General features: G+C 43.6%; 5 protein-coding genes and 1 long non-coding RNA gene across 6 annotated transcripts; all 6 read left to right on the top strand.

Annotated features, from left to right (window-relative positions):
- Nucleotides 1-10,065: 10,065 nt before the first annotated feature.
- Nucleotides 10,066-23,109, top strand: LOC117060447 (potassium channel subfamily K member 16-like). The gene is made up of 5 exons (XM_033172685.1): nt 10,066-10,260; nt 12,195-12,315; nt 19,117-19,280; nt 19,786-19,948; nt 22,961-23,109. The coding sequence occupies exons 1-5, from the start codon at nt 10,066-10,068 to the stop codon at nt 23,107-23,109; spliced, it is 792 nt and encodes a 263-aa protein (XP_033028576.1).
- A 13,512-nt stretch (nt 23,110-36,621) lies between these two features.
- Nucleotides 36,622-52,190, top strand: LOC117060431 (potassium channel subfamily K member 16-like). The gene is made up of 5 exons (XM_033172684.1): nt 36,622-36,816; nt 38,617-38,737; nt 43,024-43,187; nt 49,134-49,296; nt 52,027-52,190. Exons 1-5 carry the CDS (start codon nt 36,622-36,624, stop codon nt 52,188-52,190), a joined length of 807 nt encoding a protein of 268 aa, XP_033028575.1.
- An 8,490-nt stretch (nt 52,191-60,680) lies between these two features.
- Nucleotides 60,681-68,433, top strand: LOC117060421 (potassium channel subfamily K member 16-like). The gene is made up of 5 exons (XM_033172679.1): nt 60,681-60,875; nt 61,742-61,862; nt 66,012-66,175; nt 66,678-66,840; nt 68,273-68,433. Exons 1-5 carry the CDS (start codon nt 60,681-60,683, stop codon nt 68,431-68,433), a joined length of 804 nt encoding a protein of 267 aa, XP_033028570.1.
- Nucleotides 68,434-75,475: 7,042 nt separating this feature from the next.
- LOC117060414 (potassium channel subfamily K member 16-like) lies at nt 75,476-84,512 on the top strand. The gene is made up of 5 exons (XM_033172666.1): nt 75,476-75,670; nt 77,053-77,173; nt 79,145-79,308; nt 82,222-82,384; nt 84,346-84,512. Exons 1-5 carry the CDS (start codon nt 75,476-75,478, stop codon nt 84,510-84,512), a joined length of 810 nt encoding a protein of 269 aa, XP_033028557.1.
- Nucleotides 84,513-99,943: 15,431 nt separating this feature from the next.
- Nucleotides 99,944-108,429, top strand: LOC117060407 (potassium channel subfamily K member 16-like). The gene is made up of 5 exons (XM_033172653.1): nt 99,944-100,138; nt 101,525-101,645; nt 105,258-105,421; nt 106,451-106,613; nt 108,263-108,429. The coding sequence occupies exons 1-5, from the start codon at nt 99,944-99,946 to the stop codon at nt 108,427-108,429; spliced, it is 810 nt and encodes a 269-aa protein (XP_033028544.1).
- A 14,516-nt stretch (nt 108,430-122,945) lies between these two features.
- Nucleotides 122,946-125,578, top strand: LOC117059650. Its single transcript, XR_004427935.1, has 2 exons — nt 122,946-123,021; nt 125,421-125,578. It is a non-coding gene; the product is annotated as an uncharacterized LOC117059650 (long non-coding RNA).
- Nucleotides 125,579-129,436: the final 3,858 nt, after the last annotated feature.

The raw sequence follows: 129,436 nt of genomic DNA, 5'->3' as shown, positions 1-129,436 counted from the left end.
GCCTGTTTCCTTTCAAACCAAAATGAAGTGGTTTTGACCTAAAAATATTTGCCGAATTTAGATAAGCAGCTTAAAATAGTCCGAAACTCTCTGTGCATGTGGCTTGTGTGCGAGTGTCATTGCGCACAAAACCACCCCTAATTTGTTCTGGCCCTGTCAAGGAAAAACACATGGAAGAATAAAATCTGAGCTAGGGGGTTCGAGAATGTGCTTATATTTAATCATTGGAGCAACAGCTGGAGCTTGTTAATCTCTAAGCTGGCTCAACCATTCTTATTATTTTATTTATTTGTTTACAAAACAAGGAAGAACAATGATTGTTTAGACATAAAGACGTGTTGCGACAAAAAGGAGCTTGGGGCTGCTACAATGTGCCATTCAACCCTCTTAGGGATTCCACTCCGGATTTGTGTAGGGTTTACTCCTGAGCCTTTTCTTCTCCCAAAGATACTCCGGAAGGCAGCAGAGGTTTAGGATCAGAGTTTTCCTTCTCCTAGATGTAAAGCCTCGGATCTGGGCGCATAGCCTCATTGTCAGCATCCTGGAGTCGAAAGGCAAGCTGGCTAGCTGCTGCGAAGATCTGTCGACCTCTGGCTCCAACATAAATCAGTGACTCAAGCCTCCTAGACTTGAGCACACCAGGGCCGTCTTAGAGGGATCGGCCGCCGTGGCGTGGCAATCCCTCGGCGCCCCCGCCGTGCCGCCTCTCCGCCCGCCTCCCTCCCGCGCTGGCCGCCCCTCGGGAGGGGGGTGGGTAAGCGGGGGGTGAGGGCATGGCGCTGGAGCGGCGCAGGGCTTTGTGCGCCCTTCCGGCGCTCCAGCTGGGGCTCCGGGAGGCGAGGGCGGCCAGCTTGCAACCCACCCACCCGCCGGCGCGCGAGCGCCCGCCCGTGGGGGCGGGTTGGGGAGGGGGCGCCCGGTATGCCGGCAGGCTTGCGGGGCCGCCCCTGGGGGGCCCTGCGCCCTGGTGCGCCGCACCACCAGCCCCTATGGACAAGACGGCTCTGGAGCACACTATACTCAGCAATGTGAACTGTGGATAAAATGACGGGAAGAATCCGGGAACAGCGAGACCAGAAATTCATCAAAGACTGGTTAAAGTTTATGAACTATTTAAAAGACAATTTACAATTGAATACGCTAATAGGACTTCAAGAAGTTTTGTAGTTAATGTGTAGAAATATTATTGTAAGTATGGAAGTTAAAGTAAGTAGGAATTTTATGATAATGTAAGCAATGGTTGATTAAAGAAGTATAATATCAAGATATAATTTCGAAAGCCATGTGGAGGGATTGAGGGAAGTCATGGCTTTGTAAGCCAAAATTGGAAATTGTATGAGAATGTTGGATTTATTTTGTATTGTAGTAGTATAGTGTAAAAAATAATAATAATTATATGTAAAAAAAAAAGAACTGCGCAACAGAAGAGGCTGAGGCTTGTGGATACATACTGAGAACTACCAATTTATTAATCATAAATCAAGACAAAGAAACATGTTGTCTCCCCTTGCCGTCTTCTCGGAGATAGAGTCAAAACAAAAGCAATACAGCGGAAGTTCCGCTTACGCCAGCGAACTGTGCTGGAATGTAAACAGACACGTGACAAGTAACAATCCCATGCCTGCAACTAAAGGTGGAATGGATTCTCCCAACACCCTTCCCAGGTGGACGAGCCCCACCTGCCCCTCACGTCCCTCTACAGCACGTGCAGAAACCGCCTTCTTGAAGAAGAAGAAGAAGAGTTTGGATTTGATATCCCGCTTTTCACTACCCGAAGGAGTCTCAAAGCGGCTCACATTCTCCTTTCCCTTCCTCCCCCACAACAAACACTCTGTGAGGTGAGTGGGGCTGAGAGACTTCAGAGAAGTGTGACTAGCCCAAGGTCACCCAGCAGCTGCATGTGGAGGAGTGGAGACACGAACCCGGTTCCCCAGATTACGAGTCTACCGCTCTTAACCACTACACCACACTGGCTCTCTTAACCACTACACCACACTGGCTCTCTTGACCATTGGACCCACTCGTGGTCTCGTCTGCTCAATTCACTGGAGCCTGTCTTCACATGAAGGGGAGGCCCCTAGCGCACCAAGGGTTTGAGACCCATCAGCTCCCCTCACTTGGTTTAGCCAGCCAGTCGAAACCGTTGCCGGGGTGTGGCCGCTGTCGCATGTCGACAGCTTCTAGGAGTCACAGGTGAGAGCTGAGTGCAGGGTGGAGACCAAAGATGGAAAGACTACCCCAGAAGGAGTACAATGTATCACCCGCCAAAGGTACTACCCCTCCTCTAACACCCCATACACCCAATGTAGAATACACAATATGTGTATTTATTTAATAAATAAAACAGGCTGCCAGTATAGAGGACATCGCAGCCCTTGAAATCTTTTGAGCAGGACTCAGGTCCAGAGATTACCAAGTTTGCCTTGGTTTGCCTCGGTTGGCTCCTGATGTCAGTGCTCAGACGAGGAGCTTCCTCTCTCACACAGTCTACCCATGGTCGTGAGTTCAAGTCCCACATTGGGCAAAAGATTCCCGCATTGAAGGAGGTTGGACCAGATGGCCCTCGTTGTCCCTTCCAACTCTACAGTTCTGTGATTCTCGTGGCCCCTGAAAGACTAGTGGATGTTGAGGGGCATAAACTTTTGTGTAAAAGCGTAGCCCAATGCCCTAATACAGGCATGTCCAACAGGTAGATCGTGATCTATCGGTAGATCACTGGACGTCTGCAGTAGATCACTGGTAGATCATTGGTTCCCCCCAAAGAAGCTGAACAACTGTGGCTCCCCTAAAAAAAGCTCAACATTTTACCTCCTCCCTGAAAAAACTCAACAACTTTGACCTGAACCCCCTAAAAGGGGGTAGATCACTGCCAGTTTTTAACTCTGTAAGTAGATCACAGTCTCTTGGGAGTTGGCCACCCCTGCCCTAATATATCTGTTAGCCTTTCAGGGACCAAAAGAAAACACTGCCAATTTCAATAAAGGGAGGATGATGATGTCTGATGAGGAGGCCAAGGAGGAGGATAGATTATAATATAGATGAGAGGCAGTTTTCCCTCCATTCAGTCTCGCACGTACAATTCATTATGTGCAGAGAGAAAAGAGTCTCCATTGCTCCTTATCAGCTCCTTTGTGTGTGCATGACATTTTAAATGCAGCGTGGGACAAGCATATGCCGAGTGATTGATCTGTTTGTGCTACCTACTACAGATGGCTTCTTCCATTGAACGACTGGCCTATTTTTGGATGCCTGCTTTCCACTCTCTCTCTCTCTCTCCCTCTGTCTGTGTGTCTCTCTTGTTTCTAGCAAAGAGCTCTTTCCCAGCTAAAGAAAACAAGAATAGTTTCCATCCGATCACCCAGGATTGGAAGAGCAGCGGCAGGGGGGGGGGGACTGGAGAGAAGAAAGTAAGAGTACCACCCCCCTCCTGCAGTTTGCATTTCCTCATGCGGACAGACCCCTTGAGATTTGCAACTTTACATCTTGTCAATGGTTAATTGGTTGAAATTATTCTTGGCGGGGGTGGCGGTGTAGATTTTAACTGGATGTGTCTAGAAGGCCACAGAGAACAAATTATTCCCTATGAATAATTCCTGCAAAACATTATCCCCACCCCCTAGAACATAGCAAAGACCTGCCCACCCACAAGGCTTGTCTTATTAAAGGAAATCAGAATATGGACGGATGCATGACCTACGAAGCTGCCTTGTACAGAGTCAAACCATTGGTCCATCTAGTTCAAGTATTGTCTACAATGACTCCTTGGAGGCTTTTCATCAGAGGTGGGGTGGCCATCTGTCACAGGTGCTTTAGCTGAGATTCCTGCATTGCAGGGGGTTGGACTGGATTACCCTTGGGGTCCTTTCCAACTCTACAATTCTGTGATTCCTTGATTCTAAGAAGCTGCCTCATGTGGGAAATGCTGGGTTGGAGGAGCACAGGGACACCTGGCAGCGGGAGGCAGGAGGGCGATAGCTCCTGGTAGAGCATCCGTTTTGCATGCAGAGGGTCTCAAGGTTTAAACTCACACACCCCAGCCAGTGGCGGAGCTTCATTCTCCGGCACTGGGGGCGGGGAGCAGGCGGGGGCGGGGCTGGCACGAGTCCCGGGGGCATGGTGCGTTGCCCATGGGCATGGCGCGCGTTCTGGGGGTGTGATGTGCAGCCTGTGAGGGTGGGGTGCCCAGCGCGGGGGCTGCTGCAATGGAACCCCCCGGGATCATGCCCCTGACCCCAGCATGTCCACGTAGATGCCTACTTGAAACCTGGCAGAGCTGCTGTCAGTGTGGACAACATTGAGGTAACACTGCAGGCAACTCTGTTTGCGTGGCGGTTGCATTTTGAGTCACTGCACGCTTACATGAATTCGTGTGCAATCAGAACACCCATTGAAAAAGCCTGCAAACACCTCGTTCTGCCCCCACTCTGCCCCCTTTAATGACATTTGGGGGTCACTTCCCGGTTCGGTTCGGTGCGAGTGTGTGGTCACCAAAGATTCCTTCTCACCCGCAGACGAGCGACATCACATGCACTACATTCTTCAACATCAACTCCGTTGGACTGGTCATGTTGTTCGGATGCCTGATTATAATCTTCCAAAGCAACTATATTCTGAACTTAAAAATGGAAAGTGTAATGGTGGTGGTCAACAAAAGAGGTTTAAAGACTCTCTCAAGGCAAATCTTAAAAAATGTAGTATAAACACCGACAACTGGGAAACACTGGCCTGCGATCTCTCAAGTTGGAGAACAGCCTTTACCTAAGGTGTCATGGGTTTTGAAGACGCTTGAATTCAGGACGAAAGGTTGTTGTTGTTCAGTCGCTCAGTCGTGTCCGACTCTTCGTGACCCCATGGACCAGAGCACGCCAGGCACGCCTATCCTTCACTGCCTCTCACAGTTTGGCCAAACTCATGTTAGTAGCTTCGAGAACACTGCAGGTCCACAAGGTCTGCAGGTCCACAAGGGATTACAAATTCAACAGTCTGGTTTGTGGGTTAGCTTGGAGGCAATGGCAATGACAAACCTAGACAGCATCTTAAAAAGCAAAGACATCACCTTGCCGACAAAGGTCCATATAGTTAAAGCTATGGTTTTCCCAGTAGTAATGTACGGAAGTGAGAGCTGGACCATAGAGAAGGCTGATCGCCGAAGAATTGATGCTTTTGAATTATGGTGCTGGAGGAGACTCTTGAGAGTCCCATGGACTGCAAGAAGATCAAACCTATCCATTCTCAAAGAAATCAGCCCTGAGTGCTCACTAGAAGGACAGATCCTGAAGTTGAGGCTCCAGTACTTTGGCCACCTCATGAGAAGAGAAGACTCCCTAGAAAAGACCCTGATGTTGGGAAAGATGGAGGGCACAAGGAGAAGGGGACGACAGAGGACGAGATGGTTGGACAGTGTTCTCGAAGCGACTGGCATGAGTTTGGCCAAACTGCGGGAGGCAGTGAAAGATAGGCGTGCCTGGCGTGCTCTGGTCCATGGGGTCACGAAGAGTCGGACGCGACTGAACGACTGAACAACAACAACAACAACAATGCCCGATTCATCAGGGGCAATGTCTTAAATGTCCCAGGGAATTTTCACTGGTCAGTGTTGCAGCCCTAGTTAGACACTTGTGATTGTGGAGAGCCTTTGCCCTGCAAGGTGTTGCTGTAATAAAGCGTGACAGTGGCTCATTGCCAAACGGAACAGAACAAAGTGCTAAGTCTAGTGTCCGTCATTTTTATGCGCAGAACACTTTTCTGCAGCTGGCAGTCTTCATGGATAAATGCTACAACCTGCTGTTGAGTTCAGGCATTGCACATTCTCTGCCCCCATCTCCCTATGTATGTTTTAAAGGAGCTTTTAGTTCACCAAAGTAGCTAAATTTCCCCACAGTGTTTGTCATACAATCCTGAACACAATTTCAGGTGGACTACAACTCCCATCATCGCTGACCTTTGGCCATGCTGGTTATTTGATTATTAATGTAAACCTCCAAAATGTTATTTGTATAGTTAAGTTTTTACCTCTATCTTCAGTACATTTTATTTTATTGCTATTGCTAGTGGCTGATGCAAATAAAGATTCTTCTGATCTGGGGCAGATGAGAGTCTGCAGGGCCGCAGACCTTTGTTCTAAGTATTTTGTGGGAGTAGCTTCTGAGTAAACTTTGCAGCCATTAGGCTGCCAAGCAATCCAATGCGCATTTACTTTGGGCATAAACAAAGAAGGTTTCCTTCTGAGGAAATATTAATAATTGTGCTATAAAATTTTGTTTTTCAGATCTCCTTGCAGGACCTCTGGAGGGCGTACACCAAAACTATAGCTCTGCGAGAGGCAAACTACAGTTCCCAGGATCCTTTGAGGGAAGCAGTGAGATTTAAATGTATGGCATGGATGCAGCCTCACCACCAGGGCTATCTGATGACAAACGCCAGCTCCCTTGGCCTGGAAGCAGAGATGTGTGCCACACCCATAGTTAAATTCGACTGGACTTAACCGTCCTCGGGTTCTTTACCTTTTATCTTAACAGTGGTACCTCAGGTTAAGAACTTTATTCATTCTGGAGGTCCGTTCTTAACCTGAAACTGTTCTTAACCTGAGGTACCACTTTAGCTAATGGGGCCTCCCGCTGCCGCAGTGTCGCTGCCGCGTGATTTCTGTTCTCATCCTGAAGCCAAGTTCCTAACCTGAGGTACTATTTCTGGGTTAGCGGAGTCTGTAACCTGAAGCGTCTGTAACCCGAGGTACCACTGTGTTACTTCCCGTGATCTGGACACTATGTTTCTGTTGATGTAGCCTAGAGTCACTTTGGGGAATAGAAGATATGGTGAAAATAGGGTTTATTCAGCTATTTACACCTTCAATCTGCATGTCCAGATCTTACGGCATGGTCACTTCAAGAGGCAGCAGTACAAGCATCCTTCAGCCTCTCTCTCCTTCTTCCCCCCAGAAACGCCTTCCCTTCCCCCAGAGCAGGTACCCTGGCAACCTACCAAATCCCCAGTGTTCATTCACACTTAGGGGCAAGAGAGAAGTTCCCTTGCAGTGTTAATGGACCCTATTGTACTCTTGATAGCCACAGGTCAGCCAGGTTAATTTGCATAAACCAGCCCAGGAATTCCCTGTCTGGAAGAGCTCTGCAGTTTACGTTCTAATCCATATCCCAATTAACCAAAATCCTAGCATTTATTCATTCCTAGGGTTTAGGGGGGGGACACCCCCCCATCTATTACAATAGCACTAGCTTTGCTGCTGCATCACACTATTGACTCACGTTCAGCCTGTGGTCCACCAAAACCCATAGATCCTTTCCGCATGTACTGCTAGTAAGCCAGGTGTCCCCAATCCTATATTTGTGCATCTTGTTCTTCCTTCATAAGGGCAGAACCTGACATTTGTCTCTATTGAAATTCATTTTGTTAGCTGGGGCTCAATGTAGGGTTGCAAAAAAGAGGACACATTTGCCGAATTCTGCTTTTAACTACTGATCACTATGATGACATTGCCCATGAAAAAGAGGATGTGTCCTGGAAAAATGGCAACCCCCAATCCTGATTCTTTCCTCTGCGGCACTAGCTACCCTCCCAGTTTGGTGCCATCTTCAAATCTGATGAGCATTCCCATTGCTCGACGTAAGAATAGATCAAGCTTGCTCCCTGTACATTTCTAAAATATTGTGGGCTGATCTTCCTACCAGCCTCTCAGACCTGGTGGCTGCCAGCAGGTACAGAGGGGGTGACCTCACAGAGCACCAGGTAAGCAAAAGAGGGTAATGTACCCATGATCTCATAGAGCCCATGGGAGGGTGCCAAACTGCTCCTCCCAAATAGCTACCCAGTGAAAGGGAACCACTGAGACTCTCCCATCAGATACTGGGAGTTGATGAAGTGGATAATTTAAGAATTGGACTCTAAGGACCCTGTCAGGGTGAGTGAGAAGCCAAGCAAGGACCTCTCCCCTCCTTTCAATTCCCTCCTCCAAATGACCCCTGGGCTGGTTATGGATGTGGGAAAACACACTAGCTCCACCATGACAAAGTCTGCTGGTTTTCTCCTGTCCAGCAAACTGGGTAGTCCACTTTAAATCAGCAAAAAAGCCAGCACGCTTCAGCTGTGCCAGTTTCTTCCCCCAGTTTCCTGGGCTGTTAGCAGAGAATGACTTCAAAGACTCTACTCACGCAGCAAGAAGCAGGTCTGTTGTGTAAGGCATTCACAATAAATCTCTCTGCAGCTGCCTTCTTTCTTATCTCAGTTAGAAGCATTTATTTACAGAAACATTACAACTCCTGGGAGAGAGCAAAGGCATGCTTGCTCCCAGTACTGCAGAACATAAGAGAAAGGAAAAAACACGCCCCAACTCCTGAAAGCAACAGAAACCCATTTATAGGCACACCCAGATTATAGCATGTCATGTGACCAGAGCAGTTTAACAGTTTAACCCTGTGTTGTTGTTGTTGTTGTTGTTGTTGTTGTTGTTGTTCAGTCGTTCAGTCGTGTCCGACTCTTCGTGACCCCATGGACCAGAGCACGCCAGGCACGCCTATCCTTCACTGCCTCTCGCAGTTTGGCCAAACTCATGTTAGTAGCTTCGAGAACACTGTCCAACCATCTCATCCTCTGTTGTCCCCTTCTCCTTGTGCCCTCCATCTTTCCCAACATCAGGGTCTTTTCTAGGGAGTCTTCTCTTCTCATGAGGTGGCCAAAGTACTGGAGCCTCAACTTCAGGATCTGTCCTTCTAGTGAGCACTCAGGGCCGATTTCCTTGAGAATGGATAGGTTTGGTCTTCTTGCAGTCCATGGGACTCTCAAGAGTCTCCTCCAGAGGAATATATCACATCTCCCTTCATGTTTCACAATGAACTGCATTTCTTAAAAAATACCAAACCAAACCCGGAATGGGAAAATGTGTTGGACATGCAATGTTCCTAACACTCTGAACAACTTTCCCCGAGAGTCATTGATGCAGTTGTTTCTTCCAGAGTCAATATAATCCTTTTAGAAACCTATTCGACATGAAGCGCATCCCCCCCCCCCAGTTTTTCTAGCAACATATTCACATATGGTTTTGTCCTCGGAGCTTCCTCATATTCTAGAGACATTTTGGGGACAAAGTAAAGGGGGGATGGGGTGGGAAAAACCCAAAACTCTATACTTTTGTTATTGTAATTCACCAGATCTTAACCTATTACAGTATTTCCCGATTTTTAAAGACGTGTTTCCCCACAAAGTCATTTTGTCATGGGAGAAAAGGTCAAATTTATATTTTTTTGAACATGTGATGCCCTATCATTCGAACTAATGTTATTTTTTCAATAGTATCTTGAATATTAATGTATTTAGACCCGAGTGCCACCCATGTATCTTGTAGTGCTACATAGGAATATTCCAAGGTACCCCAATTTGGACAGTTATTTTCAGTGGTGGGTCTCCAGAATTGTATACCTGACAGTAAATATGCTTGGTGATACACTTCTAAATCTGGGATCCTAAATCCTCCTTCCTTTATCAATATTTGCATTTTTTTGAATAGATATTCTTGGAACTAAAGAGCCCCAAATGCATTTTTTTTTAAAACAAAGATTTAATATTGTGAAAGTATTTGCTCAGTATGTGTATTGGAATTTTTCTCCAGATATAAACTAGGTATTATGTTCAGTTTAAGAGCATTGACTTTCCCCCACAGAGTCAAGGTTCAATGACTACCATCTGTCGATATCCACTGATAAGTCAGGATACATAACGTTGATGTTAATACAGTAATGCTAATTTAGATAAATCTTGTGTTATTAATAACACACGGTTGACTCATATTCAGCTTGTGGTCCACCAAGACCCCTGGATCCTTTTCACTTGTACTGTTAGTAAGCCATCTTCTATTTGTGCATCTGGTTCTTCCTGCCTAAGTGAAGAACCTTACATTTGTCCCTGTTGAAATTCATTTGGTTAGCTTGGGTCCAGCTATGGAGATTGCCCAGCTATGAGGCTGTACTCTTGAGTCTGGGTCAAGACAAATAAGGACTTGCTTGCTAAACTCTTGTGTCTGCTTCTTCCTTGGCTCTCATTCCCACCCAGGACAACATGCGTTTCAACAGTTTACAGGGCACCATACTGCTGGCTGGCTTCGTGACTTACGTGGTGATGGGTGCTCTCGTCTTCGAGATTCTGGAAAAGGAGAACCACCAAAAACTGCAAGATGGAATGTTTCACCTGAAAGAGGATTTTTTTTTGAACTACACCAAACTCACGCCAGCAGAGGTGGAGTCATTCTTAGCGGTAAGGCATTACTTCATCAAGACTGAAAGGGATGACAGTGGCATGACACCAGACATTGAGAGGTCCGAAAATATATATGGGGGGGGGAATACAGTTTAGGAGGTGGGGACTGAATTAATGGTCAGCATAGAGCCATAAGACAATGAATGGCTACTAGCCATTATGGCTGTGTTCTGCCAACACTGTTGGAGGCAGCATGGGCTTATCCACACTGAGCTTCCCTCCACTCTTTCCAGGCATGGCAATGATTTAAAGCTCCGTGTCTGAGCACCATTTCGTTGCTCTGGGGCTTTCTTCGTGAAAACCAGCTTGTTAATGGCAATCCATTGAAAACGCAAATTGATGTTTGCTCTGATTCAGGTATAAAGAGCAGGTTTTTGTTAGTATTTGTACTGTATTTGTTGGGAAATGTATTTTGCAAAGAATAAATTAGGGAAAAGGAGAACATACGTCATGTAGCAGCTACAAAAGAGGTGACTCCAATCAAGGTCACAGAAAAGCTGAACCATTGCCACGGAAAACCCAAATTTATGTTTTCTCAAATTCAGCTATAAAGAGCGGGTTTTTGTTAATATTTGTACATTCGAACCTTGGTTGTGGAACTTAATCTGTTCCGGTAGTCTGTTGACACCCCAAATGGTTCAAAAACAAAGGCGTGGCTTTCGATTGGCTGCAGGAGCATCCTGCACTCAATCGGAAGCCACGGAAGCCACGTCAGAGGTTCAGCTTATGAAAAACATTTGCAAACGGGAACACTCACTTCTGAGTTTGTTGCATTCGGGAGCCAAAATGTCAGAGTACCAAGACATTCAAGAACCAGGGTACAACTGTACTGCATTTGTTGGGACCATAGCTGTCAACTTATCCCCTTTTTAAAGGGAAATTCCCTTGTTCCGAATAGGATTCCTCGCAAGAAAAGGGAAAAGTTGACAGCTATGGTTGGGACACGAATTTTATAAAAATAAATTGGATCAAAGAGAATATACATCATGTAGCAGCTGCAAAACAGGTGACTGTTCAAGGTCACAGAAAAGCTGAATTATTGCCTGGTTAACTACCTTGAAAAGTGTGTTTGTGCCTTGGAACAGAGGGTGGGAGATGGGGTCGTCTCACCACCGTTGTTTTGTTGACTGAGAATAAGGGAGAGAGAATACTCTAAGCTGACTCTGTCCAGAAGTATTTATGGCGACAGGCAAGCCAAGGGGTAATGATTTATGCATTGCAACTAAAGTGTATGCTTTTGGAGCAAGAAGACCAAACCCTCTCTTGGGCTCAAGGGAGAGAAACACATTGTATTGAACTTGATATTTAAACAATGCAGCTTGTTATACGGTTGCCATCAGTGCTATTTTTCTAGGAAAAGAGGTTCTGGGAGTTCCCGGAACTCACCACGAACACCTCCTTCCTTCTCCTATAATGGCAAAGGCACTTACTTGAGAGGTGCCAGAATTGAGTTCCAGAGATTTCTGGCTGAATAAAGAGCCCTGGTTGCCATCCTGAGAAGTCAAGACTCGTCTTCAAGTCTTGTGTAAGGAGTCTACTTTATCATTAAGCTTTGAGAGAGAAACCGCTGCATCACTCTCAACAACTCAAACATAGACCACAGTTTTCACTGGGAAAGCTTGGTGCAAACCACAACAAGCACCCCTTGGAGTGTGGGCCTTTGCCTGGAAAGAGTGGAGAAAAAGTTAAGTGTGCATAAGTCCTATGCCTACCAGTTACTGAGGGTGACAAGTGAGGGGAGGGCTGTTGTGTTGTTTGTGGGCTTCCCATTAGGACTGGGCTGGCCACTGGGGGAAGAATGTGCTGGACTGATCCAGAAGCACTTCCCTTCTGAATGCATCGTGATTTGGTTTGTGGTATCTGGTTATAATCAGAGGAGGGGTTATTCTTATTATTGGAATATTCAAACTGAGTCTTGCCTTCAATTGCAGAAACTGGTAGAATATCTTCAGATGGGAATATATCCAATAGAAACCCATGCAGAAAATGTAGAGAGCAGCTGGGATTTCGTTAATTCTTTCTACTTCGTGGGAACTGTGTTATCCACAATAGGTACTGTCATTTGTTTCTGTCTTCTCCCCAAATATAATATGCAGGGCATTCAACTTCTCTCGCTTAGATAAATTGTGTTAAGCTGTTAAGGCTTTGCTTTTGCTCCTTCATCATCCTTCACATCTCATCTTTGTCTTCCCCTTTCTGGCTAAATAAATAGTTCATTTATTATATGCCCTACAAGACCATTCCCTGATTAGTTATTTATTCCCCACTCTTCTGGGGCCAACCCATTATTAAAACTACCCTGTGGAAAGCAGTTGGGCTAGGAAACGAGTTCAAATCCCACAAGGTGCAACTGACAACATGCCAGTCTCCCAATGCCTTCAATGCAGAGAACCATGCACTGAATGAGTGGGAGAACCTTCCTTATTAAAATTGTTTAATCCAGTGCTTTCAAAACTCTTCATGCTGGTGACACTCTTTTTATATATGCATCAATTTGTGACATGGTAATTCAGTTTTACTAGCAAACTGGTGGTTAAACTAACCCCTTTCCAGCATTTGCACGACACACCTACACACTGCAGCCGACACACTAACGTGTCACAACACACAGTTTGGGAAGCTCTGGTGAAGCTTTCAGGTGTGGAGCACAAACAGTTTATTCAAGTGTGCTAGGGATAAACTAGTCTGTACTTTGAGTGCAGGCCATATACAGCTGCAGGGCTTATCTGTTTCTCAGTCTTTGAATTTGAGGTATCCCAGGAGACTTCATTTCTTGGCTCCGTCCACTTGCAAATTTGGATCGGTAGATAATATTAGTTTTCTAATTGGTTTTCAGATTATTCTGGGTGCTTAGAAAAATCTTCATAGGACCTCAGCTGAAAACAACTCAGTCTGGTCCTTACAGATGCATGGAACATGCTGCTTTTTATTGAAACTTTTCAACATAAAATGCAAAAACCAACCAACTAATATAAAGAAAAAAGAAAAGAGGAAACAGAAAAAGGAAGGAAGGAAGGAGGTGGGAATAAGGGAGAAAGGATACAGAGCTTTTATCAGAGGTAGATCTTAACCCTTATCCCTCCCAGCTCTCACCTGTGACCCTCCCTTTCTTCTCCCATCCTCCCACCCTGAGAGATCTCCCCTTCAAGGGTCCTTCATCAGCCATCCATTACCTTCCTGTGAATATCCTCATTAACACAGAACAGAGGATATATATATATAAAACATTAACAAGGGTAGAGTTAGCAGAAAAATACAGAAGCTAAAGATCATAAAAAATAAAAACGAAAAGAGACATAAGAGAAATAGGTCAATATTGTATATAAAGATTATTCAGAATATTCCAAATATTCATTCTAGGATTGTAACCACCTGTAGTTTAGCTAGGTGGTGTTTCCCCAATCTTCAGTCCCAGACATCTCAGTTCATTGATTTTCTTTTCTGCACAAAATGTCCAAAAGGGGCCCTTCAATCGTTATTATCGCTAAATGTCAAGAACATTCTTCCTCCAGCCCAGTATGACGACTTTATCTCCAAGAAATTCCAACATCCCTGATTAGATTAATAATTCACAATTATTTACTTGTTGTATAGTCATTAATTCGTACTCCATTCCATATCTTCCAATCTTGTTTCCTTCACTTAAAAAAGGATGCTGTGATTACTAAGACCCAGCATTAGTTTCTCAAAAATAAGTGATGTCAGACCGTTCTCATTTTTTTTTTGATGAAATTACAAACTTCATTGATTAGGGAATTGCTGTGGACATAGTGTGTCTTGATTGTGGTCAGGCTTTTGACAAAGTACTCCCTGGTTTTCTCAAGAGGAAGCAGGTAAAATGTGGGTTGAGCAAGGTAAGCGTTAGGTGGATTTGTAGCAGGTTGACCGACCAAACCCAAAGAGTACTCATTAATGGTTCCTCGACACCCTGCAAAAAAGTGACAAGTGGGGTGCCATAGGGTTTTGTCTTTATAAATGACTTGGATGAATGAATTAAGAGGATGCTCATCAAATTTGCAGATGATACCAAAGTGGGAGGGGTAGCTAATGTTGCAGAAGGAAGAATTGGGATTCAAAACAACAAATTGAAGGACTTCCAGTGAAGCGCCATTCCGACTGGCAGGGAGATCTCTCAGCTTTGAGAGACTCCTGCGCTGTCAGGAATGGGGTGTCGCAACTGCACTGCGAACCCCCTAAAAACTTCAGGAGGGGTGTCCTGAAGACATGGTGATCCGGCGGGTGCCCAAGCGTGCCTCCTCTACTCTCTGGTAAGCCCTAGTAAGGGCTGCTGGAGCGAGCGGGGTTGTAGGCGCGGCGCTGTGGATCCAGCACTATCCTGGCCGCGCAAAGCAGCGATTGCCGGCAGAACAGAGTGCTTCATTCTTCCGTCAACTTTGCTCTATTTGGACTTTGTAAGTACCAATTGCATTAAGGAAAAAAAGGTCTTCAAAATTTGGTTTGGAAGGGACTTTAAAAACTGTTTCTTTTGTAAAAGAGGAGCTGAATTTGAGGTTTATTTGGACTAGAATTGACTTTGAAAATCTATATCCCTTCTCTCTGGAGGTCTCGAAAGGATTGGCAAAGAACAATGTAAAAATGGCGCCGTACGCAGCAATGCAATAATTTGTTTCGACTGGGAAGTTGTTTTTCGACCTTGAATATGGTGCGACGAACCTCCACTTCACACTCTCCCCTTGTTACTAAGTGAATTTCTGATCAGGTGTTCTGGGTCAATTTCAATCCACCCCACCTGTCCCTCTGAGGTCCGTCTGTTATGCCAGTCCCCTTTTATTTATAAACTGGGGATCCCTTAGTAACGGGAGTTTTCCTGTCCAGTGGCCGTGGCCGGTTATATCCTCTGCTCTGGGCTTCAGGGATTAAACTCTTATTTGCCTACAGTTTGGGGTCTCTCTTTCATTAGATCCCTCACTATATCAGTTAGCTAAGCCCTCTTAGCAACTCTGTGGCAATACCAGGGTTTCCGCCCACTAGCCCCTCCTGAGGGAACTCCAAGACACAAACTATCACCCTGCAGGTCAGTTTTGTCCTTTCCCTGAGTTCACCTCCTCATGAACATACATAGCTCGCTGGACCAAATGAATGACGCTATTTTCTTAGCTCAACAATAAGAAGTCTTTATTTCTTTCAGAACATAACGGTTTCAGTAATGGTTTATAAGCTTAGTTTCATAACAGAGAAAACTCTTTCTTTCAGCATCATATACACATCTTCAACGATCCTAACCTATCCTAACCTACCCACCACTATCCTGGCCCCACACCCTCCTTCTTCCAGTCACCACTCCCCTCTCTCTAACGGCTGCTCCCTCCTTTTAAAGAGCGGAATGTCCCGCCTCCCATGGGATATCTGCCACTCAAACTGGGGTGCCCATTAACTCATAAAACACCGTGGGTTTCTGAACATCCCTTAACTTAGATCCGATTCATTACATATGGCTAAGGGAATTTGGTCAGTGGAATTTCAAAAACAGATTGCAGCAGATATCTGAGATGTTGAATGCATGGGACAGAGGGTGGAAGGACTGAATTTGTTTTTACAGAAAAGTGGACTAGAGAGTAAAAGTGACAGTTTGGAGGACATAACACAAGTGCTAGAGGAACAAGAGAAGACACATATGTTGATCAGTATTTCCCTCCAAAGGTCCTGTGAATTCTTTAGCCTAGGCTTTGTCTGATGCATTTTCATTCACCATTCTGTGCATCTCATCTCTGAGCTCTTGCAATTGCTCATCCAATAATTGTGGGATGATACTAACAATCAATGGTGTGTCTTTGCCATATTGAGTTCTGTTCATCTCTCCCTTAGCAGACCCTGCTTTGAAAACTTGTGTCTGTCCCTTTCAGTAAACAGTGCATTCCATTCCAATGGTTTGAGGTTGAATCCTGACAACACCGAAGTATTGTTTCTGCAGTACAGGGGAAGACTCCCAGAGTGGCTGGGGCAACCCAGTTAGATGGGCGACACATAAATAATAAATTATAATTATATTATTATTATTCCCATGCTAATGGATTCAATCTCACTTTTATAAACAGCACCACACAGATGGGATGGAGAGTTAAAAGTAATATAAGATGAAGATTTTAAGCTAACCAGATTATCCTCATCCCTTGGTAAATGTTATTGATCATCGATAATTTAAGATAAGCTTTTTGCTTTGTTTGTCAGCCTCTTAATTAATGCCTCTGGGCACGATGGTGGTTCCTCTATCTAAGACGCTCCTTGCATGCCCTATTTCATCACCAAAGACATATCATCAAATACATTTCTAAATTTATCCCAAAATAAATAAGTTTTTTGTAATTCATTTTTTTTTAAATAAGAATTTATTGGTATTTTCATAACAAACATACACCCACACCCACACCTACATATATAAATCAAATACAAACACAAATACAATTCTTCTTGTTTATACACTTAAGAAAATATCCTAGTTCCAAATCTTGACAATTGACTTCCCCCACCCTCTCTCCTTCGGTTTTATATCCATATTCTGCTTTAATAACTTCCTTTCTCTAAAAATTTTATTCACTTAATAAAATTCAAACCTTAAACAACAATCTTAATAACAATTCTTTGGATCTTAACAAATTAATCTTATATTAAATCTAAACTATTCTTCTTCCCTTGAACTGCTGCTAATATCAAAAAGTTTCAAAATATCCCTTTTCTTATTAAAAATTAAAATAAAACTTAATGTCTTAACCCTCCGATTTCAGATTACCATAACAAAGCATTTATATTTTATACTTAATATAGTTCACCCTATCCCCCCTCTGTCCCATGTCCTTCTCCATCTTTCACCGGAACCGCTCCTCAGATTGTCCTCTTTTCTTATACATCCACAGGACCAGACACAAAACCAGACACCTTCCCCAACCATCCTTGCATCGAGCATCAGGATACACTGTTCGTCTCTCGGCTTCTCCCATTCAATGCTGCATTCTTCTATTTGTAGATATCTTAATTTCTTGACCATCGCTCCCGAGCTCACACCTCGGGGGCTGGATATAATATTCCTTGCCGTCCTCGGACTGCCACCACCGAGGAACGCTTCTTTTTCCGGGGATCGCCATGCCAGCTCGCTCAATTTTTCAATCAGCTCCATCAGCTCTTTGCCCAAATTTTCTTCCATAGTATCGAGTGTCTGGAAGGTCTCCTCTGTGGGAAATAAATTTTCCTTCAAATCCCCACTCAAAACCTTCAATTTCCGATTAATCAGTTCCAGTTTCAATATAATAATCCTTTCTTCATCAGTTAGTTCAAAGTCCAAAACAGTTTCAAGAACAAAGCCCAACATGGTGAGGACGGGCATAGGTATCAGATTTCAGTTTCTATTTCAGTGTTGTTCATCATATAGCAGTAATTTTCCACTTCGATTCAGAGTCTTCGCAGCCATTTTTCTCTGAAACCGGAGCGCAAAGACCAACACTTTCAACCGGGATATTTTCCATCCTCTTCCTCCCCCAAGGGAGATCTATAAAGTCTCACTCCTCAAAAAGTCTTAACAATATATCCATCCGATAGCAACAGTATCACAATCTGTTATTTTTCTCGCCTCCGAAGGGAGACAGGCAGACTCCTTTATCTAAAGCCTCCAGGGTCGTTAAGTCGTTAAGTCTTTAAACTCAGCAGTAAGTCCAATCAAGTACTTACGACCTCCAGCTTCTTTTTCTTTCATCTCTCAGGGAGAACGTCTCGCTCACCACGGCCAGTTCTCGCCGCTTTTCCGCCCAGTTGGGGCATTTCCCCTAATGGCCCGGCTCCGCATTCCCTTCACCCCCACTCCCCCTTTACAGGAGGAGCGAGGGAAGGGTGCGTAGCCTAGCGGGCCCGCCGGGGAGCCCGAGGCACGGGACGCTCTTCCCGGCCTCACCGGAGCCCCGCGTAGCGGTGGCGGGGCTCCAACCCCCGGGCTAGACTGGGTGGCCTCGCAGCCGAGGCAACCCAGCGACCGCCCGCGATGGCGACCTCGCCGGAAGTCTGTAATTCATTTTTTAATCCAATAACTGTATCAAAAATTTTGAAGAACTGAAAAATCTGAATGTTAAGCATGTTCCAATTCACAGGCCAGGTCATGTCACACTGGAATTGAGTGAAATCAAATCCCTAGAGCATTCTTAAAGTCTTTAGGGGCTTGGGAATTGCAATTTATTTTAGCCATGATGGTTACAAATGGAGGAACTCTACTCTCTTCGCTGGAGGTCAAGCTACATTTGTTTTCATTGTCATGAAAATGCAGTGGCCGCCAGATTTTCATGACAAACATATTATCAATTTTGTTTTTGTTTTTAAAGGGTTGCCATGATGAGTCTCCATTTCACCCATTGTTTCACAAGGTCTCCAAAGTCATACCTGCACACTTGGCCTCTTTCATTGCATCTCAGGTCAGTTCTTCCACAGTGGGCCTGTCCGGTCCAAGGAACAGGAGGGAGACACTTGAAGCTTCCACATAATTATCCTAACACCAAGCGCATTGGCACAAAGGAAGTCAATAAGTGCAGTACATAAAATACATTGGGCTGTATTCAAGGCTGCTGTTTTGGTCATGCACAGATTTCTCCTTGCAAAATGAAACTTATCCCTCTTCTCTTCACTGCACACCTCTTAGCACCCTCAAAGCCTGTTCCAGAGGGTATGGGGATCCTTTGGAACAGATTTGGCTGTTGTACAGCAGAGAGGAAAGGAAGAAGCAGTCAGGCTCCGTGCACAAGGAGCTCTCCACTAGAAACAACCCTTTGTAGGGACCCTACTCTGTAACGTCTCTAGGCAATTGGCAAATTGACAGTTGTTGACGCCCTTTGCAACCCTTTCTTACTCTTTCAACAGGCTATGGACATATCAGTCCCCGAACGAAAGAAGGTCAGATCTTTTGTGTTATTTTTGCTCTCTTTGGAGTCCCCTTCTGCCTCATCTGCTTGAACTATATTGGCTTTTTAGTCTCAAGACTCTTCCAATGCTGTGCAAAGATATTGTGTGGGAAAGGAAATAAGGTAATTCAGTTACTTTATCTGGAGATGATTTCTAATCTTACCAGTCACAAGACTGAGGTCAACATAGACTGCTGCTACACTCAGGTTCTTTTTGCAGGTTTCCTGTGGGCATCTGGTCAGCTTCAATGAGAAAAGGATCCTCAACTAGATGGGCCCTTGCCTGATCCAGCAGGGCTCTTCCTCTATCTGTTATATTGCATATACATATATGATTAGATGCCTCTATAAGAAGAGAAAGACAAGAATAAATTAGACATGTGCATTATGCCCTCTAAGGAAGGTAAACTCTTGCTCTGCCTTCAAATTGGAATGAGAGAAACCACCATAGAGCTCGACCACCATAAATTGTGACTCCAGATGAAGTTTGACTAGGGTGGAATTATTATTATTTATCTGTTAATGCAGCCTAAAATCACAGTGCATGGCTGTAGATCAAGAGAACTGAGCTCTGTTGCATCAAACCTGCCTTTTTTCTTTTCTTTTCTTTTCTTGCTTTATCTTTCAGAAATCACCAAGATACATGTTATTGTTCATGCTTCTGGGAGTTATAATGTTTGTTATTTTGCCATCGTTCCTCTTTAAATGGGTGGAGGCCTGGACTTATCAAGAATCTGTCTATTATACATTTATTACACTCACCACCATTGGTTTTGGAGACTATCTAATAGGTAAGGTTTTCAAAATACTTTGATATTGTGGGCTAACTGGTTGTACAGATAAAGCTAAGTCATTTGTGGCCTCAAGGTACTGGTGCCAACCTATCTGTTCTACTGAAGAATATGAAAGCTCAGTTCAAGTTTCATACAAAATGATGGTTTGCAATGATTAGAACCCAAACCATATCTTAAGTTTCTCAAATACAAACCCTCCAAGTATCCCTATTTTCCAGTAACAGTTCTGGATTTACAGAAGCCATCCCAAAGAGTAGTCATCAACGGTTCCTCAACATCCTGGAAAAAAAGTGGCAAGTTGCGTGCCACCGGGTTGTCTTCTGGGCCAGTTGTTGTTCAGCTTCTTTATAAATGCTTGGATGAATGAATTGAGGGGATGCTTCTCATATGTCCAGATGACACCAAACTCAGAGGGGTAGCTAATGTCACAGAAGGAAGAATCACAATTCAAAATGACCATCGCAGATTGGAGAACTGGGCACAAGCTAACAAAATGCATTTCAATAGGGACAAATGTCAGGTTCTGCACTTAGTCAGGAAGAACCAGCTGCACAAATATAGGATGGGGGACAGTACATGTAAGTACATGTAAAAGGATCTAGGGGTCTTGGTGGACCATAGTCTTAACATGAGTCAACCATGTGATGCAGCAGCAGGAAAGAAAAAGCAAAAGCTAACGCTATTCTCAGCTGCATCAATAGAAGTATAGTGTCCAGATCAAGGGAAGTACCATATTTTTCGCTCCATAGGGCGCACCGGACCATAGGGCACACCTTGTTTTTAGAGGAGGAAACAAGGGAAAAAATATTTTTCTGGGTTTTCTCCTCTAAAAGCCCTGTTTTTTTGAGAATCAGCTCAAATCTGTGCAGCTTTTTTTGCAAAGGGAAAAGCCCTGTTTTTTTGAGGATCAGCTCAGATTTGTGCAGCTTTTTTTTTTTTTTTTTTTACAAAGGGGGAATAACAAAGCTTTTGCAAAGGGGGAAAAGCAAAGAGGAAAAGCCCCATTTTTATGGGTTCAACTCACATTTCTGCAGTTTCTTAAGGAAAGGGAGCCTTTTCTACAGTTTCCAGACAAATAATCTAATCAGCCAGTCACATGTCGCTGGGGGAATAAACCAACTCCTTTGCAGCACATTCAACAATGGAGGCCTGGGCAAGGGGGCAGGCAGAAAGGGAGCCAGGGACTCTTATCTCTCTCCTGATCTCTTGCTGATCAGCAGCTGAGAGTGGGGTCCTTTCAACACCCCTTTCTCTCTCTCTCTCTCTCTCTCAAAAAAGCATGATCTGCTTTTGGCCCCATGGCAATTCAGCTCCAGGGACCACCATTCGCCTCATAAGACGCACAGACATTTCCCCTTACCTTTTAAGAGGAAAAGGTGCTTCTTATGGAGCAAAAAATACGGTAATAGTACCACTCTATTCTGCCTTTGGCAGACCACACCTAGAATACTATGTCCAGTTCTGGGCACAACAATTTAAGAAGTATGTTGACAAGCTGGAACATGTGCATAGAAGGGCAGCCAAGATGATCAAGGGTCTGGAAACCAAGCCTTATGAGGAATGGCTGAAGGAGCTGGGTATGTTTAGCCTGGAAAAGAAGAGACGGAGAGAAGATATGATAGCCATCTTCAAATATCTCAAGGGCTGTCACATGGAAGAGCATGCTTGTTTTCTCTTGCTCTTTAGAGTAGTGTAATGATATCAGGCAGTCAGATGGCTCCAGTATAGAGTAACAAGCCTCTGGAAGATTTATGTACGTTTATTTCCAGGTCAAAGACAAAGAGTGCGGCACACACCAGCCATTCTCTGGTAATCAGGTGCTCAGTCTGAGTTTCCGTTCCTCAGACAACACAAGGGTTGACAAGGTGTGGCCCTCCTCCTCTGACCCTTACATAGCCTTCTCACCTCCTTCCTCCTGCTGTGAGGAGACCATAGGCACTCCCCCTTTTTGCTCTCCACTGAAGATTCCCCTGAACTCTCTTCCCTTTATGGTTGCCTAGTAACATCAAGATGTCTCTCCCTTGGCTCTCAGTCTCTGTTACTCTGCCAGCTTTGTAAGACTGAGAAGGAAAGGGGTCAACCCACTCCCGTCCTGCCTGTGATTGTATTCTCTCATTGTCTGTGTCAGACCACTCCCATTCGTCTGACCCTGCTAGATCCCTGACAGGTAGGACTAAAACCAATGGCTTCATGTTACAAGAAAGAAGATTCTGACTAAACATTTGGTTGGAAATTGTGACAGTCAGATCTGTTCAGCAGTGGAACAGACTCCCATGAGATGTGGTAGACCATTTCCCTGGGGGATTTAAAGCAGAGGTTGGATGGCCATCTGTCATGGATGCTTTAGCTGAGATTTAGCATTGCAGAAGGTTGAGCTAGATGCATCAAACATGAAAGAAAAGAAAATGCTCAGTACATTTTCCTGGACAGTGATTTTGCACCATTCTCTTGGTTGGAACTGCAACTCCACCCCCATTGTTCAGCCCAGACACTTAGGTCCATCTCCGAGGGCCTTCTGGTGGGTCCCTCACTGCAAGAAGTGAGGTTACAGGGAACCAGGAAGATGTCACGGAGATAAAGAACTACACAACCTTTAGAAGACATCTGAAGGCAGCCCTGTATAGGGAAGTTCGTAATGTTGTATGGTTTATAATGTTTTGATATATGCTGGAAGCCTCCCAAAGTGGCTGGGGATGGGTGGGGTACAAATATTATTATTGTTATTATTAAGCAGCAAGTTATAGGATGTGCACCGAATGGAAATGTGGTAGCGCAACCACCCCAAAGTTTTTGCAGTCCAATGCAGCATCATGAGCCCAAACCATCATGAATAGGCAATAATAAGGACATTGGCAGTTTCCTGTGCTTGTCTTCCCACAATTCAATGGTAGAAATGTGTTTTAAATGTATGGTGTGAACATGACCTACTGAGGTTTGGATAAACTGAGTTGACGGGTCCTTTAAATCACCTCCTCACACATTATTGCTGCTTTTCTCTTGTGTCACCAGGGAGGAAGTATGACCGACCCTATTTTTGGGGCTACCGGATGATCGCAGCTGCTTGGATCACCTTTGGTCTGGCCTGGATATCTGTGCTGTTTCAAATTGTATCAGCATTATTGGCACCTGCGAATCCACAAAGAAAGAGGAGACGGTGAAGATAACACTGCCCAAAAGGAGTCAGTCTGCTAGATTTCCATTGGAGGAGAATTTATCATTGCATTCTGGTGGAGACTGACATAAAAATCAGCTATACTCAAGAACTTCCGCTGAGCTTTTTATAATAATACTAGCTGCAGGGGCGTAGCAAGGGGGGGGCAGGGATGGGCGGGCCGCCCCGAGTTCCAGGGAAGGGGGTTGACACTTTGGCCGGCATGTCGCCTTTCCCCCCTTTCAACGGCTATTTTTCAGCGCTAGGGGCGGGCCAGCGAGGAGGGGGCATCACGCTTGTCACTGGCATGACACCCCCTCCCCGCTGGCCCACTCCCCGCCGAAAAAAACCGCTGGGTGGGAGGGGGGAAAGAGAAGCTTCCCTCTTCCCCCTTTCCGCCGCTTTTTTCGGCGGGGGGGCGGGCCAGCAAGGATGGGGCGTCACGCTTGTCTTTTTTTTTTAAATAAAGATTTTATTGGTTTTTTTCAAAACAAAGAACAACAAAACACATAACACGACACATACACAACATTCAAAACATAATGAAAGACAAATACAAACCACCGCCCCAAAACACCAATAATTCTTTTTCTTGCTTATAAAACAAACAAACAAAAAAAATTCTTGTTCGAATCTAGGTGGGGTGACTTCCCCCGTTTTCTCTCCTTTGGTTCCAATTCTAATTTATTTTAATAACTTCTAAAAATTCAAATCATACAAAAAATCTAAACAAACTTCTTAATCTTTACTTTTACTTCAAAATACATCCTATTACTTCTTAACTCAACTCTTATTTCTTATATCACTTAAACTGCTGCTAATTAGAGATTCACATATCTCTTCACTTGTTCAAAATCTTAAAATCTTAACACACTGACTTCAGGGTACCATAGTGAGCCATCCCAGTTATATTTTAAATATTCTCACCCTATTCCTTTTCTAACCATTTCCCTTCGCCATCTCGGGGTCTCCCCCCAGACATTTCTCCATCTCTCTCCAACAACAATGTCCAGAATGTCCTCTCTTTGTCTTTCCATAAATCCACAGGTCCAGACATAGTCCAAAAATGTCCTTGCAGGGTACTTCAGGGTACACAGATCATCACCTTCCAGCATCTCCGTTTCAAAATTCCGGTCATCTTCTAATTGTAGATTCACAAATCTTCTCCCCATCATTCCTGGGCTCTCACCCCAGAAATTGGATATAAATTGTTTTCTAATCCTGGGTCTCTCACCCCAACAGGATTTTCCTTCGTCTCGGAGTTGCATAGTCATTGTACTTTGTTTCTCAAAGATTCCCTCAAGTTCTCTGCCAAGGTTTCCTTCCAAATTAACCAAAGTCTCGTAAGTCTTTCCTGTGGAATATAACTTCTCCTCAACATCCTGGTTCAGCAAAATTAATTTCTGATTTAGCAATTCTAACTTCAAAAAAATAATCCTTTGTTCATGAGTCAATTCTGAGTCCAAAGCCAGTTTAAAAACGAAACCAATCATAGTGGAAGCAGGCATAGGGTATCAAGTTTCAGTATTTTTCCATCTTAAACCATAAGTTTCCGCCACCATTTTTCCCCAGAGTCAGGGTGAAAAGATTACATTCCAGCAACTTCAAGAAGAAATATTTCCATCAATTTAGTTCCCCTTAAGGGAATTCAATCAGTCTCACTTGTCAGAGATAAACTCCATCGAAACTTTATATCCAGTACTGCAGCAGCAGTCACCATCGGAAACAATGTTATTTTCTCCGTTTAACAAAGGGGAGGAACGGGCTTCCTTTTTGACGTCCCTCCCGGAGTGCCAATTGTCAAATTTAAATCCGATTAATCCCGTACTCACGGCCTCCGTGTTTCTTCATTTTTTTCCTGATCAGGTAGAACGACGCGCTCATGCAGGCGGCAGCCGCCGCATCGCCGACCGGTTGGGGCATTGCCTCCACAGCCCGGCGCTGGGGTTCCCCTTCACTCCCTTTCCCCTTTTACAAGGGGATCGGGAGAAGAGCCCAGCGCCATAGCGGGCTCGCTGGAGAGCCCAAGCCGCGGGACGCTCTTCCCGCGGCTTATCGGAGCCCCGCTGTGCGGTAGCGGGGCTCCTACCCCCGGGCTGGCCTGGGTCGTCTCGCTACCGAAATGACCGACGACCGCCCAGCATGGCGTCCTCGCCGGAAGCTTTTTTCGGCGGGGGGCGGGCCAACAAGGAGGGGGCGTCACGCTTGTCATTGGCATGACGCCCCCTCCTCGCTCACCCGCCCTTCGCAACAAAAAAGCTGCGGAAATGGGGAAATTCCCCCTTTCAGTGGCATCCACGTGCGTCGTGACATCACGACGACGTCGCGATCTATTTGTCATGCCCCTCCCCCAGGGGGGTGCCTCTGCACCACCACCGCCCCCGGCAGCGCAGAGGCTTGCTACGCCCCGGACTAGCTGGCCTGGCCACGCGTTGCTGTGGGTTCTTTTTTTTTTTTTTTGCTTTTTAAAATTCTCCTGACCCCGAGAGTATTCTGGAAGCTCCTGTTTTCATTCTTCCCTGTCCCTTTAGAGCAGGAGTCAGCAACCTTTTTCAGACCATGGGCCGGACTATATTTTGGGGAAAAAAATGAACGAATTCCTATGCCCCACAAATAAGCCAGAGATGCATTTTACATAAAAGAACACATTCTACTCATGTAAAAACATGCCGATTCCGAAACGTCCGCGGACTGGATTGAGAAGGCAATTGGACCGCATCCAGCCCACAGGCCTGAGGTTGCCTACCCCTGGTTTAGAGCCTGTATTTCTCTTTTAAAAAAAATAGAAAAAATACATACAAAACACAAAACACAAAACAAAACTAATACAATACACAACAACCCAACAAAACAAAACAAAACAAAACAAAACAAAACAAAAACAAACCTTACAATCAAACATCTATTTATCTATTCTAATCTTATTTATAATCTTACTTGGGCGACTTCCTCACATCCTCTCTTCTGCGTTCATTTCAAATATACTGTAGTAACTTTATAACCACTTTAAATTCTTCTTTCACAACAAATCTTAATCCTTATCTATCATCTTATATCTATAATCTTATTCTTAACAAAAATACACAAAATCACAATTCTACCTTCTTATATCCTATTTTAAACTAACATTTTTATTGCTATCGCCTATAATGTCCTCTGATTTCAATTTCAGATATCTATCTTTTCACGTCGTTTCAAATATTCTTTAAATTTCTTCCAGTCTTCTTGCACCTTCTCCTCCCTCTGGTCTCGGAGTTTCGCGGTCAGTTCTTCGAGTTCCATATACTCAATCAACTTCATCTGCCGTTCTTCGACTGTTGGTAGCTCTTCAGTTTTCTATCTTTTAGCAATTAAAATCCTAGCAGCTGTTGTGGCATACATAAAAAATATTCTATCTTTGTTGGGAATCTCATTATTGGTCATGCCCAGCAGAAAGGCCTCTGGTTTCTTAGTAAATGTGTTTTTCAACACTTTTTAAAGTTCATTATAAAATTTCTCCCAGAAGTCCTTTACCTTTGGGCATGTCCACCACATATGATAGAAGGTACCTTCTACTTGTTTACACTTCCAACATCCATTACTCATACCATGATACATCTTAGCTAATTTCACTGGTGTTAAATACCATCTATAAATCATTTTCATGATGTTTTCCTTCAATACATTACATGCAGTAAACTTAGTACCTTCCCTCCACAATCTCTCCCAATCCTCCAACATTATATTGTGTCCCACATCTTTAGCCCAGTCAATCATTACTGATTTAACCATTTCATCTTTTGTATGCCACTCTAGCAACAGATTATACATTCTAGAAAGATTCTTAGTACTCGGTTCTATTAGTTCAGTTTCCAACTTGGATTTCTCTGATTGAAAGCCTCGTTTCCTGTCCAACTTTAAAACTCTGACCTTCTTGTTCCATTATCAGCATACTTCGGCCACTTTGCAGGCATATTAGGTCTCTTGTAAGCCTTAGCTTCCACTGGTGACAACCATCTGGGGGTCTTTCTCTCCAATAAATCTTTATTGCGAATACAAACCTGATACAAGGCATTCCTAATAATATGGTTCTTAAATGCTTTGTGGGCCTTAACTTTATCATACCAAAGATAAGCATGCCAGCCAAATACACTGTCATGTCCTTCCAAATCAAGTACATCCGTGTTTTCCAACTTAAACCATTCTTTCAGCCAGCAAAAGGCTGCAGCTTCAAAATAAATTCTTAAATCTGGCAAAGAGAATCCACCTCTTTCTTTCGAGTCTGTCAAAATCTTATATTTTATTCTGGTTTTCTTCCCCTGCCAGATAAATTTAGATAAGTCCTTTTCCAACCTTCTGAAACAGTCCAACTTATCTATAATTGGAAGTACTTGAAATAGGAATAACATCTTTGGTAATATATTCATCTTAATAGCTGCTATTCTGCCCATCAAAGACAATTTCAATCTTGTCCAAATGTCCAAATCTCTTTTTATCTCACTCCACAATTTCTCATAGTTATCCTTGAACAGGTTCAGATTCTTAGGTGTCAAGTTCACTCCCAAATATTTTACCTTATTGACAAAGCTAAGTCCGTTCTGGTCTTGTAATTTCTGTACCTGCATAGGTGTTAAATTTTTTGTCAGAACTTTGGTCTTTGCTTTATTCAACTTAAATCCTGCTACTTGTCCAAATAATTCAATTGTCTCTAATGCTTTAAGCACACTGGTTTCCGGTTCTTGTAGGGATAAAACTAAGTCATCGGCAAAGGCTCTCAATTTATATTCTTTCTCTCCCACCCTTATTCCTTTTATCTGCTTTTCTGTTCTTATCATATTCAGAAGGACCTCCAGGACCGTTATAAAAAGTAGAGGGGAGATAGGGCACCCTTGTCTAGTTCCTTTTTCGATTCTAATTTCTTCAGATATCACATTGTTTATTATAATTTTTGCTTTTTGTTCTTTATAAATGGCATTTATGCCATTCATAAATCTTTGACCGACCTCCATCTTTTCCAAATTCTTCTTCATAAAACTCCAAGAAATATTATCAAAGGCCTTCTCCGCATCTATAAGCATCAGTGCTGCTTTTGTATTTATCTTCTTTTCCAGTCTTTCCAATATATACACAATATTCCTTGTATTACTATTCATATGTCTTCCAGGCAAAAAACCTGCTTGATCTTTGTGGATATATTCCTTCAACACTCTTTTCAGCCTCGTGGCCAAGACATTTGCAAAAATTTTATAATCTGCATTTAAAAGAGATATTGGTCGATAATTCTTCATTTGCGTTTTATCTGAATCTGGTTTCAATATCAATGTGATATACGCTTCTTTCCATGAGTCTGGTGCCCTACCTCCCTCTAACAGTCCATTACAAACTTCCTTTAACGGTTGAATTAGCCAATCCTTCAAGGACTTATAGTATTTTGCTGTCAATCCATCTGGTCCTGGGGCCTTCCCAATTTGCATTTTATTAATTGCATCTTCCATTTCTTGAATTGTAATAGGGTGGTTGAGTATTGTTGTTTTATCTTCTGGGATTTTATGCAAACCATTCTTTTCCAAGAACTGTTCAATGAGTCTGTCTTCTACTTTCTCTTCTTTGTACAATTGTTCGTAAAATTTCTGAAAACATTTTCTAATCTCCTCTGGATTCTCCGCAATCTTGTCTTTTACATTTATGTTGGTGATGGTATTCAATTTCTGTCTTTGTGTCAACTGCCAAGCAAGTAATTTACCACATTTATTAGCCGATTCAAAACTTTTTTGTTTCATTAGTCTAATTTTCCATTCAATCTCTTGATTAAGTAATTTAGCATATTGGGACTGCAAGAACTTTATTTCTTTCTGCAATTGTTGATTTTTCGGGTACCCTCTCAATTTTTTCTCTTTTAACTTTATTTCCTCCAACAATCTTTCCTTTTCCATGTTTTGTTCCTTCTTCTTCTTGGCTCTTTCCCTTATGAGGAACCCTCTCATCACCGCCTTGCTTGTGTCCCATACGACCCTTTTTTCTACTTGTGTATTCAAATTTATCTGAAAATACTCTTTCATCTTCTTTGCGGCTTCTTCTAATACCTTAGGGTCTCTCAGCAGTGAATCATCCATTCTCCATCTAAAAGAATCCTTGGAGAAAATTTTCAAGTCCAATTGTACTGCATTGTGGTCTGAACATGTCTTGGGGCAGATTTCTGCCTTCTGAATTTTAGGTGCCAATACTCTAGAAATCCATATGTAATCTAGCCATGATCATGAATCTGAGGTTCTGAAAAATAAGTTGCCTCTGTTTCAGTTGGATTCTTCAATCTCCATGAGTCTATCAAGTCCAAATTCTCCACCATTTCGAAGAAAGTTTTGGGCAATTTCCCTTCATTTGTAATTTTTGTCCTTTGAGACCTGTCCATCAAAGTGGAAAATGCCCCATTAAAATCTCCGAGGCAAATGATATTATAATCCAAATAGTCCAAAAGAATGTCATGGATCTTTTTATAAAAGATTGACTTTCCATCATTTGGTGCATAAATTCCCAAAATCAAGTATTTATCGCCTTGTACCTTAATTTCAATTGCAATGTATCTCCCTTCTTCATCCTTAAACAGCTGTCTTGGGTTGTATTTCTCTTTTGCATAAATCACAACTCCTCTCTTCTTGACTTTATCCGATGATATAAATTCTTGGCCTAATTTTTTATTCTGTAAAATCCTTCAAGGTTGCCGGATCACATGGGTCTCCTGTAAACAGATTAAGTCGAAATTCTTTCTTTCTAATGCATGGTATACTCTGTGTCTCTTCGGCCTCTGGTTCAAACCATGAACATTCCACGTCAACACTTTCAACGCCATATTACTTTGAACTGCCTCCTGTTGCTCCTTTTGGTTCTTCTTCTTCTTCTTCTTCTTCTTTTTCTTCTTCTTCTTCTCCTCCTCCTCCTGATCCAGATCCTCCTAGTCCAGCTGGGTACAATCTTGATGGGTCCAATGAAGATCCTTTAAAGTCTGCAGCGTATTTATCCAAAAATTTCTTTTTATCTTCAGGTGATCTAATTCTCACTCTTCTTTCTTTGTACTTAAAAGTTAGACCTTGTGGGAATTCCCAGCTGAAGGGGATTTTTCTTGCACGTAATTCAGTTGATAAATCGTTGTAATTATATCTCAGGTTCAAGAAGTAATGTGGGATGTCCTTATAAATGATGACGTATTTCTGTTGAACCACCAGGTTATTCTTGTAGTGAAGATCAAGGATCTGGTCTCTCTGATATCTATTCTGAAACACCACCATACAATCGTTCACAGTCTTTGAATTCTTCTTTCCCTTAGCTCCAAATCTATAGGCCTTTACAATAAATGCAGCCAAATCACTTTCTTCCAGTTGCCAGAATGTAGAAAATTCTTGAATTATATAGTCCTTCAGGCTATCTTGCTCCAACTCAGGAAGATTCCTCAATCTTAGGTTTGTCTCCCTCTCCCTCAATTGAAGGAAGGCGAGAGACACCTGCACATCCCTTTGTTGACTTTCAAGCCTCTGAATTTTTTCTTCATCAAAACTCTCAAGTTTGTGTTCCACAGTCTTAATTTTTTCTTTAAATTCTTTGGATTCTTTTTTAAGAACTGTAACCTCTTTTCCAATCCTATCAATCGCCGCAGTGTTCTCCTTCACCGTCTTATCAACGGCTTTAATCAAATTATATTCCTCAGTCTTGCCCCTAACAGGGGTTTCTACAGTTTGTAAAATCAGCGCTAAACTTTAAAGCAAGTCTTAAGTGGCTCCAGCTCCTTTACGTTACTTTGATCTTGCCGCTGTCAGAGAGAGAGAGAAGGACTTCCTCTTTCAATCTCTCCCCGTAAACCAAATTCCAAAACTTTAGGTTCAAATTATGCTCAGTACTTACAGAGTCCTTGTTTTAAATCCAAATTGAGGGAAAGCAGAGCGCTCAAAATCCGGCAGTTCCCTCTGCTTTGTGTCTTCGGGTTAGCTTTAGAGCCTGTATTTCTCAACTTGCGTCCAGGCGATTTCTTTGGGGGTTGGGCGTTTTTGTTTTGGTTTACACTCTGGAACAGCACGTGGTCGGTGGTATTGATCACTTGGGAGTGTGTGGGCACATGCGAAGCTGCAGCAGCCATTTTAGGTGAGGGCACTCGGGAACTTTTATAATGCCTGTGAGTGTGCGGCGGCCATTTTAACTGAGGGCACTGGGGACCTTATGTACTGCAGGCGTTGCTGTAGCTTTTCTACTGTTTTTTTTAAAATTTATTGTATGTGTAAATTGTCTTCACCTCCAAAGGTTTATTGCAGAAGGCACCAGCAGCGGGAGGCTGCGGGGCGCTGGAGGCAGCGGTTGAAATTAGCCATCTAGTAAGGTTTGAGGCCAAAACAACAACCCTCCCCTGCCTCTCCCACATTTGCCCCCTCCACCCACCCACCACTGTCGTTTGCCAGGAATACGCAACACCTCATTACACCAGTCCCCAAGATTGTTCCCCCTTAAACCCCCACAGCCCCCCTACCACCAAAACAAACCACACACGGCTGCTGGTACCTCCTGTGTCTCACTATTTTGTGCGTCCCAACACAAAAGCGCCCCCCATTTTGTGCGCACCACCCACAAAGACCCCCCGCCTCACAATTAACTGGCCCCATGCTATACGCCATTAAAAAGAGCACCCCCCAGTCCCAAAATTACGCACCCCAACGACAAAATCCCTCAGAGCCGGTCTTACTCAGCGCGACCTCTCAGGCAACCTTGGGCTTCTTTCGCTCCTGCGTTTCCCCCTCCCCCCTCCCTTCCCCAACCGCCCTGCCTCCTGCTCCGTCTTTTTTCCTTCTCTCCACCACCCATTGGCTGATTCCCCGGATAGCGGCGGACCCCCCCCCCTACCAAAAGCAAGTTTGCCTGCGCCACGTTTCCACTGAGCGGTTTGTGTCAGAAAGTCCTTGGGTCTTACAGATGGCAGTTATAAAATGGTGGCCAGGGCATTATTTGTCGGCGCAGGTCTGATGACGTCGACGGGCGAGCCGCCTTTCTATTGGATGCTGTTGGAGTCTTCATTCCTTTTGCTGGTGAGGTATAATGGGCGCGCCACTCCCCCCACCTTATCCTTTATTTTAGGTATGACAGGTGTGGTTTTTTTTAAAAGTTTTATGATCCTTGATGGTCATGGTATGCTGTGTCCTAATTTGATGCGATTTGGTTCAGCAGTTACGGAGCACGGTTCTGTCTGGCGCGCACGCAATGGGAACATTTATATATATATGTATAGATGGCAGTGTGACATTCAACTGATTCCTTAAAAACTCACTAGCTGCTCTTTAAGTTATGTAATTCCCAATAAACTGTGAAATAGCTGGGTATTCTGCAAATGAGAGGGAGGGTGAGTCTTACTTGGAATCTCAAAACTGGAATGTGTGCAGAGGAGAGCAACCAAGATGATCAAGGGTCTGGAAACCAAGCCTTATGAGGAGTGGTTAAAGGAGCTGGGTATTTTTATTCTGGAAAAGAGGAGACTGGGTGAGATATGACAGTCATCTTCAAATATCTCAAGGGTTGTCACAGGGAAGGGGGAGCATGCTTGCTTTCTCCTGCTCTGGAGGGGAGAACTTAAACCAATGACTTCAAGTCACAAGAAAGTAAACAGCAGGAAAGTCACAAGAAAGTAAACATCAGGAACTTTCTGGCAGCAAGAGTTGTTCAGCAGTGGAACGGTCTCCCTCGGGAGGTGGCGGACTCTCCTTCCTTGGAGGCTTTTCAGCAGAGGTTGGATGGCCATCTGTCATGGATGCTTTAGTTGTGATTCCAGCATTGCAGGAGGTTGGACTAGATGACCCTTGTGACCCCTTCCAACTCTGCAGTTCTGTGATTCCATTATTCTAATGGGCATTTTGGTCCAACGTCAGGAGAGTCCCCACGTATAGTGGGAAGGAGGTGGTGGAATTTTCTGTTTTGAGGACCACACTGGCTTCTCCCTTCCAGTGGACACTGCACACCCTCACATGTGTGAACGCCTACGTGTGCACACGCACAGGCAGACATGCACAGAGACATAGAGCCCCTCCCCACCAGAGCAGTGAAGACCAGCTGAGGTGGAGGTGGCAGCTGCATCCCTACTCATCAAAAGATAGATGGAGGTACAAACTGCCCCCTCCCAGGACATCCCATCAGGGCGCTGAGCCTCACCCACTCTTTATATATATATGTGCCATCGCCAAAAACAGTGTAGGGTTATGAAGGGCTAGAAAATAACTGTCTTGGGTCAGATCAAGCTCCCAAACTGGGAGTTGGCCACCCCTGAAGTATAAGTGCCCCTGGAATATGGGATTGCAGGAGAAAGCTCTTGGAATGTTTTGAGAGGAAAGAATGTCCTGATGTACTGCCAAGTGAAGTGTGCATGAATGCATCTCTGGGGAGAAGGCATCTGTCCTTTTGTTTGGGTCACTTTCCCATTCCAGTTCTAGACTGTCCAGCTGCGACCAGATGTAAAACCCCCTTCTGCATATGCCTACCCTTTCCACCCCACTCTTTTCCACCCCTGAATTCACTGCCTTTTTAGGGTCATAGTACAATCGGAGCGAAGTTGAAAATGAGGAGGACAGCCAAGGTCTTTGGTACTTGTTTGGACAAAGAGTGGAGAATTCTGAATGCTTAAGACCTCGGGCCTCCACTAGAAGACAAAGAAAAAAGGAGATGAAACACACCATAAGGAAGATAATCTAAATATAGCTTGGCTAGGGAGATATGTGCATATATGTGCACAGGTGGCAGCGACACACGCTTTGTATAGTAGCAGAAGATGCCCCAAATAAAGGTGATTTATTAATATGCACACAATCTCACCCCCCCCCCCCGTGTGATGTGGCTAGCGTGGCCAGGAGATAAAGGCCTGGCGAAGTTGGAATTTGATTTGAAAGTGGCACTCAATGCAATTTCTATAATACCCAGAGAAACACACTTCAAAAACGTTCTATTAAGCAGACACAGTTGACACTGTGGTCTAAACCACAGAGCCTAGGGCTGTCTGATCAGAAGGTCGGCGGTTCGAATCCCTGCAATGGGGTGAGCTCCCATTGCTCAGTCCCTGCTCCTGCCAACATAGCAGTTTGAAAGCATGTCAAAGTGCAAGTAGATAAAAAGGTACCACTCCGGTGGGAAGATAAACGGCTCTGGTTCGCCAGATGTGGCTTAGTCATGCTGGCCACATGACCTGGAAGTTGTACACCAGCTTCCTCAGCCAGTAAAGCGAGATGAGCGCCACAACCCCAGAGTCGTCAGGGGTACCATAACCATTACCCATAGGGTTTAACAACAGCATAAGCTTTGCTGCTGCATTGCACTATTGACTCACGTTCAGCCTGTGGTCCACCAAAACCCCTAGATCCTTTCCACATGTGCTGCTAGGAAGCCAGCTGTCCCCCATCCTATATTTTTGCATCTTGTTCTTCCTTTCTAAGTGCAGAACCTGACATTTGTACCTATTGAAATTCAATTTGTTAGCTGGCGCTCAATGTAGGGTTGCAAAAAAGAGGATACATTTGCCGACTTCTGCTTTTAACTATGAATTGCTATGATGACTCTGCCCATGAAAAAGAGGATGTGTCCTGGAAAAGCCCTAAACGGCTTCGGTCCAGTATACCTGAAGGAGCGTCTCCACCCCCATCGTTCTGCCCAGACACTGAGGTCCAGTACCGAGGGGCTTCTGACAGTTCCCTTGCTGCGAGAAGCCAAGTTACAGGGAACCAGGCATAGGGCCTTCTCGGTAATGGTACCTGCCCTGTGGAACGCCCTCCCACCAGATGTCAAAGAGAAAAAAACTACCAGACTTTTAGGAGACATCCGAAGGCACTTTTAATGTTTAATAGACTATTGTATTTTAATATTTTGTTGGAAGCTGCCCAGAGTGGCTGGGGAAACCCAGCCAGATGGGCTGGGTATTAATAATAATAATAATAATAATAATAATAATAATAATAATAATAATAATAATAATAGAGGAAAAATGGCACCCCCAATCCTGATTCTTTCCTCTGTGGCACTAGCTACCCTCCCAGTTTGGTGCCATCTGCAAATCTGATGAGCAATCCCATTGCTCGATGTAAGAATAGATCAGGCTTGCTCCCTGTACATTTCTAAAATATTGTGGGCTGATCTTCCTCCCAGCCTCTCAGATCTGGAGGCTTTTAGCAACCCAGCAGGTACAGAGGGGGTGACCTCACAGAGGACCAGGTAAGCCAATCCACAAAAGAGGGTAATATACCCATGACCTCATAGAGCCCATGAAGGTGTGGTCAAGCTGATCCTACCAAATAGCTACCCAGTGAAAGAGAAGCACTGAGACTATCCCATCAGATATTGGAAGTTGAAGAAGTGGATCATTTAAGAGGATTTGGAATAGAACGTCCCTATCAGGGTGAGTGAGGAGCCAAGCAAAGACCTCTCCCCTCCTTTCAGTTCCCTCCTCCAAATGACCCCTGGGCTGGTTATGGATTTGGGAAAACATACTAGCTCCACCATGACGAAACCTCCTGGTTTTCTCCCTCCATGTTTTGCAATGAACTGTATTTCTTAAAAAAACTAAAACAAACCTGGAAAAAGAAAGTGTGTTCTAACACTCTGACCAAGAAGTCATTTAGGCAGTATATAATCTTTTATTTTAGACACCTCTAAAACATGAAGCACGTTTTATCCCCTAGTTTTTCTAGCAACATATTCATATATGGTTTTGTCCTCAGAGCTTCCTCATATTCTAGAGACATTTTGGGGGCAAAGTAAAGGGGGGATGGGGTGGGGTGGGGAACAAAAACTCTATACTTTATAGAGTTGTTATTGTAATTCACCAGATCTTAACCTATTACAGTATTTCCTGATTTTTAAAGACATGTTTCCCCACAAAGTCATTTTGTCATGGGAGAAAAGGTCAAATTTATATTTTTTAAACATGTGATGCAAGGCAGTACTTCCCACACTCCTGGGAAGGTTAGGGAGGCTGCATACTCCCATTACAGCCTCGGACTTCCCCATGGGGGTTGGGAGTGATGGAATCTCGGGCATACCCATCCGTCCCGGAAACCGGAAGCCACAGGTTAACTCATGTTCAGCTTGTGGTCCACCAAGACCCCTGGATCCTTTTCGCTTGTCCTGCTAGTAAGCCATGTGTCCGCCATCTTCTGTTTTTGCATCTGGTTCTTCCTGCCTAAGTGCAGAACCTTACATTTGTCCCTGTTACAGGTAGGTAGCCGTGTTGGTCTGCCATAGACATACCATACCATAGGGTATCTAAAGAACTATGCATGCACACGAAAGCTCATACAAAGAACAAACTTAGTTGGTCTTGAAGGTGCTACTGGAAGGAATTTTCTTATTTTTATTTTGTTTCGATTTGTCCCTGTTGAAATTCATTTGGTTAGCTTGGGTCTAGCTACGGAGAGTTCCCAGCTATGGGGCTGTACTCTTGAGTCTGGGTCAAGACAAATAAAGGCTTGCTTACTAAACTGTAGTCGCTCTTGTGTCTGCTTCTTCCTTGGCTCTCATTCCCACCCAGGACAACATGCATATCAGCAGGGCACAGGGCTCCCTACTGCTGGCTGGCTTCCTGACTTACGTGGTGATGGGTGCACTCGTCTTTGAGATTCTGGAGAAGGATCACCACAAAAAAGTAATAGATACAGTGTTTCAACTGAAACAGGATTTTTTTTTGAACTACACCTCTCTCAGCCCAGAAGACGTGGAGTCATTCATACAGGTAAGGCACTACTTCAGCAAGACCAAAAGGGATGACCATGGCATGACACCAGAGTTTGAGGGGTCCGAAAATATATATATGTGTGTGTGGGGGGGAATACAGTTTAGGAGGTGGGAATCAAGGTGGGGACAGAATCAGTACCCAGCATAAAGGCATAAGGACTCACCCTTCCTTCTGCATGTGAAATTTTATCTCCATGGAGGATTAGGCAAATTGATGGCTACTAGCCATTTTAACTGTGTTCTGCCAACACTGTTGGAGGCAACATGGGCTTATCCACACTGAGCTTTCCTCCACTCTTTCCAGGCATGGCAATGATTTAAAGCTCTGTGTCTGAGAACCATTTCAATGCTCTGGGGCTTTCCTCGTGAAAACCAGCTTGTTAATGGCAATCCATTGAAAACCCAAATTGACGTTTGCTCCAATTCAGGTATAAAGAGCAGGTTTTTGTTAGTATGTGTACATTCAAACATTGATTGTGGAACTTAATATGTTCCGGTAGTCCGTTGACTCCCGAAATGGTTCAAAAACAAGGGCGTGGCTTTCGATTGGCTGCAGGAGCATCCTGCAGCCAATCGAAAGCCACGGAAGCCACGTCAGACGTTCAGCTTACGAAAAACATTCGCACTCACTTCTGAGTTTGTTGCATTCGGGAGCCAAAATGTCAGAGTACCAAGACATTCAAGAACCAGGGTACAACTGTACTGCATCTGTTGGGACCATAGCTGTCAACTTTCCCCCTTTTTAGAGTGAAATTCCCTTGTTCCAAATAGAATTCCTCGCAAGGGAAAAGTTGACAGCTATGGTTGGGACACGAATTTTATAAAAATAAATTGGATCAAAGAGAATATACATCATGTAGCAGCTGCAAAACAGGTGACTGTTCAAGGTCACAGAAAAGCTGAATTATTGCCTGGTTAACTACCTTGAAAAGTGTGTTTGTGCCTTGGAACAGAGGGTGGGAGATGGGGTCGTCTCACGACCGTTGTTTTGTTGACTGAGAATAAGGGAGAGAGAATACTCTAAGCTGACTCTGTCCAGAAGAATTTATGACGACAGGCAAGCCAAGGGGTAATGATTTATGCATTGCAACTAAAGTGTATGCTTTTGGAGCAAGAAGACCAAACCCTCTCTTGGGCTCAAGGGAGAGAAACACATTGTATTGAACTTGATATTTAAACAATGCAGCTTGTTATACGGTTGCCATCAGTGCTATTTTTCTAGGAAAAGAGGTTCTGGGAGTTCCCAGAACTCACCACAAACACCTCCTTCCTTCTCCTATAATGGCAAAGGCGCTTACCTGAGAGGTGCCAGAATTGAGTTCTAGAGAGTTCCAGCTGCAAAAAAGCCCTGGTTGCCATCCTGAGAAGTCAAGACTCGTCTTCAAGTCTTGTGTAAGGAGTCTACTTTATCATTAAGCTTTGAGGGAGAAACCGCTGCATCACTCTCAACAACTCAAACATAGACCACAGTTTTCACTGGGAAAGCTTGGCGCAAACCACAACAAGCACCCCTTGGAGTGTGGGCCTTTGCCTGGAAAGAGTGGAGAAAAAGTTAAGTGTGCGTAAGTCCTATGCCTACCAGTTACTGGGGGTGACAAGTGAGGGGAGGGCTGTTGTGTTGTTTGTGGGCTTCCCATTAGGACTGGGCTGGCCACTGGGGGAAGAATGTGCTGGACTGATCCAGAAGCACTTCCCTTCTGAATGCATCGTGATTTGGTTTGTGGTATCTGGTTATAATCAGAGGAGGGGTTATTCTTCTTATTGGAATATTCAAACTGAGTCTTGCCTTCAATTGCAGAAAGTGATAGCATCTGTTCGGAAGGGAATAATTCCAATAGGATACGAAGCTCCTGAAAAAAACAGTGACTGGGATTTCAGTAATTCTTTCTTCTTCGTGGGAACTATGTTATCCACAATAGGTACTGTCATTTGGTTCTGGCTTCTCCCCGAATATAATATGCAGGGCCAGGGGCGTAGCAAGGTAAATTGGTACCCAGGGGCAAAAATATTTCTTGTCAACCCCCCCCCCCGTTGATTCCCCCCCCCTGCAAAAATGGTTTTACATTATTTCATATTTTCTTACAAAGGAATAATAAGTAATGATAATAATAATAAATTTCATTTATATCCCGCCCTCCCTGGCCGAAGTTGGGCTCAGGGTGGCTAACATCAGATACATAATATTGGTATAAAATCAAACAATAATTAAATTACCTCCTAAAAACATCTCAAAATCAAATTAAAGTCTAATTAGATGGCTTTCCACAGGATTAGGGTTGGGAACAGTAAGTGTTCTCTGAAATGAAATTTCAGCCTTCAAGACATAGGAAAACAGCCAAGTGAACAGCTATTTTGGTGGAGGAGGGTCAAGATATTAACTGATATGCATGAAATTTCATATATAGCTATATAATCCCTGGTATAGTAATTCATAATGCTTTTGAATTATGGTGCTGGAGGAGACTCTTGAGAGTCCCATGGACTGCAAGAAGATCAAACCTATCCATTCTCAAGGAAATTGGCCCTGAGTGCTCACTAGAAGGACAGATCCTGAAGTTGAGGCTCCAGTACTTTGGCCACCTCATGAGAAGAGAAGACTCCCTAGAAAAGACCCTGATGTTGGGAAAGATGGAGGGCACAAGGAGAAGGGGACGACAGAGGATGAGATGGTTGGACAGTGTTCTGGAAGCAATTGGCATGAATTTGGCCAAACTGTGGGAGGCAGTGAAGGATAGGCGTGCCTGGCGTGCTCTGGTCCATGGGGTCACCAAGAGTCAGACACGGCTGAACGACTGAACAACAACAACAACATAGTAAGATAAGACCTTCAGAGCAGGCATTAAAAAAAATGTTCCTTGATAATTTGTCACCCCCTCCATTATGGAACCCCCCCGCCCCTGTGTTAAGCTGCAGGCTTTGCTTTTGCTCCTTCATCATCCTTCACATCTCATCTTTGTCTTCCCCTTTCTGGCCAAATAAATACAGTGGTGCCCTGCTAGATGAAAATAATTTGTCCTGCGAAAATTTTCGTCTAGTGGGTTTTTCGTCTAGCGAAGCGGCAATGCAAGCCTCGCTTTCGCTAGAAGAAAAAAAAAGATGAAAAATTTTCATCTTGCGAGGCAGCCCCATAGACTTTTTCGTCTTGCGGGGCTGCCTTCCACTAGACGAATGCCTTCGTCTAGCGAGTTTTTCGTCTAGCGAGGCATTCGTCTAGCAGGGCACCACTGTAGTTCATTTATTTTATGTGCAACAAGACCATTCCCTGATTAGTTATTTATTCCCCACCCTTCTAGGGCCAACCCATTATTAAAACTACCCTGTGGAAAGCAGTTGGGCTAGGAAACGAGTTCAAATCCCACCAGGTGCAACTGACAACATGCCAGTCTCCCAATGCCTTCAATGCAGAGAACCATGCACTGAATGAGTGGGAGAACCTTCCTTATTAAAATTGTTTAATCCAGTGCTTTCAAAACTCTTCATGCTGGTGACACTCTTTTTATATATGCATCAATCTGTGACATGGTAATTCAGTTTTACTAGCAAACTGGTGGTTAAACTAACCCCTTTCCAGCATTTGCACGACACACCTACACACTGCAGCCGACACACTAACGTGTCACAACACACAGTTTGGGAAGCTCTGGTGAAGCTTTCTGGTGTGAAGCACAAACAGTTGATTCAAGTGTGCTAGGGATAAACTAATCCGTGCTTTGAGTGCAGGCCATATACAGCTGCAGGGCTTATCTGTTTCTCAGCCTTTGAATTTGAGGTATCCCAGCAGACTTCATTTCTTGGCTCCGTCCACTTGCGAATTTGGATCGGTAGATAATATTAGTTTTCTAATTGGTTTTCAGATTATACTGGGTGCTTGGAAAAATCTTCATAGGACCTCAGCTGAAAACAACTCAGTCTGGTCCTTACAGATGCATGGAACATGCTGCTTTTTATTGAAACTTTTCAACATAAAATGCAAAAAACCCAAACAAATATAAAGAAAAAGAAAAGAGGAAACAGAAAAAGAAAGGAAGGAAAGAAGGAAGGAAGGAAGGAGGTGGGAATAAGGGAGAAAAGATACAGAGCCTTTTATCAGAGGTAGATCTTAACCCTTATCCATCCCAGCTCTCACCTGTGATCCTTCCTTTCTTCTCCCATCCTCCCACCCTGGGAGATCTTCCCTTCACTGCTTCTCACATAGGGTCCTTCATTAGCCATCCATCACCTTCCTGTGAATATCCTCATTAACACAGAACAGAGGACATCAAAAAATAAAACAAAACATATACAAGGGTAGAGTTAGCAGAAAAATACAGAAGCTAAAGATCATAAAAAACAAAAACAAAAAGAGACATAAGAGAAATATGCCCATTATGTACATAAAGATTATTCAGAATATTCCAAATATTCACTCTAGGATGGTAACCAGCTGTAGTTCAGCTAGGTGGTGTTTCCCCAATCTTCAGTCCCAGACATCTCAAGTTCATTGATTTTCTTTTCTGCACAAAATGTCCAAAAGGGGCCCTTCAATCGTTATTATCACTAAATGTCAAGAACATTCTTCCTCCAGCCCAGTATGACGACTTTATCTCCAAGAAATTCCAACATCCCTCATTAGATTAATAATTCACAATTATTTACTTGTTGTATAGTCATTAATTCGTACTCCATTCCATATCTTCCAATCCCATTTCCTGCACTTAGAAAAGGATGTTGTGATTACTAAGACCCAGCATTGGTTTCTCAAAAATAAGTGATGTCAGACCGTTCTCATTTCTTTTTTTGATGGAATTACAAACTTCATTGATTAGGGAATTGCTGTGGACATAGTGTATCTTGACTGCGGTAAGGCTTTTGACAAAGTACTCCCTGATTTTCTCAAGAGGAAGCAGGTAAAATGTGGGTTGAGCAAGGTAAGCGTTAGGTGGATTTGTAGTTGAGATTTCTGCATTGCAGAGGGTTGAACTAGATTACCATTGGGGTTCCTTCCAACTCTGCAATTTTACGATTCTATGACACTATGAATTGCGACACATTAATAATAATAATAATAATAATAATAATAATAATAATAATAATAATTCCCATGCTAATGGTTTCAATCTCACTTTTATAAACAGCACCAAACAGATGGGATGGAGAGTTAAAAGTAATATAAAATGAAGATTTTAAGCTAACCAGATTATCCTCATCCCTTGGTAAATGTTATTGATCATCAATAATTTAAGATAAGCTTTTTGCTTTGTTTGTCAGCCTCTTAATTAATGCCTTTGGGCACGATGGTGGTTCCTCTATCTAAGACGCTCCTTGCATGCCCTATTTCATCACCAAAGACATATCATCAAATACATTTCTAAATTTATCCCAAAATAAATAAGTTTTTTGTAATTCATTTTTTAATCCAATAACTGTATCAAAAATTTTGAAGAACTGAAAAATCTGAAGGTTAAGCATGTTCCAATTCACAGGCCAGGTCATGTCACACTGGAATTGAGAAAAATCAAATCCCTAGAGCATTCTTAGAGTCTTTAGGGGCTTGCAAATTGCAACTCATTTTAGCCATGATGGTTACAAATGGAGGAACTCTACTCTCTTCGCTGGAGGTCAAGCTACATTTGTTTTCATTGTCATGAAAATGCAGTGGCCGCCAGATTTTCATGACAAACATATTATCAATTTTGGTTTTGCCATGATGAGTCTCCATTTCACCCAATGTTTCACAAGGTCTCCAAAGTCATACCTGCACACTTGGCCTCTTCCATTGCATCTCAGGTCAGTTCTTCCACAGTAGGCCTGTCCGGTCCAAGGAACAGGAGGGAGACACTTGAAGCTTCCACATAATTATCCTAACACCAAGCGCATTGGCACAAAGGAAGTCAGTAAGTGCAGTACATAAATACATTGGGCTGTATCCAAGGCTGCTGTTGGTCATGCACAGATTTCTCCTTGCAAAATGAAATTTATCCCTCTTCTCCTCACTGCACACCTCTTAGCACCCTCAAAGCCTGTTCCAGAGGGTATGGGGATCCTTTGGAACAGATTTGGGGGTTGTACAGCAGAGAGGAAAGGGATAAGCCATCAGGCTTAGTGCACAAGCAGCTCTTCACTAGAAACAACCCTTTGTAGGGACCCTACTCTGTAACCTCTCTAGGCAATTGCCAAATCAACAGTTGTTGACGTCCTTTGTAACCCCTTCTTAATCTTTCAACAGGCTATGGAAACGTCTGTCCCCAAACAAAAGAAGGTCAGATCTTTTGTATTATTTTTGCTCTCTTTGGAATCCCCTTCAACCTCATCTGCTTGAACTATATTGGCTTTTTAGTCTCAAGACTCTTCGAAAGGTGTGCAAGGAAAATTTGGGGGAGAGGAAAGAAGGTAATTCTGTTACTTTATCTGGAGATGATTTCTAATCTTACCAGTCACAAGCCAGAGGTCGACATAGACGGCTGCTGCACTCAGTTCCTGTTTGCAGGTTTCCTGTCGGATCTGGTCAGCTTTCATGAGAACAGGATCCTCGACTAGATGGGCCCTTGCCTGATCCAGCAGCGTTCTTCTTCTATTATATTACACTAGCTGGCCCGGCCACACATTGCTGTGGTTTTTTTTCTTTATAAAATTCTCCTGACCCCGAGAGTATTCTGGAAGCTCCTGTTTTCGATCTTCCGTCCCTTTAGAGCAGGGGTCGGCAACCTTTTTCAGCTGTGGGCCGGTCCACTGTCCCTCAGACCATGTGGTGGGACGGACTGCCTGAGGTTGCCTACCCCTGCTTTAGAACCTGTATTTCTCAACTTGCGTCCAGGCGATTTCCTTGGGGGCTGGGCGTTTTTGTTTTGGTTTACACTCTGGAACAGCACGTGGTCGGTGGTATTGATCACTTGGGAGTGTGTGGGCACATGCGAAGCTGCAGCGGCCATTTTAGGTGGGCACTCAGGAACTTTTATAATGCCTGTGAGTGTGCGGCGGCCATTTTAACTGTGGGCCCTGGGGCCCTTATGTACTGCGGGCGTTGCTGTGTTTGTTTGTTTTTTACTTTTTTTTTTACTCGGCTGCTGGTACCCCCATTTCTCACTATTTTCATTTACAGGTGGGTAGCCGTGTTCTCACTATTTTGTGCGCCCCCCACAAAAAGCGCCCCCACAAAGACCCCCTCCTCACAATTAACTGGCCCCATGCTCTACTCCATTAAAAAGAGCATTCTCCCCCCACCCCAGTCCTAAAATTATGCACCCCAGTGACAAAATCCCCTCAGAGCCGGTCTTACTCAGCGCAACCTCTCAGGCAACCTTGAGCTTCTTTCGCTCCCACATTTTTTTCCTCCCCCCTCCCTTCCTCTACCGCCCTGCATGCTGCCCTGTCTATTTTTCTCTCTCTCCACCTCCACAACCCATTGGCTGAGTCCCTCGATAGTGGTGGACCACCCCCACCCCCCCCCCACCAAAAGCAAGTTTGCCTGCACCACATTTCCACTGAGCGGTTTGTGTCAGAAAGTCCTCGGGTGCTTACAGATGGCAGTTATAAAATGGTGGGCGGGGCATTATTTGTCGGCGCAGGTCTGATGACGTCGACGGGCGAGCCGCCTTTCTATTGGATGCTGTTGGAGTCTTCATTCCTTTTGCTGGTGAGGTTTAATAGGCGCGCCACTCCCCCCCTTATCCTTTATTTTAGGTATGACAGGTGTGCTTTTTTGTAATTTAATTTTGCCATATTCTTCTCTAATGGTCATGGAACGCTGAGTCCTAATTGGATGTGATTCTGTCCAGCGGTTACGGAGCAAGGGTGTTACCAACAAACACGCAATGGGAATATATCTATATCTATATATCTATATCTATATATATCTATCTATCTATATCTATCTATCTATCTATCTATCTATCTATCTATCTATCTATCTATATATATACATATGCATGTGGTGTAGTGGTTAAAATCAGTAGACTCGTAATCTGGTGAATCGGGTTCGTTTCTCCGCTCCTCCACATGCAGTTGCTGGGTGACCTTGGGCTAGTCACACTTCTCTGAAGTCTCTCAGCCCCACTCACCTCACAGAGTGTTTGTTGTGGGGGAGGAAGGGAAAGGAGAATGTTAGCCGCTTTGAGACTCCTTCGGGTAGTGAAAAGCGGGATATCAAATCCAAACTCCTCCTCTTCTTCTTCTTCTTCTTCTTCTTCTTCTTCTTCTTCTTCTTCTTCTTCTTCTTTTTCGTCTTTTTCTTTCAATTCCCTCCTCCAAATGATCCCTGGGCTGGTTATATTAGCTGCTTTGAGACTCCTTCGGGCAGTGATAAAGTGGGATATCAAATTCAAACTCTTCTTCTTCTTCTATATGATTAGCTGCCTCTATAAGAAGAGGAAGACAAAAATAAATTAGACATGTGCATTATGCACTCTAACTGAGAAAAACTGGAGCTCTGCCTTCAAATAGGAATGAGAGAAACTCACTAAATTATTTGTTTTAAGAAGCACATATTTTTGGAACACAGCTGTTTAATGAAACTGGCTCCAGTATAAATTTGCAAAATATATCTTCCTAAATTCATGGAATTTATTGTTCTTAATTCTCCAAAATGTTAGTGGGTGTGAGGGTGGTTGCAACAAAGTACAGCTGAACAAAGATTGAATTGTCACCTTTTGATGCATAAACGTTAACAAAATGTACAACACAGTTTAGATATTACAAACTCGGACATTACTTTCCCCTATAGTTCCATTTTTTTCCAACGTTTAGAAAATCAAATTTGCCAAGTTAACTTGGGATTACGATAGGCCAAGGCTTTGAGATACTTGCCTGTTTCTAAAACGAAGGTTTCTTATTTTGCTTACAGCTTGTGGCTTGTCTGGAGGAGGCAAAAACAAAGAGCCTGAGTTTGCACAAACATGCTAAGCCAAACCATGCCTTAGTTTGTGGCCAGGCAGTGCCTGAGGGGGAGCAAAGCAGCATACCACCTCCTCTTCTGGAACCTGTCTTGGAGAAATTTAAAAGGAGTTTCCTAGACTGTAGCTTCCCCACACAGCAACCCAAGGATGCAGCCTCCAAGTGAAATGATAGGCCTTTATTGAAAAAGAAATGTGCATAGGGACAGCCTCAAACGTAAGAAGAAGACTGCAAAGAACCACATCCAAAGCTCTTTATACATTTCTAGATTACACACGTCATTTCTCTTCCCCAGTCAAAGGACCACAGCCATCTTAACAAGTGCAAACCCATGTCGTCATCCTGAATCTATCCAAATCATTTGGTTCTTCTGATCAGCCCTCACCATAATATCGTGTGATTACGTACAACCATTTTTATTGCCTTTCTTTATTAAGACTTTGACTAATCTTCCTGTTCATTACAAGTTTTCCAATGTCCTCCTCTTTCATTTTTTTTTACAAAACAATTCAATACTGATCACAATTACCATACTTAGCTGATTCTCTTTTCAGGCACATAGTGCAGGAGTCAGCAACCTTTTTCAGCTGTGGGCCGGTCCACTGTCCCTCAGACCATGTGGTGGGCCAGATATTTTGGGGGAAAAATATGAATGAATTCCTATGCCCCACAAATAACCCAGAGATGCGTTTTAAATAAAAGCACACATTCTACTCATGTAAAAACACGCTGATTCCTGGACTGTCCGCGGGTCAGATGGAGAGGCGATTGGGCCACATCCAGCCCCCGGGCCTTAGGTTGCCTACCCCTGATATAGTGGCACCCATAGATTCTAACAGTTTATTCTTTTCAGTGTTTGTGAACGGACATTCACTATGTACAGTACCTCAAAGCAGCTAGTTCTGTACTGTAAAAGGCAGGTACAGGCCCTTTTAGTTCAGCCAGGCCATAGACTCAAAAGAACATGGTATGATCGAAATAGAGTTTTATTAAATTATTATTTTCTCCAACACCTGCACCCTTGAACTGCCACACTAAACTGTGGCTTGGCTTATGTGTCATTACAGTACATGTGAACCAAACAATTCCATGTGAAAAGAGAACTGGTACCCCCCCTTTTTTAGTTTTCCAAATTAGTACAAATCCATCCAAATTACTTTAATTCAATACAATTTCTTAAAATCAGGTTTCCCCCTCCTTTTGCAAACATACACCCACCCTTTCCTACTATTGCCTCATCTTCTATTCTTAGATTTCCATTTCATCCATTACTACTTGTTGTCTGTGACAGGAGGAGCCTCTTGCCAGAGTCCCGTAGAAAGCATTGACACACATCCAAAAGACACGTGCATGATATTCAGCATACTAGCAGAGTCACTGAAAGCAAAGTTGCGCAGGAATTGTGGCATCAAGTATTTTATTATTTACAGCAAAAGAAACAAAAGAAACATGGTGTTTTGTGTGAGCTCCTTCTCACACATCATCTCTAGACCTTAGCTGGACAGAGAACAAAGAGCGGAAGTTGTCGGCTTCACTTCCGCTCACACACACAGTGATAAGAAATGAAATCACCCGATCACGTGACCCTCTGCAATAGTGGCAGTGGAAAATGCTAAAAGTCCAAACTAACAGCAAACCATATTTTCCTCCTCGCAGCAGCACCTCTGTTATCTCTAACACATATAAAATCCATTTCACGTGTGCAGTTCTCAATAATCATCTTGTTGTCTCAGACTTACTGTGCTTGGAGAGTTAAATATTATCTTCCTTTGTTCAGTCTTTGTAGCACAATCAGTTTTAAGGATCCGGGGTGAGGTGTTCACAAGATCACATTCCCACTTGCATGCTGGCTGTAGCCATAAATAACTCGCAGAGAACAAAGCAGAATCCACCATTAAAATTCTACTCTGGAGTTCTTCCTTGGCAAACCGTTACAAACAAAATCCTTTTTTCCAAGTCTCTTATCCGATTCGTTCTATCTTCTTTACTCAGCATTTCCCCCTCACACTCCCGGTCCAGTCCAACAATTTTAAAAAAAGTCCATTCAGCCTCAGTCGGGGGGGGCATAGTAAAAAAAAAGAGTTAAATTCCTTGTTAAGAATAAATCAAAGCCTCCCCCTTCTTTTCCTTGGTAACAGACAAAGTACCATAGCCACAGCTACACACAATTATTCCATTTTTGCAGGGGAGGACAATCAGAGAAAAGAATCATTTTGATGAAAGCACAAAGTGCTTTGTCCTCCTCTTTCCTTTTCGGTTGTTGTGGGGAATTTCAAGCTTCAGAAAAACAACAACATTCAAATACCTTTGAAGAACCAAACCGCATCCTTTTGGCAACTGATTGCAGCCCATTATCATATGCCATTTCAGGAGTGCTTCATGATTAACGGCAATATTCCAAATTGGTGATCACAAATCATGCCGGAGGTGGAGGTTCGTCCATGGCAGGGACACCCATCCCAGGTCACACCCGTTCTGCCTTTCAAGTTGGCAGAAATGGGCTTAAACGACCCAGAACCATCTGAGGAGCATTGCCAGGAATTTTACCTCATAAATCCTTGCTTTCCCTTGGCCTGAACCGCTCCTCTGCCCCGGAGGGCAGTAGAGCTTGACCACCATAAATCATGACACCAGGAGCAAACTGTGCTCCAGATGAAGTCTAATTAGGGTGTGGGGAGGAGAGAAAATGGTAAGAAGAGGGGTAGGGTGAAAAATTATATATGTTCAACCAGGAAGGCTTATCATGGTACCTCGACGTCAGAGAGTAAAAATTGATTTGGAATAGAGAAGAGATACTTGGACTGTTTTTATGAATGGTACTAGTTTAATATTTTATAAGGTATGAACTAGAAATAGTAGCGGCAGTTTTATTGGAATAAGAGATAGATAAGGATATAAGAAGTTAAGATTTGTATTAAGATGTTGAATTTTGATATTTGGATATTTGGATGTTAAATGATACAAGATGTTGAGATGAAGACTATGAATTTAGGTGAAAAAAATTGTTAAAATAGATAGAAAAGTTACTAAAGTAAATTAGAACTGAAAGCAGAGGAGAGAACGGGGGAAGTCCCCTTAACTAGATTCGAAATAAGATTATAACTAAATTGATGGAGTGTTGGTGTTCCTGTGTGTGAGGTATGTATTTGTTTTCTTTTATTTTGTTGATGTAGTTTGTAGGCTATGTTTTTTCTCTGAATTATTTGCTGTTTTTTCTTTTTTGTTGTATCTGTTGTTTTTCTGTTGCATTTGTTGTCTTTTGATGTGGAAAACCAATAAATTATTGTTAAAACAAAAAACAAGGGAAGTCTAATTAGGGTGGAATTATTATTATTTATCTGTTCATGCAGCCTAAAATCATTGTGCATGGCTCAAGGCCAAGAAAACTGAGCTTTGTTCCATCAAACCTTCCCCTTTACTTTTCTTTTCTTTTGCTTTATCTTTCAGAAAACAAAAAGATATATTTTCCTGTTTGTGGCTGTGGGAATTGTAATGTTTCTCATTTTGCCATCATTCCTCTTTCAATGGATGGAGGGCTGGACTTATCATGAAGCTGTCTATTTTACATTTATTACACTCAGCACCATTGGTTTTGGAGACTATCTAATAGGTAAGGCTTTCAAAATACTTTCATATTGTGGGCTTAACTGGTTGTACAGATAAAGCTAAGTCATTTGTGGCCTCAAGGTACTGGTGGCAACCAATCTGTTCTACTGAAGAATATGAAAGCTCAGTTCTGGTTTCATCCAAAATGATGACTTGCAATGATTATCATTTGGAACCCAAACCATATTTTAAGTTTCTCAACTACAGACCCTCCAAGTATCCCTATTTTCCAGGAACAGTTCCAGATTTACAGAAGCCATCCCAAAGAGTACTCATTAATGGCTCCTCGACATCCTGGGAAAAAGTGACAAGTAGGGTACCTAACACCATCCAAGTTTTCTAAAATCTACAAACAAAAGTCAAACTTATGCTGGAAATGTAGAAAACTGGAAGGAACAATGTTTCACATCTGGTGGAACTGCAAAAAAAACCAAGGTTTATTGGGGTGTTATCCATGAATAACTAAAAAAAATGTTAAAAAACATCTATACAAAAGAAACCAGAGGCATAATTATTAGGCCTATTGGGAAAAGACGTACCTCAGAAAATGAAAGGAATTTTCTTATATGCTACAGCAGCCGCCAGGAAATTAAAATTAAAATTTAATTTAAAGGAAATTAAAATTCAATAACATAAAGATTGCAATGAGAATACTGAAATTAAAAGTTAAGGGTGTTGAGGTGTGGTGGAGGGGAGTGATAGGATAGGGTGATGGGCATTCATGGGGGGGGGGAGGATACTGTATAGGTGTATATATGTTTATGTGTTTTTTCTTTTGTATTGAAAGGGTATCTTACCCTTTTCTTTTATGTAGTATGAAAATTTAATAATAATAATAATAATAATAATAATAATAGCTATCCCAAAGAGTACTCATCAATGGTTCCTCAACATCCTGGAAAAAAGTGACAAGTTGTGTGCTGCCGGGTTCTGTTCTGGGCCTGTTGTTGTTCTACTTCTTTATAAGTGCTTGGATGAATGAATCGAGGGGATGCTTCTCAAATGTACAAATGACACCGAACTTGGAGGGGTAGCTAATGCCACAGAAGACAGAATCACAATTCAAAATGATCTTAACAGATTGGAGAACTGGGCACAAGCTAACAAAGTGCATTTCAATAGGGACAAATGTAAGGTTCTGCACTTAATCAGGAAGAGCCAGCTGCACAAATATAGGATAGGGGACACCTGGCTTACTAGCAGTATATGTGAAAAGGATCTAGGGGTCTTGGTGGATCGCAATCTTAACATGTTCAAATATATAAATGGATGTCATATAGAGGAGGGAGAAAGGTTGTTTTCTGCTGCTCCGGAGAAGCGGACACAGAGCAATGGATTCAAACTACAAGAAAGAAGATTCCACCTAAACATTAGGAAGAACTTCCTGACAGTAAGAGCTGTTTGACAGTGGAATTTGCTGCCAAGGAGTGTGGTGGAGTCTCCTTCTTTGGAGGTCTTTAAGCGAAGGCTTGACAGCCATCTGTCGGGAATGCTTTGATGGTGTTTCCTGCTTGGCAGGGGGTTGGACTGGATGGCCCTTGTGGTCTCTTCCAACTCTAGGATTCTATGAGTCAACCATGTGATGCAGCAGCAGGAAAGGGGGGGGGGAAGCTAACGCTACTCTCGGCTGCATCAGTAGAAGTATAGTGTCCCGATCAAGGGAAGTAATAGTACCACTCTATTCTGCCTTGGTCAGACCACACCTAAAATACTGTGTCCAGTTCTGGGCACAACAATTTAAGAAGGACGTTGACAAGCTGGAACATGTTTGTTTCTGGCTGTATGCTCTTCCTGAAGGGGCAGGGCTTCTGTTGAGTCAGGTGACTAGCTGTGGGCGGAGCTAGTCAGTGCCTGGAGGGCAGCTGCTGAGGAGGGAGCACAAGGGATTGTTCTTGTTTTCTAGATAGAGTTGTACATTTATCCACTCCATGTTTACAGTATCTCCAGGATTTACCTTACACATGGCACCTTAGCACGTTTGTTGTTTGACTGGTTTACAAGCCTATCTCCATTCTAGCTATTATTCTAGTAAAATTGGCTTTTATACTTACAAGCCAGTTTGTGGTGTCGTCCATCTTCAATAGTCTTTCCCACTGGTCTAGTTCTATTGCATGTCCGATATCTTGGGCCCATTTCATCTATGCTTCTTTTTGTTCATCCCTTAGATCCCATTCTAATAATAAATCATATAATAATAATAATACATTTAAAATATACTTTAGGTAGCAATTTTTTGTTACTTCCTAATAATACTTTTTGTAATTTTGATTTTTCTTTTTTACAGCCTGATTTTTTTTTTATCCAAGGTAAAAACGTTATTTAGTTGATGATATTGGAGCCAGCCCGTGAGATGGTACCTAATTTCTTCAAATGTTTCCAATTTTAGCTGGCCCTGCTCTTGTCTTACTAGTTGGTTATACGTTGCCCAATTCCCTGACATATTTATTTATTTTTAATTGAAAACGCTTCTAATGGTGATAGCCACCATGCTGCATATGGTTCGAACAAGGGTTGGTAAGTGGTCCTAACATCATCATGAGCCCAAACCTTCATGAATAGGCAATAATAAGGACATTAGCAGTTTCCTGCGTTCGTCTTCCCACAATTCAATGGTAGCAATGTGTTTTAAATGTATGGTGTGAACGTGACCTAACCAAGTTTAGATAAACTGAGTTGGCGGGTCCTTTAAATCACCTCCTCACACATTATTGTTGCTTTTCTCTTGTGTCACCAGGGAGGAAGTATGACAGGACTTATTTTCCGGGCTACCAGCTGCTCTCAGCCGTTTGGATCATCATTGGTCTGGCCTGGATAGCTGTGCTGTTTGAAATTGTATCATCATTACTGGCACCTGCGGATCCAAAAGCAAGCTCACAAAGGAGTAAACAGCAAAGATAACACTGCCCAAAAGGAATCAGTCTACTATATTTCCACCGGAGGAGAATTTATAATTGCATTCAGGTGGAGACTGACATAAAAATCAGTTATACTCAAGAACTTCCATTGAGCATTTTATAAGTTACGTAATTCCTAATAAACTGTGAAATAGCTGGGTATTCTGCAAACAAGAGGGAGGGTGAGTCTTGCTTGGAATCTCAAAACTGGAATGTGTGCAGAGGAGGGCAACCAAGATGATCAAGGGTCTGGAAACCAAGCCTTATGAGGAATGGAGTGAAGGAGCTGGGTTTTTTTATTATGGAAAAGAGGGGAATGAGGGATATATGAGAGCCATCTTCAAATATCTCAAGGGCTGTCACATGGAAGAGGGAGCATGCTTGCTTTCTCCTGCTCTGGAGGGGAATACTCAAACCAATGGCTTCAAGTCACAAGAACGGAGATTCCAACTAAACACCGGGAAGAACTTTCTGACAGTAAGAGCTGTTCAGCAGTGGAACGGTCTCCCTCGGAAGGTGGTGGACTCTCCTTCCTTGGAGGTTTTTCAGCAGAGGTTGGATGGCTGTCTGTCATGGATGCTTTAGCTAAGATTCCTGCATTCCCCCGGGAGCCCTTCCAAATCTGCAATTCTATGATTCCATGACTCTAATGGGCATTTTCATCCAACATCAGGAGAGGCAAACGGTCCCCGCGTATAGTCTTTGCCTTCCAGTGAGCACTGTACACTTTCACATGTGTGAATGCCTACGTGTGTACACACAGCCAGACATGCACAGAGACACAGAGTCCTCCCCCCCCCAGCAGTGATAAGCAACTGAGGTGGAGGTGGCAGCTGAATCCCTACTCATCCAAAGATAGATGGGGGCGCAAACTGCCCCCTTCCAGGACATCCCATAGTATAATTGGAGCGAAGTTGAAAGTGAGGAGGGCAGCCAAGGTCTTTTGGCCCTTGCTTTGGACACAGAGTGGGGAATTCTGAATGCTTAAGACCTCTGTCCTCCACTAGAAGACAAAGAAAAAAGGAAATGAAACACACCATAAGGAAGATAATCTAAATATAGCTTTGCTAGGGAGATATGTGCATATATGTGCACAGGTGACAGCGACACACGCATTGTGCAGAAACAGAAGATTCCCCAAATAAAGGCAATCTAATTGCATGTGGACAATCTCACACACACCCTTGTGATGTAGCCAGCATGGCCAGGAGAGAAAGGCTTGGCGAAGTTGGACTTGATTTAAAAGTGGCGCCAAATGTAATTTCTATAATATCCAGAGAAACACACAGCAAAAACATTCTATTAAGGTTACAACACTTTCCATATGGAAGCTATTGTGGATGCTGCGTTAAATTTGTTTATTCTTTCCCCCCATATATATATATATATGGGGGACCAGTTCTAATTTATTTATCCAGGTTAGGAGAGATTTCATCTCAACCAATGCAGAATTTGAACCATATTCTGTTTCAACAATACCTGTATTCAAAGAACACTGGCCCACAATATTGAGGGAACTTGGGCGAGTTACATCCCACATAATTCCCAGCTTCTTGGTAGCCTCCTTGTTCTTAGTGAGATGGAGGCATTCCCACACCCTCCAACTTTTCTCCAGTGAAAATAGGGACATCCTAAGGTAAGGTTACCAGAATTTTTTCAATGAACACGGGGACACACTTCAACTTCAATGGATTTTGTCAGGGGACTGATTTGTAAATCCAGGGACTGTCCCCGGGAAACGGGGACATCTGGTAACCTTATCCTAAGGATCATTTCAGAAATAGGGATGGAAACTTGGAGAGTCTGCATTCTTTAACAAATGCACTCCATTTAGGATGCTTAGGAACACAGGAGGCTGCCTTACACCGAGTCAGACGGTCCAGTGGGCCATTTGGCACAATACTGTCTAGACTGACCGCAAGCAGCAATTCAGAATTTCAAACAGGAGTTTGGAAATGCTGGAGGTTGAACTCAGGTCTCGCTGCCTGCTAAGCAGATGTCCTACCACTCAGTTTGGGAAAGGAGATTCATCCATCTCAATGGTGATGCTTGGATGTTCAGCTCCCATACAGCTGGAAGGACTCCCACAACGACAACAAGGGGCTGTAGCCAACTAATCTTTTTTCTAAACCACCTGAAATAATAATAATAATAATAATAATAATAATAATAATTTTATTTGTACCCCGCCCATCTGGCTGTGTTCCCCCAGTCACTCTGGGCGGCTTCCAACAAATATTAAAATACATTAAAATGTCACAGATTAATAAATGTCACAAATTAATAAATCTAAGTCCGTCATGCCTGTTAATTTCTGAGTAGGAGAACTGCAAATAATGCCAATGTCTTTCACATCTGGCAAACAACGCGCCCCTTGGGTTTCAGACAGTACATGGGGAGATGAGTCTGAAAAGTCCAGGACACACATTTTAGCATTTAGGGTGGGTCATTTGCCAGCAGCAATGCATTTAGTTTTTACTCTGGAAGTGTATACTCAATTCTGACCAAATGAAGCCCCCTGATGTATATTTTGCTCTTGGAGCAAATCTGAAACCCAAAGGGTACAATTGTTGTGACATGTGACCCCCCCAGCTCTCCCACTGCACTACATCTTTTGGGACTTCTTGCTGTTTCCGCACGGGTTGAGGCATGGAGCCTGATGAGCAAAAGGTGGAGGCAGTGGCAAAACTGAAGCAAAGCTGTGTCCTTCTCACAGGGTTTTACCTTTGGGTGTGCATTTCTCTTTATTCCCCCCCCCTCTCATTTGTGAGGAGGAAGGCAAAAGATTGGTCACAGGTCCCAAAGAACAGAGCTCAGCTTCTTGTAGTTAGGAGCTCTTACTTCCTGCTTTACTCTTTTGTCTGGAGGCACTGAGAATGAGGTTGGGGGGGGGAGACCCCAAAACTTTGGGAAACACCCAGAGATCTCAGGGGCAACCTACATTGCAGCGGGTTGGACTAGATGACTCTTGGGGTCCCTTCCAACTTTACCATTGCAGGATTTTATGATACTTTGCTTCCTGAGGCTGAACAACAGGTGGTTCTCCCAGAGTAAAGTTGCAAAAAACTTCACCTGCACTTCTTCCTGGGAGTAAAAGAAAATGAGAAACCACACAAAGGAAATATTTGGGGCACTTTCATGAGCGCGGCTACTTCACTGGCCCCGTGATACCTGTCAACCCTAGTTATTAGGGAAGAGGGTGGCATTGCTGTTGTTCCTTGCCTTTTCAGAGGTGTTTGTCTTTAAACAGCTACCCAAATGCTCCTCTCTTCCCTTGCCCTCAGATATAGAAAGGTTTTAAATGAGAGTCATAACACGGCGCAGGAAAAAGGGAGGACTGTTGTTTATCACAGGGATGGTGTTGCCAGGCCACAAAGCACTTATCAGTGCAAAGCAAGTTCACGCTGGGTGCATTTCACAGAGATCAAATGCTGTGGATCATTAATGGGGAAATGCAATTGACTTGCAACAAGAGATGCTATCTGGAAGAAAGATGGCTGCAGTGGTGTAGGAAGGGTTGGGTGTAGGGGGCGGGGTGCTCCGGGATCCAGGGGAGGGGGGTGACACTCGGCGGCCCCTCACCAAACCGTGCCCCACCGCCCGGCACCCATCCGTACTGCTTTACGGACGGATGGGGCAGCCCCACGACCCGCCGCTTGCTTGGAGGCTTGCCCGGTTGCCACGGGAGCAGCAGCACCGGCCCGAATGAACTGCGCATGCCCGGAAATTCTGTGCATGCGCACTCCGTCCAACGCCGTGACGTCACAACGCCCACGCCCCCAGGGGGGTGCCTCCGCACTGCCGCCCCGGGTGGCCAAAAGGTTACCTCCACCGCTGGATGGCTGTACGTCCCGTTGCAATTTAGAAACATCACAATATTCCTCCTGGGAAAACCCCCCCCAAAAGGTGCAGGAACCCCTACAGATTCCAATGCGGTCCCTACCGGTCAGAGGAAAATGACACAGACCAACCATGGATATATATTAAAGCAAAGTGACTAGTAAAGCTGATCTTCGTTGCAATAGCAATGTACTGTTGCAACAGGGTCCTTCCTTGCTCATGATGCACACAAAGGAGGAGAACCCTGAACAAAAGGCAAAACACATTACATACATTTTCATTACATGTGGTTTCTCCCATGTCCTGCCTTCACGGGATACGTCAAATAAGGGAGGCACCAGGTAAGTTTCATCAGACAAAGGCATTTTGTTAACACACAGATGTTTTCAGCACTAAAGTGTGGGTGCATTTAAATGGGTTTCCGTCTGTGGGTCCCGCCCCACCTATCCTGGTGTTAATGGGTGCCCTTTGTTTTATGATTACAGGGACAGACATGCCAGAGGCGATGCTTGGTGAAGTAATAGAAGGCTAAAGAGCCTGGCATCACCGGTTATGATTGGGCATTCCTGGCTCCTGTTGTTGTTTGAAGATATAGTTATTGACAGTTCTCGGAATGGGCAAATTTGTGAATGGATTGTTGACATTCTTCATGAATGGCTTGCCTGTGACCCATTCAATAAAGTGTTTTAGTTTATGGATTGGTGTGTTGGATCTGTAGGTGGTGCTGTGGATCTGTGAAACATGTCAAAGCAGGCAAGCTGTCAAGTTGCGTTCGCATTTAACTGAGCAGGTACATTTACAGTTATAGACAGTAACATTTATTTTCTTTCTTTCTTTCTTTCTTTCTTTCTTTCTTTCTTTCTTTCTTTCTTTCTTTCTTTCTTCTTTATTAAACATTCAACACATATTTTCACAACAATATTACCATGCTAAAATTTATACAGACCACCTGCACAAACACTACAGGAAAAACAAAAAGAAAGATACAGAGAAAAGGGGGGGGGGAGAGAAAGTAAAGTAGAAAGTTAAGAAAGATAAGACAAACTTCCAATTGTTCTAAAAAAAACCTGAGTCTCATTGTTATTTTGTACACTTAAAAATGGAAAGCGTAATGCTGGTGGTCAACAAAAGAGGTTTAAAGACACTCACAAGGCAAATCTTTAAAAATGTAGTATAAACACCAGCAATTGGGAAACACTGGCCTGCGAGCGGTCCAGTTGGAGAACAGCCTTTACCAAAGCTGTCATGGGCTTTGAAGACACTTGAACTCAGGACGCAAGGGAGAAATGTGCTAAGAGGAAGTCATGCTATGCAAATCCACACCATGATCAACTCCTGCCCGGAAACCAATGTCCCCACTGTGGAAGGACATGTGGATCCAGAACTGGCCTCCAGAGTCACTTACAGACTCATTGTTAAAACCATGTTTATGGAAGACAATCTTACTCAGCTATGAGTGATCGCCAAAGAAGAAGAGGCAGTAGTACGAGCTTCCTTCTGTGTCTCTCTCCAAAATGGATCTCTCCTCCCTCCCTCCTTCTTCCCCCAGAAATCCACTGCCCTCCCCCAGAGCAGGTTCCCTGGCAACCTCCCAAATCCCCAGTGTTCATTCACACCTAGAGGCAAGAGGGAAGTTCCCTTGCATTGTTAATGACCCCTATAGTACTCTTGATAGCCCTGGGTCAGCCAGGTTGATTTGAATAAGCCAACCCAGGAATTCCCTGTCTGGAACAGCTCTGCAATTTATGTTTTAATCCATATCCCAATTAATCAAAATCCTAGCATTTATTCATTCTGAGGGTTTAACAATAGCATTAGCTTTGCTGCTGCATCACACTATTGACTCATGTTCAGCCTGTGTTCCACCAAAACCCCTAGATCCTTTCCTCATGTACTGCTAGTAAGCCAGGTGTCCCTCATCCTATATTTGTACATCTTCTTCTTCTTCCTTCATAAGTGCAGAACCTGACATTTGTCCCCACTGAAATTCATTTTGTTAGCTTGGGCTCAGTGTAGGGTTGCAAAAAAGAGGACACATTTGTCAACTTCTGCTTTTAACAATGGATTGCTATGACAACATTGCCCATGAAATAGAGGATGTGTCCTGGAAAAAGAGGACAAATGGCAACTCTAAATTCTGATTCTTTCTTCGGCGGCATTAGCTACCCCTCCTAGTTTGGTGCCATCTTCAAATCTGATTAGCATTCCCATTGCTTGATAATAGATCAAGCTTGCTCCCTGTACATTTCTAAAATATTGTGGGCTGATCTTCCTCCCAGCCTCTCAGACCTGGAGGCTGTCAGCAGCCTAGCAGGTACAGAGGGGGTGACCTCACAGAGGACCAGGTAAGCAAAAGAGGGTAATGTACTCATGACCTCATAGAGCCTGTGGGAGGATGCCTAAGCTGCTCCTCCCAAATAGCTACCCAGTGAAAGGGAACCACTGAGACTCTCCCATCACATACAGGGAGTTGATGAAGTGGATAATTTAAGAAGAATTGTAATTGAAGGACCCTGTCAGGGTGAGTGAGAAGCCCAGCAAAGACCTCTCTCCTTCTCCAGTGTGGTGTAGTGGTTAAGAGCGGCAGACTCGTAATCTGGGGAACCGGGTTCGTGTCTCCACTCCTCCACAAGCAGCTGCTGGGTGACCTTGGGCTAGTCACACTTCTCTGAAGTCTCTCAGCCCCACTCACCTCACAGAGTGTTTGTTGTGGGGGAGGAAGGGAAAGGAGAATGTTAGCCGCTTTGAGACTCCTTCGGGTAGTGAAAAGCAGGATATCAAATCCAAACTCCTCCTCCTCCTCCTCCTCTTCTTCTTCTTCTTCTTCTTCTTCTTCTTCGTCGTCTTTTTCTTTCAATTCCCTCCTCCAAATGATCCCTGGGCTGGTTATGGATTTGGGAAAACACACTAGCTCCACCATGACAAAACCTCCTGGTTTTCTTCCTCCATGTTTCCCAATGAACTATTTCTTTTTTAAAAAAGAAAGAAAACAAAACCTAGAAAGAGAAAGTGTTTTGACATGCAGTGTCCTAACACTCCGACCAACTTTCCCAAGAAGTCATTGAAGCCGTCTTGATTTTTCAGTCAATATAATCTTTTATTTTAGACACCTATACAACATGAAACACCATTTTCATAATACTCATTTTTTCTAGTTTTTCTAGCAACATATTCACATATGGTTTTTGTCATCTGAGTGCCACACTTTTATTTTTCCAATTCATCAGTATCCGTCTTTTTGCAATGTTATTGTCCTTTTGTTAGGTTCCATGTGCTGGGTATATAATTCAAAAGGATCTTTTGCACTGTAAACGTAAGATTATTCCGTACAATTCTGTTGATAGTTTCTGTTACCTTCTGCCAAAACTCTTTCAATATAGGACAATGAAAAAAACAAAGGTTTTGGAGAAGCATTGTACCGATTGCATTTCCAACAGTTAGATGCCTTAGATAGCCCTTTTTAAAACAAATGTAATTGGGTTCAGTATATTCAAAATTTTTGTTGTTGTATGAACCTCAGTTTAAGGTCCAGAGAACCCCTGTTAAAGCACTTAAAAGAGTTTCCCACTGTGAGCTCAAAACTGAGGTCTCTAATTCTTTATTCCACCCCACCCTCAATATCTGTATATCAAATTGGTTTACTGGTAACAAAGATTTATATATGCTGATGGCCCTTTTTTGTTGCATAAGAATTAACCAACTGCTTCAATATCTCTGGGGTGTCTGAGGCTGTAAAAGTTGCTGGTCCATAGATGGTGGTTAGCAAGCATTTTATCGGGAGATATTGCCATTGTAAGTAATCTGTATTTGTCTCTTCAAACGTTATATGTATAAAATATATCCTCTTCATTTATCAGCTGGTCTAACATTAATACACCCAAATCCATCCATCTCTTCCATACCACCATTTGCGCGGAAAGGCAGAGTCCCCCAAACCCTAGGCAACCCCCGAGCAGAATAATAGTACATTGAATATTAACGTATTTAGACCCGAGTGCCACCCATGTATCTTGTAATGCTACATAGGAATATTCCAAGGTAGCCCAATTTGGACAGTTATTTTCAGTGGCGGGTCTCCAGAATTGTGTACCTGACTGTAAATATGCTTGGTGATAAAGTTCTAAATCTGGGATCCCAAATCCTCCTTCCTTTATCAATATTTGCATTTTTAAAAAATAGTTATTCTTGGAACTGAAGAGCCCCAAATGTTCTAGGTATTGTATTCAGTCTAAGAGCTTTGACTTTCCCCCACAGGGTCAGGTTCAATGACTGCCATCTGTCGATATCCGTTGATAAGTCATGATACATTTTGTTGATGTTTAATAATGGTAATTTAGGTAAATCTTGTGGTATTAATAACACATGGTTAACTCATGTTCAGCTTGTGGTCCACCAAGACCCCTGGATCTTTTTCACATGTACTGCTAGTTAGCCATGTGTCCCAGATCTTCTATTTGTGCATCTGGTTCTTCCTGCCTAAGTGCAGAACCTACCCTGTTGAAATTTATTTCATTAGCTTGGGCCCAGCTATGGAGAGTTCCCAGCTATGGGGCTGTACTCTTGAGTCTGTCAAGACAAATAAGGACTTGCTTACTAAACTTTAGTCTCTCTTGTGTCTGCTTCTTCCTTGGCCCTCATTCCCACACAGGACAACATGCATATCAGCAGTTTACAGGGCACCCTACTGCTGATTGGCTTCTTGAGTTACTTGGTGATGGGTGCCTTCGTCTTTGAGCTTCTGGAGGACGATCACCACAGATCTAGAGAACAAGCAACGTATCACATGAAAGAGCAGTTTTTTTTGAATTACACCTCTCTCAGCAAAGAAGAGGTGGAGCGTTTCATAGTGGTAAGGCATTACTTCAGCAAGACCAAAAGGGATGACCATGGCATGACACCAGAGGTTAAGAGGTCAGAAAGTATATATAGGGGGAGTACAGTTTAGGAGGTAGGAATCGAGGTGGGGACAGCATAGAGCCACAAGGACCACCCTTCCTTCTGCATGTGAAATTTTATCCCCATGGAGGATTAGGCAAATTGATGGAGTATATATTTTTGGAGGAAGGAGACCAAACCCTCTCTTGGGTTCAAGGGAGAGAAACACTTAGAATTGAACTTGATATATAAACAATACAGCTTCTTATTGGCATCAGTGCTATTTTTCTATGAAAAAGGTGTCTAGAGTTCCTGGAACTCACCATGAACACCTCCCTCCTTCTCCTCTATATGAAATGGTGCCCCACTTGGGAGGTGACGGAACTGAGTTCCAGAGATTTCTGGCTGAAAAAAGCCCTGGTTGCCATCCTGAAAAGTCAAGACTCATCTTCAAGCCTTGTGTAAGGAGTCTACTACTTTATCACTAAGCCTTGAGGGCGAAACCGCTGCATCACTCTCAACAACTCAAACATAGATCACAGTTTTCACTGGGAAAGCTTGGTGCAAACCACAACAAGCACCCATTGGACAGGGAGCCATTACTATGCCTACCAGTTACTGGGGGTGACAAGTGAGGGGAGGGCATTTTTGCTCAGGTCTTGTTTGTGGGCTTCCCATAATCATTGGGCTGGCCACTGGAGGAAGAACGTGCTGGACTGATCCAGAAGGACTTCCCTTCTGAATGCATCATGATTTGGTTAGCGGTATCTGGTGATAAATCGGAGAAGGGGCTATTCTTATTATTGGAATATTCAAACTGAGTCTTGCATTCAATTGCAGAAACTGGTAAAAGCTGTTCGGTCGGGAATAGTTCCAATAGGACACCTTCCTCCTGAAAAATACAGCAGCTGGGATTTCGCTCATTCTTTCTTCTTCGTGGGCACTATATTATCCACAATAGGTAATTTGGTTCTTTCTTTTTTTAAAATAATATTTATTAAATTTCTATTTTAACAATCCAATCAAACCATATTATATATTCCAAATTATACAAATTATCCAGTAATCGAACAGTCCCAATATTATGCCTAATCACGCTTCGAGATCAGAGGGAATCCTAATCACCTCAGAGTTGTACTGCTTTTCATAATCATTACAATAATCCCCACAATTCATTCTGATGTTAAGCCTTCATTATTTTCAACAGCCTCTGCGTCCATTCTGCAAGTAAGTTAAGTCAAAACAATATATTTCTGTGTGGATTTTATGTCCCCCCCCTTCTTTATGCTCTAAATCTGTAATCCAAGATTCCCCTCTGTGAATTTGCACCATCTCTCACAAACTGGTGTTTCTGCACACAAACTGAAACTTAATCTGAACCCACAGGGCCTAACCTCGCTGCTATTAAAAGATAACCATCAATCCCTTTGGAGCAAGGCCATAGCAAAGAAGTTGACAAGTATAGGCCTCCATCCATCTAGCCTCATGTCATGTGACTTGAACTCAGCAAAGATCACTGTTAAACAGAGGTTAACAGACATAGAAAGACAAAAGGATCTGAGTAAAGTACCCCACTTTCTAATTCAGGAGGAACGGAGATACCTGTCCCGTCCAGCCAGATATTTATTCCAACTAGAAATACCCTCCCATAGAAGAGCATTTACTCTAGCCCGCAATCACATAATGCCTTCAGCAGTTCTCCAAGGGAAGTATAAACGGACCCCATTGTGCAAGAGATACTGCCTGTGCGGATCTGGAGAGGTGGAAACTACTGGCCACATACTCTTGCGATGCTGCTTCTACGAGGAGATGCGAGGCGAGTTTATCCACTCGATGCTGGCTGAGCTACCTGGACGCTCGGACAATTTCTATATAGAGTGGCTTCTCTCAGATGCTAACGCTAATGTGACAGCAAAGGTAGCCAGGTTCTGTGCTAGAGCCATAAAAATTCGGTCCGATCTAGTCCGCAGTACCCACACAGCTTCAGGACAGAGCTAAAGACGAACCAGTGCTATAACCGGCTGTAGCCCATCTTTTAAAGTAGTGATATCTTCTTTTATCTAAAATTTTTAAAGCTTAAAGTTTATATTTATAGTTCGTATTTTAGCATGTATTTTGGATTGTTTTTTATGGATATGTGCGTGCTGGTTGAGAACCATAACAATAAATCTATCTATCTGGTGTTTCTGCCAAATCAGTCCAGGAGACTTCAACTGCAGGTGGCTGCCATATTGACACGCAGTGCAGATAGAATGAAATCATGGCGTCTGTCCAATGTTGCTCCTTAACCAGCTGCTATTCAAACACTAGCTTTTTCTGGAGGGGGTTTACCATGTAAATCTGGAAATACAAGTATCAAGGAGTAAAATATTACAGGTTTACGTCCCGCCCCCTGTAGCTATATAATTTGATTCAGTCTACTTTGTTTCCCTCTTAGCTCCCTGCCGAATTAATGCTGCGTCACAAACCTCCCAGACAAATATCCAGAGCTCTTTGGTGTCTCTCCAGTTGTTAATGAGAAGTTGCTTCTATAAAAATTGGGGAGTCTTTAGATCTTCTTTCAGGAAACCAAGAATTGAAAGCCTTGATTTTCCATTTTTTTTGCAGTCATTTCCACACAGTTAGTAATTATTAGAGTTGTTAAAACCTTATTATATCAACAAATGCAAAAAAATTAATCTTGCTTGCTTTCATAAAAAATCCGGTAGTTGTTCCTCCCAGAGGGGATTTGCCAAATGTTACCACATAGGCAAATATTGAAATAAAGTAAATAAAGGCTCAACCCCCCCCCCACCTTTCTGTTCCGTCAGACCGGCACCTCAGATGATAATCCCTTTTCCATTCAAGTCTTCTAAGTCTCCAGAGGCTGAATTAATTAGCAGAGAAAACCCTCCCTCTTCGCTCAAAGCATGTCCATTGTTTAAATCCAATTTTTCATCTTAAGAAATGGAGATTCGTCGCTCGCGGAGACAGCTTCAGAGAGTGCCAGAATCATGCGGGGGGCTTTCCATCCAGAACCCCAGCCCCTTATTCCTTCTGGATTTGGGGCTAGGTGTTGGGCGACCGCGGTTGAGATGGGGACAATGGAATTTTTAGCCATCTTCCGTGGCAACTAGCCGGAAGTGACAATAGGTAATTTGGTTCTGGCTGGCTTCTCCCCAAAAATAATATGCAGGGCATCTGACTGGTCTCGCTCAGATAAATTGTGTTAAGCTGCAGGCTTTGCTTTTGCTCCTTCATCATCCTTCACATCTCATCTTTGCATAGAACTGCCACTTCTTTCCAGTAAGCTACAAAACCACACACCCTTTTTGTATGGATGAATTACTTCAGTGCAGAAAACCATGCACTGAATTAGTGGGAGAACCTACCCTGTTAGCACTGTTTAATCCAGAGTTTTTAAACTTTTCATGTTGGTGACACACTTTTTATATTTGCATCATTTTGTGACACAGTAATTCAGTTTTACTAGCAAACTGGTGGTTAAACTAACTCTTTTCCAGGGTTCGCGCGACACATCTACAAACTGCAGCTGAAACACTTACGTGTTGTGACATACATTTTGGAAAGCTCTGGTTAAGCTTTCTGGTGTGAAGCACAATTCTACGATTCTATGAATTGCCAGATGCTTGGTGGTTTTTTCCTCTGAGTTCAATTCCACCTGTACACAAGATCCTTTCTCTCTATATCTTTGCCATATGTTGATCAATATTTCCCCCCAGAGGTCCTGTGAATTCTTTAGTGTGGTCTTTCTCTCATACATTTTCATTCACCATTCTGTGCATCTCATCTCTGAGCTCTTGCAATTGTTCATCCAATAATTGTGGCATGATACCAACAATCAATGGTGTGTTCAGCTGTGTCTTTGCCATATTGAGTTCTGTTCATCTCTCTCTTAGCAGCCTCTGCATTGAAAACTTGTGTCTGTCCCTTTAAGTAAACAGTGCATTCCATTCCAATGGTTTGAGGTATTGTTTCTGCGGGACAGGGGAAGCCACACAGAGTGGCTGGGGCAACCCAGTCGGATGGGTGACACATAAATAATAAATTATAATTATATTATTACTATTCCTATGCTAATCTCACTTTTATAAACAGCCCCACACAGATGGAGAGTTAAAAGTAATATAAATTGAAGATTTTAAGCTAACCAGATCATCCTTATCCATTGGTAAACGTTATTGATCATCAATAATTTAAGATAAGCTTTTTGCTTTGTTTTTCAGCCTCTTAATTAATGCCTCTTCTTACACCAGCAGCCAATTTGCATTCTGGATAAGAATTAATTAATAAGAATCAAGTGGTAGATAGATCAGTCAAGTCTTAATTGAGTCCAATCTCAAAAGACGCTAAAAGGGAGGTTTTGCTGAGCAGATGCCCTGAAGGCTTACACTGAGGGCTGTTATTGGGTATCTGGGCATGATGGTGGTTCCTCTGTCTGTTACGCGCCTTGCTTGCCCTATTTCATCACCAAAGACATATCATCAAATTCATTTCTAAATTTATCCTATAATAAATATTTTGTAATTTATTTTTGAATCCAATAACTGTATCACAAATTTTGAAGAACTGAAAAACCTGAAGGTTAAGCATGTTTCAATTTACAGGCCAGGTCAGGTCACACTGGAATTGAGAGAAATCAAAGACTTGGGTATTGCCACTTATTTTAGCCATGATGGTAACGAATGGAGGAACTCTGCTCTCTCCTCACTGCAGATGAACCTACCAGTACATTTGTTTTCATTGTCATGAAAATGCAGTGACCTCCAGATTCTCATTACAAATATATTATCAATCTTTTGGTGTGTTTTTTAAAGGGTTGCCATGATGAGTCTCCATTTCACCCAATGTTTCACAAGGTCTCCAAAGTCATACCTGCACACTTGGCCTCTTCCATTGCATCTCAGGTCAGTTCTTCCACAGTGGGCCTGTCCAGTCCAAGGAACAGGAGGGAGACACTTGAAGCTTCCACATAATTATCCTAACACCAAGTGCATTGGCACAAAGGAAGTCAACCCTTCATAGGGACCCTACTCTGTAACTTCTCTAGGCAATTGGCAGATCGACAGTTGCTGATGTCCTTTGCAAACCTTTCTTAATCTTTCAACAGGCTATGGAAACGTCTGTCCCCAAACGGCAGAAGGTCAGATCTTTTGTGTTGTTTTTGCTCTCCTTGGAATCCCCTTCAATCTCATCTGCTTGAACTATATTGGCTTTTTAGTCTCATCAACCTGTGAAAGATGTGCAGAGAAATTGTTTGCGAATGATAAGAAGGTAATTCAGTTACTTTATCTGGAGATGATTTCTGATCTTACCAGTCACAAGACTGAGGTCGACATAGACTGCTGCTGCACTCAGGTCCTGTATGCAGGTTTCCTGTGGGCATCTGGTCAGCTTTCATGAGAACAGGATCCTCAACTAGATGGGCCCTTGCCTGATCCAGCAGGGATCTTCTATTATTTTGCACATACATATGCATATATGATTAGGAAGACAATAATAAATTAGACATGTGCATTGTGCCCTCTAAATAAGTGAGGAAGATTAACTCTTGCTCTGCCTTCAAATTGGAATGAGAGAAACCACCATAGAGCTCAACCACCATAAATTGTGACATCAGCAGGAAACTGTGCTCCAGATGAAGTCTAACTAGGGTGGAATTATTATTATTTATCTGTTAGTGCAGCCTAAAATCACAGTGCATGGCTGTAGGTCGAGAGAACTGAGCTCTGTTGCATCAAACCTGCCTTCTTTCTTTTCTTGCTTTATCTTTCAGAAATCAACGAAATACATTTCCCTGTTCGTGGTTATGGGAATTCTAGTATTTCTTGTTTTGCCAGCGTTCTTCTTTCAAAGCATGGAGGGCTGGAATTACAGTGAAGCTATCTATTATGCATTTATTACACTCAGCACCATTGGTTTTGGAGACTATTTAATAGGTAAGGCTTTCAAAATACCGGTACTTTCATATTGTGGGCTTAACTGGTTCGACAGATAATGTTAGGTCACTTGTGGCCTCAAGGTGCTGCTGGCAACCAATCTGTTGTACTGAAGAATATGAAAGCTCAGATCAGTTTCCAACAAAAAGATGGCTTGCAATGATTAGAATTTGGAACTCAAACCATATTTTAAATTTCTCAAGTACAGATGATCAAGGGTCTGGAAACCAAGCTTTATGAGGATTGGTTGAAGGAGCTTGGTATGTTTAGCCTGGAAAAGAAGAGTCTGAGAGGAGATATGATAGCCATCGTCAAATATCTCAAGGGCTGTCACATGGAATAGGGATCATGCTTGTTTTCTGTTGCTCTGGAGAGGAGGACTCAAACCAATCTCTTCAAGTTACAAGAAAAGAGATGCTGACTAAACATTTTTTTTTGGGGGGGGGTTGTGACACTAAGAGCTGTTCATCAGCGGAACAAACTCCCATGAGAGGTGGTGGACTCTTTCCTTGAAGGATTTTAAGCAGAGGTTAGATGACCATCTGTCATGGATGCTTTCCTTAAGATTCATGCATTGCAAGGTGTTGGGATAGATGCATCAAACATGAAAGAAAGAAAATGCTCACCAAGTTTTCCTGGACAGTGATTTTCCATAATTCTTTTAGCTAGCAAGTGCCACAACTGCTGCCTGGGACCAACAACTGGAAGAAACTGTTGCCGACAAATGCAGGATGAAAATAAACCAGAATCTTTTTGATATAAATTGTTACGTTGGCTCCTAGTACGTTTCTGAGTGCTGGTGCTGACCTTTAAAGCCCTAAATGTCCTCAACCCTGTATTACATGAAGGAGCGTCCCCATCCCCATCGTTCAGCCCAGACACTGAGGTCCAGCTCCAAGGACCTTCTGGCAGTTCCCTCCCTGCAAGTTAGGTTACAGGGAACCAGGCAGAGGGCCTCCTTGATTGTGGCACCCTCCCTGTTGAACACCCTCCCATCAGATGTCAAGGAGATAAAAAACTACATAACCTTTAGAAGACATCTGAAGGCAGCCCTGTATAGGGAAGTTCTTAGCGTTGTACATTTTATAATGTTTTGATATATGCTGGAAGCCTCCTAGAGTGGATGGGGAAACCCAGTCAGATGGGTGTGGTACAAATAATAAAATTATTATTATTATAGTAATCCATAGTAATGTATGGAAGTGAGAGCTGGACCATAAAGAAGACTGATCGCCAAAGAATTGATGCTTTTGAATTATGGTGCTGGAGGAGACTCTTGAGAGTCCCATGGACTGCAGAAAGATCAAACTTATCCATCCTTAAAGACTCCCTAGAAAAGACCCTGATGTTGGGAAAGATGGAATAAACTGGGTTGGTGGGTCCTTTAAATCACCTCCTCACACATTATTGTTGCTTTTCTCTGTGTCTCCAGGGATGAATCATGACCGGACCTATTTTGGGGGCTACATGCTGCTCGCAGCCATTTGGATCAGCATTGGTTTGGCTTGGATAACTGTGCTGTTTGAACTGGTATCTTTATTCCTGGCACCTGTGGAACCGAGTGCAAGCTTACCAAAAGACAGTAGAGGGTAAAAATAACACCGCCCAAAAGGAGTCAGTCTGCTACATTTCCTCTGGAGGAGAATTTATCATTTCATTCAGGTGGAGACTGACATAAAAATTAGTTGCACTCAATAATTTCAGTTGAGCTTTTTTCTAATTACATGCCATTTTGACATTCTGCTGATTCCTTAAAAACTCACTACTGTAGTTGCTCTTTAAGATATGCAGTTCCGAATAAACTGTGAAATAGCCAGGTATTCTGAAACTAAAAGAGGGTTGGTGGGACTTACTTGGAATCTCAAAACTGGAATGTGTGCAGAGGAAAGGAGATTCCAACTAAACATCAAGAATAACTTTCTGGGTAGGGGAAAGCTGTTCAGCAGTTGAACGGTCTCCCTCGGAAGGTGGTGGACTTTCCTTCCTTGGAGGTTTTTCAGCAGAGGTTGGATGGCCATCTGTCATGGATGCTTTAGTTGAGATTCCTGCATTGCAAGGGGGTTGGGCTAGATGACCCTCGGGACCCTTTACAACTCTGCAGTTCTATGATTCCATGATTCTAATGGGCATTTTCGTCCAACGTCAGGAGAGGCAAAGGGTCCCCGCGTATGGTGGGAGGGAGGTGGTGGAATTTTCTGGCTTGAAGACCACATTGGTTTCTCCCTTCCAGGGGACACTGCACACCCTTGCATGTGTGAATGCCTACGTGCGCACACACACAGGCACACATGCACAGAGACATAGAGCCCCTCCCCACCAGAGCAGTGAAGACCATCTGAGGTGGAGGTGGCAGCTGCACCCCTACTCATCAAAAGATTGATGGGGACGCAAACTGCCTCCTCTCAGGACATCCCATCGGGGCACTGAGCCTCACCCACTATTTATATATACGCGCCATCGCCAAAAACAGTGGAGGGTTCTGAAGGGCCAGAAAAAAATTGTCTGGGGGCCAGATCAAGCTCCCAAACTGGGAGTTGGCTACCCCTGAAGTATAAGTGCCCCTGAAATATGGGATTGCAGGAGAAAGCTCTTGGGATGTTTTGAGAGGAAATAATGTCCTGAGGTACTGCCAAGTGAAGTGTGCATGGATGCATCTCTGGGGAGAAGGCATCTCTGCTTTTGCTTGTGTCAGTTTCCCCGTTCCAGTTGCATATACTGTCCAACTGCAACCAGAAGGAAAAACCACTTCTGCATATGCCTACCTTTTCCACCCCACTCTTTTCCACCCCTGAATTCGCAGCCTTTTTAGGGTCATAGTATAATCGGAGCGATTATACTATGATCGCCGAAGAATTGATGCTTTTGAATTGTGGTGCTGGAGGAGACTCTTGAGAGTCCCATGGACTGCAAAAAGATCAAACTTATCCATCCTTAAAGAAATCAGCCCTGAGTGCTCACTGGAAGGGCAGATCCTGAAGTTGAGGCTCCAGTACTTTGGCCACCTCATGAGAAGAGAAGACTCCCTGGAAAAGACCCTGATGTTGGGGAAGATGGAGGGCACAAGGAGAAGGGGACGACAGAGGATGAGATGGTTGGACAGTGTTCTCGAAGCGACTGGCATGAGTTTGGCCAAACTGCGGGAGGCAGTGGAAGAGAGGAGTGGCTGGCGTGCTCTGGTCTATGGGGTCACGAAGAGTCGGACACGACTGAACGACTGAACAACAACAATAATCGGAGCGAAGTTGAAAATGAGGAGGGCAGCCAAGGTCTCTTGGCAGGGGCGTACCCAGGATCAAAACGGGGGGGGGGGCAAGCCATGGTTGTTCAGGTTGTGACATTTCAGCACGGAAAAGTTGAATGAAACTAATGAAACAACAACTGCTGCAAGATTATATAGAAAGACGCAGCATAGATTTTGGTAACAGGTGACAGCAATCTGCAGCTGTAAGGTTTTTTCCTTTGGATGAGACTCCCTGTGCTATTATGTCCCAAAATTTTCTAACTGCGAGACGATAGAAAATTTTGGGACATAATAGCACCGGGAGTCTCATCCAAAGGAAAAATTGTAAACAACAGTATCTCATCTGATGTGTGCTCTCAACACTTTTCCCAGTTATACACACCCTCAAATACTGCTAATTCGAGTCCGTCCCTCCCATTGAAGAATGATCATCTAGCTAGCTGGGATCCTGTTACGGAATCAGAGTGCCTACAGCTAATTAAAACATTAAAAAATGGCAAAGCTCCTGGTGATGATATGATCCCCCCTGAGGTGTTTAAATCAAACGCCCAATGGTGGGCCATCTTTTTGGCCAAACTTTTTACGGCAATAAACAACACATGTAAAATTCCAGCAAACTGGAAACTAAGTGTGGTAGCCCCTATTTACAAGAAGGGAGATATTCAAGATCCAGCAAACTATCGCCCTGTAAGCCTTCTGGACATCGCATACAAACTTTATACCCAGTACCTATTAAATAAGTTGGTAGACTGGGCGGACCACACTAACCTGTTCAACCAGGAACAGGCAGGATTTAGAAAGGGCCACAATACGATAGGTCACTGTATGGTATTACAGTCCCTGATAGCTAAATATTCAAAAGTGTGTAAGAGCAGACTCTTTGTGGCCTTCGTAGACTTGACATCTGCCTTTGACTCAATCTGTAGAGATAGACTATGGAAAAAATTATATGAAACGGATATTGACAGACGACTTTTAAAAATTCTCAGAGAGTTACACACAGATACTACAGTTAAAATTAGAACTGGGCCATCGGGAACTCTTACGGATCCACTGCCATTGGGGAAAGGGGTCAAACAGGGATGCCTGCTAGCCCCATTTCTTTTTAATTTTTATATAAACGACATTGTCCAGTACATGGCAAAGTACAAGTCATCGGCTCCAGCCCTCGAAGGCAAACGTCTGAATATATTGTTATATGCCGATGACATGGCTTTAATGGCACTCACCCAAAGAGGCTTACGCAGCATGTTGGAGGGGATCGCAGCCTACTGTTCTCATAACTCACTAAAGATAAACTACGACAAAACAAAAATTGTGGTGTTCACTAGAGCTCGCCACACTTTTAGATGGTCTTTAGATGAACATGTAATTGAACAGTGCCCTTTTTTAAAATATCTGGGTGTTACATTCCAGGCTACATCTAGTTGGCTAGCCCACTTTAAGGCTGTAACCCTCCTAACACGAAGAACAATTGGTGTCCTGCTTAGTTTCTTTCATACCCGGGGAGGACAATTGGTGATCCCGGCATTAAGAGCTTTTGTTGGGAAAGCTATTCCCCAGATGTTATATGGGGTAGAACTCTGGGGGTGGAACCAGAGGCTGTTAGAACGGCTTGAAATTTTGCAAAATTATTATCTCAAGAGGATTCTAGGCCTTCCTCAAGGAACCCCGGCAGTTTTCTTGAGGGTGGAGGTTGGATTACCTTCTGTGTCTGCCAGGGCCCACTTAAGATTCCTACGATTTTACATCAACCTTGCAAACACTTTGAACACCTTATTGGCCAAACAAGCCTTTGTATCTCTTCAAAAGAACACCACTTGGCGTCAAAACCTATCTGAGATCCTGGTTAGATACACCCTACCGGAGTTTAATACTCTCAAACTGTGGAGCCCGGACAAAGTTCGGGAATGGATCCTGGAGAGAGACGCCCTGTTAGACATCACAAAAATACAGAACCCAGGGTCCTCCCACTGGTTTCCCCGACTGAAAACAGTCAAAACCTGCGCCAATTACTTGGCGAATATTATCGATCCCACCCTTCAGAGAGCTTTCACCATGGCCCGTTTTCAAACTATCCCTACGGCCTATCTGTCAGGCAGATATACAAAAATCCCGGTAGAGCACCGTTTATGTCCTTGCCACATGAGAACCAAAGAGAACCATTACTTGTTGTACTGTCCCATCTACTCGGCCTTCAGGGATGTGATGTTACAAACTATTCCCAAATCAATAGTCAACTCTGAGGACCAAGTAAAGTTTTTGCTGGTGGACGCTGACCCACGGATTTCCCACGTGGTAGTGGTCTTTGTGGTGAAGGCTATGAAAACTAGGGTATGGTTCCTGGATGAAGTGGTGAGGTCCCTCCCATTGCTCTCCTAACCTGTTGTTGTATCTTCTTTCCTGAATGGGGGGGGGGGGGTTTGGGTAGTCTCCTTTGCTGGGACAGCGCGGCATGAATTTTAACTTATTTTAATAATTTTATTGTTTATCTTTTTAACAATGTTTTATGGTATTTTGTGTAAAGGCATGGACCTCACAAATTTAATAAACTTGTTGTTGTTGTTGTTGTTGTTGTTGTAAGGTTTTCTTAAAGTGACCCCTTTAAAACAACTAATGTAAAACAAACTATGTACGTACAACACCTGTGTATGGATAAAGTTTGTTTTACATTAGTTGTTTTAAAGGAGTCACTTTAAGAAAAAAACCTTTTTCTTCTGAACCCAGAACAACTGCTGGGAATGCAATCAGGCTGCTTAAGGCAACCACCAGGGGGTTGCCACCAGGGCTGGTGCTAGGGTTTTTTGCGCCCTAGGCAAGATTACCTTCTGGCGCCCGCCCCCCCCCCCCGGCCAATCTTATTTCAAACACAGATGTATTATTGGAAGAATGAAAAGCACAGAATTTGAAATTGTTAATTTATTTTTTAAAAATTGTGAAAACAAGTCATAAAACAATTTCTGACTTATTTTCTCAAACAGAACACAGTTTTAGCACAGAAATCACTTTGAAAAATGTTAAATGTGATGCTGAAATTTAAGTCTCTTTGATGTTTCAATTTCAAGCAAATCAATATCTTATTTTACGTGCCTTTTCCTTTGCAAATTTTGCTAACTCGCTGCAGCTTTAAAACGCGGCCGGTCGGCGCCCCCGGGCTTTCCCCCCCATAGGAACGCATTAATTAAATTTTAATGCGTTCCTATGGGAAACGGTGCCTCACAAGACGAAATTTCCGCAAGACGAAAAGAATTAATTTCGTCTTGCGAGGCACCACTGTACACATAGGGTTGAGGTCCCAGAGCCTGATGAGCAAAAGGTAGAGGCAATGGCAAAACTGAAGCAAAGCTGTGTCCTTCACACAAGGTTTTAGCAAACACCTTTGGGAGTGCATTTCTCTTTATGCATCCCTCCTCTCATTCGTGAGGAGGAAGGCAAAGCAATGGTGACAGGTCCCAAAGAACAGAGATCAGCTATTAGGGTCTCTTACATCCTGCTTTACTCAAGAGATGAAGAAGTGTCTCACCTCAGTGGCAGGACACATGCTTTAAATGCTAAATGTTCCAGACTAAAAACCCTGGAGTGCTTCTGCCAGCCAGTGTAGGTGATGCTGGCAGGGGGCTGGGCAACCTCTATGGTGAGCATGCTTCAATGGCTGGCTCCTCCTGAATGTAAAGATGGCTCTCTTCAACAGTTCTTCATCAGGCTTGGCTTTTAGTCTTTTGATCTCTTGATACATTTATTACTTCTCATGATCTGGACACTATGCTTCTGTTGATGTAGCCTAGAGTCACTTTGGAGAATAGGAGAAACGGTGGAAACTGTCGTACTTTAAGAAATAGGGTTTATTCAGCTATTTCCACCACTAGTCTGCATGGAAGGAGTCCAGATCTTATGGCATGGTCAGTTCAAGAGGCAGCAGTACAAGCATCCTTCTGCCTCTCTCTCCAAAATGGATCTCTCCTCCACTCTCCTTCTTCCTCCCAGAAACCCCTTGCCTTCCCCCAGAGCAGGTTCCCTGGCAACCTCCCCAATCCGGCGGTAAGGTAATTGGTGTTTCTGTGCGCTGCTCTGGTTTCGCCAGAAGCAGCTTAGTCATGCCGGCCAAATGACCTGGAAAAACTGTCTGCGGACAAACGTCAGCTCCCTCGGCCAGAAAAGCGAGATGAGTGCCACAACCCCAGAGTCATTCAAGACTGGACTTAACTGTCAGGGGTCCTTTACCTTTACCTTTATGGGCAAGAGGGAAGTTCCCTTGCATTGTTAATAGCCCCTATTGTACTCTTGATAGCTGTAGGTCAGCCAGGTTGATTTGCATAAGCCAACACAGGAATTCCCTGTCTGGAACAGCTCTGCAGTTTATGTTGTAATCCATATCCCAATTAATCAAAATCCTAGCAAGCCAGGTGTCCCACATCCTATATTTGTGCATCTTGTTCTTCCTTCTTAAGTGCAGAACCTAAAATTTGTTCTTATTGAAATCAATTTTGTTAGCTTTGGGCTCAGTGTAGGGTTGTAAAAAAGAGGAAACTTTTGTCAACTTTCAACTTTTAACTATGGATCGCTATGACGACATTGCCCATGAAATAGAGGACAAATGGCTACCCTAAATTCTGCTTCTTTCTGTATTAGCTGCCCTCCCAGTTTGGTGCCACCTGCAAATCTGATGAGCATTCCCATTGCTTGACGTAACAATAGATCAGGTTTGCTTCCTGTACATTTCTAAAATATCGTGGGCTGATCTTCCTACCAGCCTCTCAGACATGTTGGCTGTCAGCAGCCCAGCAGGTACAGAGGGGGTGACCTCACAGAGGAACAAGTAAGCAAAAGAGGGTAATGTACCCATGACCTCATAGAGCCCATGGGAGGGTGCCAAACCCAGTGAAAGGGAACCACTGAGACTCTCCCTTCACATACTGGGAGTTGAAGAAGTGGATCATTTAAGAGGCTTTGGGATCGAAGGACCCTGTCAGGGTGAGTGAGAAGCCAAGCAAAGACCTCTCCCCTCCTTTCAATTCCCTCCTCCAAATGACCCCTGGGCTGGTTATGGATGTTGGAAAACACACTAGCTCCACCATGACAAAGTCTACTGGTTTTCTTCCTCCATGTTTCCCAATGAACTGTATTTCTTAAGAAACAAAACAAAACCTGGAAAGGAAAAATTTATTTTGACATTCAGTGTCCTAACACTCTGACCGAATTTCCTGAGAAGTCCTTGAAGCAATCCTTTTTTTTTTTCACAGTCAATATAATCTTTTATTTTAGACACCAATACAACATGAAACACATTTTCCAAAATACTCATTTTTTTCTAGTTACAGGTAGGTAGCTGTGTTGGTATAGTTATAGTTGCTCTTGTCTGCTTCTCCCTTTGCTCTCATTCCTACACAGGACGACATGCGTGTCAGCAGGGCACAGGGCATACTGCTGCTGGCTGGCTACATGACGTACGTGGTGATGGGTTCCTTTGTCTTCGAGATTCTGGAGAACGATCACCACAGATTTGTAAAAGATGAAATTTATCGCATGAAAGAGGATTTTTTTAAGAACTACACCTCTCTCAGCCGAGAAGAGGTGGAGTTTTTCATAGTGGTAAGGCATTACTTTAGCAAGACCAAAAGCGATGACCATGGCATGACACCAGAGGTTAAGAGGTCAGAAAGTATATATGGGGGAAATGCAGTTGAGGAGGTGGGAATCAAGGTGGGGACAGAATCAGTGGCCAGCATAAAGCCATAAGGACTCACCCTTCCTTCTGCATGTGAAATTTTATCCCCATGGAGGATTAGGCAGATTGATGGAGGATAAGATAATGAATGGCTACTAGCCATTATGGCTGTGTTCTGCCAACACTGTTGGAGGCAGCATGGGCTTATCCACACTGAGCTTTCCTCCACTCTTTCCAGGCATGGCAATGATTTAAAGCTCCATGTCTGAGCACCATTTCATTGCTCTGGGGCTTTCTTCGTGAAAATCAGCTTGTTAATGGCAATCCATTGCAAACCCAAATTGATGTTTGCTCTGATTCAGCTATAAAGAGCAGGTTTTTGTTCGTATTTGTGCTGTATTTGATGGGAAACGTATTTTGCAAAGAATAAATTGGGCAAAGGAGAACATACGTCATGTAGCAGCTGCAAAACAGGTGACTCCAATTAAGTTCACAGAAAAGCTGAATCATTGCCATGGAAAGCCCAAATTTACGTTTCCAATTCAGCTGTAAAGAGCGGGTTTTTGTTAATACTTGTACATTCGAACCTTGGTTGTGGAACTTCATCTGTTTTGGTAGTCTGTTGACTCCCGAAACGGTTCGAAAACAAAGGCGTGGTTTCCGATTGGCTTGATATTTAAACAATGCAGCTTGTTATACGGTTGCCATCAGTGCTATTTTTCTAGGAAAAGAAGTTCCGGAAGTTCCCAGAACTCACCACGAACACCTCCTTCCTTCTCCTCTAATGGCAAAAGTGCCTACTTGATAGGTGGCGGAACTGAGTTCCAGAGAGTTCCGGCTGAAAAAAAAGCCCTTGTTGCCATCCTGAGAAGTCAAGACTCGCCTTCAAGTCTTGTGTAAGGAGTCTACTTTATCACTAAACTTTGAGAGTGAAGTCGCTGCATCACTCTCAACAACTCAAACATACATCACAGTGTTCACTGGGAAAGCTTGGTGCAAACCACAACAAGCACCCCTTGGAGTGTGGGCCTTTGCCTGGGAAGAGTGGAGAAAAAGAAAGTGTACATGCCCTATGCCTACCGGTTACTGGGGGTGACAAGTGAGGGGAGGGCTGTTGTGCTCAGGTCTTTTTGTTGGCTTCCCATTAGCATTGGGCTGGCCACTGGGGGAGGAATGTGCTGGACTGATCCAGAAGGACTTCCCTTTTAAATGGATTGTGATTTGGTTGGCGGTATCTGGTGATAATCAGAGGAGGGGCTATTCTTATTGTTGCAATATTCAAACTGAGTCTTGCCTTCAATTGCAGAAACTGATAACCGCTGTTGAGATGGGAATAGATCCAGTAGGAAGACAACCTCATGACAAACAAGGCAGCTGGGATTTCTCTAATTCTTTCTTCTTCGTGGGCAGTATGTTAGCCACAGTAGGTACTGTCATTTGGTTCTGGCTTCTCCCCGAATATAATATGCAGGGCATTCTGTTCAGTGTTTACGTTCTAGTTAACGTCGCAGAGTCATGAGATGCAAAAGTCCTTCATGACCACGGGCATTCTTGCTGCGACACACACTAAGTCCAGCACACTTCCGCAGTGCGTTTAAAAGTCTTTTCCCCTTTCTTCTTCAAAGCAGAGTTTCTTTCTTTTTTTTTTAAAGCAGAGTTTCAAAGCGGAAAGCGAAAGCAGTAGCTAGCATCTGTATTTAGCTCTGGCAATTAATCACGACAAACTCCGTCTCATTAAAAAGGAAGATTTATTGTTAAGGGCTCCCAGCCAGGAGAGAACACTCCCATCTTGCCTGGAAGCTGAAGACAGACTGATTTACAACCTGATACACATCATGTTACACAGAGACTCGTACATAATACCCGGATGTTATGCAGCGTCATCTGTGATGCAGGACGCACTGCTGAGCTTTTATTAACGCTGAAAGCTCACACACTCTCACACATTCAACTTCTCTCGCTTAGATAAATTGTGTTAAGTTGCAGGCTTTGCTTTTGCTCCTTCATCATTCTTCACATCTCATTTTTGTCTTCCCCTTTCTGGCCAAATAAATAGTTCATTAATTATATGCGCAACAAGACCATTCCCTGATTAGTTATTTATTCCCCACCTTTCTGGGGCCAACCTATTATTAAAACTACCCTGTGGAAAGCAGTTGGGCTAGGAAACGAGTTCAAATCCCACCAGCTGCAACTGACAACATGCCAGTCTCCCAATGCAAATCCGTCTCTTTCAGCACAACCCTATGCATTCGGTGGGACTTGCTCCCCAATATATTTGCATAGGATTGCAACTTCCTTCCAGTAAGCTATACAATATGCACGAAACCACACACCCCTTTGGTCTGGATGAATGCCTTCAATGCAGAAAACCATGCACTGAATGAGTGGGAGAACCTTCCTTATTAACATTGTTTAATCCAGAGCTTTCAAAACGTTTCATGTTGGTGACACACTTTTTATACATGCATCAATTTGTGACACGGTAATTCAGTTTTACTAGCAAACTGGTGGTTAAACTAACCGCTTTCCAGTATTTGCATGACACACCTGCACACTGCAGCCGACACACTAACGTGTCGCGACACACAGTTTGGAAAGCTCTAGTGAAGCTTTCTGGTGTGAAGCACAAACGGTTGATTCAAGTGTGCTAGGGATAAAATAATCCGTACTTCGAGTTCAGGCCATAAAGCTGCAGCTTCTGAGACACAAGAAAAGGGCTTATCTGTTTCTCAGCCTTTGAGGTAACCCAGGAGGCTTCATTTCTTGGCTCCGTCCACTTGTGAATTTGGATCAATAGATAATATTAGTTTTCTAATTGGTTCTCTGATTATTCCTGGTGCTTGGCAAAATCTTCATAGGATCTCAGCTGAAAACAACTCGGTCTGGTCCTTACAGATGCACGGAGCATGCTGCTTTTTATTGAAACTTTTCAACATACAATGCAATAAAAACCAAACTAATATAAAGTAAAAGAAAAGAAAAGAGGAAACACACACACACACACACACACACACACACACAGAGAGAGAGAGAGGGGGGGGAATCAAATTCTAAGAGTATTATTAAAGTCCTTAGAGACTTGGGAATTGCAACTGATTTTAGCCATGGTGGTGATGAATGAACTCTGTTCTCTCCTCACTGCAGGGCTATTATGGGGTATCTGGGCACGATGGTGGTTCCTCTATCTAAGATGCTCCTTGCATGCCCAATTTCATCACCAAAGACATATCATCAAATACATTTCTAAATTTATCCCAAAATAAATGAGTATTTTGTAATTCATTTTTTAATCCAGTAACTGTATCACAAATTTTGAAGAACTGGAAAATCTGAAGGTAATTGGCAGATCGACAGTTGCTGACATCCTTTTCAACCCTTTCTTAATCTTTCAACAGGCTATGGATACCTCTGTCCCCGAACAAAAGAAGGTCAGATCTTTTGTGTTATTTTTGCTCTCTTTGGAATCCCCTTCTACCTCATCTGCTTGAACCATATTGGCTTTTTAGTCTCAGGAATCTTCAAATACTGTACAGAGATAGTGTATGGGAAAGAAAGAAAGGTAATTCAGTTACTTTATCTAGAGATGATTTCTAATCTTATCAGTCACAAGACTGAGGCCGACATAGACTGCTGCTGCACTCAGGTCCAGTGTGGTGTAGTGGTTAAGAGTGGTAGACTCGTAATCTGGGGAACTGGGTTCGTGTCTCCACTCCTCCACATGGAGCTGCTGAGTGACCTTGGGCAAGTCATACTCTCTGAAGTCTCTCAGCTCCACTCACCTCACAGAGTGTTTGTTGTGGGGGAGGAAGGGAAAGGTGAATGTTAGCTGCTTTGAGACTCCTTCGGGTAGTGATAAAGCGGGATATCAAATCCAAACTCCTCCTCCTCCTCCTGTTCTTGTTCTTCTTCTTCCTGTGGGCATCTGGTCACCTTCGATGAGAACAGGATCCTCAACTAGATGGGCCCTTGCCTGATCCAACAGATCTCTTCATTTATCTATTATATTTTACAGCGGGAGGCCCCATTAGCTAAAGTGGTACATCAGCTTAAGAACGGTTTGGGTTAAGAACGGACCTCCAGAATGCATTAAGATTGTACCGAGGTATCTATATATATAAAATGCAAGTGTCTCTGCGTCCAGGCCGTGTGTCTCTGGGTTTGCGCTACTGCGCATGTGCCCCAGGGACACAGGGATTGGATGGAGAGACATCGGGCCAGGAGCAGCGGTGGCAGTTGAAGCGGGGCCGTTGAAATGGAACGTCAGCTCTCCAGAAGATTGGGGAGGCCGATGAGGGAGGTCACGCTGCTGCTGCTGCTACAACGAGAGTCCCGAGGCCTAGCGGCCCGGAAGCGGCCCAGAGCAGCCCACCCCGCGGAGCGCCGATGCTCCGGAGGCCCCCACTCGATCGCAACCTCCGCTTCCACCACCACCCCCACTTCCCTCCTTGCTCCGCTCTTGCAGGCCGCGGCCTCTCCTCTGCCGGAGCCTGGAAGTCGCGGCGGTGGCTGTGCCCCCCCCACCACCATTGTGCAGCGCGCCAGACACGGAGGGAGGGAGGGCAAAACGGGACGTGGCAGCGGTGGCTCCTTTTTTCTCTGCCCCGGATGAAGCGCGCTTAGGAAGCGGCCCGGTGTCTCTCCCTCGGTGGCGGCGGAGCGCGGCAAATCACCTGCAGCGCCGAGGGTTCCGGCGCCTCCGACTGTGCGGCCGAGAGAGGCGGCTGCAGCGTCTCGCTCCTCTCGGGGCTGAGCAAATGAATGGCAGCGGGAGGGGAAAGACGGAGGCGGCCGCCAGTACGGGCCGCCCCGCGCGGAGCTGGAGCTGCCGGGAGCCAGGAAGGCGCTCACGGTGGGAACCTGAGGCAGACCCCCAAGCTGCGCCCCTGGGCCAGTGAGAGGGGGGGGCGGGTTTGAGGCGGCGGCGAGGGTTGCAGAAGCCCGGCCTGCCTGTCACCTGCCGAACTTTGCTGCAGCCCCCTCTGAAGCCCGGACTGGCGGAGGAGCAGGAGGAGGCAGCAGCATGGAGAACAGCCCGCCGGTTTTCGACAAGCCCATGGTGAGAGAGTTGGGTGTCCCAGAGCTCACAGTTAGCGCAGGCGGCTTTCCCGGGCCGCTGAGGGGGCAACCGACCGCTTAAAAAAAAAAAACCCCGGAAAAAAACGCTGTCTTGGGGGGGGGGCGGCCTCGGCAGTCGCAATCCACAGCACCCCCCCCCCCGTCTCTTCCTCTAAAAGGCAGGCTGCAAAAACTCTTAAGGAAGCTGTGGAGGCAGCAGCCTCTTCCCCTTCTCCTCCCCACCGTGAAAAGCCTGGGAAAAAAAGCTGAAAAGCCGGGGCTGGTGGGGGGGGAGCGGCCTTCTGTTGCTAGGGCCGCGGAGTTGGTTAGCAATGGCGAGGAGAGGCTGCAGGGCGCGCGGTTAGGCAGCCGGGTTTAAAAAAAAATACAACGGAACAAAATCCACAGCACCCCCGCCCTCTGTCTCTTCCTCTAAAAGGCAGGCTGCAAATACTCTTAAGGAAGCTACGGAGGCAGCAGCCTCTTCTCCTTCTCCCCACCCTGAAAAGCCTGGGGGGGGGGGAAAGCTGAAAAGCCGGGGCCACTCCGGAATCCGGCCACTTCATTCATTCCTGGCCGGAGGGGGTGTGCCTCTGGAGCCAAAGGTGCACAGAGCAGGCTTCTTAACCCTTTCCTAATCATTGCTCAGTTAAGCAGAATGTTGCTGGGGTTGGGGAGCTTTGCTCAACTCTTGGAAGAAGTTGCATTTCGTTTTAGTCGACTCCAGGACTGGGAAACCAGGTTGGTGGATTTTCTAACCCCCCCACCCCCCCACAAAAAAGAAGAAATATTTTTAAAAAGTGAGTTTTTTAAAAAAATTCACCACATATGTTCTAGCGCCCGTTATTTTAACGGGCTGAAACCACTAGTCACAGTATAATTAGCTGCTTCTATATTAGGAGGAAGACAAGAATAAATTAGACATGTGCATTATGCCCTCTAAATAATTGAGGAAGACAAATTCGAGCTCTGCCTTCAAAAAGGAATGAGAGAAACTCCCCAAATTACTTGTTTCAAGAAGCACAGATTTTTGCCTTTAGTGAAAATGGCTCTGGGATAAATCGGCAAAATATGTTTTCTCAAATTCATGGAATGTATTGTTCTTAATTCTCCAAAATCTTTGTGGGTGCAAGGGTGTATGCAACAATGTACAACTGAACAAAGATTGAACCATCACCACTTTTTCAATGTTTAGAAAATCAAGTTTGCCAAGTTAACACGGGATTACGACAGACCAATGCATGTGAATGTAGAACTGGGTATTGTGCTCCAGATGAAGTCTAACTGGGGTGGAATTATTGTTATTTATCTATTAATGCAGCCTAAAATCCCTGTGCATGGCTGGAAGCCAAGAAAACTGAGCTCTGTTGCATCAAACCTGCCTTTTCCTTTCCTTTTTCTTTTTGCTTTCTTTCAGAAATCAGCAAGATACATTTTTGTGTTTGTGATTCTGGGACTTATAATGTTTCTTATTTTGCCATCGTTCCTCTTTCAATGGATGGAGGGCTGGACTTATCATGAGGCTGTCTATTATACATTTATTACACTCAGCACCATTGGTTTTGGAGACTATCTAATAGGTAAGGCTTTCAAAATACTTTCATATTGTGAGCTTAACTGGTTCTACAGATAAAGCTAAGTCATTTGTGGCCTCAAGGTACTGGTGGCAACCAATCTGTTCTACTGAAGAATATGAAATTTCAGTTGAGATTTCATCCAAAATGATGACTTGCAATTATTATAATTTGGAACCCAAACCATGTAGAGCTTCATGCTCCAGCACCGGGGGCAGAGAGCAGGCAGGGGCAGGGCTGGCATGTGTCCTGGGGGCAGGGTCACCACCTGCAGGGGCAGTGAGCCCAACGAGGGAGGGGGGCAGCCATGATGGAACCCCACCGCCCCCCTCTTCCTCCACCCCTGTCTCAAGTACAGACCCTCCAAGTATCCCTATTTTCCAAGAACAGTTCCGGATTTAGAGAAGCTATCCCAAAGAGTACTCATTAATTTTTCCTCGACGTCCTGGAAAAAAGTGATAAGTAGGGTGCTACCAGGTTCTGTTCTGGTCCTGTTGCTGTTCAACTTCTTTATAAATGCTTGGAAGAATGAATTGAGGGGATGCTTCTCAAATGTACAGATGACACTGAACTTAGAGGGGTAGCTAATGCCACAGAAGACAGAATCACAATTCAAAATGACCTTAACAGATGGGAGAACTGGGCACAAGCTAACAAAATGCATTTCAATAGGGACAAATGTCAGGTTCTGCACTTAGTCAGGAAGAACCAGCTGCACAAATATAGGATGGGGGACACCTGGCTTACTAGCAGTACATGTGAAAAGGATCTAGGGGTCTTGGTGGACCACAATCTTAACATTAGTCAACATGAGAACTTGAGTTCTCTCCTGCTCTTGAAGGTAGGACTCAAAGCAATGGCTTCAAGTTACAAGAAAGGAGATTTAAACATTCATTAAAAAATTCTGACAGAGCAGTTCGGCAGAGGCATAGACTCCCATGAGAGGTGGTGGACTCTCTTTCCTTGGGATATTATAAGCAGAGGTTGGATGGCCATCTGTCATGGATGCTTTAGCTGAGATTCCTGCATTGCAGAGGGTTGGGCTGGATGCATCAAACATGAAAGAAAAGAAAATGCCCAGTACGTTTTCCTGGACAGTGACTTTGCATTATTCTCTTGGCTAGCAACTGCAACTCCACCCCCATTTTTCAGCCTGGACACTGAGGTCCACCTCTGAGGGCCTTCTGGCTGGTCCCTCACTGCAAAGAGTGAGGTTACAGAGAAACTGGCATAGGGCCTTCTGGGTGGTGGCATCCTCCCTATGGCACACCCTCTCATCAGATGTCAAGGAGATAAAGAACTATACAACCTTTAGAAGACATCTGAAGAAGAAGAAGAAGAGTTTGGATTTGATACCCCGCTTTTCACTACCGGAAGGAGTCTCAAAGCGGCTAACATTCTCCTTTCCCTTCCTCCCCCACAACAAGCACTCTGTGAGGTGAGCGGGGCTGAGAAACTTCAGAGAAGTGTGACTAGCCCAAGGTCACCCAGCAGCTGCATGTGGAGGAGCATAGACACGAACCCGGTTCCCCAGATTACGAGACTACCGCTCTTAACCACTACACCACACTAGCCCTGTATAGGGAAGTTCTTAATGTTGTATGTTTTATAATGTTTTGATATATGCTGGAAGCCTCCCAGAGTGGCTGGGGAAACCCAGTCAGATGGGTGGGGTACAAATAAAATTATTATTATTATTATTAAGCAGGAAGTTACAGGATGTGCCCTGATTGGAAATTTGGTAGTGCAACCACACCAAAGTCTTTACAGGCTCAAACATCATCATGAGCCCAAACTGTCACGAATAGGCAGTTATAAGGACATTGGCAATTCCCACAATTCAATGGTAGAAATGTGTTTTAAATGTATGGTGTGAATGTGAGCTAACGAAATTTAGATAAACTGAGTTGGCGTGTCCTTTAAATCACCTCCTCACACATTCTTGTTGCTTTTCTCTGTGTCTCCAGGGAGGAGGCATGACAGGACATATATTCCGGGATACCGGATGATCGCATCCATTTGGATCGTCATGGGTCTGGCCTGGATAACTGTGTTGTTTGAACTGGTATCAAAATTACTGGCACCTGAGGATCGAAATGCAAGCTCACAAAAAGAAAGTAGAGGGCAGAACTAACACTGGCCCGAAGGAGTCAGTCTGCTACATTTGCACTGGAAGAGAATTTATCATTGCGTTCTGATGGAGACGGACATAAAAAATAGTTGCACTCAAGAACCTCCGCTGAGCTTTTTATAATTATATGTCATGGTGATATTCAACTGATTACTTAAAAACTGGCTATCTGGTCTATAAGTTAAAGTAATTCCTAATAAACTGTGAATTGGCTGGGTTTTCATGCATTGGGTTATAATGCCTCTTCATTACAGGATATGTATTGTGCTTTGATAATTTTTTAGCAACAAAGACAGAAAGGGAGGGTCTTACTTGGAATCTCAAAACTAGAATGTGTGCAGAGGAGAGCAACCAAGATGATCAAGGGTCTGGAAAGCAAGCCTTATGAGGAGTGGTTGAAGGAGCTGGGTATTTTTATTCTGGAAAAGAGGGGACTGAGGGATATATGAGAGCCATCTTCAAATATCTCAAGGGCTGTCACATGGAAGAGAGAGCATGCTTGCTTTCTCCTGCTCTGGAGGGGAGGATTCAAACCAATGGCTTCAAGTCACAAGAAAGGAGATTCCAACTCAACACCAGGTAGAACTTTCTGACAGAAAAGCTGTTCAGCAGTGGAACGGTCTCCCTCGGAAGGTGGTGGACTTTCCTTCCTTGGAGGTTTTTCAGCAGAGGTTGGATGGCCATCTGTCATGGATGCTTTAGTTGAGATTCCTGCATTGCAAGGGGGTTGGGCTAGATGACCCTCGGGACCCTTTACAACTCTGCAGTTCTATGATTCCATGATTCTAATGGGCATTTTCGTCCAACGTCAGGAGAGGCAAAGGGTCCCCGCGTATGGTGGGAGGGAGGTGGTGGAATTTTCTGGCTTGAAGACCACATTGGTTTCCCCTTCCAGTGGGCACTGCACACCCTTGCATGTGTGAACGCCCACGTGCACACCCACACAGGCAGACACACACAGAGACACAACCCCCCAGCCAGAGCAGTGAGGTGGAGGTGGCAGCTGCATCCCTACTCATTAAAAGATAGATGGGGGTACAAACTGCCCCCTCCCAAGACATCTCATATTGCGCTGAGCCTCACCCACTATATATATATATATGCCATCGCCAAAAACAGTGGAGGGTTCTGAAGGGCTAGAAAATCATTGTCTGGGGGCCAGATCAAGCTCCCAAACTGGGAGTTGGCCACCCCTGAAGTATAACTGCCTCTGAAATATGGGATTGCAGGAGAAAGCTCTTGGAATGTTTTGAGAGGAAAGAATGTCCTGAGGTACTGCCAAGTGAAGTTTGCATGAATACATCTCTGGGGAGAAGGCATCTGTCCTTTTGTTTGGGTCACTTTCCCTGTTCCAGTTCCATGGTATAGACTGTCCAGCCACGACCAGAAGGAAAAACCCCTTCTGCATATGCCTACCTTTTCCACCCCACTCTTTTTCATCCCTGAACTCACAGCCTTTTTAGGGTCATAGTAATGAGGAGGACAGCCAAGGTCTCTTGGCCCTTGCTTTGGACAAGGAGTGGGGAATTCTGAATGCTTAAGACCTCGGGCCTCCACTAGAAGACAAAGAAAAGAGGAGATGAAACACACACCATAAGGAAGATAATCTAAATATAGCTTTGCTAGGGAGATATGCGCATACAGTATATGTGCACACGTGACAGCGACACACGCATTGTGCAGAAACAGAACTCCCCTTGTGATGTGACCAGAATGGCCAGGAGAGAAAGGCTTGGCGAAGTTGGACTTTGATTTGAAAGTGGCGCCAAATGTAATTTCTATAATACCCAGAGAAACACACAACAAAAACATTCTATTAAAGCTACAATATTTTGCAGATGGAAGCCACTGTGGATACTGCATTAAATTGTTTCTTCTTTTTTCCCTTGAAAAAAATTATTATTATTTTGGGTCGGGGTGTGTGTTCTAATTTATTTATCTGGATAGGGAGAGATTTCATCTCAACCAATGCTGAGTTTGAACTATATTTTGTTTCAACACTATTCAAAGAACACTGGCCCACAATATAGAGGCTGGCCCACAGTTTTGCCATTTTGGCATAGTCCATTAGTTTGATTTGCCACTCCTCTCTGGTAGGGACTTTGTCTTCTTCCATCTCTGGGCAAGTAACATCCGGGCGGCTGTTGCTCCATACATAAAAAGTCTTTTCTTTTACTTTGGGATGTCAGTACCTGTAATTCCTAATAGAAAAGCTTCTGGATTCTTAACAAAAGTTTTTTAAAGCATTTTAAAAATTCCATTATATATCATTTCCCAGAAAGCTTTCATTACCTTACAAGTCCACCACATATGATAAAAGGCACCTTCTTTTCCTTTGCATTTCCAGCAGGTATTTGCCCATTTTATTATTACTGACTTGACCTGTTCATCTTTTGTATGCCACGCTAAAAGCAAGCTATAAATTCTGGACAATAATTTAACATTATTTTCTAACAGATCTTTTAAAAATCTTGATATTTCACGAATAAAACCTTTTTGTGTGTGTCTGACTTAAAGATAACAACAACAACAACAACAACAACAACAACAACAACAACAACAACAACAATTTATTTGTACCCCACCCATCTGGCTGGGTCTCCCCAGCCACTCTGGGAGGCTTCCAACAAATATTAAAATACATTAAAATATCACTGATTAAAAACTTCCCTAAACAGGGCTGCCTTCAGATATTTTCTGAATGTCAGGTAGTTGTTTATCTCCTTGACCTCTGATGGGAGGGTGTTCCACAGGGCAGGCGCCACGACCGAGAAGGCCCTCTGCCTGGTTCCCTGTAACTTGGCTTCTCGCAGTGAGGGAACCGCCAGAAGGCCCTCGGCGCTGGATCTCAGTGTCTGGGCAGAACGATGGGGGTGGAGACGCTCCTTCAGGTATACCGGACTGAGGCCACTTAGGGCTTTAAAGGTCAGCACCAACACTTTGAATTGTGCTCGGAAACATACTGGGAGATATCATTTAATTGGTGAAACTGTAACCAATCTGTTAATAAATCCCTTATCTCCTCACAATATTTTAATTTCACCTGATGTTCTACTTCTGTTAACACCTCTCCATATATGCCGGCCAATTACTTCTCATATTCAGGTTTTATTTTTCAGAAATATTGCTTCTAAAGGGGAAAGCCAGCAAGGGTTTTTTTTTGTTGTTGTTCTAATAACCTTTATATTTTTTCCATACAAAAAAAATTGATTTTCTTATTAAATGATTTTCAAAACCTTTATACACCTTTGCTTTTTCATACCTTAAGTACTATGCATGCCACCCAAATCTTTTATCATGTCCTTCTAGATCTAAAATATCTGCATTTTCCAATGTTATCCATTCCTGGATCCAGCAAATACAGGGTGCTTCATAGTATAATTTGAAGTATGGCTGGGCGAAGTCTCCTCTCTCTTTAGCATCTATTAACAATTTATGTTTTATTCTTGCCCCCCGTCAGATAAATCTAGAGATATCTTTTTGCCATTCCTTAAAGTGTGCTGTACTGCTGATCACCAGTATTGACTGGAATAAAAATAACATTCTTGGCAATACATTCATTTTTAGGACTGATATCCTAACTCAAAAAGGTAAATTCATCCTACCCCAAATCGCTAAATTTCTTTTTATTAATTTCCAAGTATTTAAGTAGTTGTCTTTAAATATATTAATATTTTTAGATGTCAGCCTCAGATATTTAACTTTCTTATATATTCATAAATGTGTAACTTGTTGTAAATCCTTTTTATATTGTTCTGTCACATTTTTCACCAAGGTCTTAATTTTATTTATATTTAATTTAAAACCTGCTGCCTGTCCAAATTCCAAATTTAAGGTTAAAGTCCTTAAAAAAGAATCAGAGGAATTTAAAGAAAAAATTAAGACTGTGGAAAATAAAATTGAAAGTGTTGATCCTGAAAAAATTCAGAGGCTTGAATCTCAACAAAGAGACGTGCAAGAATCTCTTGCTTTTCTGCAACTGAAGGATAGAGAGACGAACCTAAGATTGAGAAATCTTCCCGAGTTGGAGCAAGACAGTTTGAAGGATTACATAATTCAAGAATTTTCGACATTCTCGGAGCTGGAAGAAAGTGATTTGGCAGCATTTATTGTGAAGGCCTACAGATTTGGAACCAAGGGAAAGAAGAATTCAAAAACAGTAAATGACTGTATGATAGTGTTCCAGAATAGATATCAGAGAGACCAGATTCTAGATCTTCATTATAAGAACAACCTGGTGGTCCAACAGAAATCTGTCATCATTTACAAGGACATCCTACGTTACTTCTTGAACCGGAAATTTGATTATAATGATCTATCAACGGAACTGTGAGCAAGAAAGATCCCCTTCAGCTGGGAATTTCCAGAAGGCCTAACTTTCAAGTACAAAGAAAGAAGAGTAACAATAAGATCATTTGAAGAAAAGAAGAAATTTTTGGATAAACACGCAGCAGATTTCATAGGCTCTTCATTGGATCCTGCTAGACTATACCAGTACCCAGCTGGACCAGGGGGATCAGGCCCAGGAGAAGAAGAAGAAGAACTAGAAGGAGCGACGGGAGGCACCGCATAGTAAGATGACGTTGAAAATGTTGACATGGAATGTTCACGGTCTGAATCAGAGGCCGAAGAGACACAGAGTATACCACGCACTAGAAAAGAAGAATTTGGACTTAATTTGTTTACAGGAGACCCATGTAATCCGGCACCACAGAAGGATTTTACAGAATAAAAAATTAGGCCAAGAATTCATATCATCGGACAAAGTCAAGAAGAGAGGAGTTGTGATTTATGCAAAAGAGAAATATAATCCAAGACAGTTGTTCAAAGATGAAGAAGGGAGATATATCGCAATTGAGATCAAGGTACAAGGCGACAAATACTTGATTCTGGGACTTCATGCACCAAATGATGGAAAGTCAATCTTTTATAAAAAGATCCATGACATGCTTTTGGATTATTTGGATTACAATTTGGTTTGCCTAGGAGATTTCAATGGGGCAGTTTCTACTCTGATGGACAGGTCACAAAGAGCTAAAATTACAAATGAAGGGAAACTGCCTAAAACCTTCTTTGATATTGTGGACAATTTGGATTTGATAGATGCATGGAGATTGAAGAACCCAACAGAAACCGAGGCAACGTATTTCTCAGAACTACAGAGTCATGGTCACGGCTAGATTATATTTGGATTTCTAGAGTATTTGCACCTAAAATACAGAAGGCAGAAATCTGCCCCAAGACCTGTTCAGACCACAATGCTGTACAATTGGACTTAAAATTTTTCCCAAGGATTCTTTTAGATGGAGAATGGATGATGCGTTGATGAGAGATCCCAAGGTTATGGAAGAAGCTGCAAAGAAGATGAGAGAGTATTTTCAGATAAATTTGAACACACAAGTGGAGAAAAGAATTGTTTGGGACGCAAGCAAGGCGGTGATGAGAGGGTTCCTTATAAGGGAAAAAGCCAAAAAGAAGAAGGAACAAAATTTAGAAAAAGAAAGATTGTTGGACCAAATAAAGGAGAAAGAGAAGAAGTTAAGAGGTCACCCGAGAAACCAACAAATCCAGAAAGAAATAAAGATCTTGCAGTCCCAATACGCGAAAATATTAAACCAAGAAATTGAATGGAAAATTAGGTTGATGAAACAGAATACTTTTCACACATATTTTTTCACATCCTGAACATATTTTTTTCACATTTACATCCTGCTGGGCTAAATACTGACGTAGATTATGACTGTTTATTGTGAATTTATAGTGGTATAAGCATGTCTATACCACTATAAGTAAAGCTCCGTATAGTTAAAGCTATGGCTTTCCCAGTAGTAATGTATAGAAGTGAGAGCTGGACCATAAAGAAGACTGATTGCCAAAGAATTGATGCTTTTGAATTATGGTGCTGGAGGAGACTCTTGAGAGTCCCATGGACTGCAAAAAGATCAAACCTATCCATCCTTAAAGAAATCAGCCCTGAGTGCTCACTGGAAGGGCAGATCCTGAAGTTGAGGCTCCAGTACTTTGGCCACCTCATGAGAAGAGAAGACTCCCTGGAAAAGACCCTGATGTTGGGAAAGATGGAGGGCACAAGGAGAAGGGGACGACAGAGGATGAGATGGTTGGACAGTGTTCTCGAAGCGACTAGCACGAGTTTGGCCAAACTGCGGGAGGCAGTGGAGGATAGGGGTGCCTGGCGTGCTCTGGTCCATTGGGTCACGAAGAGACGGACACGACTGAATGACTGAACAACAACAAGCATGTCTATAATTTTGATCCTGATTGTATATAATTTCTGGTCCTAGTTCTCAGTAGCATATTTTTGCCTGTGTATTCCTTTAAGAACATCTACAAGACCTTGATAATTGGTAACACCTGTAACTTGCAGTGGCCTTACCTGTATGTATACATATATATCTTTAGTTCACAAGGAACTCTTACTGAAGTCTTCAGAGTGCCTGTAAGGTTTCTGCTTGTATATTATCTTCAACTGGTATGTATATATTTATATCCTTATGTAGGTTGGACATATATGTTGAATTATTGACCTCATGTTTCTTATATTATTTAGTATTTGTTCAGCTGATGAAGCCAAATGGCGAAACAGGGATAATTATCTGGATATGCTTCTCCTTTTGTTTGCTCCGATTCCTCGTGGGAACATCATGTTTATACTTTGGATTGTTATGATACTACATACATCATCACCAGATTATGCTCTATCATCCTTTGGAACTATCATTTGATCTGTATAGACAGGACCAGACTTGTTGGATCCTCTCTTGAACCTCCATACATGAACCTTCGCACTTACTATGGAGTTTTAGCATGGACATATTACATGTACATTGATTTATCATACAATTGATTTGGTCAGTCTGAATGTGTTTTGTTTGATTAGCATTTATAAAATTATGTGATATGGGAATTATCATTTATCAGCCGGTTACGTTGGTTTGTATGTTTATGGTCAGCTCAAGAGGCAGCAGTGCAGGCATCCTAATACCTCCAAAATGGATCTCTCCTTCCCCCCTCCTTCTTCTTCCCAGAAACCCCTTGCCCTGCCCCAGAGCAGGTTCCCTGGCAACCTCCCAAATCCCCAGTGTTTGTTCACACCTAGGGGCACGGTGCGAATCCCCGCGACAGGGTGAGCTCCCATTGCTCGGTCCCAGCTCCTGCCAACATAGCAGTTTGAAAGCACATCAAAGTGCAATTAGATAAATAGGTACCGCTCCGGTGGGAAGGTAATTGGCGCTTCTGTGTGCTGTTCTGGTTTTGCCAGAAGCAGCTTAGTCATGCTGGCCAAATGACCTGGAAAAACTGCATAAGCCAACACAGGAATTCCCTGTCTGGAACAGCTCTACAGTTTGTGTTTTAATCCCTGTCCCAATTAATCAAAATCCTAGCATTTATTCATTCTGAAGGTTTAACAATAGCATTAGCTTTGCTGCTGCATCACAATATTGACTCATGCTAGTAAGCCAGGTGTCCCTCATCCTATATTTGTGCATCTTCTTCTTCCTTCATAAGTGCAGAACCTGACATTTGTCCCCATTGAAATTCATTTTGTTAGCTTGGGCTCAGTGAAAGGTTGCAAAAAAGGGGACACATTTGTCAACTATGGATTGCTATGATGACTCTGCCCATGAAAAAGAGGACATGTCCTGGAAAAAGAGGACAAATGGCAACCCCCAATCCTGATTATTTCCTCTGTGGCATTAACTACCCCTCCCAGTTTGGTGCCATCTGCAAATCTGATGAGCATTCCCATTGCTCGACGTAACAATAGATCAAGCTTGCTCCCTGTACATTTCTAAAATATTGTGGGCTGATCTTCCTACCAGCCTCTCAGACATGTTGGCTGTCAGCAGCCCAGCAGGTACAGAGGGGGTGACCTCACAGAGCACCAGGTAAGCAAAAGAGGGTAATGTACCCATCACCTCATAGAGCCCATGAGAGGGTGTTAAACTCTCCTCCCAAATAGCTACCCAGTGAAAGGGAACCACTGAGACTCTCCCATCAGATACAGGGAGTTGATGAAGTGGGTAATTTAAGAATTGGACTCTAAGGACCCTGTCAGGGTGAGTGAGGAGCCAAGCAAAGACCTCTCCCCTCCTTTCAATTCCCTCCTCCAAATGACCCCTGGGCTGGTTATGGATGTGGGAAAACACACTAGCTCCACCATGACAAAGTCTACTGGTTTTCTCCCTCCATGTTTCACAATGAACTGTATTTCTTAAAAAAAGAAAAGAAACCAAACCTGGAATGGGAAAATGTGTTGGACATGCAGTGTTCCTAACACCCCGAATGACTTTCATGAGAAGTCATTAAACAGGGTTGCTTTTTCAGTCAGTATAATCTTTTATTTTAGACACCTATACAACATGAAGCACATTTTCCAAAATACTCATTTTTTCTAGTTTTTCTAGCAACATATTCACATATGGTTTTGTCATCTGGGAGCTCCCTTGCAATGTCATTTTCTAGAGACTTTTTTTTAAAACCATGTAGAAGGCAAAGTAAAGAGAGGAGAGGGGGAAAACAAAAACTGTATACTTTACAGAGCTGTTATTATAATTCACCAGATCTTAACCTATTATGGATTCAGGTAGGTAGCTGTGTGGGTCTGACACAGTCGAAATATAAAATTAAAAAATAGCCCAACTAAGAGAGACCAACTAAGTTTGTTCTAGGTATAAGCCTTCATGTGCACACATACTTCTTTAGATGTGTATCTCGTGTATCTGAAGAAGTGTGTGTGCACATGAAGGCTTATACCTAGAACAAACTTAGTTGGTCTCTAAGGTGCTACTGGACTATTTTTTAATTTTTAATTTTAACCTATTACGGTATTTGTAAGAATGGATTCCAAATATCCTTGAATTTATCCATGGCAAGTCTGCATTTATATTCAAGTTGTTCACATTTTGCAAGTTTGTCTTCAATCCAATGGTAGAAGGGAGCCTCATTTTTATTTTTCAAATTTTTCATCTATTTGCCATGCCACAGAAAGTCCACTCATATTGTCCTTTTGTCAGGTTCCATGTGCTGGTTATAATTCAAAAGGATATTTTGAGTGTAAATGTAAGATTATTCCATACGGTTCTGTTGATAGTTTCTGTGTCATACTATGTCAATGAAAAAAAACAACACAAAGGTTTTGGAGAAGCATTGTACCAATTGCCTCTCCAACAGTTACATAACTTAGATAGCCCTTTTGTAAACAAACGTAATGGGGTTCAGTATATTCGAAATATTTTTTGTTGTATGAACCTCAATTTAAGGTCAGGAGAACCCCTGTTGAAGCACTTAAAAGAGTTTCCTACTGTGAGCTCGAAACTGAGGTATCTAATTATTTATTCCTTTTTTATAAGAATTTATTAAATTTTAACAATAAAACACACACAAAATACAAAATACAACAAAACACTACAAAATACTACAAAACTACAAAAATTAACATAAAAATCAAAACACAAAAATACAAAAATCTTAACAAACAAACACTTATTTAACTATCCTTATAATATTCCTAACATTGTTTTGGGACCTCCTCACATCCTCTCTTCTGCGTTCATTTCTAATCTTCTTTAGTAATTTTATAACATTATACACTCATCATTCTCAACTAATCTTAATCATTATAAACAATAATCATCATTTTACTCTAATCTTAATCCTAATAAAAATAAACATAACATATTTCTATCTACTTCTTATATCCTATCTTAAACTAACTTCTGACATTACTGTAGCCTTATATGTCCTCTGATTTTAATTTCAAATATGTATCTTTTCATGTAATTTCAAATAGTCTTTGAATTTCTTCCAGTCCTCCTGCACCGTTTCTTCCCTCTGGTCTCGGAGTTTCGCGGTCAGTTCTGCGAGTTCCATGTATTCAATCAACTTCATCTGCCAATCTTCCACTGTTGGTAGTTCTTCAGTTTTCCAGTTTTTAGCTATTAAAATCCTAGCAGTTGTTGTGGCATACATAAAGAATGTTCTATCTTTGTTGGAGATTTCATAGTTGGTCATGCCCAGCAGAAAGGCCTCTGGTTTCTTACTAAATGTGTTTTTCAACACCTTTTTAAGCTCATTATAAATCTTCTCCCAGAAGTCCTTTACCTTTGGGCACGTCCACCACATATGAAAGAAGGTACCTTCTACTTGCTTACACTTCCAGCATTTATTACACAAACCATGATACATCTTAGCTAACTTAACTGGAGTTAAATACCATCTATAAATCATTTTCATGATATTTTCCCTTAACATATTACATGCAGTAAACTTAGTACCCTCCTTCCACAGTCTCTCCCAATCTTCCAACGTTATGTTATGTCCAACATCTTTTGCCCAGTCAATCATAATCGATTTAACCATTTCGTCTTTCGTATGCCACTCTAGCAACAAATTATACATTCTGGAAAGATTTTTAGTACTTGGTTCTATCAGCTCCGTTTCCAACTTAGATTTCTCTGACTGAAAGCCTTGCTTCTTATCCAACTTTAAAACTTCATTTATCTGGTAGTATTGCAGCCAGATACTTTCTCTTTCAATTGTTCATAACTTTTCAATTTAAAATTCTGACCTTCTTGTTCTAATATATCGGCATATTTTGGCCAGTTAGCAGGCATGTTAGGTCTCTTGTAAGCCTTAGCTTCTACTGGTGATACCCATCGGGGGGGGGGGGGGTTTCTCTCTAACAAGTCTTTATTCCGAATCCAAACCTGATACAATTCATTCCTGATAATGTGAGGTTTAAAAGCTTTGTGGGCCTTAACTTTATCATACCAAAGATAAGCATGCCAACCAAATACATTGTCGTGTACTTCCAAGTCCAAAACATCAGAATTTTCTAACTTAAACCAATCTTTTAGCCAGCAAAAGGCTGCAGCTTCAAAATAAATTCTAAGATCTGGCAGTGAGAATCCACCTCTTTCCTTAGAATCTGTCAAAATCTTGTATTTTATCCTGGGTTTCTTCCCCTTCCAGATAAATTTAGATAAGTCCTTTTGCCACCTTCTAAAACAGTCCAACTTGTCAATAATGGGAAGCACTTGGAATAAAAACAGCATCTTTGGTAATACGTTCATCTTAATAACTGCTATTCTGCCCATCAAAGACAATTTCAATTTAGTCCATATGTCCAAGTCTCTTTTTATCTCACTCCACAGTTTCTCATAATTATCCTTGAACAGGTTCAGATTCTTAGGAGTCAAGTTGACTCCCAGATACTTAACCTTGTTAACAAAACTAAGTCCAGTTAGAGCTTGTAATTTCTGTACCTGCATAATTGATAAGTTTTTAGTTAAAACTTTTAGTCTTTGCTTTATTCAACTTAAATCCTGCTACCTGTCCAAATGATTCTATTATCTGCAGTGCTTTAACCACACTGGTCTCTGGGTCTTGTAGGGAGAGCACTAGATCGTCCGCAAAGGCTCTCAATTTCTCTCCCACCCTAATCCCTTTTATCAACTGTTCTCTTCTAATCATATTCAGTAGGACCTCCAGGACCGTTATAAAAAGTAGGGGGAAGATAGGGCAACCTTGTCTCGTTCCTTTTTCTATTCTAATTTCTTCAGATATCACATTATTTATTATAATTTTTGCTTTTTGTTCTTTATAAATGGCATTTATGCCATTCAAGAATCTTTGACTGACCTCCATCTTTTCCAGATTCTTCTTCATAAAACTCCAAGAAATGTTGTCAAATGCCTTCTCTGCGTCTATAAACATCAATGCAGCTTCTGTATTTATCTTCTTCTCCAATCTTTCCAATATATCCACAATATTCCTTGTATTACTATTCATATGCCTACCAGGTAAAAAAAACCTGCTTGATCTTTGTGGATATATTCCTTCAAAACTCTTTTTAACCTTGTGGCCATGACATTCGCAAAAATTTTATAATCCACATTTAGAAGTGATATTGGTCAATAATTCTTCATCTGTGTTTTATCTGTTTCTGGTTTCAAAATCAATGTGATATATGCTTCTTCCCATGAGTCCGGTGCCCTACCTCCCCCTAACATTCCATTGCATACTTCCATTAGTGGTTGAATCAACCAATCTTTCAAAGTCTTATAATATTTTGCGGTCAGTCCGTCTGGTCCTGGGGCCTTGCCAATTTGCATTTTCTTAATTGCTTCTTCTATCTCTTGACTTGTGATAGGGTGGTTGAGTAATATAGTTTTTTCTTCTGGGATTTTATGCAAACCATTCTTTTCCAAGAACTGTTCAATGACACTTTCCTCTTGTTTCTCTTCTTTGTACAATTGTTTGTAGAATTTCTGAAAGCATTTTCTGATCTCCTCTGGATTCTCCACATCTTTATCCTTTACTTTTATATTTGTGATGGTATTTAATTTCTGTCTTCTCTTCAGCTGCCAAGCAAGTAATTTTCCACATTTATTTCCCAATTCAAAGGTTCTCTGCTTCATTAATCTAATTTTCCATTCTATTTCTTGATTGAGTAATTTGGAATATTGGGACTGCAAGATCTTTATTTATTTCTGTATTTGTTGATTTTTAGGGTATCCTCTTAATTTTTTCTCTTTATACCTTCTTTGCTCCAACAATCTTTCTTTTTCCAGATTTTGCTCCTTCTTCCTCTTCGCCTTTTCTCTTATGAGGAACCCTCTCATCACCGCTTTACTTGCGTCCCACACAATTGTTTTTTCCACTTGTGTGTTCATATTTATCTGAAAATATTCTTTAATCGTCTTTTGGGCATCTTCCATAACCTTGGGAACTCTCAGCAGGGAATCATCCATTCTCCATCTAAAAGAATCCTTGGAGAAAGTTTTTAAGTCCAATTGCACTGCATTATAGTCTGGACCTTGAGCCAGACATCCTGGAGAGTGAAGTCAAATGGGCCTTAGAAAGCCTCGTTAACAACAAGGCCAGTGGAAGTGATGATATTCCAGCTGAACTAATTAAATTTTTTAAAGATGATGCTGTTAAGGTGCTACACTCAATATGCCAGCAAGTTTGGAAAACTCAGCAGTGGCCAGAGGATTGGAGAAGATCAGTCTACATCCCAATCCCAAAGAAGGGCAGTGCCAAAGAATGCTCCAACTGCCGCACAATTGCACTCATTTCACACGCTAGCAAGGTTATGCTTAAAATTCTACAAGGCAGGCTTAAGCAGTATGTGGACCAAGAACTCCCAGAAGTGCAAGCTGGATTTCAAAGGGGCAGAGGAAAGCTAAAGACTCCTGCACCTCTCTTTGTTGATTTTCAAGCCTTTGAATTTTTTCTGTATCCAAGTCTTCAAGTTTATGTTCCACAGCTGTGATTTTAACTTTAAATTCTTCTGATTCTTCCTTCAAAACTTTAACCTCCTTTCCAATCCGTTTAATGGCAGCAGTGTTCTCCTTCACCGTTTTATCCACAGCTTTAATTGATTGTTCCAATCTATCTGAAGAGTCTTGAATGTTGGCTTCCAATTTGTCTGAAACTGCTTGAATATTAGCATTCACTTTTTCAAAGGCCGCTAGCATCTGTTCTTCAAAAGTCTTTGATGCAGAAGCTTTTCATTTTAATTCCTCCTTCTGTTTCTCTTCCTTTGTTCTAGCCCTTGTAGCAGCAAGTGGTGTCACTTCCATTTCAATACAATCTGCAGCTGGGAACTCAAGGTTACTTTACTTGCTGTAGGCTGAAACCCAAATAATCCTTCAAATAGCTCCAGGTGGCTTCAAGGCTGAGCCAGAGAACAAAGAAGTCCAAAGCACAATCCTTTCACAACAAGAGCCCCCCTGCAATCCCAGCTTTCATAGTTCAGAATTCAGTTCCTTTTAAGTCTTTAAACCTCTAAAAAGTCGGGAAAAGTGGAGAAAACAATAAGTCAGTCCGAGACAGCTTGTTACTTATGATCTAAATTCCAGTGCAACAATAAAAAGTTTCAATTGAACGGTAGCAAAGTTCCAATGTAGCAAGTTGGAAACGAAAGTCGGAAACAATCTATTACAAAGTATCAATCGCCGCCCGCTAACTGACCCAGACTCCTTAATCCAGAGGGTGAGCAGTGTCTTCTTAAAAACTATAATCCACAGGAAGAAATCAGAAATATCTATAGGTCTTTTTTTACCCCTAACAGGGTTTTCCACAGTCTACAAAATCAGCTTTAAACTTAAAAGCAAGTCTTTCGCGGCTTCAGCTCTATTGCGTTACTTTGATCTTGCCGCTGTCAGAGAGAGATGGACTTCCTCTTTTGATCTCTCTCCGTAAGCCAAATTTTCCGCAACTTTAAAACCAAATTATGCTCCAGTACTTACGGAGTCCTTCTTTTCAAATCAGATTAGAGGAAAAGCAAAGCGCTCAAAGTCCGTCAGCAGCCGCTGCTTCGTGTCGTCGGGAAAGTGGTAGATCCTCAGTACCACACCGGAGCTCCGCTCGCTTAAGCAGCCCTTATTAGGTCTACTCAAGAGCAAAGACGGCACGTCTGGTACCCGCTGGATCCCAGGTCTTCAGGATGCTCCTCCTGAAGTTTTTACGGAGGTCCGCAGTGCGGTTGCGGTACCTCTAAGCTCGAAAACACCGGAGCCCCCTCAGAGCTGAGAGAGCTCCCGACTGAACGGAATGGCGCTTCACCGGAGACTGAGGTCTCTAATTATTTATTCCATCCCAACCTCAATATCTGTATATCAAATTGGTTTGCTAGTAACAAAGATTTATATTATATATGTTGATGGCCCTTTTTGTTGTGTAAGAATTGATCACCTGCTTCAATATCTCTGGGGTGTCTGAGGCTGTAAAAGCTGCTGGTCTGTAGATGGTGGTTAGCAAGTGTTTTATCTGGAGATATTGCCATTGAGCATTTGTAGCTAATCTGTATTCGTCACCTAAGACAGAATATATATGTAAAATACATCCTCTTCGTTTATCAGCTGGTCTAACATTAATATACCCAAATTCATCCACCTCTTCCATACAACCATTTCTTGGTATGTGAATTGGAATTACTCATAAGATATAAACTAGCCTAGCCATCATGTTCAGTTTAAGAGCATTGACTTTCCCCTACAGGGTCAGGTTTAATGACTGCCATTTGTCGATATCCAGTTACCTCATGATATATTTTGTTGATGTTTAATGATGCTAATTTAGATAAATGTCAGGGTATTAATAACACACTGTTGACTCATGTTCAGCTTGTGGGCCACCAAGACCGCTGGCTCCTTGTCGCTTGTCCTGCTAGTAAGTCATGTGTACCCCATCTTCTATTTGTGCATCTGGTTCTTCCTGCCAAGTGCAGAACCTTATATTTGTGCTTATTTAAATTCATTTGGTTAGCTTGGGCCCAGCTATGGAGACTATCCATCTATTGGACTGTCCGCTGGAGTCTGGGTCAAGACAAATAAGGACTTGCTTGCTAAACTATAGTTGCTCTTGTGTCTGCTTCTTCCTTGGCTCTCATTCCCACACAGAACAACATGCATATCAGCAGGGCACAGGGCACCCTACTGCTGGCTGGCTACATCACTTACATAGTGATGGGTGCCTTCGTCTTCGAGCTTCTCGAGAACGATCACCACAAAAGAGTAGAAACAGAAATTTTTCAACGGAAAGAGGAGTTTTTAAAGAACTACACCGCTCTCAGCCCAGAAGAGGTGGAGCTTTTCCTAGTGGTAAGGCATTACTTCAGCAAGACCAAAAGCGATGACCATGGCATGACACCAGAGGTAAAAGGTCAGAAAGTATATATGGGGGGAATACTGTTTAGGAGGTGGGGATCAAGGTGGGGACAGAATCAGTGGCCAGCATAAAGCCATAAGGACTCACCCTTCCTTCTGCATGTGAAATTTTATCTCCATGGAGGATTAGGCAAATTGATGGCTACTAGCCATTACGGCTGTGTTCTGCCAACACTGTTGGAGGCAGCATGGGCTTATCCACACTGAGCTTTCCTCAACTCTTTCCAGGCATGGCAATGATTTAAAGCTCCATGTCTGAGCACCATTTCGTTGCTCTGGGGCTTTCTTCGTGAAAACCAGCTTGTTAATGGCAATCCATTGCAAACCAAAGTGATGTTTGCTCTGATTCAACTATAAAGAGCAGGTTTTTGTTAGTATTTGTACTGTATTTGTTGGGAAACGTATTTTGCAAAGAATAAATTGGGCAAAGGAGAACATACGTCATGTAGCAGCTGCAAAAGAGGTGACTCCAATCAAGGTCACAGAAAAGCTGACTCATTACCACGGAAAACCCAAATTTATGTTTTCTCTCATTCAGCTGTAAGGAGTGGGTTTTTGTTAATATTTGTACATTCAAACACTGGTTGTGGAACTTAATCTGTTCCGGTAGTCCGTTGACTCCCGAAACGGTTGAAAAACCAAGGCGGGGTTTCCGATTGGCTGCAATTAATCCAGAATGTGGCAGCTAGACTGGTGACTGGGAGTGGCTGCCGGGACCACATAACACCGGTCCTGAGAGATCTACATTGGCTCCCAGTACGTTTCCGAGCACAATTCAAAGTGTTGGTGCTGACCTTTAAAGCCCTAAACGGCCTCGGTCCTGTATACCTGAAGGAGCGTCTCCACCCCCATCGTTCAGCCTGGACACTGAGATCCAGTCCCGAGGGCCTTCTGGCGGTTCCCTCACTGTGAGAAGGAAAGCTACAGGGAACCAGGCAGAGGGCCTTCTCGGTAGTGGCGCCCGCCCTGTGGAACGCCCTCCCATCACAGGTCAAGGAGATAAACAACTACCTGACATTCAGAACATACCTGAAGGCAGCCCTGTTTAGGGAAGTTTTTAATGTGTGATATTTTTGTATCTGATTTTTGTTGGAACCTGCCCAGAGTGGCTGGGGAAATCCAGCCAGATGGGCGGGGTACAAATAATAAATATTATTATTATTATTAGGCTGGCCACTGGAGGAAGAATGTGCTGGACTGATCCAGAAGGACTTCCCTTCTGAATGCATCGTGATTTGATTTGTGGTATCTGGTGATAATCAGAGGAGGGGTTATTCTTATTGTTGGAATATTCAAACTGAGTCTTGCCTTCAATTGCAGAATGTGATGAGTTCTGTTCAGATGGGAATAGATCCAGTAGGAGACCGTCCTCAAGAAGAACACAGCAGCTGGGATTTCGCTAATTCTTTCTTCTTCGTGGGAACTATGTTAGCCACAATAGGTACTGTCATTTGGTTCTGACTCCTCCCCGAATATAATATGCAGGGCATTCAACGTCTCTCGCTTAGATAAATTGTGTTAAGCTGCAGGCTTTGCTTTTGCTCCTTCATCATCCTTCACATCTCATCTTTGCATAGGACTGCCACTTCTTTCCATTAAGCTACAAAATACAGAAACCACACACCCTTTTTGTCTGGATGAATTGCTTCAATGCAGAAAACCATGCCCAGAATGAGTGGGAGAACCTACCGTGTTAGCACTGTTTAATCCAGAGCTTCCCAAACTTTTTTTTTTATAAGAATTTATTTATTTTTCCATAACAAACAAATAAAACACCAACACTAACCCAATACCTAACTAAAAATAGACAACTACAAACATACCAATACTTCTTCTTCTTGTACCATAAAAAAAAAAAATTCCTTGTTCGAATCTTGGCACAGACTTCCCCTGCCTTTTCACCTTCGGTTTTAATTCCAAATATTACTTTAATAACATCATATACTGAAAAATAAATAAATTACAAATTCATTTTAAAAAGTTCCCTTCTAAACTTTCTTCATCAAAGATCTTGTTTTGTAATATACAATAATTTTCCCATTCTTAACTTAACAAAAGTCAAATCGTATTCTAGCTTCATATTAATTCCACACAAAATTCTGGTTCTCATCACATTATTCTCAAAATACATCATAACAAATATCCTCTTTCTCTAAAACTGCTGTTAATAACCAAGATTTAAATATCCCTTTTCTTGTTCAAAAGCTTAAAGTCTTGACACACCGGTTTCAGGGTACCATAATATATCATTTTTTCTTTACCCTTAATACAGTTCACCCTATCCCCCTTCTGTCCATTTTCTTTGCTCGTCTTACTCCGGAGCCACTCCTCGAGATATCCTTTTTCCTTGTAGATCCACAGGTCCAGACAAAGTCCAAAACAGTCCTTGCATAGAGCATCAGGGTACACGCATCCTCTTCTTCCAGCTTCTCCGATTCACAATACCATTCTTCTTTTATTCGTAAACATAATAAGTTTTTCACCAACGCTCCCGAGCTCTCACCTCGAGAGTTAGATATAACAATTCTCCCCGTCCTGGGTCTGCCACCCCCGAAGGACGTTTCGTTTTCCCAGAGTCGCCAGACCATTTTGCCCTGTTCTTCAATCATCCCTTTCAGCTCTTTGCCAAGGCTCTCTTCCAATGCAGCCATTTCCTGAAAAGTCTCCTCTGTGGGATATATCTTTTCTAACATGTCCCGATTCAAAATCACCAATTTTTGATTGAGCAGTTCCAGTCTCAATAAAATAATCCTTTGATCGTCGCTTAGCTCATAGTTCATAACCAGCTCAAAAACAGAACCCAGCATGGCAGAAGCGGGCATAGGTGTCAAATTACAGCTTCGACTTCCAAACTTCTCCATCTTAGTGCCAGTAACTTTCCACTCAGTCACAGTCTTTCGCAGCCATTTTCCCTGTAACCAGGGCGCAAGAACCACAGATTTTAAAAAGAGATATTTTCCACGGACTTACTCCCCAGAGGGAGATCAAAAAAGTCTCACTTGTCAAAATTCAAATACTTTGTAGCCATCACTGTAACAGCAGTCTCTTAAACTGGTTATTTTCTATCCACCGAGGGGAGGGAGGCAGGCTTCCTTTCCAAATACCTCCCGGATCGTTAGAAAAATACAAAAACAAGTCCAATCCAATACTCACAACCACCGGGTTTTCTTTAAATCCAATCTTGACAGGTAGAACATTGACGCTTGTCGCGGGCGGCCGCCGCCGCTCCGCGTCCCGGTTGGGGCATGTCCCCTATAGCCCGGCTCCGTTGTCCCTTCACCCCCACTCCCCCTTTACAGGGGGAGCGAGGGAAGGGTTCAGAGCCATAATGGGCCCGCCGGGGAGCCCGGGGTGCAGGACGCTCTTCCCGCACCCCACCGGAGCCCCGCTTTGCGGTAGCGGGGCTCCAACCCCCGGGACGGACTGGGTCGCCTCGCAGCCGAGGCAACCCACGACCGCCCGCGATGGCGTCGCTGCCGGAAGTCCCCAAACTTTTCATCTTAGTGACACACTTTTTATACATGCATCATTTCGTGACACAGTAATTCAGTTTTACTAGCAAACTGGTGGTTAAACCAACCCCTCTCCAGTGTTCATATGACACACCTGAACACTGAAGCCAGGTGTAAGGACGTTCAGTGGTTGCTCGTGAGTAAAGCGCCAAATGCAGAACTTCTAAAACTAAGTTCTTTATTGTGCACAGCTATATACAGTGGAGCAAAAGAACAAACGTCCATCTCATCCCTCCGCAGAGTCCAGGAATGAACCCTTCCGGTTCTTTGTCCAGCAAAAGAGGCGCGGGATTCTGAACCCCCGCCTACTCCTTCCATGTCCTTCCTGCCTGAGCCCTCGGAGCGTGGGAACCTGACCCCGTTCCCCGCTTTCACCTCGGCGCTGAGGCTCTGCGATCCTCTCAGAGCCCCTGCACTGCCTTCCTGCCTCAGACTCCCCCTCCCCACTGGAGGAATGGTCACTTCCGGTTGAGGAGGGGGAGGATGAGCTGGTAAATAGCTTGGTGGGTTCTCTATACTGCGAACGCTCCCGTGACTCCCCCAGCCGTGGGAAGGGGAGTTTCCTGACACCAACTAACGTGTAATGACACACAGTTTGGAAAGCTCTGGTGAAGCTTTCAGGTGTGGAGCACAAACAATTGATTCAAGTGTGCTAGGGATAAACTAATCCGTACTTCGAGTGCAGGCCATATACAGCTGCAGGGCTTATCTGTTTCTCAGCCTTTGAACTTGGGATATCCCAGGAGACTTCATTTCTTGGCTCCATCCACTTGTGAATTTGGATCAGTAGATACTATTAGTTTTCTAATGGGTTCTCTGATTATTCCTGGTGCTTGGCAAAATCTTCATAGGATCTCAGCTGAAAACAACTCAGTCTGGTCCTTACAGATGGATGGAACATGCTGCTTTTTATTGAAACTTTTCAACACACAATGCAATAAACACAAAACTAATATAAAGTAAAAGAAAAGAGGAGAGGGAGAGAAAGAGAGAGAGAGAGAGAGAGAGAGAGAGAATAAACACATAAATAGAAGAAGGAAGGAAGGAAGGAAGGAAGGAGAGAAGGTGGGAATATGGGAGAAAAGATTCAGAGCCCTCTATCAGAGGTAGATCTTAACCCTTATCTCTTCCCAGCTCTCACCTGGGCATACCAATCAGGTCAGGTCACATTGGAATTGAAAGAAATCAAATTATTATAGCATTCTTAAAGTCTTTAGGGACTTGGGAATTGCAACTGATTTTAGCCATGATGGTGATGAATGGAAGAACTCTGTTCTCTCCTCACTGCAGGGCTATTATAGGGTATCTGGGCACGATGTTGGTTCCTCTACCTAAGATGCTCCTTGCATGCCCAATTTCATCACCAAAGACATCTCATCAAATACATTTCTAAATTTATCCGAAAAGAAATAAGTATTTCGTAATTCATTTTTTAATCCAATAACTGTATCACGAATTTTGAAGAACTGAAAAATCTGAAGGTAATTGGGAAATTGACAGTTGCTGACCTCCTTTGCAACCCATTCTTAATCTTTCAACAGGCTATGGAAACCTCTGTCCCCAAACGAAAGAAGGTCAGATCTTTTGTGTTATTTATGCTCTCTTTGGAATCCCCTTCAACCTCATCTGCTTGAACTATATTGGCTTTTTAGTCTCAGGACTCTTCGAACGCCTTGCAGAGAAAGTGCATGGGAAAGAAAACAAGGTAATTCAGTTACTTTATCTGGAGATGATTTCTAATCTTACCAGTCACAAGACTGAGGCCGACATAGACTGCTCTGCACTCAGGTCCTGTATGCAGGTTTCCTGTGGGCATCTAGTCAGCTTCAATGAGAACAGGATCCTCGACTAGATGGGCCCTTGCCTGATCCAGCAGGGCTGGATATTTCATATACATATACATATATAATTAGCTGCTTCTATAATAGGAGGAAGACAAGAATAAATTACACATGTGCATTATGCCCTCTAATTAAGTGAGGAAGATAAACTCAAGTTCTGCCTTCAAATAGGAATGAGAGAACCCCCCCCCCCCCCCAATTATTTGTTTCAAGAAGCACAGATTTTTTGAACACAGCTGTTTGCTTTTAGTGAAAATGGTTCTGGGATAAATCTGCAAAATATATCTTCTCAAATTCATGGAATTTATTGTTCTTAATTCTCCAAAATGTTAGTGGGTGCGAATGTGTATGCAACAACATACAACTGAACAAAGATTGAATCGTCACCATTTTTGCCAAGTTAACTTGGGATTACAACAGACCAAGGGTTTTAGATACTTGCCTGTTTCTAAAATGAAGGTTTCTTACTTGTTTACAGCTTGTGGTTTGTCTGGAGGAGGCAAAAACAATGAGCCTGAGTTTGGACAACATGCTAAGCCAAACCATGCCTTAGTTTGTGGCCAAGCAGCGCCCGTGGTGGAGCAAAGCAACCACCATCTCCTGGAGCCTGTCTTGGAGAAATTTAAAAGGAGGTTCCCAGACAGTAGCTTCCCCACACAGCAACCCCCCCCCCCCAAAAAAAAGGATGCAGGTTCCCAGTGAAAAGATGTGAACCAAGCAATTGCATATGAATGTAGAACTGGGCATTCTGCTCCAGATTAAGTCTAACTAGGGTGGAATTATTGTTATTTATCTGTTAATGCAGCCTAAAATCCCTGTGCATGGCTGGAAGCCAAGAAAACTGAGCTCTGTTGCATCAAACCTGCTTTTGTTCTTTTTTCTTTATCTTTCAGAAATCAGCAGTTTATATTACTGTGTTCGTGGCTATGGGAATTCTAATGTTTCTTATTTTGCCATCGTTCCTCTTTAAATGGATGGAGGGCTGGAGTTATTATGAAGCTGTCTATTTTACATTTATTACACTCAGCACCATTGGTTTTGGAGACTATCTAATAGGTAAGGCTTTCAAAATACTTTAATATTGTGGGCTTAACTGGTTGTACAGATAAAGCTAAGTCATTTGTGGCCTCAAGGTACTGGTGGCAACCAATCTGTTCTACTGAAGAATATGAAAGCTCAGTTCTGGTTTCATCCAAAATGATGACTTGCAATGATTATAATTTGGAACCCAAACCATATTTTAAGTTTCTCAACTACAGACCCTCCAAGTATCCCTATTTTCCAGGAAATGTTCCTGATTTACAGAAGCCACCCCAAAGAGTACTCATTAATGGCTCCTCGACATCCTGGAAAAAAGTGACAAGTGGGGTACCTAACACCATCCAAGTTTGTGAAAATCTGCAAACAAGAGTCCAACTTATGCTGGAAATATGGAAAACTGGAAGGAACAATGTTTCACATCTGGTGGAACAGCGAAAAAACCAAGGTTTATTGGGGTGTTATCCATGAATAACTACAAAAAATGTTAAAAAACATCTATACAAAAGAAACCAGAGGCATACTTATTAGGCCTATTGTGAAAAGACGTACCTCAGAAAATGAAAGGAATTTTCTTATATGCTACAGCAGCCTCCAGGATAATATACTCTAGCAAATGGAAAAGTGAAGCAATACCCATGAATGAAGAATGGTTATACAAACTAACCGAATTCATAGAAATGGCAATGCTAACTGCATATATAAGAAGGCAGACAAATCAAAAACTCAGATCCGAATGGCAATGTTTTGAAGACTATATGAATAAACACAGTTCAAAACAGAACATGTTGATATGCTTAGAGTAAAGGAGTAAAGAGGAAAGGATAAAACCAATTAGGATGCGATAAGGAAATTAAAATTCAATAACATAAAGATTGCAATGAGAATACTGAAATTAAAAGTTAAGGGTGTTGAGGTGTGGTGGAGTGATAGGGTGGGGTGATGGGCATTCATGGGGGGGAGGATACTGTATTGGTTTACATATGTTTATGTGTTTATTCTTTTGTATTGAAAGGGTATCTTACCTTTTTCTTTTATGTAGTATGAAAATTTAATAATAATAATAATAATAATAATAATAATAATAGCCATCCCAAAGAGTACTCATCAATGGTTCCTCAACATCCTGGAAAAAGTGGCTTGCCACCAGGTTGTGTTCTGAGCCTGTTGTTGTTCAACTTCTTCTTAACAACAACAACAACAACAACAACAATTTATTATTTAAACCCTGCCCATCTGGCTGGGTTTCCCCAGCCACTCTGGGCGGCTTCCAACAGAATGTTAAAATACAATAATCTATTAAACATTAAAAGCTTCCCTAAACAGGGCTGCTTTCGGGTGTCTTCTAAAAGTCTGGTAGTTGTTTTTCTCTTTGACATCTGGTGGGAGGGTGTTCCAGAGGGCGGGTGCAAAGATTGGAAATTTGGTAGTGCAACCACCCCAAAGCCTTTACAGGCTCAAACATCATCATGAGCCCAAACTGTCATGAATAGGCAATTATAAGGACACTGGCAGTTTCCTGTGTTGGTCTTCCCACAATTCAATGGTAGAAATGTGTTTTAAATGTATGGTGTGAATGTGAGCTAACAAAGTTTAGAAAAACTGAGTTGGCTGGTCCTTTAAATCACCTCCTCACACATTATTGTTGCTTCTCTCTGTGTCTCCAGGAAAGAATTTTGAGAGGAAGTATTTTCCGGGCTACCGGCAGATCTCAGCCATTTGGATCATCATGGGTTTGGCCTGGATAGCTGTGCTGTTTGAACTGGTATCTTCATTACTGGCACCTGTGGAACCGAATGAAAGCTCACAAAAAGAGAGTAGAGGGGAAAAATAACACCACCCCAAAGGAATCAGTATGCTACATTTCCACTGAAGGAAAATTTATCTTTTCATTCAGGTGGAGACTGACATAAAAATCAGTTGCACTCAACAGCTTCTGTTGAGCTTTTTATAATTATATGCCATTGTGACATTCTGCTGATTTCTTAAAAACTCACCAGTTGCTCTTTAGGTTATGCAGTTCCTAATTAACTGTGAAATAGCCGGGTATTCTGCAACCAAGAGGGAGAGTGGCTCTTACTTGGAATCTCAAAACTGGAATGTGTGCAGAGGAAAGCAACCAAGATGATCAAGGGCAAGGCCATCTTAAGCATAACTGGCGCTGTGGTGCGAAGATCCCTCCGGCGCCCCCTCCCTTTCCCAGAATTTAGAACTCAGGGCCCAACTCGCAGACCACCTCATAGCTCCGGGAGCTGCCGCCCACACAAGACACCACCGATGTGGTGGACGCGGTGCAGCTGGCCAGACCGCCGGAACCATGCGCTCACTTGCGAGGTTCCGGGGCGCCTCCTCCTCCTCTGCTGCCTGACAGCAACAGCCCACTGCCAGATCTCTCACTCCTGCCCAGCGGCCTGAGAGCCCGAGGAGCAGGAGGCAGTTGCCATGCCGCAGCCTGTGTGGTGGGGAGTGGTGGTGGGGCGATGGGCACCGGTGACACGGAGGAGGCCCCTCGGAAGCCGCTCCTGCCATGGGCAGCGGCTGAGGAGATTCCCGCAGTCAAGGGAGAGGAGGTGGAGGCAGCTGCGGAAGAGGATGAAACAGGGAGATCAGATATATTGCAACCTGGAAGTGTGTGTGTGTGTGTGTGAGAGAGAGAGAGAGAGAGAGAGAGAGAGCGCACACCGGGGTGGGGGCAGAGGCCTGGCTACCTGCTTGGTGTGCTCGGTTCCTCCTCCACCTGCCACCGGAGGAGGGGTCGGGAGAGAGGTGCGCCTCCTCGCGGCTCCAGCTCCTGCCTGGCAACTGTCTTTCCTGCAGATTGGCTGCAGGTGCGCCGCTCTGTCTGGAATAATAATGATAATAATAATAATAAATTATTTATTCCCCAGCCACTCTGGGCGGCTTCCAACAGAATGTTAAAATACAACAATCTTTTAAACATTAAAAGCTTCCCTAAACAGGGCTGCTTTCAGATGTCTTCTAAAAGTCTGGTAGTTGGTTTTCTCTTTGACATCTGGTGGGAGGGTGTTCCACAGGGCAGGTGCCACTACCGAGAAGGCCCTCTGCCTGGTTCCCTGTACCTTGGCTTCTTGCAGCGAGGGAACCGCCAGAAGGCCCTCGGCACTGTACCTTAGTGTCCAGGCAGAACGATAGGGGTGGAGACGCTCCTTCAGGTATACTGCACCGAGGCCATTTTGGGCTTTAAAAGTCAGTACCAACACTTTGAATTGTGCTCGGAAACGTACTGGGAGCCAATGTCGGTCTTTCAAGACTGGTGTTATGTGGTCTCGGTGGCTGCTCCCAGTCACCAGTCTAGCTGCCGCATTCTGGATTAGTTGTAGTTTCCGGGTCACCTTCAAAGGTAGCCCCACATAAAGCCTATTGCAGTAATCCAAGCGAGAGATTAACTAGAACATGCACCACTCTGGCGAGACAGTCTGCGGGCAGATAGGGTCTCAGCCTGCGTACCAGATGGAGCTGGTAGACAGCTGCCCTGGACACAGAATTAACCTGCGCCTCCATAGACAGCTGTGAGTCCAGAATGACTCCCAGGCTGCGCACAGGGCCGGCGCATCCATTAAGGCGAACTAGGCAATTGCCTAGGGCGCCAAAATGGAAGGGGCGCTGGCCAGCCTGCCCCCCCTGCCCCCTGCTGCCCAGAGCCGTCTTTGCCTTTGGGCTTACTGGCGCGTTGGGCTTACTGGCCTCTGAGGGGCGCCCCAGCGAGTCCCACCAGCGTGCCCCACCAACTATATATGGCTGGCGGCAGTTGCGGAGGAAGGGGGGAGCGGCAAAGCATCTGAAAGAGCTGGGTGGGTGGGCGCGCCAATCAGCACCCCCAGCGGGCGGGCGGATGGCGCAGCTGCGCCAATTGGCCGCCCCGGCGGCGCTCCTTCCCTCCCAGCAAAGTGGCTCCCCTGTCCCCCTCCCTCCAGGCTGACTCTCTGGCAAGCCAGCAGCTTGTGAGCAACAGCACCGGCAAAGCTCCTTGGTCTTCCCCACTCGCTGCAAAGCGGCTCCCCTGGCAAAGCACCGGCCTGTTGCCCTCTGGCAGCACCTCAGAGCCCGGCGGCAGCTGTGCAGAAAGCGCCTCGGCGCCACCGTTGGGCTGCTCCGATGATTCCCCCCCCCCGTTCTCTCCTGCTGCAGGCAGCGGCTGGGGTGGGTGGGAGCTGCTCCCTAAGCATCTCCTCCGAAGCTGCCACCAGAGCGCTCCGCTTTTCCATGAGGGGGGGGGGAGAGGAAGAGGCTGCCCCAACCCCAACACACACACAGAGCCCTTTAGCTTCTCTTCAACACCCCTTTACTGGCCCACACACAAAAACACACACCCTCTGGCTTGATTCAACACACACACGCACACAGCCCTTGAGCTTATTCAACATCCCCACCCCTTTATTTGATTCAACACCCCCTTACAAACACACACACACACACACCTTTAGTTGATGCAACACACACACACACACACACACCACAGCTCTTGAGCTTATTCAACATTCCCCCGCCCCTTTATTTGATTCAACACCCCCCTACAAACACACACACACACACACCTTGACTTGATTCAACACACATACACAGCCCTTGAGTTTATTCAACACCCCCTTTATTTGATTCAAAACAAACACACACACACCCTTACAAACACACACACACCCTTACAAACACACACATGCACACCATGACTTGATTCAACACCCAGGAGAGTAAGCCCAAGCTTGCTCTGAATATGAGAGGGTTTTTGTATGTGGGGCATCAAAAGCAGCAAAGCATACATGCATTTGGGACCATATGGGGTGCATCTCTCCCCCCTCATTAGAGAATAATAACTGGGACTAGCCATCAAAAGTCACAGATCAGAGATGCTCTCGTATTTTTCATTTATATAGCAGCTAAAGGTCAGAGATGTTACTGATGTTAAAGGTGATCTGTAAAACCCAGTGACACAGCATCCTCACAGAAAGTAAGAAGCTGGAAGTAGGTTCTTCATTGTGGCTTTTCTGAGGCACGTAGCGCTAGTCACCATGATGTCAGTGATTGTGAGCAACTGAGCTTCCTAAATCCTTACTCTAGCACTGTGTTCTGTTTGAGAAAATAAATCAGAAATTGTTTTAAGACTTGTTTTCACAATTTTAAAAAAATAAATTAACAATTTCAAATCCTGTGCTTTTCATTCTTCCTATAATATATCTGTGTTTGAAATATGATTGGCGCGGGGGGGGGGGGGCGCCAGAAGGTGATCTCGCCTAGGGCGCAAAAAAAACCCTAGCACCGGCCCTGAGAGTCTGTATTCCTTAACAAATGCACTCCATTTATAATGCTTAGGAACATGGGGAGCTGCCTTACACAGAGTCAGACCAGTGGGCCATTTGGCACAATACTGTCTAGCCTGACCGCAAGCAGCAATTTTGAATTTCAAACAGGTGTTTGGAAATGCTGGAGTTTGAACTCAGGACTCGCTGCCTGCTAAGCAGATGTCCTACCCCTCAGCTTGGGAAAGGAGATTCATCCATCTCAATGCTGGTGGTTGGATGTTCAGCTCCCATACAGCTGGAAGCACTCCCACAACGACAACCAGGGGCTGTAGCCAACAATTCCCCCCCCTAAAGATTAATAGATCTAACAAAATAGAAATTCTTTCCAGTAGCACCTTAGAGACCAACTGAGTTTGTTCTTGGTATGAGCTTTCGTGTGCATGCACACTTCTTCAGATACACTGAAACAGAAGTCACCAGATCCTTAAATATAGTGGGGGAGTGGGGAGGGGTATTACTCAGAAGGGTGGTGGGAATGGGTGATCGGCTGATAAGTGTGGAAAAGAAGTGTGCATGCACACGAAAGCTCATACCAAGAACAAACTCAGTTGGTCTCTAAGGTGCTACTGGAAAGAATTTCCTATTTTGTTTCGACTATGGCAGACCAACACGGCTACCCACCTGTAACTGGAATAATAGATCTAAGTCCGTCATGCCCCTTAATGCAAATAATGCCAATGTATTTCACATCTGGCAACCAATGTGCTCCTTGGGTTTCAGATACAACACGGGCAGACAAGAAACAATCTGGGAAACAAATTTCCATGGCCCTCTAGCGGCTAGGGTGGCTCATTTACCAGAAGTAATGTATTTAGCTTTAACTCTGGAGGTGTATACTTCATGCTGATCAAACTAAGCCTCTGAAAAGAAGAGTGGCATGTTGTAATGGAAAAGTTTGTTTACTGAGCAGGTTGAGTGAGTGTTTGCACCCCACCCCACCCAGCCAGCAAACAGTTAACTAGCAACAGCTCCTGATTGGCCAGAGTTCCAAGGGAGGCAGTTGTGTAAAAGATAGAAACCTTAAGGCTGAACAGATGTAAACTCCATAATAAAGTTTGTTTGCATCCTGTTTTCCCAAAAGAAAAACCCACTGTCACTCGTGATTCATTCTCCATTGGGGATTTCACCTGAGGGAAAGGGAAACAGAGGGCTGGCACAGTGGCGCCAGGGGGAGAGAGTGCCATTGCGCCGTTGCATATTAAGTAGTGGCAGCGCCGTGATAAGAAGTTAAAAAAACCCCACAGAAACGTGCCCACAGATACAGAACATCCAGTTTAATAAAGTACTGAGTTTATTTTATTGAAAGAAGAATTATTTTCTGTCAGAAAATGGCCAGCAAGCGCCAAGCAAAAGAGACTCGCAATGACCCAGTGCAAGGAGCTGCTGCATCTGAGGCGAATCCTAATACTGAATTAGAAATGCTGAGTCTAATATTAGAATTGGCTAAAGTTGAAGCAGAGAAAGAAAGACATAAGTTTGAAGCAGAGAAAGAAAAGGAAAAAGCAAAATTAGCAGCCGAACAGGCCAGAATTGCAGGTGACATTCAGTTAGCACAGATACAGGCTGAGAGAGATATGGCAGAGAGAGCGAGAGCAGATTACCTCATGAGGGAAAAGAAAAAGAAAGAAATGCCAGATTAGCCCAAGAAGAAAGAGAAAGGGAGGCCAAGATGGCTCATGAAAAAGACATGTTTCTTTTAAAAATGGAGGAAATTAAGCTGAGAGCAGATCTGCCACATCCATTGGTAGGGGGTGGAGACTTTACCTCAGCTAATGTAAAGAGATTTCCCTAAGTATGTCAAAGGCATTCCTGCTTAGTTTTGAACAGACCTGTAAGGACTTAAATATTCCTGAGGAAAATTGGATGCTGTATTTACACCCACAGATATGTGGAACATTGAGTGAAATATTCTCAGATTTAAGAGAAGATGAAACCTCTGATTATCTCACATTCAAAGAAAGCATGAAAGGGCGGTTTGGTTTAACTGTAGAGCAAAGTAGAAAAGCCTTTTGTGACATTAAAAGAAAACCAGGAGAGACTTATGCCCAACTGAGTAGCCGTATTGATAAAGCTCTGGACAGATGGGTGGAAGGAAGTAAATAATAATAATAATAATAATATTTATTATTTGTACCCCGCCCATCTGGCTGGATTTCCCCAGCCACTCTGGGCGGCTTCCAACAGAAATCAAATACAAAAATATCAAACATTAAAAACTTCCCTAAAAAGGGCTGCCTTCAGGTTTTTTCTGAATGTCAGGTAGTTGTTTATTTCCCTGACCTGTGAAGTAAAATCGAAACCTTTGATGAACTTAAACAGTTGATCAGTTTAGAGCAATTTTATAGACAGGTTCCTGCACACCTACGCTGGTTCCTTAAAGATACGAAACTGAAAACAGTAACTGAAGTCTCTACCTGGTTAGATGAAATTGAAGGAGACTTAGGGGGAACGGTAGCACCCAGTCCCTTCAAGAAAAATAATGACTGGAAACCCAAAGTTGGGACTCAGAACGACAACCCTGTAAGGCGGACCACTCCTACACAATACAAACCTAAAGTAGTAGTTTGTTACCACTGTGGAGAGTCACCTCAGAACAAGCTGTCCCCAGCCAGAGAAAACAAAAACCCCTGTAGCTGCTAAGACTATTAAAATGGTACAGAGAACGGATAGTGGTTAAAATGTATTTGGATCCTGTATTTTTAAAGATGTACCTGCTGGGAGCCGGAGGGCCGTTCCTGGCTCTCTCCACCTGGCCCAGAGCAGGGTCTGACAGGCTTCATAAAAACTGCTGCTGCTGCTGTCCGGTATTTTAAGGGAAGTTTTGTTGGGAGTTTTTGCTGTTATTGATATTATTTTGTATCTTTACTTTTATGTGGAAATTGTTCAGTTTGGTTATGTAGTTTTTGATGTGTTTTATTGATGCTTTTGAATTCTGGTGCTGGAGGAGACTCTTGAGAGTCCCATGGACTGCAAGAAGATCAAACCTATCCATTCTCAAAGAAATCAGCCCTGAGTGCTCACTAGAAGGACAGATCCTGAAGTTGAGGCTCCAGTACTTTGGCCACCTCATGAGAAGAGAAGACTCCCTGGAAAAGACCCTGATGTTGGGAAAGATGGAGGGCACAAGGAGAAGGGGACGACAGAGGATGAGATGAAGAAGAAGAGTTTGGATTTGATATCCCGCTTTTCACTACCCGAAGGAGTCTCAAAGCGGCTAACATTCTCCTTTCCCTTCCTCCCCCACAACAAACACTCTGTGAGGTGAGTGGGGCTGAGAGACTTCAGAGAAGTGTGACTAGCCCAAGGTCACCCAGCAGCTGCATGTGGAGGAGTGGAGACACGAACCCGGTTCCCCAGATCACGAGTCTACCACTCTTAACCACTACACCACACTGGCTCCCAGATGGTTGGACAGTGTTCTCGAAGCGACTGGCATGAGTTTGGCCAAACTGCGGGAGGCAGTGAAGGATAGGCGTGCCTGGCGTGCTCTGGTCCATGGGGTCACGAAGAGTCGGACACGACTGAACGACTGAACAACAACAAATTTATTTTTATGACTACTTTGCTATGTTTGTAACTATGTAGATCTTTTCACATTGTAAGCCTCCTTGAGCCTTGTTTTAACTGTGGAAAGGTGGCATACAAATAAAATGATGATGACGACAACAGCGATGTAAAATAATATAGAGTTAAGTGCTATGCTACATAGTTATGTTTAGAACTTCATAGTGTTCATAGCTTAATAGTATTATAAAGTACTGTATATAAGGTATCATGTGTACGATACATGTATATTTGCGTATTGAAACAGGAACCCCAAAATAATTTTATTTTTTTTACAATTCCTGTCCATTGCTGCATCGAGGCTGGTATATGCAACCTCACCTATGCAATGATTTTCAGAGGGTGGGACATGTGATGGAAAAGTTTGTTTACTGAGCAGGATGGGTGTCGCCCCCCCCCCCCCCGCCGCCGCCGCCAGCAAACAGTTCTGAATTGCAGAACACTGTTAAAATAGAAAAGACACAGTTCCCACACGGTGTTTACAGGAAAAAAGGGTCCTCAGAGGGAATACACTGACAGGAAAGGGCAAAACTGGATAAAAATTAAATAAAATAAAAAAATCCTTCCAGTAGCACCTTAGAGACCAACTAAGTGTCTTCTTGGTATGAGCTTTCGTGTGCATGCACACTTCTTCAGAAAGGGCAGTAGTGATTCCAAGGCCAAGGAGGCAGGGGCGTAGCAAGGGGGGGGCGAGCCGCCCTGGGTTCCATAATGGAGGGGGTGACAAATTATCAAGGATTTTTTTTGGATTTTTTTTTTTAAACGCCTGCTCCGAAGGTCTTATCTTACTATACTAGGGATTATATAGCTATATATGAAATTTCATGCATATCAGTTAATATCTTGACCCTCCTCCACCAAAATAGCTGTTCACTTGGCTGTTTTCCTATGTTGTGAAGGCTGAAATTTCAGTTCAGAGAACACTTACTGTTCCCAACCCTAGCCCTGTGGAAAGCCATCTAATTAGACTTTAATTTGATTTTGAGATGTTTTTAGGAGGTAATTTAATTATTGTTTGATTTATACCAATGTTATGTATCTGATGTTAGCCACCCTGAGCCCGACTTTGGCCGGGGAGGGTGGGATATAAATAAAAGGTTTTTATTATTATTACTTGTTATTATTCCTTTGTAAGAAAATATGAAATAACGTAAAACAATTTTTGCGGGGGGGGGGATCAATGGGGGGGTTGACAAGAAATTTTCCGCACCGGGTACCACCTGACCTTCCCATGCCTGGGGGGGGGGGTGTTTGACAATTTTTTTTTGCCCCCGGGTACCAATTTACCTTGCTACGTCCCTGCAAGGAGGATTTGGGGGTCTGTAAGGAAACAGTCCAGTTAAAATCCTAAGTTCCTGTAGTGTGTGTCAAGAAGTCTGATCTATGGAAGATGTGTAAAAGAAAGTAACGTTAAGCCTAAACAGCATAACAGCCTATAACAGTATACATTTTAATAAAAAGCAACAGCACTGTGCCACAAATAACCTCACTGTTTGTCACATTTCTGTGGTAGCAGAAGAGGAGTTTGGACTTGATATCCCACCTTTCACTCCCCTTAAGGAGTCTCAAAGCAGCCAACATTCTCCTTTCCCTTCCTCCCCCACAACAAACACTCTGCGAGGTGAGTGGGGCTGGGAGACTTCAGAGAAATGTGACTAGCCCAAGGTCACCCAGCAGCTGCATGTGGAGGAGCGGGGAAGCGAACCCGGTTCACCAGCTTACGAGTCCACCGTTCTTAACCACTACACCACGGTGGCTCCTTATTTACATCTGTTAAAATAAAGTTTGTTTGCAACCTGTTTTTCCAAAAGAAAAACCCACTGTCGCTCGTGATTCATTCTCCACTGGGGAATTCACCTGAAGGAAAGAGAAAGAGAGGGCTGGTGTGGCAGTGCCAGGGAGAGAGAGTGCCGTTGCGCTGCTGCTCATGTCACCATGTCCAGCTGAGATTTGTCTGCATCCAGTTGTGCCAACCAAGCTCTGCCCCAGCAGGTCCATAAGGGATTCCAAATTCAACAGGCTGGTTTGTGGGTTAGCTTGGAGGCAATGCCCGATTCATCAAGGGCAAGATCTTAAATGTCCCAGAGAATTTTCACTGGTCAGTGTTGCAGCCCGAGTTAGACACATGTGATTGTGGAGAGCCTTTGCCCTGCAAGGAGTTGCTGTAATAAAGCATGACAGCGGCTCATTGCCAAACAGAACCGAACAAGGTGCTAAGTCTAGTGTCCGTCATTTTTATGCGCAGAACACTTTTCTGCAGCTGGCAGTCTTCATGGATAAATGCTACAACCTGTTGCTGAGTTCAGGCACATGCACATTCTCATACAACCCCGAACACAATCCTGAACACAATTTCAGATGTTGTTGGGCTACAACTCCCATTATCGCTGACACCCTGTCTTTGTTGTAGGTATTTCGTGGGAGTCGCTTTTGAGTAATCTGTGCAGCCGTTAGGCTGCCAAGCAATCTAATGCACTTTTACTTTGGGCATAAACAAACAGGGCTTCCTTCTGAGCAGTGGCGGAGGAAACCTCTCTGCCACCCAGGGCGGGGCAAACCACCCGGCAGTGCATGCGCAATGCCTGTAGGGACTGTGCAGGCACGGCAGCCCATACGGACGCTGCCCGCACAGCACCTGTACCCTCAGCTGCTCCACAGCTGGGGGGAGGTAGCGGGCCATCTTGTCACCCTCCAGGGTGGCACCCGAGGCAGTCAGCCCCAGCCCCCCCTCATACACCCCTGCTTCTGAGTGAATATTAATAGGATTGCGTTATGAAATTCTTTTTTTAGAACTCCTTGCTGGGCTTCTGGAAGGTGTACACCAAAATTGTAGCTCTGCCAGAGGCAACCTACAGTTCTCAGGACCCTTTGAGGGAAGCAGTGTGTTTTAAATGTATGGCATAGATGCAGCCTCACAACCAGGGACCCAGCAGCTGGAGTGAGGATCCTTGAAATCAATCAGACCACCACCACACCTTGTTTCATTCTGCTAAGGTGCTGCAAGGTTCTTTGTGGTCTTCCCTGGAAACAGAATGGGGAAGCAAGCCATCTTGGGGTGTGGTTGGTGTTCTTAAGAGTATAGCACAGCACTATTTTCATTAATGGGGTAGGACAGCTGAAAATAATTGTCAGGGACATGGCTGAATCAAACGCCTGGGAAGAGTCAAACTCTGAAGATGAAGGAATGCCAGTACAGAGAGAGCCAGAGTCTGACTCTGGAGATGAAAGAATGCACACAGAGCAGGAGTAGGTTAGCTCGGCCGCCCTTCACCAAGAGTTCCCAGACTCAGAGCAGCAGACTTGGACAGCTCGCAGGCAGGAGGAGGGGGAGAGATAGATGGCATTGAGAGGGTTGCTATGCAAGCAGCAGAGAAACAGCGTTCAGGGGGCTCTTCTTCTGAGAGCAGGAAGGAACCCACCCACCTTCTTTCCAAAACAGAAGGGCTAAAAGGGTTAAAATGCAATAGCAGTGCAAAAGAGGAAGGACTGGACTTTGGCGCCCTTCGTGGTGCGACAGGGACGGAGACTCAAAGTGACCGACTTGTAGCAAAGAGCAGCAGGCTCAGAGCGGTGCTCTGGATGTAATTTGTAAATAAACATACCATAAAACTGCCAGAGAGTCATTAATTCTTATCGGGGCTTGCCTACCTGCCTGAGATCATTACAATAATATGCAGATATATTTTACATTTGGTGAACCTTGGGTTTCAGATGAACCAATTATCTGACTTGATTTTTGGTGGTTTCCTATGGTCTGCCAGCTGATGGGATTTAGGACAGGTGTCCCAACTTCTAGGGGCGGAAGGGTATTCAGCCCCTTCAATATTTGCTGGCAGGGGACTGGGCACCCTCTATGTTGAGCGTGCTTTAATGGTTGGCTCTTCCTGAACGCGAAGATGGTTCTCATATCTCCTCTTTTCCAGAATAAACATACCCAGCTCCTTCAACCGTTCCTCATCAGGCTTGGCTTCTAGACTCTTGATACCTTTATTACTTCCTGTGATCTGGACACTATGCTTCTATTGATGTAGCTGAGAGTCACTTTGGAGAATAGAAGACACGGCGGAAACTGTTGTACTATAAGTAATAGGGTTTATTCAGCTATTTACACCTTCAGTCTGCATGGAAGGAGTCTAGATCTTACGGCATGGTCACTTCAAGAGGCAGCATTACAAGCATCCTTCTGCCTCTGTCTCCAAATGGATCTCTCCTCCCTCCCTCCTTCTTCCAGAAACCCCTTGCCTTCCCCCAGAGCAGGTAACCTGGCAACCTATCAAATCCCCAGTGTTCATTCACACCTAGAGACAAGAGGGAAGTTCCCTTGCATTGTTAATGACCCCTATAGTACTCTTGATAGCCCTGGGTCAGCCAGGTTGATTTGCATAAGCCAGCCCAGGAATTATCTGTCTGGAACAGCTCTGCAGTGTGTGTTCTAATCCATATATCCCAATTAATCAAAATCCTAGCGTTTATTCATTCCGAGGGTTTAACAATAGCATTAGCTTTGCTGTTGCATCACACTATTGACTCATGTTCAGCCTGTGTTCCACCAAAACCCCTAGATCCTTTCCGCATGTACTGCTAGTAAGCCAGGTGTCCCCCATCCTATATTTGTGCATCTTGTTCTTCCTTCCTAAGTGCAGAACCTGACATTTGTCCCTATTGAAATTCATTTTGTTAGCGGGGACTCAATGAAGGGTTGCAAAAAAGCAGACATATTTGTTGACTTCTGCTTTTAACTATGGATTGGTATGATGACATTGCCCTTGAAATAGAGGCCGTGTCCTGGAAAAAGAGGACAAATGGCACCCACAATCCTGATTCTTTCTTCTGTGGCATTAGCTACCCCTCCCAGTTTGGTGCCATCTGCAAATCCGATGAGCATTCCCATTGCTCAAGGTAACAATAGATCAGGCTTGCTCCCAATATTTCTAAAATATTGTGGGCTGATTTTCCTACCAGCCTCTCAGACCTGGAGGCTGTCAGCAGCCCAGCAGGTACAGAGGGGGTGACCTCACAGAGGACCAGGTAAGCCAGTCCACAAAAGAGGGTAATATACCCATGACCTCATAGAGCCCATGAAGGTGTGGTCAAGCTGATCCTACCAAATAGCTACCCAGTGAAAGAGAAGGACTGAGACTCTCCCATCAGATATTGGGAGTTGAAGAAGTGGATCATTTAAGAGGATTTGGAATCGAATGTCCATATCAGGGTGAGTGATGAGCCAAGCAAAGACCTCTCCCCTCCTTTCATTTCCCTCCTCCAAATGACCCCTGGGCTGGTTGTGGATTGGGGAAAACACACCAGCTCCACCATGACAAAGTCTACTGGTTTTCTCCCTCCGTGTTTCGCAATGAACTGTATTTCTTAAAATAAACTAAAACAAACCTGGAAAGAGAAAGTGTGTTTTGACATGCAGTGTCCTAACACTTCGACCAACTTTCCCCGAGAAGTCATTGAAGCAGTGTGGTTTTTTTTAGGCAGTATAATCTTTTATTTTACACACTTATAAAACATAAAGCACATTTTTTCCTAGTTTTTCTAGCAACATATTTACATATGGTTTTGTCCTCGTAGCTTCCTCATATTCTAGAGACATTTGGGGGGCAAAGTAAAGGGGTGGGGTGGGGTGAAAAAAACTCAAAACTCTATACTTTAAGATCTGGTGAATTACAATAACAACTCTGTAATCTATTACAGTATTTCCCAATTTTTAAAGACTTGTTTCCCCACAAAGTCATTTTGTCATGAGAGAAAAGGTCAAATTTATATTTTTTGAACATGTGATGACATATCATTCGAACTAATGTTATTTTTTCAATAGTATCTTGAATATTAATGTATTTAGACCCGAGTGAATCCCATCTATCTTGTAGTACTACGTAGGAATATTCCAAGGTAGCCCAATTTGGACAGTTATGTCCTCCATCTTCTGTTTGTGCATCTGGTTCTTTCTGCCTAAGCGTGGAACCTTACATTTGTCCCTGCTGAAATTCATTTGGTTAGCTTGGGCCTAGCTATGGGGCAGTATTCTTGAGTTTGGGTCAAGACTAATAAGGACTTGCTTACTAAACTATAGTTGCTCTTGTGTCTGCTTCTTCCTTGGCTCTCATTCCCACACAGGACAACATGCGTGTCAGCAGGAAGCAGGGCATGCTACTGCTGGCTGGCTACATGACGTACGTGGTGTTGGGTGCCCTCGTCATTGAGCTTCTGGAGAACGATCACCACAGAAGACTAGAAGAAGCAGCGTTTCACATGAAACAACAATTCTTTTCGAACTACACCTCTCTCAGCCCAGAAGAGGTGGAGTTATTCATAGTGGTAAGGCATTACTTTAGCAAGACTGAAAGGGTAGACCATGGCATGACACCAGAGGTTAAGAGGTCAGAAAGAATATAGGGGGGGGAATACTGTTTAGGAGGTGGTGATCAAGGTGGGGACAGAATCATTGCCCAGCATAAAGCCATAAAGACTCAACCTTCCTTCTGCATGTGAAATTTTATCCCCATGGAAGATTAGGCAGATCGATGCTTTGATGGTGTTTCCTGCTTGGCAGGGGGTTGGACTGGATGGCCCTTGTGGTCTCTTCCAAATCTATGATTCTATGATTCTATGGCTACTAGCCATTATGGCTGTGTTCTGCCAACACTGTTGGAGGCAGCATGGGCTTATCCACACTGAGCTTTCCTCCACTCTTTCCAGGCATGGCAATGATTTAAAGCTCCGTGTCTGAGCACCATTTCGTTGCTCTGGGGCTTTCCTCATGAAAACCAGCTTGTTAACGGCAATCCATTGCAAACCCAAATTGACGTTCGCTCCGATTCAGCTATAAAGAGCAGGTTTTTGTTAGTATTTGTACTGTATTTGTTGGGAAACGTATTTTGCAAAGAATAAATTGGGCAAAGGAGTACATATGTAATGTAGCAGCTGCAAAAGAGGTGACTCCAATCAAGGTCACAGAAAAGCTGAATTACTGTCTGGTTAACTACCTTGAAAAGTGTTTGTTAGTGCCTTAGAACAGAGGGTGGGAGATGGGGTTGTCTCAGCATTGTTTTGTTGACTGAGAATATGGGAGAGCCAATACTCCAAGCAGACTCTGTCCAGAAGTCAAGGGGTAATGATTTATGCATTGCTACCAAAGTGTATGTTTTTGGACGAAGGAGACCAAACCTTCTCTTGGGCTCAAGGGAGAGAAACCTCCCTCATTCCCCTCTAATGGCAAAGGCGCCTACTTGAGAGCTGCCAGAAATGAGTTCCAGAGAGTTCCGGCTGGGCAAAAAATGCCCTGGTTGCTAGACTGATCCAGAAGAACTTCTCTTCTGAATGGATCATGATTTGGTTTGTGGTATCTGGTTATAATCAGAGGAGGGGTTATTCTTATTGTTGGAATATTCAAACTCGGTCTTGCATTCAATTGCAGAAACTGGTAAAAGCTGTTCGGTTGGGAGTAGATCCAGTAGGAGACAATCCTCATAAGAAACACACCAGCTGGGATTTCGCTAATTCTTTCTTCTTCGTGGGAACTATGTTAGCCACAATAGGTACTGTCATTTGGTTCTGGCTTCTCCCCAGATATAATATGAAGGGCATTCAACTTCTCTCACTTAGATAATTGTGTTAAGCTGCAGGCTTTGCTTTTGCTCCTTCATCATCCTTCACACCTCATCTTTGTCTTTCCCTTTCTGGCCAAATAAATAGTTCATTTATTAAATGCCCAACAAGACCATTCCCTGATTACCGGTAGTTATTTATTCCCCACCCTTCTGGGGCCAACCTATTATTAAAACTACCCTGTGGAAAGCAATTGGGCTAGGAAACGAGTTCAAATCCCACCAGGTTCAACTGACCCCATTCCAGTCTCCCAATGCAAATCCATCCCTCTCAGCACAACCCTATGCATTCAGTGGGACTTGCTCCCCAGTAAATTTGCATAGGATTAAAACTTCTTTCCAGTAAGCTACAAAATACACACAAGAAACCACACACCCTTTATGTCTGGATGCAGTGGCGGAGCTTCATGCTCTGGCACCGGGGGTGGGGTGGGGGTGGAGACCAGGTGCGGGCATGGCAGGCTGCCTGCAGTGGCATGGCGCCCAGTGCATGGGGGGGCCAGCTGTGATGGCCCCCCACTTGGATCGTGCTGCTGAGGCCGATGCGCTCCCTTCCTCCCCCAGTTCCTGGATGAATGCCTTCAATGCAGAAAACCATGCACTGAATGAGTGGGTTAACCTACCCTTTTAGCAATGTTTAATCCAGAGCTTTGTGGCAGTTCTCGTTAGCATACCTTGCCGACGATTTTTTGTTTCCCGGTGCCGGTAGCATATCTGCTGCCGTAGATGAGCGGCAAACCCTCACAATATGACCCTTACGGGAACAGATGGCGTCCCTGAAGTGGCATTTGGCCTGAGGGTGGTTGCCACCACAACGTGCACAGTCTGATTGGTCCGTTGTTCACCGTTTGACTTTTCCACGTTCCTGCTTGATGTGGCAGACGTCATCCTCTTCGTCTGAGCAGCTCTCAGATTTGCTGATCTCTCCATGGTGGACCAGAGTCGGCTTCTTTGGAATTGTCGGGCTGTTGGCCTTGTGGATCTCTGCTGTTGAATGTTTTACTGCCTCCTCGGCTTGGGCTTCCTCGATGGCCTGTTTGAGAGCGAGATCGCACTTGGCAAGAAAATGGCACTGTAGGTTTTCGTCGCTCACACCACACACAATTCAATCCAGCAGGGCATTGTCCAAGTCCCAGAATTCACAGTGGTATGCAGCCTTCCTGAGTGCCGACAGGAATTCACTAATCGTGTCCCTCTCAATTTGGATTCAATGATGGAATGCATGGCGGGCAGTGATTCTGGAGACTTTGGGCGCGTGGCGCCCCTTGAGTTTCTCAGTCAGCGTGTCCCAAGGCACAGCCTGCACAGCCAGCGGGGCGACGAGAGCCCAAGCCTTCTCGAAGACTTCTGAGCCGCAGACGGTGAGGAAAAGAGCTCTCTTCCGATTGTCCGTCAGATCGGTGAAAGCGTTTGCCTCGAGGTAGCATTCGAAATGGGCAAAATAAGAATGCCATGACTCAGTTGCTGGAGAATAAGAGGGAGAGGCAGTAGTGAAGCCATGGTTTCCCAATGCTGACTGGATGGTGAGGAACGGACGCAAGCCTCAGCGATATCTCAGCTCTTGAGTGTTCATCTCAGTAGTTCAGTTCTGGCTGTGTCTTGTTTCATCCATCCCATCCTCGTCGCCAGTGTTAAATTGTGGGAAAGATAGACGAAGGACACAGCTCTTTAGACCAGCAGCTCTTTATTACAGCAGTTAGAACTTCTCCTTGAGTCTGACACAACAGCGTAGCTGGCTGCCTTATATAATACTAAGTAACTTGTAACAGTAACAAATTCCAACTAACTAACCAATCAGTGAACGACAGCTCTCAATCCTTCATTTGCATACTGGTGGCCCTGAGTGAGAACTGCAACCAATATTAATACATAACACCACCTTAAAAAAATCTCCACCATTCTTTCGTAGATCGTTCCCTGCCAGCGACTGTCAAGAGTATCAGTTGCTGCTCCTGCTTATTTACGACTCGTGTTTTCTGTCAAACCCCCCCCCCCAAGCTAAAAAATATTGTGCAATCCTCCCCCCAAATAGGTCAGCTCTGGTTACTTTGCAAAAAAATAATTGGGTTTGGGGTTGCTGTTTAGGCACTCGGTCTCAAAAAATGTTCGCCACCACTGCTCTATCTGATAAGCTCCAGGCGTGCCCTATTTCATCACCAAAGACATATTATCAAACACATTTCTAAATTTATCCCAAAAGAAGAATTTTGTAATTCGTTTTTTAATCTAATAGCTGTGTCACAAATTTTGAAGAACTGAAAAATCTGAAGGTAATTGGGAAATTGACAGTTGCTGACGTCCTTTGCAACCCTTTCTTAATCTTTCAACAGGCTATGGAAACCTCTGTCCCCAAACAGCAGATGGTCAGATTTTTTGTGTTATTTTTGCTCTCTTTGGAATCCCCTTCAACCTCATCTGCTTGAACTATATTGGCTTTTTTGTCTCAAGAATCTTTGAAACCTGTGCAGAGAAAGTATATTGGAAAGAAGATAAGGTAATTCATCTGGAGATGATTTCTAATCTTACCAGTCACAAGGCTGAGGCCAACATAAACTGTTGCTGCACTCAGGTCCTGTATGCAGGTTTCCTGTGGGTATTTGGTCAGCTTCAATAAGAACAGGATCCTCAACTAGATGGGCCCTTGCCTGATCCAGCTGGGCTGGATATTACATATACATATACATATACATATACATATACATATACATATACATATACATATACATATACAATTAGCTGCTTCTATAATAGGAGGAAGACAAGAATAAATTAGACATGTGCATTATGCCCTCTAATTAAGTGAGGAAGATAAACTTGAGCTCTGACTTCAATTAGGAATGAGAGAAACCCACCAAATTATTTGTTTTTAAAAGCACATGTCTTCTTAAAACATGTTTTAAGAAGCACAGCTGTTTGCCTTTAGTGAAACAGGCTCCAGTATAAATTTGCAAAATATATCTTCCTAAATTCATGGAATTTATTATTCTTAATTCTCCAAAATGTTAGTGGGTGCAAGGGTGGGTGCAACAATGTACAGCTGAAACAAAATATAAAATCAAAACATCCTTCCAGTAGCACCTTGGAGACCAACTAAGTTTGTTCTTGGTATGAGCTTTCGTGTGCATGCACACTTCTTCAGATACATGTACAACACAGTTTAGATATTACAAACTCGGACATTACTTTCCCCTATAGTTCTATTTTTTTCAACATTTAGAAAATCAAGTTTGCCACGTTAACTTGGGATTACGACAGACCAAGGCTTTGAGACACTTGCCTGTTTCTAAAACGAAGGTTTCTTATTTGCTTACAGCTTGTGGTTTGTCTGGAGGAGCCAAAAACAAAGAGCCCAAGTTTGGACAAACATGCTAAGCCAAACCATGCCTTAGTTTGTGGCCAGGCAGCGCCTGAGGGGGAGCAAAGCAGCACACCACCTCCTCTTCTGGAACCTGTCTTGGAGAAATTTAAAAGGAGTTTCCTAGACTGTAGCTTCCCCACACAGCAACCCAAGGATGCAGCCTCCAAGTGAAATGATAGGCCTTTATTGAAAAAGAAATGTGCATAGGGACAGCCTCAAACATAAGAAGAAGACTGCAAAGAACCACATCCAAAGCCATGTTCTTTATACATTTCTAGATTACACACGTCATTTCTCTTCCCCAGTCAAAGGATCACAGCCATCTTAACAGGTGCAAACCCATGTCGTCATCCTGAACCTATCCAAATAATTTGGTTCTTCTGATCAGCCCTCACCATAATATCGTGTGATTATGTACAACCATTTTTCGGTGCCTTTCTTTATTAAGGCTTTGACTAATTTTCCTGTTCATTACAAGTTTTCCAATGTCCTCCTCTTTCATCTTTTTACAAAATAATTCAAGACTGATCATAATTGCCATGCCTAGCTGATTCTCTTTTCAGGCACACAATGGCACCCATAGATTCTAACAGTTTATTCTTTTCAATGTTTGCGAACGGACATTCACTATGTTCAGTACATCAAAGCAGCTAGTTCTGTACTGTAAAAGGCAGCTACAGACCCTTTTAGTTCAACCAGGCCATAGACTAAAAAGAACACGGAACAATCGAAATACAGTTTTATTAAATTATCATTTTCTCCAACGCCTGCACCCTTGCACTGCCACACTAAACCATGGCTTGGCTTATGTGTCACTACATGTGAACCAAGCAATTGCATGTGAATGGAGAACTGGGTATTGTGCTCCAGATGAAGTCTAACTAGGGTGGAATTATTGTTATTTATCTGTTAATGCAGCCTAAAATCCCTGTGCATGGCTGGAGGCCAAGAAAACTGAGCTCTGTTGCATCAAACCTGCCTTTTTTATTTCCTTTTTTGGCTTTATTTTTCAGAAAACAGCAAAATATCTTTTCTTCTACGTGGTTGTGGGAATTCAAGCATTTCTTCTTTTGCCATCAGCCCTCTTTCAATGGATGGAGGACTGGACTTATAGTGAAGCTGTCTATTATACATTTATTACACTCAGCACCATTGGTTTTGGAGACTATCTAATAGGTAAGGCTTTCAACGTACTTTCATATTGTGGGCTTAACTGTTGTGCTGAAGAATATGAAAGCTCAGATCAGGTCTCATACAAAATGATGGCTGGCAATGATTATAATTTGGAACCCAAACCATATTTTAAGTTTCTCAAGTACAGACCCTCCAAGTACAGTGGTACCTCGGGTTAAGTACGCTTCAGGTTAAGAACTCCGCTTAAGAACAGAAATCGTGCTCTGGCGGCGCGGAGGCAGCAGGAGGTCCCATTAGCTAAAGTGGTGCTTCAGGTTAAGTACGCTTCAGGTTAAGAACGGACCTCCGGAATGAATTAAGTACTTAACCCGAGGTACCACTGTATCCCAATTTTCCAGGAACAGTTCCGGATTTACAGAAGCCATCCCAGTTTCTGATTTGATCCTGGAATGTTCCGCTTTTCCTTAAGAAGTCCCTATTTTCATTGGAGAAATATTGAAGCCAAGGAGATAAGTAACCTTTAGAACAGTGTTTTTCAACCACTGTTCCGCGGCACACTAGTGTGCCGCGAGATGTTGCCTGGTGTGCCGTGGGAAAAACGTCCCGGCCGTTGTTGTTGCCTTCCTTCAGCTAATCAGGGTCAGCCCTCGCGTTTGTACACAGAGCCGAAAAGAGACGCCGGCTGCCTCAAAAGTGCCTCCCTCCTTCCTTCGCCCTCCCGCCAGCCAATCGTCTGCGCCCTCCGGCCTGCCGGAGTTCCCCGCCTCCTCGGCCGTCGGCGTGGCCCTGAAGGGGTCCTGCGCTCCGCACGCGCCTTGTCGCGAGTGGGGTTCCGAGGCCAATCGGATTTGGGAACTTGGGCTGCTCCTAAGTGGAGGGAGAAGAAGTCCGGTTGCAGCTTCTTTCCCAATAGGAGTGCGATCCCGTTAAAGTGACTGGGAAATGGGCCAACGCGGGGTGAGGGGCGGGGCCGGCAACGTGCTATAAAGGCGCGAAGGCGTGTGTGGTGATGGCGCTTGGTGGCATGCGCGTGCGTGAGGTTTTGGCGGCGCGAGGAGGACGAGTTGGTCTCGCTGCCGCCGCCGCCGCCTCCCCCGCAACCTCCTCGCTCGGCTGCGCTGCTCGGCCGACGCCCTGAGGGGACATGGCGGGTAAGTAGCGGGCACGAGGCAGCTCTGGTGGTCAAGCGAGGGAAGAGGTTTGAAGGCGGCAAGAGGGAGGCTGGAGCGGTGGCAGCGGTTTTCTGAAGGGAGCCCTGTCGTCCCCGAGTCTGCAGGAGGAAGGAGCAGGCTCGCTTTCTGAGGCTGCCTTAGCGGAGCTTCCCTTCGGGAAGGGCTTGGCCTGGGGCTTCGCTGGAGGGCGGAATGAGGGGCGCTTCTCGCCGGCTGGTTTGCGTTTCTGACCCGCCCTGAACTAGTGCAACAGGCAAATCAACAACCATTCTCTCACCTTTTGTCCTGGCCAGCAAAAGTATAACTTTGGATGCAGCAATGGATCTGCCCCACTGCTGGAGGTGGGGCTTGGGGCTTTCTGTGTCCATCAGTGCAAACCTTATGCATTGGTCATTCGTTATAGTTTTGGAGCCTTAACAATCTTATAAACAAACATCACTAATTTTCCTAACTGAAAACTGTGGTTCTGAGATGCTTGGACACACCTGCCCAATTTGTTCAATGTTGCATCATACTGTTGTCATTTTAAAGATCATTATTTAAAGGAGACCAGGGGCTGAAGTGGATATTTTTGAAGCACATGCTTTTGTTTTTATAACCAAATAAATTATTGTGAGATGCTCAGACTCTTAAGTTTTACAGACTTCACCAGAAGTGATCCTGCTCTTTATTATGTTCTCCC

Source organism: Lacerta agilis, chromosome 1 (assembly GCF_009819535.1).
Source record: "Lacerta agilis isolate rLacAgi1 chromosome 1, rLacAgi1.pri, whole genome shotgun sequence".
NCBI lineage: Eukaryota > Metazoa > Chordata > Lepidosauria > Squamata > Lacertidae > Lacerta > Lacerta agilis.
The sequence above is the reverse complement of the archived record's forward strand: the minus strand, read 5'-3'. Positions and strand labels throughout refer to the sequence as shown.

What these genes read in the sequence shown, in the direction of transcription:
- LOC117060407 (XM_033172653.1), top strand. Translation starts at nt 99,944, where the DNA reads ATGCATATCAGCAGGGCACAGGGCACCCTACTGCTGGCTGGCTACATC. An exon ending in AGGTGGAGCTTTTCCTAGTG is followed by an intron (nt 100,139 to 101,524) that starts GTAAGGCATTAC and finishes CTTCAATTGCAG; the next exon opens with AATGTGATGAGTTCTGTTCA. An exon ending in AACTATGTTAGCCACAATAG is followed by an intron (nt 101,646 to 105,257) that starts GTACTGTCATTT and finishes ATCTTTCAACAG; the next exon opens with GCTATGGAAACCTCTGTCCC.
- LOC117060431 (XM_033172684.1), top strand. Translation starts at nt 36,622, where the DNA reads ATGCATATCAGCAGGGCACAGGGCTCCCTACTGCTGGCTGGCTTCCTG. An exon ending in ACGTGGAGTCATTCATACAG is followed by an intron (nt 36,817 to 38,616) that starts GTAAGGCACTAC and finishes CTTCAATTGCAG; the next exon opens with AAAGTGATAGCATCTGTTCG. An exon ending in AACTATGTTATCCACAATAG is followed by an intron (nt 38,738 to 43,023) that starts GTACTGTCATTT and finishes ATCTTTCAACAG; the next exon opens with GCTATGGAAACGTCTGTCCC.
- LOC117060421 (XM_033172679.1), top strand. Translation starts at nt 60,681, where the DNA reads ATGCATATCAGCAGTTTACAGGGCACCCTACTGCTGATTGGCTTCTTG. An exon ending in CACTATATTATCCACAATAG is followed by an intron (nt 61,863 to 66,011) that starts GTAATTTGGTTC and finishes ATCTTTCAACAG; the next exon opens with GCTATGGAAACGTCTGTCCC. An exon ending in TTTTGGAGACTATTTAATAG is followed by an intron (nt 66,841 to 68,272) that starts GTAAGGCTTTCA and finishes CTGTGTCTCCAG; the next exon opens with GGATGAATCATGACCGGACC.
- LOC117060447 (XM_033172685.1), top strand. Translation starts at nt 10,066, where the DNA reads ATGCGTTTCAACAGTTTACAGGGCACCATACTGCTGGCTGGCTTCGTG. An exon ending in AGGTGGAGTCATTCTTAGCG is followed by an intron (nt 10,261 to 12,194) that starts GTAAGGCATTAC and finishes CTTCAATTGCAG; the next exon opens with AAACTGGTAGAATATCTTCA. An exon ending in TGTGTGGGAAAGGAAATAAG is followed by an intron (nt 19,281 to 19,785) that starts GTAATTCAGTTA and finishes TTTATCTTTCAG; the next exon opens with AAATCACCAAGATACATGTT.
- LOC117060414 (XM_033172666.1), top strand. Translation starts at nt 75,476, where the DNA reads ATGCGTGTCAGCAGGGCACAGGGCATACTGCTGCTGGCTGGCTACATG. An exon ending in CAGTATGTTAGCCACAGTAG is followed by an intron (nt 77,174 to 79,144) that starts GTACTGTCATTT and finishes ATCTTTCAACAG; the next exon opens with GCTATGGATACCTCTGTCCC. An exon ending in TGTATGGGAAAGAAAGAAAG is followed by an intron (nt 79,309 to 82,221) that starts GTAATTCAGTTA and finishes GCTTTCTTTCAG; the next exon opens with AAATCAGCAAGATACATTTT.